The sequence below is a fragment of the Gracilinanus agilis genome, chromosome 4 (assembly GCF_016433145.1).
Source record: "Gracilinanus agilis isolate LMUSP501 chromosome 4, AgileGrace, whole genome shotgun sequence".
In the NCBI taxonomy this organism is placed as follows: domain Eukaryota; kingdom Metazoa; phylum Chordata; class Mammalia; order Didelphimorphia; family Didelphidae; genus Gracilinanus; species Gracilinanus agilis.
Window position 1 is genome coordinate 233,346,157 of NC_058133.1, and position 118,014 is coordinate 233,464,170.

The 118,014-nt window shown below is 38.0% G+C and overlaps 1 protein-coding gene across 1 annotated transcript; it reads left to right on the forward strand.

Annotated features, from left to right (window-relative positions):
- Nucleotides 1-16,916: 16,916 nt before the first annotated feature.
- Nucleotides 16,917-106,433, forward strand: TIMP2 (TIMP metallopeptidase inhibitor 2). The gene is made up of 5 exons (XM_044671909.1): nt 16,917-17,046; nt 71,390-71,490; nt 82,512-82,620; nt 100,467-100,591; nt 103,445-106,433. Exons 1-5 carry the CDS (start codon nt 16,917-16,919, stop codon nt 103,640-103,642), a joined length of 663 nt encoding a protein of 220 aa, XP_044527844.1. The 3' UTR covers nt 103,643-106,433.
- The last annotated feature ends 11,581 nt before the right edge of the window (nt 106,434-118,014 follow it).

Genomic DNA, 118,014 nt, shown 5'->3' on the forward strand with positions numbered 1-118,014 from the left:
TGACATTTCCTTTTCCAGTGTAAAGAAGAGTTTTTATAATGTTGGCAAAATCTCCCAATTATGGAGTTATATCCCCTAAAAATGTCCTGCAATAAAGTCCCAAGGTCTTCATCAGATTTCAGGTTATCTTTCTTAAGATGTTTAGGTCTGAGGGATTGAAAGGTCTACATGCCTATGAATAACTACATTTTCCCTGGTGCCATAACTAAGCTTTTCTTGAAGAGGGAAAATATCAGTTGACTATTCCTCAGTTTCAGAAGAAACTAAATCTCCACAATGTGCAGGAGGAGAATAATATGGAGGTTTAGAAGATAAGAAGGGAGAAAGAGGAAGAGGAAAAAAGAGAAGTTACTGCTGGAAGAGAAGGAAAAGTGATAGCAAAAGAAGAAGTAGCTGAAAGAGGCTGCAAAGGAGTGAGAGAGGGTATAGGCAAGGCAGAGTGGAGAGAAGGTATCTGCAGATTAGTTAGGCATATGTCCTTAATCAGGGTTTCCCAGCAGAAACAGAACTCCATCTAATCTGGATAATTCCTCATAGCTAGCCATAAAACTTTGAGTTTCAATTTTAAAATACCAGATTGAGGCCAGAACAAATTATCAGCCAAATCTCTAAGAAATTTAGATCAGATTTTACATAACTTCTTATACACTCTATCATTCCTAGTTATATTAGGAAATCTTTCAGCATGTTATTATCTAGCTTACTATTATTGTAACCCATTATTCTAAATAATTTCTTAGCTCAGATCACAGAAAAGGCAAACAAAATTTATAAGGCACACCACAAACAGACAGAAACAGATAAACAGGCACAAGGCAGACATACTTCTGTTGGGCAAGCCCTACGAGTCCTAGCCAAAGCAACAAATGCAAGGAGCATTTATTGATGATAACTTATCTATTTTGGGTCAAATTTATTCTTTTTTTTTTTTTAAAAACCCTTAACTTCTGTATATTGGATTCTAGGTGGAAGAGTGGTAAGGGTGGACAATGGGGGTCAAATGACTTGCCCAGGGTCACACAGCTGGGAAGTGTCTGAGCTCATATTTGAATCTAGGACCTCCCATCTCTAGGCCTGACCCTCAATCCATTGAGCTACCCAGCTGCCCTAAATTTACTCTTTTTTAAAAGCAAGATACTTGGTCAATTTGGTAAAGTTATTTTTCTCCTATAAAATTTACTACCAGAGATCTTCACCAATGTACTTTTTTTTTAAGAGTCTCTAAAAATTTTTTTATTTACTATTTTATTTTTTTAGAAACATTTTCCATGATTCTTGTTTTTACTTTTCCCTTCACCCCCTTTGCCCCTCCCCCCCATATCCAACTTGCATTTCCACTGGTTTTAACATGTGTGATCAATCAAGACTTATTTACGTATTATTGATAGTTACATTGGTGTAGTCGTTTACAGTCTGCATCCCCAACCATGCCCGCATCAACCCATGTGTTCAAGCAATTGTTTTTCTTCTGTGTTTCCACTCCTGCAGTTCTTCCTCTGAATGTGGGTAGTGTTCCTTTCCATAAATCCCTCAGAATTGTCCTGGGTCATTGCATTGCTTCCAGTACAGAAGTCCATTACATTCGATTTTACCACAGTGTATCAGTCTCTGTATACAATGTTCTTCTGGCTCTGCTCCTTTCACTCCACATCAATTCCTGGAAGTCTTTCCAGTTCACATGGAATTCCTCCAGTTTATTATTCCTTTGAGCACAATAGTATTCCATCACCAACATATACCACAATTTGTTTAGCCACTCCCCAATTGAAGGGCATCCCTTCGTTTTCCAGTTTTTTGCCACCACAAAAAGCACAGCTATAAATATTTTTGTACAAGTCCATTTATCTACTCCTGTAGCTAATTTTATAGATACAGCTTCTGGAATTACCAAGCTAGGATTTTACTCATTCCCCAGGAATCCCTGCCAAGGGATAATGTGGTTCAACTGGGGAGCCTAGTAACAGAGTTGGTCCTAAAATAAGTTCTAGGATCTATAGATCTAGAAAAAGATCAGGGAATTCTAACAAGAAACCTCTTCTGACAATTTACAGTGTTCTGATAGGCAGTCCTTGCTTTCAAGACAACTATCATGATGCCATGCTCAAGACAGCCTTAGAACAGTTACTGCCAATTGTAGTGCCAGAATGAAGTTTATGTCTAAGGAAGGGCCCACAGGCACGAGAAAGACCCTTCTTCGAAGACTTGCAGCTGTCAATAGGTTGTCTTTGTCTGGGTATTTAAACCCAAGACAGGATGGTATAAGGGCAGAACCTGGTGACCATCAAGTTCTTTAAAATAATCAAATATAGTGAAATGAAGATTCCCCCCCCCCATAAGACAAAACCACAAAACACAAGTTGACAAAGCTCCTTAAAATTTTTTTAGTGTGAACAAATGAAATTCTCTTTTGAGACTTTCATTTGTTCACACTAAAAAATTTGGACTGAAAAGGACAAATTTGGCACTTTCTTGTATGTCGGGCCAATTTTGTTCTATTTTTAGTTACTCTCTCATCAAATGGGAATGTATCCTTGTTTCTAGGCTTTCCCAATCCCTTCTTGAATAGGAAGTGACATTCTTTCTTCTTGCAAGAGATCCAGGACTTAACCTCTCCTTCTGCCAATGGCAGTGAGTAGCCTAGAACTTATTTTATGACTTCCTGAAGGGTCATCAATAATGACCTCTACTCCCTTTTCCCACCTGGAAAAAATCCCCATTTACAGGCTTCCCTATCCCCTTCTTAAAGGGGAATCAATTATGTTCTGGTAGTGGTGGGGAGGGGTACTCCAGATTGTATAATTGTAAATTATTGCCAAATAGCTGCACTAGACACAAACATAACACCAAGACAAAACAAAGTTGTAAATTCCCCAACTGTTTCAGGCTCAAAAGGATTGAGATGGGGGAGTGAGTTAGGTCACTGGTGCTATCCTCTTCAGAAAAATCCCTCAGACTAAAAATTTCCCTATAGAGCACTCAAGGGTTTCCCCTAAGACAACATCCTCCCTCAGTCCCTTCCTGGTAGTCAAGCAATTACAATTGAAAATAAGGTAGACTGAGGCACTAAGATCTGAATACAAGCAATTTATTTGTAAGATAAGCAACTACCAATAAAAGTGATCTCTCAGTTCCTCAGCAAGCTAAAAGACCTTAAATGAGGACTGACAGATCATTTTACAGACAAAAAAACAAAGCCTTCAAAAATTAGATAGCAACATTATAGATCAGTGGTTCCCAAACTTTTTTGGGCTACTGCCCCCTTGGCAGAAAAAATATTACTTAGCCCCCTGGAAATTAATTTTTTTAAATTTTAATAGCAATTAATAGGAAAGATAAATGCGCCTGTGGCCATCACCGCTCTCCTGGATCGCTACAGCACCCACCAGGGGGTGGTGGTGCCCACTTTGGGAATCATTGTTATAGTTGAAGAAAACAATATGATTGGTTACAGAATCAGAAACATTATAAGGTAGGGAAAAAAAAGATTAGTTGAACATTTGGGGATAGCAAGAACCCCTTCTTCCATTCTGCTGTCAGAAAAAGTTGATTGATAAAGTTCATCATGCTTGTTGGTTAAACAGAGATAATGAACTTCTTTGACATGGAGTGATTCACAGGAAAGCTAACTTGTGAAACAAAGAGATAATACATTTCCACTAATTATCTAAAGACAGACAGCTGTTATAGATAACAGGTTTTCTTCAATTGAAAGTGATATAGAGAAACTTAACTGTTAAACTTAAGATAGCAGTCTTCTTTTAATTTAAGTGTTTTAATGGGGAAACTCAACTTTTAACTTAGAGTGAAAGACTGAACTTTTGACACTGAATTTCTGAACTGAATTAAAAAACAAAAGTGACTTTAGGTGGTTATACAAAATGTTGGTGGTGATACTGAATAGAACTTATTACAAACTGCAATCAGAATCAATTTGATTTCTTCAAGTGTTTCAATTTGTTCTAATATTTCAGCTGTCTTACAGAGTCACAGATTTCCCTTTGTTCTATTCTAGTTTTCAGGGAGCCTATTCCATGAGTAAAACTGAACACTTTCTGTTTATACACACAACATGACTGCATGCACACATGTATATATTGTTCATTACTGTAAGAGAATACTCATATAAAACCAAAACCTCAAAACAAAAATACAAATAAAGTTTATTTTATACATACACATATACATGTATACACATACATATATTAATATACACATATATATTTATATATGGTGGGACTTCATTTTATGTGACTGATACTTTTCAGGACCCTCTGTGTAAATTTAAAATTGTGCATAATGGAAAACCTCATTATTTAATAAGTATTTCTTATATGAATATACCTAGACACTTTACAATTTTTCTCAGGCTTACTAGAGCTACCAACATCACTACTCTTGTACTTTGGGGCCATTATTAATAACTAAATGACATTAATGAAACAAAGAGAAGCCCTGTTCTGACACAAACACAATTTGTTGCAAGAGCTTCTCATAGAGAGAATAAGCGTGACTGGGCAAACTGCTATGAACTTAATGCTGGTTGGGAAAAATAGCATGGATTTAATGCATAATTAAAAATCTTTTATTCTATATATTCTTCTGCCTTAATACATGCAAATTCAGGTATATGTGATAGAAAAATCAAAAAAATTAAGTTTGAGTAAAACAAGGTCCTACTGTATATATAAAATATATATTCACCATACATATGCATTTTTATATTTCAACCTACATGTATATGGAATTAAGTAGAAAATATTTATTAAAATGGACAGTTATAATATTTAAGCTTTAAGTTGAAGAAAGTTTTAAAAATTGATATAAAAGATTACATCCAAGTAAAGGCTTCTTTTGTAGATAGTGGGACCACTTTTGAAGATGTTTTCAGAGAACCAAATTCATCTATGAAAGTGATGATAGTGATAGTGATAATATATAATAGACTGGCAAAGCTGACAAAAAAGGAAATGACAATTGTTTTTTAAATTAAGTTTATTTTTTTATTTAATTAATTAAGAATATTTTTCCATGGTTACATGATTTATGTTCTTTCCCTTTCCTCCTCCCACCCCTTTCCAGTATCAAACATGTGTCATTGATCAAGACCTATTTCCATATTATTAATATTTGCACTAGAGTGATTGGTTAGAGTCTACATTCCCAATCATATCCCCATTGAATCATGTGATCAAGCAGTTGTTTTTCTTCTGTGTTTCTGCTCCCACAGTTCTTTCTCTGGATGTGGATTACGTTCTTTCTCATAAGTCCTTCAAAAATGTCTTGGATCATTGCATTGCTGCTAGTAGAGAAGTCCATTACATTCGATTGTGCCATAGTGTATCTGTCTCTGTGTATAAGGTTCTTCTGGTTCTGCTCCTTTCACTCTGCATCAATTCCTTGGAGGTCATTCCAGTTCACTTGGAATTCCTCCAGTTCATTATTCCTTTTAGCACAATAGTACTCCATCACCAACAGATACCACAATTTGTTCAGCCATTCCCCAATCAAAGGGCATCCCCTCATTTTCCAATTTTTCGCCACCACAAAGAGTGCAGCTATAAATATTTTTGAACAAGTCCGATCTCTTTCGGACCCAGCAGTGGTATTGCTGGATCAAAAGGTATGCAATCTTTTAAAGCCCTTTGGGCATAGTTCCAAATTGCCTTCCAGAATGGTTGGATCAATTCACAACTCCACCATCAATGTATTACTGTTCCAATTTTGTCACATCCACTCCAACATTTATTACTTCCCTTTGTTGTCATATTAGTCAATCTGTTAAGTGTGAGGTGGTACCTCAGAGTTGTTTTGATTTACATTTCTCTGATTATAAGAGATTTAGAACACTTTTTTGTGTGTTTATTGATAGTTTTGATTTCTTTATCTGAAAATTGCCTATTCATGTCCCTTGCCCATTTATCAATTGGGCATGGCTTGATTTTTTTCGTACAATTGATTTAGTTCCTGTTAAGATTAAAAATAATAAAGACTGATATAAATATAGAAATTAGTATTTTAATTAAAGCCATGCTGATAGAGATAAAATCATTAGACCACGTGCTTGTAAGAATTCAAAACTGCTGCCCCCGCCATTATTGTTACCTCTCCTCTCTTCCCCTGCCTGCTAGCTAAAGAGGAAGTTCAAAGTCACTTCCCCCTATTTAAAACTGTCCCTCACCTTGAATACGTAATCCAAAACAGGAAACCTGTTGGACCACGGGAAATGTAGTTTTTAAGGTCCCCACATGTCCATAGAAAATATATATACACTTTTAAATGGCATTTCCCAAATTTCAATTAACATTCCTTATAAATTTGAGTAATTAGACCTTTGTCAGAGGTTTTTGTTGTAAAGATTTTTTTCCCCAATTTGTTGCTTCTCTTCTAATTTTGGCTGCATTGGTTTTGTTTGTACAAAACATTTTTAGTTTAAGGCAATCAAAATGATTCATTTTGCATTTTGGAATATTCTCTATCTCTTGCTTGGTCTTAAAATCTTTCCTTTCCCATAGATCTGACAGGTATTCTATTTTTTGTCCTTTTGAGACACTTTGTTGTGATCAGTAGCAGGAAGAGTTGTGAAATTCCTTTTCCACTGTAGTCATTTTAGACTGTAAGTCAGAAATGACAATTGTTGAAGAGGCTATGGGAAAACAGATCCATTAGGGCAATCCTTACCTTCTTGGAATCCTTACCTATCTTGGAATCAATACTATTCAAAGTATTGATTCTAGGGCAGAAGAGCCATAAGGGGTAGACAGTTAGAATTAAGTGACTTTCTTCAAGTCGCATAGCTAGTTTGTCTGAGACCAAATTTGAACCCAGGTTCTTCTGACTGCAGGCCTGGTGCTCTATCCACTGTTTAGCTGCTCCTGGCCCAGCCATTTTGGAAAACAATTAGAACTATATCCCCATAGTCATTAATCTGTGTATAGCTTTTGACCAAGGTTTGGAATAATAAGTCAAAGATGAAAGAAAGAAGATTGGTAGGCACAAAAATATTTATAGTAGTTCTTTTATGAAGAACTCAAAAGAAAGGGGGTGCTCATCAATTGAGAAATAGCTGAATAAATTATGGTATATGAATATAGTAGAATACTATCGGGATGTAAGAAAATATGAAGGGGATGGTTTCAGAGAAGTATGGCAAGACTAGTATGAACCAATGCAAAATGAAGTGAGCAGAACCAAAAAATAATGACATATAATAAAAACATTATGAATACAAGAAACTTTGAAATATTTGGGAACGATGAACTACACAGTAAAATGCAGTATTTATAGTAATCACAATTACACAGTAATACAATTCCAGAGAATCCATGATAAAAACATACTATCCACTTTTGACAGATAGGTGATGGATTCAGGATGCAGATTGAGACACATATTTATTCGACATGGATAATATGGGAATTTGTTTTGCTTAACTATGTAATTTTGTCACAGAGGTAGGTTTTCTTTTCCATTTTTTTCCTTTTTTTCCCCTTGCATGTGACAGGAGGTGAAGGAAGGTAGAAGGGAGAGAGAAAAGATTTTTGTTAAGTGAAAAAGATGTATTTTTTTAGAAAGAGGAATAGATGCATCTTACATTTGAAGACTTGATTTCTTTCTACCAAATACATTACACAAAAGACTCTCAAAAATAGTGAATAGTGAATAAATCCATCTATCTGAACAGATAGCAAACAGAAATTGGAGATTAAAATATGCCATACAATATATAGGGTGAATGAGCCCTCCCAATGGGAGTGAGAGAATTCAACTCAAATGAGACAGTTCCTCATTTCCAAGGGAAATTTTTCATAATTCTTCAGGGAAGGCAAAGTGAAAATCAGGGACCCATTGAGATGCTATCCTCTCTCTATGTCTCTAGATTCCCAAAGTCTTTTCTCTCTCGATCCAGATTTCATCCCAAACAAACAGGGTCTGGAACGACATGTTTTCTGTCTTGAAACAGGAAACAAAAAGTTCTCTACACTCCACAAAATCTAATGCCAACTCCACCCTTCATGCAGAATCAAGTTATCATTTTTTCCACCAATGAGGAGAGTCTCATGTAAACTGCAGTTTGCAAAATTCTTCAGAGTTTTGAAACTTGGGTTACATAAGCATAAGCAGGAAAACACTGTACAGTGATGGAAATGGAAAGAACAACAACAAAAAAGGAGGCTACTAAAAAATTATAATGACTGAGAACAATTGTGAGAAGGCCCCTCCCTTCAGTCTTTGCAGAGATGGGAGACTATGAGTATGGACTATTGCAAGCAGTACCAGACTTTTGTTATGTTGGTCAATTTTCTGAGCCGTTTTTATTTTCCTCCTCTTTTTTCATTTGCTAAGAAGACAGGTTGAATTTTGAAATGTATATGTTGCTATAACAAAAGTTATCAATGAAATTTATTAAAAAAACATACCATATATGCCAAAATATTTACTATAGCACTGGTAGCAAAGAAGTAGAAGCAAAGTTGGTACCATCAATTGAAGAACAGCTAAACAAACAGTGGCACATAAATGTAATGGAATATTGCTAAACCAAAAGAGAAAAGATGCAAAGCATATTAAGAATACCTTGGTAAAGTTAAAAGTAGTATTGGTAAAAGGAAATGAGTTCAAATTCTGCCTCTAATGTCCACATGTATGACCTTAGGCAAGTCACTTAATCTTTCTAGATCTCAGTGTCCTCTTCTGTAAAATTAGGAGTTGGGCTAGATGACTCTTTTTATCCTTAGAATTGATACTAAGCATTGAGTCATAAAGGCTAGGTAATTGGGATTAAGTAACACCTCCAGGGTCACAAAATTAGGAAGTATATGAGGTCAGATTTGAAACCAGGTCTTCCTGGCACTTTATCAACTGTGCTACCTAGTTGACTCAGGCATTTTCTAAGATCCCTTATAGCTCTAAATTTACAATCCTTTGGAGAATTCTGAGAATTATGGTGCTGAAGCCAGGCTAGTGCTTCAGTTTCAGAACTGAAATGAAATGAAACATTTGTAGAACATCTAACAGTTAAAAAAAGATTGTTTAATTAGACACAGCAGGAAAAGGATATTCAATAAGAATATAAAATCAACTCAGTTTTGATACAGCTTCCCTCCCTCTGTGCTGGTCAAAAGCAAGAAGGAGCAGCTACCTTCTCCAGGGCTGTTTTTGCACTTTGGATACCAAGAAACTATCTCAATGGCTTGAGCCAATTAAATTTTGTAAGGGTTAAAAAATAGTTTGACTAAATTTATGAGTTAAAAAAAATTGTTGTGGTCACCATTTATACAAATTAAAAATTAAACTATGAGTATGTTAGTAGTTTTAGTAGCTTTATTACAACAGGGTAGAGATAGTAAAGAGGGAAATATAGGAAGGAGGTAGAAAATATTGCCTAGCTAAATACCCTATAATGGTCTATAGACATTCAGCTCAGCTCCGACAAAGGCTCCCCCAGGTCCAGATCTCCAACCAGGAGTCATAGTAGTCTCTTCAGCAAGAGTCTTATCAGCACAGAATCAATCTCCAATGTAGAAGTCCAAGGCAGAAGAATCCCTCTAATGCAGAAGACCCTCCAACACAGAGACACCAACGCAGAAGTACTCCCTCAGCAAGAGCCACCAAGGCAGTAGAAGTGAATCAGAATGCCCTCAGCTGGCTTTTATAGGCAGTTTTTCTCCATGTCACTTCCTGTCTCTCTGAGTTCTCCTTCCTTTCACTATGGGCTGGTCTGTCACATCTCAGGAACCAATCAAAATCTCTCAATTTGTCTAGCACTGCTGGGGTGGGGCAGTACTTGTGGTATTTTAGGACTAAGTGTTAATGACTAAGTAAGTGTGAACTCTCCTTGTTAGTGACTTACTAAGTGTTAAGTAGGGGTACTTCAAGTTCCTGACCATTAACTTAAAAATAGACAAAGGGAATAAAAAATTCCCTTTTATAATTTCAAGGATGATTTTAATACCTTTTCTTTTTTTAAACATTTACCTTCTGCCTTAGAATTGTGAGGATGGGATTAACTCTCCCCTGCCCATTTTTAGATTTAATCACCAGAAGTGTATTTGTCCCACTTATCTTTAAGTATGGGGAAGTCTGTGACCCACCTTGTGATAGTGAGTGATGAATCAGAATTGACTACCAATTGCAGCTATAGCTTTGCTTAGGAGTGCCCATGGGGCAGTTAGTTGATTCTGATTCAGGAGAGAGTTAATGCCAGCTTCACAATCCCCCTTGTGATCATTTGGGAGACTAGTCTCCCCAATTGATCATTTGATATAATCATCTTGTACCCCTAAAAATCTTGTAACTATAGGTGCATATAATATTGCACCTTCTAAGAGGAAACTACAATAGTTAGGGATAAGAGGGAAATAGAAGAGAGAGAAAGCAAAACCAATGTTTGCCAGGCACTTTGACAAATAGCCAATTAGGGGGCAATTCCCTTTGGCATAAAAGTTTACATTCGTAATAAATGTGTTCAATCCCCTTCAGTTCAATCAATTGTACCCAAAGTTCATTCTGGATCTTCTTGATGCAGTGTAAGTTTCTACAGGCATCTTTCTCCAAACATTTCATTTTTTGGATTCAAGGAGTTAGCAAGCTTCTTTCCCTGGAATTTTTCTCGAAAAATTTTAAATCTTGGATTTTTATGAAAATATATACAGAATCAAGACTAAGTATCAGTTCTAATACAGAATTGCAGTAAGACTAGGTAATTGGGGTTAAGCGACTTGCCCAGGGTCGCACAGCTAGAAAGCTTGTCAAAGGCCAGATTTCAATACAGGACTTTCCATCTCCAGCGCTGGGCACTCCATGCACTGAGCCACTCTAAAGTTCTCAGAGAAACTTTGGTATTGATTATAAGGCAAGGGAGACACTGACACAGGACTGTCTAGCAAAGAAAGCACTGTGCTCTATGAGGAAAACAGAATCACAATAGCTCAAAAGAAACATGAGATATGTAAATTTAGAGACATTTCCAGCCCAATTGTTCATACAGGCTATTTGTGCCTTCCAAACTAATATTTGTCTGATTAGCCACAGTTGGACACATTGTACATTGACCCCAACATAGAGATACCATTTTGGCCCTTCAGATATGAAGGACAACAACCAACCAGCTTGTCTGCTCTTTTCCTAGCTCTCTTTGTTAGATCTTCATGTCACATGGATGTCCACCAAGACTCTGCCCTGGATTCTTCTTTCTTTTTTTTTCATTGTTCAAAACCCATTTCCATATTAATAATATTTGCAATCAAATGAGCATTTAAAGTCAACATCCCCAATCATATACTCATTGAAACATATGATTATATGTTTTTCTTCTGCATTTATGCTTCCACAGTTCTTTCTCTAGATGTAGATAGTGTTCTTTCTCTTAAGTCCCTCCGGATTGTCCTGGGTCATTGCATTGCTACTAGTAGAGAAGTCCATTACATTCAATCGTACCACAATGTATCAGATTCTGTGTACAATTGTAATAATTACAATTAAATCGTGAGGCTAGTAGTAGTGTTAACAATTTAGTTTAATTGAAATAGAGAGATAGTAAAATTAGGGAAACATGGGAAGGAAGTAGAGAATTGCCTAGCCTATCCTAAGTGCTAACTTGAAGAAATCCAGCTCACCCCTCTATTCCCTCTACTGACAAAAATTTTCAATCTCCAGTCTGAAGATCCAAGTCCAAGAGTCCCTTCAGCAAGGGCCACCAGCACAAGAGAGCAAGTGAACACACTGAGCAGTGGCTGGGTTACCCCTTATATGCAATTTTCTCCACCCATTGGCTTTCCCACATCAAACTCAGGAATCAATCATAGTTCCTTAATTTGTCTGGCACTGCCCATGGCTGGGTAGTGCCTGTGGGATCAATTTTCTGTCTCTGAGGGTGTGAACTTTCTATCAATGATAAAGAAGCTTCAAGTTTCTGATTAAGTTAAAAGGGAGGGGAATTCTAAGTTCCTGATTGATTAAGTTAAAAAAGACAAAGAGAGTGTTAATTCCTTTTTCACACAGTATTCTCCTGGTTCTGCTCCTTTTGCTCTGCATCAATTCCTGGAGGTCTTTCCAGTTCACATAAAAATCCTCCAGTTTATTATTCCTTTCAACACCATCAGATACCACAATTTGTTCAGCCATTCCCCAATCAATGGATACCCCCTCATTTTCCAGTTTTTTGCCACTACAAAGAGTGCAACTATGAATATTTTTGTACACATATTTTTCCCTATTATCTCTTTGGGGTAAAAACCCAGCAGTGGTATTGCTGGATCAAAGGGTAGGCAGTCTGATTATTTTCTTTCTGTACTTATCTCAGCACCAGATATATCTCTATATAACTAGCCCATGTCTCTCTCCTAAACTCCATCACCAATTGCTTATTCAGCAATGAAAATTGGATGTCCTTCAAATTTATCAAACTAAATACACCCCAAATAAACTTATTATCTCTCTCCAAGAAACCATTGTGTATTTATTTTCCTATCACTATCCTCCCAATCATCATCTTTGATCCCTTACTTTCACTCCATATAGTCAAATCAAATTAGTCGCTAAATATTGTCTTTTCTCTTCACATAGACGTGACCCTAGTTTAGGTCTTCTCCAGGACTATAGCAATAGCCTACTAATTTAATTTCCTCCCACTAGTGTCTCCCTATTCCAATCTGTACTCTATACAGCTACCAAAATTATTTTCTAAGTGCGTAGGTCTGACCATGTCATCTCTTAACTCAATAAATTTTCGTGTTACCTATTATCTCTAGGATCAAATAAACTCTTTTATTTTATATTTAAAGCTCTTCTCAAGAAAAAAAGGTTAAGAATATCAAGGGAATTCATGAAAAAAGGTGAAGGCAGGTGGCCTAGCTATACAGGTTCCCAAACTATATTATAAAGTGGTAATCACCTAAACAATCTGGTCGTGGCTAAAAAAATAGAGTAGTAGATGAGTAGAATAGGTTAAATACATAATACAAAATAATAAATAACCACATTAGTTTAGTGTTTGATAAACCCAAAGATCCAACCTTTTGATACTGTTTGATACAAACAAATAGGAAAACTAGAAAACAGTTTGGCAGAAACTAGGTATAAACCAACATTTCACATAATATAACAAATACAATTAAAATGGGATACATGATTTAGGCATAAAGGGTGATGCCATAAACAAATTAGGGGAACATGGAATGTAGTTTATCTATCAGATCTATAGATAAGAGAAGGATTTATGACCAAACAAGAGACAGAGTATCATGAAATATAAAATGGATAATTCTGATTATACTAAATTGAACAGGTTTTGCTCAAATAAGGCCAACATGGCCAAGATGAGAAGGAAAGCAGAAAAACTAGGAATTTTTTTTTAATACAACAAATGTTTCTGATAAAGATTTCATTTCTCAAATATGTAGAGAACTGAGTCAAATTTATAAGAATATCAGTCATTCCTCAATTTATAAATGGCTAGAGGATGTGAACGGGCAGTTTTCAGATAAAATCAAAGCTACCTATAGTCACATGAAAAAATGCTTTAAGTCACTACTGCTCAGAAAAAGAAAATTAAAACCTCATGTCTATCAGATTAGCTAATATGAAAGAAAAGGAAAATGATAAATGTTAAGCATATGAGTCATTCTCCAATTGATAAGTGGTCAATGAATATAAACAGCCAGTTTTTGGCTAAAGAAATCAAAACTATATATAATTATATGAAAAAATGCTCTCAATCATTATTAATTAGAGAAATGCAAATCAAAACAATTCTGAGTTATCATTCCATATCTATAGATTGGCTAAACGGGATAAATGACAAATGTTGGAGGGGTTATAGAAAAATCAAGATATTAATACACTATAGGTGGAACTGTGAACTGATCCATTCTGAGAAGCCTTGTGATGACCTCTGCCCCACAAAGTAATACAGGACCCATGTTCATCCCTGATCCTGTGCCCCTATTCAGCAGGAAGTAGTTCCAAAAGACTGCCTTCACCCCTTATCCCAGTTCTGGGCCATGTGTTATTTGGAGTAGTCCAACTATTTGAGAGAGTAACCTGGAATTATGCCCAAAGAGTTATAAAGTTGTGTACACACTTTGACCCAGTAATACCACTGTTGGGTCTGTAGTACAAGGTAATCAGGGAAAATCAAAAAGAATCTATGTGTTCTAAAATATTTATAGCAATCTCTTTGTGGTGTCAAAGAAATTGATACTGAAGGGATGTTGGGAATGGCTAAACAAGTTGTAGCATATAATTATGATAGAATACTACTTTGAGGTAACTAAGAAATGATGAGCATATTAATTAACAAAAAAAACAAACAAACACGCTAAGACCTGGATGTAATTATAAAGAGCAATAGGAGTAGAACCAAGAGAATGTTATATATAGCAATAGAATCATTGTTTGAAGAATAACTCAATGTCTGCCTCCAGAGAAAGAACTGATAAATAGACCACAAGAGATATAACTGAAAGAAATGCTAAATTTCAGTTATAAGTTAGCAAAAATAAAGATGTCATTTGTCATCCAAGTTTACAGAACTCATGAAATCTATTCCAGGTTAAGGATGTCTGCCTTCTATAGAGTTCTCTGCTAAGCATATTGTTTAGTACCATCTACCTCTAGAGTCCACTGCTGGCACTTCTCTATGTTGGGAGGGATCAGGGATCCCTGAAACTGTCTCACTCTCTAGCATCTAAATGTCTCTCTACTGCTTTAGTCTCTCAGATAATTGCCAAAGGTATAGGAGTAGGGAAGCTGGGGTGAGGGGTGGGGTAAAAGGAGGGAAAGGATAACTGTCTACTTGGTTTACTTTTTCCTTCTTGCTACTATTCAAACCAGGATCTTCCGGATGAACTGACTAAAAGATAGTTGTTTTTATACATAGACCCAAGAGATATAACTGATTCCTTTCGTTAATCACATTGTCCCTTTTTGACTCAGTTGGGGAAAGATTCATAGCAGCTAAAGGGATTACAGTACAGACAGGGCAAAGGATGACCATGTCACTCTCCTATTCACTAAACTTCAATGGTTCTCTATTGTCTTCAGGATCAAATATAAAATCTTGTTAAGTGTTTAAAGCAACTCATAACCTGGTCCCTTCCTCTCTTTGCTATCTTCTCCACTCAGACTCTATTTTACATAAGTCACTGTCTCCTGAGCATTTTCTGTTTCCCAGACCTTCTGTTTGCCTTTGCTCCCTCAATCAGCTGGAATCCTACCTTTTGCAAGAAATCTTACTTAATCTTAAAGGTTAATGCTTCCTATTTGAGACTATCTCTAATTTATACTGTAGTTTGTACATAGTCCTTTGCATGTTTTCTCCCCTATTCGTGAGCTCCTTGAGAGCAGGGGCTGTTTTTATTTTTATTTTATCTCCAGCCACCTAGTATATAGTAAGTGCTTAATGCTTGTTGATTTCTTCTGTTGAAGCAGGGCAAGGTCCAGTACCCCATTATATTTCTATCTCCAATGCATGGCAAATACTTCATGCTTGTTGAATGAGTGATCTTTTATTCTAGTAGAGAAGTCTACCGGCAATGGTGAGTGCCATCTCAAAAGAAAAGGGTTTATCTCTAGATGTGCCTAATAACCTCACAAGCCATCTGTTTAATTTTCTGCTGAGTCAGTCTATTAGGCACCACAAGCTGCCCAAAGCAGTTTCCCAAATCACATCTAGGGAGAGTTATCACCAGCTGCACTGGGGGTGGGGTGGGGTCGGGTCAGGGAGGCCTTTTGGAGTAGTCTGTGCAGCAGTGAGTAATGTGTGAAACAGCCATTCTCCAAGGACTCAGGAGCTGTGGTCAGTAGCTCCGGAGAGGCAGTCAGCACCCGCCAGGCTAACCACAAAAGAGAACAACAAAAAACCTGGTTATGGGAAGGCCTTAGTCTGGCCGGAGTAAATGGGAGCAGGAGTCGGGGCTAGAGGTAAAGGAAGGAGAGAGAAGAGAGAGGGGCTGATGGGAGCAGCCCAGCAGCCTGCACTGGCCCCAAGCCACCAAGAGGAGGAGCAGAGAATCCTTTGAGCACATTAAAAAAGCCAGGCTTAGCGCAAGCCAGAAGAAAACACATCCATAGAAGGAGCTTGAGAGAAGACAGCCCTGCAGTTTTTTTCCTGGTCTTTTCTTCTTTCTCCACTTCCTGGTGAATTGCTTCAAATACTTTTCCTCCCCTCTCCCTCCTCTCCATCTCTCCAAGCAACAAAGAAGACAGAAACTTTCTTTTGGTAGAGGTTTGCCAGGTGAGAAGGAGGGTGTGCACCAGGGTTTCGTTCGGTTTCCTTTCTTCGCCCTCCCCCTAAATTCTCCCAACCCCAGCCCCCAATCCTTGGGAGCTCCGTGGGGACAGAGCAGCGGGGCTCAAACCGAGCACCCCCCCTCCCCATTTCCTCTTTGCTGGAAAGAAAGGGAGTGAGATCGAGAGGAGGAGGCAGCCCAGGCAGCGGCGGCGGCAGCGGCAGCAGCGCCCCGGGAGGAGGCTGAAGCGCTCCCGGGCAGCTCCCTCTAACTACGCCGCCGCCCCCCTCAACCCCGCCCCCCTCCCCCCAGGACTCCCAGACATGCACGCCACTGCGAGAAGTCTCCTGCTCTCCCTCTCCATCCTGCTCCTCTGGAAGCTGGATCGGTTCAGCGAAGCCTGTAGCTGCTCTCCGGTGCATCCGCAACAGGCGTTTTGCAATGCAGATGTAGGTAAGAAAAGGCGGTTCCTCTCGTAATCTGTAGTATTCTCTGCCGGCTCCGCGGCCACCTCCCTTCCACCCCCTATTCCCTGCCCCCCAAGTCTTTAACGCCTATTGAATTTAGCACTTGGAAATCACCCTCACCCCCTACTCAGATAAAATCTCGGTTGCCTGGGGGAGGGGGGAAACCTCACGTGGTAGCCAAATAAAAACCACTNCCCCCCTCCCCCCAGGACTCCCAGACATGAACGCCACTGCGAGAAGTCTCCTGCTCTCCCTCTCCATCCTGCTCCTCTGGAAGCTGGATCGGTTCAGCGAAGCCTGTAGCTGCTCTCCGGTGCATCCGCAACAGGCGTTTTGCAATGCAGATGTAGGTAAGAAAAGGCGGTTCCTCTCGTAATCTGTAGTATTCTCTGCCGGCTCCGCGGCCACCTCCCTTCCACCCCCTATTCCCTGCCCCCCAAGTCTTTAACGCCTATTGAATTTAGCACTTGGAAATCACCCTCACCCCCTACTCAGATAAAATCTCGGTTGCCTGGGGGAGGGGGGAAACCTCACGTGGTAGCCAAATAAAAACCACTCGTTTTAACTAGCATCAACCTTTAACTCCCCCCCTCTCGTCCCCCCTTCCCCCAACCCCTCTATCCTGATCATAGAAGCATCAGTTTCATTTGACTCTGTCGTAAGTTTGGCTTACAATTTGGCCCCTTTATCTGCGTTCTTCTCTTTCTTTCTCACCTTCCCTCCCCCTTCCATTTCTTTGATGCTTCTCAACCTCAGAATTCCGCCGAAATTCCTCTGCAGCTCCAACCCCAGAAAAGGAGCCAGGGAATGGATTTGATTTTGGCAGGCGGCGGGCTCGAGGATGCTAGTAGGAGTGGGGGAGGGAATGGAAGACAGCAGAGAAGAGGCAAAGCAGGGCTTTCTTCCTCTCCACCTCTTCCTTTCATTCCCCTCTCAAATCGGGCGAGGAGGTGAAGATGAGGGCCTCTCTCAGGAAGAAACTTTTGCAGGTGGGAAGGTTCCATACCTAGGGTTGAATGAGTTGTTCTCTCCTTTCCCCTTCATTACCCGCACCCTTCCTTTTTTTTCTTTTTCTTTTTCTTTCCTTTATTTTTCCTTAAAGAAAAAAAAACTCCCTCCTCTTGAAGGATGTGAGGCACCCTTCATAGACCAAATTTCGGGAGCCTGGAGTTGTCTTAGTGAAAGCTATCATATGAAAGATGGGCCCAAGTCTTTGCCACTCTTGCCCAGCAAGCTCCCACAAAGCAGATGTGGGGTTCTGCTTGTGTGAAGTTAAACGTTTTTCATTTTGTCTTAAGATTTCTGTGTTGTGTGCATTGAGACTTTTACAAATGTTCTTGAAGTTTCTGCTGACTGGAGGTGGAGTGATGAGGCAGATCCTGCCCTTGAACCTGGCTGTGTTGGGATTCTAAAGCAATTTTTTGCTATCAGACCCTCACTGGAGTCCTTGGAGAAGATGGCAGGAGTCAGGAAACAAGAAGGGTGGTGGGGTGAAGCTGAGATAGCTGGACTGATCCATGGTGGGTCCAGCAGACAGGGGGCAGCCAGAAAAGAAAGGAAAAAGCTGAGCAGGGTAGATTTCCAATCTACTTACCATGTATAAATAGCTTTTTAGGCCTTTAAGCTGTTGGTCGTGATTAGCCATGGTTTTTTTAGTTTAACCAAAACAGAAGATACCTAGGTCATCTTCTCTAGCCCACGATGCTTTTATGTCAGGTTAATTTTTCCCCCTAAGGGCTCTGCAACCCAAGCTTCTATTTCTAACCTCCTTCCTACAGCCTTTTTTCCTTGTCATAAGGAAACACACAAGATGAGGCATCTGTCACCTGCCCTGTCCTGAAATTGGGATTTCCTTTCCTCCCTACCCCCCACTTTAGTTGATGCTTTTCTGAAATCTGTTTTCCTCGGTCTCTGCCCATCCCCTCTTCCCAACAAAAACACCTGACTTGGTTTCTTTGGATTATAGCCGGCCCTCATAGGCTTTTTTTAGGTTGCTACTTACCTGTGGAAAAGACTTAAGCATAGGTTTGGGTTTTGCTTTGTTTCGTGGTTTCTTATTTTAATAATAATATTCGAACACATTTAGGTTTGTAAAGCCTCTCATCTTCAAGGGAAAAGTCAATCATTCCAAAGATTGTCAGAATTTCGTTTGAAAAGATGTATTCAGATTTATATAAATACAATTATAGTAGATAAATGACTCAATTTAGGAATCCTTGGCCTTAAAGCTGGAGAGAAGGGCAGGTGATCCTTCCCAAATAGGATTTTGGGGAGGATGAGAGAATCTTGAAGTACTTAGTTTGGGGGAGGGATTGATCCCAACCATCTCAGATGTGGAAGTAGCCTAAGTCTAGGTAACTGCCTTCCCTAATCTCCATTTCCCATTGAGTTTTACTAGAACAAGAATCACAAATTAAGAGCTAGAAGAGACCTTAGATGTTATCCAGCCCAACTCTCTCATTTTACAGATGAGGCAGCTAAGGTTCAAGGAATAATCTACCCAAAGTCACACAGGTTACTAAATGATAGAGGTAGTATTCAAAACCATATCTTTTTCTTTTTTAAACCCTTACCTTCCATCTTAGAATCAATACTGAGTATTGGTTCTAACGCAGAAGAGTGATAAGGACTAGGCAACTTGCCCAGGTCACACAGCTGGGAAGTATCTGAGGCCAGATTTGAACCTAGGAACTTCTGTTTCTGGGCCTGGCTCTCAATTACTGAGCCACTCAGTTGCTCCCCTCCCCCCCCCCCAACCCATGTCTTTTAATTAAAAAGTCAGAACCTTTTCTAGTATATCAACATCACCAAGAGAGCAGTAACAAGATTTACTGAGCCAGTGAATCATATCTCATGGGACTGAATCAGAAACGCGTGGATCTCAAGCCACACAGGTTCCTGTTTACTGGGCTTAGAGAAAGCACCCCCACATATTTCAGCTGCTTTGAGAATGAACCAAAATGAGCCAGAGAATCCAATTACTTTTTTTCATCTCTGTCTCCTCCCTAATCATCAAGCCCTCTTCCTTTTTAGTTGCTAACTTGCCAGGTCAGTGCTACAATTAGGTGCTAGGATTATTTCAATTATAGGTATGGTAGGGGAAGAATGTGCCTTATTTGCTAAGAGGAGGAGGCACTGTTCTAAACTGGACTCTTCTGTAGTTCATATAGTTCAGCCCTCTCTATCTTCTTTCTTTCCCACTGTCAGAATGTGGATTGGCCAAGACTCTCAACAGTCTTCTCTTTAGCTATTTTTTGGGAATGAGGCTGGTTATAGATTGAATTAAACTAGGAGGCCCAAAGGAATGATACATTAATGATACCCCTTCCTTTGGTCAATAAATCTCCTACAATAATAACTCACATTTTGCCTTTTTAATTTTATCCTAGCACTTAGCACAATGTCTGGTGCATAGAAGGTATTTGTTTGGACATCATTTTAAGGTTTGCAAAGCATTTTCTTCAAAATAAATTGAACAGTAAGTAATACAAATATTGTTATTTCCATTTGACAGATGAAGAAATTGTTTTGAGAGGTCTCAGACAGATTTGCTCACAGTCACAAAGCTAGGGAGTATCAGAGGCAAGATTTGAACCTGAGCCTCTTGATTATGTTATCAGTATTCTATTCATTATGGCGTGAGTTGCCTTCCATGAGCTCTGTGAGGGCAAGGACTTTGTCTTTTTTTTTTTTTTAAGTGGAATCATCTTTTAAATTTCAGTGCAGCATGCATTTATGTACATTTTTAAGTGTCCAAACTTTAGAACCAAGTAATTATTAAATTCTATTCAACATTGATCCAAATTCTCTTGTGATTTTTTTTCTTTCAAATTTAATTTTTTTTAATCCTTACATTGATACTGAGTGTCACTTGTGAGGCAGAAGATTAGGTAAGGGCCAGGTAATGGTGGTTAAGTGACTTGCCCAGGGTCACACAGCCAGGAAGTGTCATGTCCCATTTTAACCCAGGACCTCCTGTCTCTTGGCCTGACTCTCAATCCATTGAGCCACCTAACTTCCCCTTCTTAAGATATTTGTTAATGGGCATATATGTGTATCTATCTATCTATCTATCTATCTATCTATCTATCTATCTATCTATCTATCTATCTACCTATCTATCTATCTACCTATATATATTTTGCATAGTTGTAAATAGAAGCAACATGGTATATTGGAATTTGGAGTTAGAAGACCTGAAGTTCTAATTCTGGTTCTACCTCTTCCAAGTTATGTGTAAGTTGCTTTGTCTTCTGGTAACAGCCATTTTCCTTTCGTGATGAAGATACAATATACTTTTGCTTTTTTTGCTAACTAAGATGTGTTTATCAAAATTCTTAACCTTGAGGGCAGTGAGGTGGTTCAGTGGATTGAGAGAGTCAGACCTAGAGATGGGAGGTCCTAAGTTCAGATCTGGCCTTAGATACTTCCCAGCTGTGTGACCCTGGGCAAATCACTTAACCTCCATTGCCTAGCCTTTACCACTCTTCTGCCTTGGAACCAATACACAGTATTGATTCTAAGACAGAAGATAAGGGTTTAAAAAAATTCTTAACCTTTTTTTGCATCATGGACTCCTTGGCAGTCTGTTGAAGCCTAGGGAACTTTTCTCAGAATAAAGTTTTCAAATGCATAACATGAAATTCATGAACTACAAAGGAAACCAATTACATTGAAATATAGTTAGCAAAATGTTAAAGTGCCACAGACCCCAGGTTGAGAACTCCTGTTTTGGAAGATGTTTGTATGTATACCCGTATGTCCTTCTTCCCTTTCCATTTTGATTTTCAGCTGTTGTCAGGAAGAGCAACATGGCAACCAAAATCATTTAGATACATTTATGTTGTGTGTTTTGGAGGCTGAATTTCAATCCAAAAGTTTTCCTGGGAAGAACTGTCTATTTAGACTTAGTGTAGCACCATGTATGCTTTGATATAAATTTTTAGGAGAGTATAAATAGATTCCACATTTATTAAGAACCGACTGTGAATGCAAGTCAGCATGCTATGTGCTAAATCAAATGGGTTAAGGACAAATGCACAAGTCAATATGATGCAAAGTACATCATGTGAGTACATCTGAGGTGCAAACATAATGTTATGAGGATTCAGGAGAGTTTTTGGTAGGAAAAGAAGGCATTAGAAGAGAAAGAGGGCAATGGTATTACAGAGTCAAGAAGTCCTCCAGAGAACTGGCATAAGAAACTTGGAGATCAGTACAGTTTTCTGACAATCTGATTATGCTACCCTAAACAGTCTATACCTTAAGAAGAAGGATTTTTTTAAAAGTGTCTTTCTTCCATATATCTAAGTGGCTTCAGTTACATGACTCCATGGATCTTCATCTCTTGAAGTGTCTAGCAGGGAAAAGACTTCATGTAATAAAGAAAACACTTCTGCTCTACTGTAATTAGGGAATATAGTTGAAGAAATTTTAAAGTAGCGATAATGTGTGGAGACCAGTCTGTTTTCAGCCTCTTTCAGTTCCATTTTCTGAGGAAGAGCATACATTTTTCAAACAGCTGTGTGGAATTAAAGGGGTTTTTCTTGGATTCCAATTGTATGTTTCTGGAAAATTCCAACCAGGAAGTTTAGGTGAAGGTTTTGCTCTAAGAAAGAAGCAGTTTTTGGTTACCTTTCATTTTTTTTTTTATTTGATCATTTGACTGGGTCTAGAAGCAAGGCTGAGCAATTTTACTCCCTTTTCAGATGTTCCAATTTATCATCCTTAGGCTACAACCATTTCTTCCAGGTACTTTGTATGGCTCAAAGATAGCACTAACAAAAGATCCATTACAGCTACCTGGTGCTGAATTAAGTGGCAAGAATCATACTGCACAGGTGACTTGCTTTGCCTTTATATCTGGACTTGGTAACAGGCTTCTGAACGTATGAAAAGCACTTTTCACACTATCATTTAAAATGCTAGGTAAAGTGAATTTTGGCAAATGAAAATTGGACTTTCATCTAAAAATATGACAAAGAATGGGTGATCATACTCTGTTTAAAAATGAGGGCAGAGGAGGCAGCTGGGTAGCTTAGTGGATTGAGAACCAGGCCTAGGAATGGGAGGTCCTAGATTCAAATCTGACCTCAGACCCCCGCCTAGCTGTGTGACCCTGGGCAAGTCACTTAACCCCCATTACCTAGTCCTTTCTACTCTTCTGCCTTAGAATCAATACTTAGACTGAAGGTAAGAATTAAAAAAAAAAAATGAGGGCAGAGTGTGGAGATTTGGGGAGGAACAGAATGTAACTTGTGGCTAAGATACCACTTTTCAATTGTAGGATTCCTGAAGTTATTTTTTTAACTTGGGGACAATTGTTGAGCATTGGGTTTGGAGTCAAGGTTATACAGGTGATTAATGAAATTATTTGAGTCAAATTCCTCTGACTTCAAATCTAGAGTATATTTGGTCCTTTTATGACAAAAGTGCTTATAAAATTTAAAGATTGCTGTACATTGGCAAAGTGTTTTTATAGAGGGGAAGAGAGATAAAGAAGAAGATAGGAAGTAAAAAGCTGGCTGTATGTGTCCCCCCAAATACAGCTATTCTCCACCACCCCAGTTTACAGGTACTACTTGCTTGCTTTAAATAGACATACTCTGGGAAAGCAGTTATTTGCTAGACTGGTCTGGCCCATTCTTCAAGCTCTTGGCTTTGTTCCAATGCTTGATATTTTCAGTGCCTTGAAGCCAAGGGAAAGAACTTTGGAGACAGGCTTGTTCAGAGAATCTGGAAGAAAGGTTTTTACAAAGTTTCTATAGACCAGGTCTCCACTTCCCAGCTGTAATTTTCTCTTATGAGGACAACAGTAAGGCAAGTAATTTTTGACTTCTGGTTCAACAAGCATTGAGAGTAGTGCTCATTCTGTTCTAGGTACCATGCTTCCTTGGGGAAATGAAGATAAGTACAAAATAGTCCTTACCCTTAAGGTATTTACATTCTGATAGCATTCTTGTAGTGGGGCAGAAGTGTATAGAAGGAGAATGTTACATCTTTATCATATGTGTTTGGTTTTCTTATTAATGGATTGTCTATCTTATACTTAGCAGAAACTATCAATGTGACTAGGGGAAAGGTGAAAATGGGAGGAAGGAAAAGCATCATCCCAAACTTTACTTTGAAAAGAAGAATTTTGATAACTTGTACCTCTGCAACCTTCTGACTTCAAGCCTTCAAGAGATTATATAGGTCTAGGGCCCATAGGCTGGTGAATATCTAAATCTTCAGAAATGATGGACATGGATGTGATATGGTTGATTAGGATTAGAATTAGCAGAAATAATTGCTCCCTCTTTCTGGCTCCCACCCTTTTATGGGTCTGGTTACTCTTTCTCATTTCCTTTCTTTCAGGATTAACTCTCTAGTCATTACACTGGGTTTGGGCACATCTCTAAGCCTCAGATACCTCATCTAAAAATGCATGACCTTTCTAAGAGAGATAATATTTCTAAAGCTCTTTACACAGTGCCTGACACATGATGTGTGCTTAATAAATGTTGTTCCCCAAATTTTATAAGACTGTTGTGAGGATTAAATGAAATAAAAAAGTGCTATAAAATGTCAGCTATTATTATTTACACTCTATATGATAAACTTCATTGTCATTTTCTTTCCCGCCACTGTTGCTATTACTGTTCCACCCTCCAGGCTTGGCCACCAGAAACCAGAAAGCTAAGCCATTTTCCCCTATGTTATCTGGCCCATGTGCCTTCATCTTCACCTACCTATTTTCTTCCTTGCACTGTAAGGGACATCTTTCATAACCTCCTCTACCTTCCACATCTTGCTATGAAAACTGTTGATTCTATCAAAACTACCATTGTTTCTGGAAAGGATATGAGTGAACTGTTTCTGTTCCAAACTCTGTGACTTTCTAGACCAGGGGTCTGCAACCTTTTTGGCCGTGAGAGCCATAAACGCCACATTTTTTAAAATGTAATTTTGTGAGAGCCGTACAATATGTTTAACACTGAATACAAGTAAATATGTGCATTTTATGTAAGAACAACACTTTTAAAGTACAATAAGTCTCTGAACTATTTTTAACAATGTTATTATGTGCTATCAATGTAATGATGAATAAAGTACATTAATGTGACTTCTAGTGCTACATGGTTTTGCTGCTTATTAATCAAAATTATTTTGATTATTAAAAAAACAAGACTTAATGGGGCACTATAGTACTGATATAACTGCACACATACATATAAAACTCCTTTCCACTAAGAAAATTGCTGGAATAAAGAGAGAAAAATTCAGGGAAGAATACTTTTACCTCTCCCTGTCTCAAGTCAGGCAACAGGAGAAGAAAAAGCTGCCGGCCTGCTGGTTAAGCCATTTGGCCACATAAATTAAGTAGGAGATCAGGAGATTACAGAAAATAACATGACTTGTATGCAGGCATTAGTAAGTAGTGGGGGAGGAGGGTACCTTTTCATGGAAAACTGGCCAGGACACATCACACACATTTCCTGGTACAGGTGTTTATCAGTGCTGCCTACTCAATTATTCTGTATCAAATGAAACAACTACTGGGGAGAAATGCTTCTCGCTAATGAAGCATATATAAAGATGTAATCCGACTATAGTTCCCCTTTAAGAGCAGGTAGAAAAGTTAAAAACAATAACAATCCCACAAGTAGGGAGTGCAGACCCCATGAATGTACTGAGATAAAGCCATGTAGAGAATGTAGACAAAAGTGATCAATCACTATACAGAACCCCAAGATGTCAGTAATAGGTGTGGAGAGACTAAAAGGAGGGCAGAAGGAGGAACACACAGCACACATACCAAGCCAAACTAAAGACCAGGATTCGTCTTCCGCGGCAATATCAATGAGGGAGCCTTCTGTCTTGGAAGATGGTCGCAGTACCGAAAGGATCATGTGATGTATCACGTGACGCACGATGTCATGCGTAAACTGTTAGTTACTTCTGCAGAAAGAGCCATACGTTGCAGACCCCTGTCCTAGACCAAGAATGCCTTCCTTGTCCACCACTCCCATTGTCTTAAGTGTTTCCTTATCTATTATAATATAAGCTCTATTATAATATAAGCTTTTAAGAGCAAAGATTACCTCATTTTATGATTATATCCCTAGTACTTAATACATTTGTATTCATTCATTCATTTGGCTTCCATTCATATACTGACTGTGTGACTAAGAAAGTCACTTAATAGTTCAATGTCCCAGATAACTCTCTAAGATTATAATTAAAAAAAAAATGGTACTCTGCATCAGTCAATATGCAAGCATTTTTTAAGCATCAAGCACTGTGTTGAGGATACAGTTTGTACTCTCAAGGAATTTACATTGTGTTGAGAAAACTATACATACATGCACACACACAATTAATAGAGGGAGTTTTTTCCCATTGGAGCTCTCTACATCAATGAAATAACAGACCAAAATTTTCTGTTGCCTATGTCCATTACTAAATTCACTTAACCCTGTATTGGGCATGCTTCTAAAATGTCTTTCCTCCATTAGTTATATATCCTCAGGAATGCAACATTATGTTAATAGCCTTAGCCAGTGATTCCCAAAGTGGGTGCCACCGCCTCCTGGTGGGTGCTGCAGCCATCCAGGGAAGCAGTGATGGCCACAGATACATTTATCTTTCCTTTTAATTGCTATTAAAATAAAAAAATTAATTTCCAGGGGCGCTAAGTAATATTTTTTCTGAAAAGGGGGCAGTAGGTCAAAAAAGTTTGGGAACCACTGGCCTCAGCCAAACACACTTAAAAAGATATGTGCTGGAGGTGGGGGTGAGTAGGGAGGGGAGTGTTTAAATATATTCTAAAGCCAAATGAAATCTTATTTAGATAATCTGCTCTACAGGATTATCCATGCCACTCCATTCTATTGGCTTGGACTAGGGGCAATTGATAGTATTACATTAAACATTTAGTAGAGGACTCTGCCTTGCTCTTGGCCTTATAACTAAAGGATTATAGAAAATCAGGAAGGACTAGAGACTTTTCATCCAAAAATATGATCAGAATCCGTTGATCACTTTGTATTTAGGGTATAGAAGACAGGATTAGAGATTTTAGATTTTAAATGATTTTAAAAGAAGCATAGTATTTTTAACCACAAAGAAAGATTGTCTTAAAATCTGTAGAATATTATATAATATAGTACTTCTCACTTCCAGAGGAAATGCTTTTTTAACTTATGTGTAAGGAATCTGAATAATAGGTTAGAATAAATAATGTATACAGTTGTGTGCTGTATCTACCAATTCAGTATCTATTGATTCAGTTACCTATGGTTAACCATGAAGAAAAAATTGGAAAATTCCCAGAAAATAAAAAAAATAAACAGTTTCATAAGTTTCAAACCATCTGCTAAGGGAGTTCTAACTTGAACCTAGGTCTTTTTGATTTTGACATCAGTGCTTTATATACCTCACTGTGTTGTCTCTTTTATATTGGGAATTAGGGAAGCATGACGTTTATTTTATAGAAATTTGCCTTGTAGTTATCTTTGTTTAAATGTCTTTAATCAACAAGCAAGGGATCCATGTAGCAAGGTTAGAGGCCTTGGGGAGAATGAGGTATATTTGGCCAGTAATGGTATGGAGTTAATCTATTTTGGGGTCAAACATGAGTTAAGCAGTTGCTTCTACAACTTTGCTTATACCAGAAGGGTTAGAAAAGTCAGTTTTACATTTGTGTGTGGGCTGCTAAAGGAAGTGAAAATAGATTATGATTATAATAAGAAAGCCTTAAAACAGATGCTGGAAAAACAACAACTTTCTGATTGAGGCTTCGAAGCAGTGGCATGGCATACCTTAGGCCAGGGGTTCTTAATCTGGGATCAATAGGAGGAGGATTTGTAATTTTAAAAAATTTTTTTAATTACTGTTTTCCAATATAATTGATTTTACTGTATATTCCTCTATATTTTGTTTTATGCATTTAAAAATCTTATTTTGCAAAGGGGTTTTTAGGATTTACCAGACTACCATGATATACAAAAAAAAAAGTTAAGAATCCCTGCCTTAGATCAAGTGAACCAAGTAGTAACTTCTTTAAGAAACAAAGACCATATATACCTAGGGTTAGCAAAATCAAAACTTCATAAGAAGCTTTAAATATTTGTAAAAAAACAAGTATCTTTTGTGATTAGAATACTAATCTATTTGGTAACCCTACTTATACTGTTTTTGGTAGGGACAAAGAAAGAATAAGACTCTGAAGGGAGAGGTAAAGATAGAGAAAAAAGTCAGCTGACCTTCATAGCTGTCTCTTTTGCATAATTGACAGGCCTGTAAAGTTAAGAATACCCTGCTGAGGTCACTTACCCTCCTGTTAGATATTTAGCAACCATGGAGAGAGGGATAGATGTATTCACAATACAGTTTTAAGTTTAATCTTCATTATGAATACTTTCATTAGTCTGGACAACCAACTAAACAATAAATCAAACCCTGATTTGTAGCTTTCTGAGGTATAAATGCTTATATTGAAAACAATTCAGTCAGTTTAAGCTGGTTCCTGCACACCCTTAGTGACAATAATATAATTAATCATATATTGTTAGGAGTCATACGTTATAAAAACCTTTAGCACTGTGGATGTCTCTGTAAGGATCTATATTTTAGATATAATTATTTTTTGTTTATTTTCAAAAATATTTTGATCCATTTTTCCTCTTTGCTCATCCCCATTTTTTAGGAGTAGCTTTTTTCTGGTTGGAGGTACATGAGCATTCTAATTGGACATTTTCCCCTTTGCTAGCGTGTCTATGCCCCTGATTTCACCCTCTGCCTTGCTGTCATAGCATCAGAACACTGTTGTTCCTATGGCAACAGCCTAACATAGCAGGCCAGAGAAGATTCTGGAGCTGCCAATGAAAATGAGAGAGCATTTATTTCCACTACCTTTGGTCATTTGACAAGAAAAACTCCACCCATATCTCTTTGGTGGCCTGTTTCTCATTGGTACAATTCCTTTCCAAGATTTTTTTTTCACATTGTAAGAGCATTGCTATTTGGTCACCATCTGTTTAGGGAGCTTTTGGTATGGTGAAGTGATGAGATATTTTGTTCAAGGAGGCAGGCCATAACAGAGGCCCCTATAAAGTTTTAGGCACTTCATACCTTGGTAGCCTCTTTTTAATGTTGTCTAAGTGTATAAGGTTTATGAGATAAAAGCAAACCCAGGATACAAAAATTATGGCAGGAGAGGAGAAGTGGTAAAAAATTCTACTTATTCATCAGGTGACCATAGCTATAGCTGATTAGGGACTACTACTGTTCTAGAGTTATTTGGGGAAAGATTGGTCAGCAGAAAATAAGTCAGTTTTAGGTTTGGAAGTAAAGGAGATGATACAAATCATCTTCAAAAATGCCTCTATTATTATCATCTATTATTATTATCATATTTAAGATGGGTCATTCACATAAGTCAATTGAATCTATTATCTCAGTGTAGCAAAGATTTATTAAGTATTCTGAAAAGTGCTAGGGTGGTTATTAAAAAAATGATGATTGGTTCTTACCCTGAAAGAGTTTACAACAATGGAGAAACAAGACTCACATATATGAAACAATTTGGAAACTAGATAAAATTTTGAAAGAACATCTCACTTAACTGGAAGTCATTTCCCCAGTAATCTTAAATATATAGAATATATCCAAGAACTATAAAGCAAATAAGGCTCCTGAGCAATCAAAACATGTTATAAAGTCTGTATATTAAAACTCATTGTATTTTACTTTAAGAAGACTCCAATTAAAGAGGCCATTTGTTCTTGCTTTTAGATATAGTTTTGTGTTTTGTTTGTTTTTTAATAAAACCCTTACCTCCTGTCTTAGAATTGACACTATGTTATCAGTTCCAAGGCAGAAATGTGATAAGGACTAGGAAACTGAAGTTGTTATTGCCCAGGATCAAAGAGCTAGGAAGTGTCTGAGGGCAGATTTGAACCCAGGATCTCCTGTCTCTTGTCCTAGTTCTCTATCCTCTGAAGCACCTAGCTACCCCACTTTAAAGACAGTTTGAACTAGCTAGCTTAAATGGTTTTACAATCTATAGTGGATTCAAAACCATAAAATAGAAGGGATGGGGAATATCATTAGATTATACTAAAGTATAATTTTTGTAATTTTCATGATGATGAGTCTGAGTCATCAGGAAAAAAGGTTAAATTATGCTCAGTATCTGCCCTTTAAAAAGGCAGGAAGTATGTAAACCATTTTAGAAAAATTTCCAATAAAAGTGGTACTTTAAAATTTGGTAGTCTCTCTCTAAGTGGGGGCAGCTAGGCAGCTCAGTGGATTGAGAGCCAGACCTAGAGACAGGAGGTCCTAGGTTCAAATCTGACCTCAGACATTTCCCAGCTGTGTGACCCTGGGCAAGTCACTTGACCCCCATTGCCCACCCTTACCACTCTTCTGCCTTGGAGCCAAAGACAGAAGGTAAGGGTTTAAAAAAAATTTTTTTGGTAGTCTCAAGAAAGGAGACAGTGTAAGGAAAAGAACATTTCATTGGCTATGAAGCCAAAAGATATTAATACTTGCTTTGCTACTTACTATCTTTGGAGTAGACTCAATTCAGTGGTGAGACCCTCCACTCTAAATCTTATGACTCCAAGAATTTGTTCCCTAAATTCTGGAAGAAAGTGGAGCCATTGACCAAAGTGAGAAAGTTAGGAAAGATAGTTAGCTTAGGTAGGGAGGATGAATCTTATTTTAAATGTGGTAAGTTTGAGATCAGGCAAAGGGTAAAGGCTTTTGGAGTTCTCTTTGGTAGGGAGAAGTGTTTAAACTCATTAATAGTGAATAATATAAATGCTTACTCTCATACATACATGTAATACCACATGGTAATATGCAAAGATAAAAGGAGATTTAAAAAAAGATAAACGAGACAGTCTTTTACCCCTAACTGATTTCCTTGAGAAGTCAAGAAGCTCCACTTTTCCCTGAATGTGAAATGAATGATGACTGATAGTCTTTTGCATCTTTTACTGTGGTTGTCCAGATCCTTAAAAAATGAAGTTTTAGTTAGGGAAGAATTATTTGTTATATCGTCTACTGAATGAAAGTTATGTCTTGAAACAAGTAGTCAAGAAGTAGGAGGTATGACCCTTGGTAAATGCCTTGATGAAAATTTTCTAAAAGCCTTTCTTCTTCCCCCTCCTTCCTTCCCACCCTCTCTCCTTTTTTCTTTCCTGCTGCAGCCATTTCTCTTATTCTCACTTTGTCTCTATCTCTCATAGTATAGGTCTCCAGACTACATCCATTTCAAGTAAGGTGAATCAAATGACCTATTGATCTGAACAAAAGTAATCATTTCTCTTCATATCTTTGAAATTCTGTCTCAAATTTCTCCTTTATCAGGTAGTATACACTATCTGTTGTATGTACTGGCCACACTATCTTAGATTGTAATATATATATATATATAAAGTCTTTCTGAGAACTTAGTTACTAGATAAGGACAATAATATTAATACAAATCTCCTCCTAGCCAAATGAAGAGAGCTATAGCTTGAGAGAGAAGCTTTGGTTACTAGACTGATCTTGGGAAAAAGTCAGGCTAGGGGCAGCTAAGTGGCTCAGTGGGTTGAGAGCCAGGCCTAGAGCCTGGAGGTCCTGTGTTTAAATTTGACCTCAGACACTGCCTTGTCCTTATCAATCTTCTGCATACTTCTTCTTTGTGTACTTAGAATTCTAAGATTCTAGGTTCTAATTCTAAGAATCTAGATTCTAAGATGGAAGATAAAGCTTTAAAAAAAAAAAAAGGTCAGACTATTATCTCCAAACTCTAAACATTTTGCATTGTTTTGATTAACTGAATATCCTGGTTATGTGAGTTACCACATTGAGTGTCTGAATGCTATAAAATACACTTGACTACAATATTATGAATATGACTTTATCTGTTAAGATTCAGAAGGTACAACCACTTTCTTCTCATATTTAGACTCATTGTGAACATGGGAAGCCAGGAAACCTGGGCTCTCTAAGCCTTGTTTCATTAACTACCTGTATGATCCTGGCTCTCACTTATAATGATAAAGTCATGGGATTTTCTGCCTAGGATCTAGCTGAGAGACTATCCAATTCAGCAAACAATTATTAAGAGCCTTCCAGTTGCAAGGTAGTGTGCTAGCACTTTCCAAATTACCTGGGCCAGAGGATACCTTAGAAATAGTCACTTCTTATTTTATTTTCTGCTTCCTCTGGTTAGCATTGGAAGCTTTTCATAATTTGGCTGTCCCTAGCTTTTCAAACTGATTTCACATTATTTGCCTTCATATACCATTCCAACCCATGTTTCCTATTTGCTATTTTTTTAACCCATTGTTCCAGGGCAGCTAGATCATGCAGTGACAAATCTGTCACTTAATCCTGTTTGCCTTGCTTATCTGTAAAATGAGCTAGAGAAGGAAATGGCAAATCTCTTCAACATCTTGCCAAGAAAACCCCAAATGGCATCATGAAGAGTTGGATATGACTGAAATGACTAAAAACCAATACCCATCATTCTATCTCTTACCTTACAAAGTCATTTATCGCATCCCCCATGCCTAAAATAGTCCAATTCATAATATACATCCCTCACTCTTCAAGATTCAGTTCAAGGGCCTCCTCTTTCACCAAGTCTTTAATGATTCCATTTGTTCTCTTTCCCCAAATCATTTTTCATTTAATTTGTATTTTTTTTTTTTTGTATTATATGGGTACCTGTTTATCACAGGATATAAACTCTTCAAGAGTAGGGATCATTTCGTTGTTTGGCTTCATAGCCCTAATGCCTAAAGTTTAAATATATTGATAACATTTTTTAAAATGCTGGCCTGGGGCTATGGGATAACTCCAGAATAAAGTTGAAAGATTGTGAAACACAGCAGAGGAAATTTGTCTATTTTTACATCAAAATGTTGCCATTCAACAAGCATTTATTGACTATTCAATGTACTAGGCACGATTCTTGACTCTAGGGAAAAACCCCTCCTCTGCCCCAGACAAAAGTGACAATAACCTCTTCCTTTAAGGAGTCTATAGTTTATTTTGAGGCAACATTTGTGTTCATGTAGCAGAGTTCCTCTGTCAAGAGTGCCTTATCATGATTCCCCCAGAAAGTGGTATTCCAAAATACCTCTACATGGGGACTTTCAAAAGGCTCCATGAAGAAGTTGACAGTTGAGTGTCTAGAGACAGGATTGGGGGGGGTAAGGAGGGAGTACAGCCAGTGCAAAAATGGGATGCTGTATTTGAAGAACAGCTAGGAATTTAATTTGGTTGATCAATGGTTCATTTTCAAGGCATTATTGGTGGGAGTCATGTGATCCACAGAGATAGCACTCACCATTCCCATCTTGAATTCCTGCTTAGGTTTCTCTTTGACTTGATGCCTTCTTTAAGGCATAACTTTAAAGTTTAAAGTACCATATTAATATATTGTGAATGCCATTGGAAAAACAGGCATAACCCATTTCAGTTCCCATTAGGGCTTTATTGCCTCAAAACCTCATTGGCATCCAGTTTAGGGTTGCAACAAGAAAATGTTTGTGAACCACTGCTTTAGTTGCTCTACTCAATAACGTGGCATCTAAGGGAATTTTCCCAGCCTGCTTTGTAGTTACTTTATCTTGACATGGAAGGGAAGGGGAGTTGTTCCTTTGGGTGCATGGGGAATTTCTGTTGAAAAACCTCTGTGTGACTTTGTTGCCTACTGGTTGGTCTCTATCACCTGGAGCAAAGGGCATGGAAAACTTTGGGTGATGAATGGTCTCACTGTCTAAACTGCACCACAAGTCTCTAGGTGTCATCTAGAGGCCAAACTAGGCTATGGTCTGGCTTTCCTGTATTGCTGTTTTGAGTGTAGCTACTGTATGGAAGGGAGGTCTGTGGTTTCCCTGCATGGTTATAAAGGCAGTAGGCAAAATTTTTCAGCTTAAAGGCCTGGCCTGAAAAGGGAGGAAAGGAAAGAGGGAATCTCCTGGAAAGCTATGAAAATATTGTTTTTAGGCCAGATGCTGTTGTCTTGAAAGCCAAAGGAAGAAACCGAGGAGGACATCGGTATACTGGGGCTACCAACCTTGAATGCCAATTGAAAAGGAGACCTGAGATCCCCCTAGGAAAGAACAATGTAAATAAGACACCCAAGTCAGAAACTGTGTTCTCTCTTTTCTTCCTGACCTCAGAGCATTATAGATGGCATACCTTACTGTTTCATAGAAATCTCTTCTTTTTTCCTCCCCTCCTCCCAAACCTGGGAAAGGTAGGCTATTAGTGGCTAGAGTATAATTTAGTCTCAGTTAAAGTTTTCAGAATGTGAAAAATCTACCAGACCAAATTCCTTTATTCATTTCTGGCTTCTTAATATCAATGGTCATAGGGCACAGTAGAGGCATAGATGACAAAAACCCACAAATTATCCCAATAACTGAGATTCAGCCAGGAAACTCAACTTCTTTTGCCAGCGCTACTAATAAATATCCTAATAGATGAATGTAAATTCATCCTTTTACAGTTCTTGCCTACCTTAGCAAGTAGTAGAGAGGAGTGCTATACCATGCCTATCCCAGATAGAAAAGTATGAGTAAAAACAAAGGCGATTTCATACTTAAACCTGAAAATGTTACAGACCTTTATTTGAGCCCTGCATTATTCTGAGACAGTCATAGAAGGTTGTATTGAAAGAGCACTAGTTTGGAGTTGGAAGGGACTGGGTTTGAATATAACCTCTAATACTTGTTAGATGTGTATCCATGGGCAAATTGCTTAACTTCTTTGAACCTTAATTTCCTCCTTTGTAAAATGAGCATAATAATGCTTAAAAATGCTTTGTAAATGTGGTGCTCTTATCTAATAGGGAATGTATATACCATCTTGGAACCAACTTTATGATCAGGCTTGAAAATGGATGGATCAACCACATGTACAGTTTAGATCACAGAAAAGCATAGCCAACTCTTAAAAACCCAGGTAACTCCTTCCTTCCCTCACCTGCCCCATTAAAGAAGGCTTATTTGAGGAAAAAAAAAAATATATATATATATATGTGTGTATATATATATACACACACATACATATATATGTCTTGCTTATTTCTATTTATCAGTTCTTTTTCTGGAAGTGGATATACACAGGTCATTCTTCAAACAATATTTCTGTTGTTGTTTATAATGTTCTCTTGGTTCTGATCATTTCACTCATCAAAATTTCATGTAGGTCTTTCCATGTTTTGTTTTTAAACCCTTAACTTCTGTGTATTGGCTCCTAGGTGGAAGAGTGGTAAGGGTGGGTGGGCAATGGGGGTCAAGTGACTTGCCCAGGGTTACACAGCTGGGAAGTGTCTGAGGCTGGATTTGAACCTAGGACCTCCCATCTCTAGGCCTGGCTCTCTGAGCTACCCAGCTGCCCCTTTCCATGTTTTTTTGTTTTTTTTTTTAATTAAACTGCTCATCATTTCTTACAGCACTTTCCATTGCAGTCATATGCTACAACTTGTTCATCCATTCCCCAGTTGATGGGCATCCTTTCAATTTCCAGTTCTTGGCCACTACAAAGAGAGCCTTTATAATTATTTTAGAATCTATAGGTTCTTTTCCTTTATTCCCTGATCACCTTAGGAAAACTTCAAAAGGTATACAAACAATTCATACTAATTCAAGTGATGATCATCTGACAGATCTCTCTCCCTCAAATATTTTCCTATTCTTTTCTATTCCTATTCTTTGACCCTTACAAACAGAAAGACCAACTGATTTCATGGTAGGAAAGGATTGAAAACAAAGTAGATGCCAATGAATTGGGTTAAATAAATTGTGGGGCATTAATTTAATGAAACAGTTGCTGTGGTAGTAAAAAACAATGAAGATGATAAACACAGATTAGTTTGGGAAGATATGAACTGATACTAAGTAAAGTAAAAGCAGAATCAGTAATACAATATACACAATGTCTATAACAGTGTAACTGGAAAGAATAACAGAACAATTGGAACCAAATTCTGTGAAATTATAAAGATTAAGCTTAAGTCCAAAAATGAGATGAGAGAAGATACCTCCCCCATCTCCCCTGCTTCTTCCCTCCCCAGCTTTGTGGAGATGGGAGGACATGTAGATGCATATAGTATCAGATTTTGACATGTTGATTACTTTTCTGAACTATTTCCCCTCTGTTGTATTCTTAAAAAGATGACCTCCTGGGATAAAGGGGAGGAATATCCTGGGAAATGTAGATGTAATAACAAAAGATATTAAAATTTTTAAATGACTGGTATGTAAAGGTTGCCAGGTAGAAGAAAAGGGGCATCATACTGAAAGGAAGAAAAGGGAGGAAGACTAACAGGATATGCAATGGAAATGTAGACTCCATTTTAAATAGTTGCAGTCTCAACTAAGGACAGGTAGGTGGTTGAATGGTAGGAGTGATAGATTTGGAGTCAGGGAGTCCCAAATTTAAATACTTGTCCAAATCACTTAATTGCTGTTTGCCTCAGTTTCTTCATTTCTAAAATGAGAATGTAACAATAGCACCTACCTACCAGAGTTGTTGTGAAGATAAAATTATGTAATATTTGTAAAGCACTTTACAATCCTTAAAACATGATGTAAATGCTTAGCATTGTTATTGTTGTTGTTATAGGGTTTCATAAGGAATAGATCTTTAAATAGATCCAACTTTATGCAGTGTGATTTTAATGGAGACCTATCTTATAGGTCACTATATACATTTGTTTAGTAATTCATCTATAAAATGAAAGAACTGCATTTGCTGATCTTTAAGGCCTCCTATAGCTCTAAGATTCTATGTTTTCCCTATTATCACTCTCCTAAAAAAAACACAGACATATTTTGAAGGTCCTTCCTCTTCTTCTCCATCCACTTCTTCCCATCACCAATTTAGTCAGGTTACCATTTGTAAAAATTATTAGTAGCTCTTGGATTCTTGGATATATCTGTGATTTCATAAGTTTAAGCATTCCCTTCAGGCATGTGGATCACCCCTTATCCCATCCTGTTCAATTCTTATCCACAAATTCTGGTAGCTGTTGTCTCCCAACCCTCAGGATACTTCCCTTCTTTCCTCAAAGAGTTCAGGGCTTTGTTTCTAGTCTTTCCTCTCTGCCTCCTGTTATCACATTAGAGGAAAATACTGACATGAGATATATATAATATTTATATATTTTATATATATATATATATATATATACACAGAGAGAGAGAGAGAGAGAGAGAGTCTTATCCAGTGCTCTAACCTTCTACTTCTTCCACTTAGTTATTTCTCATGACTTCTCCTCTATCTCACCTCAGCTACCCAAGAGATGTTAATACCTTTGAATTTACCATTCCCTATAGATGAATCAGTTAATTGTTCATGAACTCTGAAATGTCCTTATCTGATCACAATCTGGCTTCCTATAGAGAAAGAAAGGAATTTTATAGAATTCTCAACATCCTTGAAATGATAGCTCTGATACCACTTCCTACAACAGAATAATAGCTAGAAAGAGGTCTTGAGAAGCCATTAAGTCCTCTTCTTTTTTTTTTTACATATAAGAAAATGGAGGCAAAGGGGCATAGTAAATTTCAGAGGTGGGATTTGGACTCAGATCTTCCTGACTCTGTCTAGTCCTATCTATATATGCAGGACCATTGAAGTTTTTTTGATACTATAACTATATATGACTTTGACTCCGATAGTCAAATATTATTTAAATTCAGTTTTTGAAATAGTGCTGGTACTGCTTACTTTTCACATAGCTATCAATTCAACAAAAACTCTGTGTTGGGAATACAAAAGTTTAAAAAAAAGGCAGGGTATTTACTCTCAAGAAGCTTTTAATAATAATTCTTTTATATGTTTCTTTAAGGTTTATCTAGCACTTTTGTCACAATAAGCCTCTTAGGTAGGTAGTATGGAAGATTAGTTAAGAAAAGGACATAAATAACTATTAATGAGAATTTTGTTAATGCATGAGAAATAGGGATGAAGCACTATGAGTCATATTCAAATACAAGATATTTTCTGTCTTTAGCACTAATACTGTCATTGGTGATCAGGAAATGTTAAAAAATTCAACACATAGTAATTAAGTGTCTTCTTTGTGTCAGGCACTGTGCTAGGTGCTAAAAATATAAAGACAGAAATGAAATAGTCCTTGCTGTAAAGAAGAGGTGGAGGGGCAGCTGGGTAGCTCAGTGGATTGAGAGCCAGGCCTAGAGATGGGAGGTCCTAGGTTCAAATCTGGCCTCAGACACTTCTCAGCTGTGTGACCCTGGGCAAGTCACTTTACCCCCATTGCCTACCCTTACCAATCTTCCACCAAGGAACTAATACACAGAAGTTAAGGGTTTAAAATAAAATAAAATAAAATAAAAAAGAAGAGGTGGAGGATGGAAAGAAGAAACATCACCAACACCTAAGTAAACAGAAAATAATTTGAGAGGGAAGTGGATTTTTAAAACTGAGAAAGTGAGAAGGAGGTGATCTTAGAGCTGAGCCTTAAAGAAAGATAAGGATTCCAAGAGGTTTGTATGGTATTTTCAAAACACTCTCTTTATAGGCACTTTGTCCCACAAAGCATATAAGTCATACCACATCTGGAAAGTTTCTTCTTCAGGGAGAGCTAGCTAGCACTTTGACTCTTCTAAATTTGAACTAAATTTTGGTACAAGAAATGGTTGAATTAGTATAATGGTAAGCACAGCATACTCGAAGAGGCTGGAGAATGAATCTCTCCATTTAAAAGGTGTTTAATTTTGCTTCTTGCCCTTCTTCAATGTGCTCAGTATTCTAGCTCTGCCCTAATATTATATTACAGCTACCCACCTGTGTGCAGGCCTCAAACTCATGAAGACTTCCCTTGGCAGAATGGGGCGAATAAGAACAATTTGTTCCAAAAGCCATGAAGGCAGCTAAAAGTAGGTTCTGTGGAGAGCTTAGAGCTTGGTCAGACATTGAAGACATGGTCATCTACCACATCCTGGGGCATCACCAGTCATTCTGAATTTTGTCTTGCCATTGGACTTGGATGATTTTGGAAGACAGATGACTTTGTACAGCTCTGTCTCACTTAGATCCAAATTCACCCATAAGTCATTGATCTTCAAAAAACAATTAGAGGGGATAAAAAGGTAGCATTTCAAAGCCAAAGAGAAATGATTTTTTTATCATCTGGTTTTGTGGGTAGTTAGTGCTGTACCTTGAACATAGTACTTAACAGTACTGCTAAGTATATGACTTTGGGTGGGCCACTTGCCTTCATTTCTTTGATCTGTGAGGTAAAGAAATTTGATCTAAGTTTTCTGTTAGTTCTAAATTCCTATAGTTTTCTACCTTCAATTAGAATTCATTTATTCTAATGAAAGGTTATTCTGACCATTCCTGGGTTTATCTAATCTTATTGCAAGGCATTGACTCATAACTCTAACCAGGGGTGGGGCAGAAACATCACATTTGTGACTTGGTCCTGCTTCTGCTTAACTTAGTTTCTTGAAAACCAAAGTCTAATTGGTAAAAAGGCCACCACTTCTTTTGAGTGGGTTATTTTCATTTCTATTTTCCAAGGTAGTTGTGGTCTATATGTCATAGGTTGGGAATTTCTCTTTTATAGCCACATACTTTGACTAAATGTGGGTTTGTGGAACTGGGGGAGACACCACTCACACCCCCTCCCCCCACCTCACATACTAGTATTATTACATCTCTAGAATACAAATTGCTACTATCCTTCTATATCTTCTACCCCAGAGAAACAAAGCAGAGGCTGATATGTGACCCTGTCTGAACTCCAGCCGCTGTTCATTGGGTATATCTGATAAAATAGATTGGTCCCAGAGTAAGGTTTTATCTCCTCCACTTCCCCTGAACTCCTGCTGCCAGCTATCCTAAGCAACTTTCTGGTGTGAAGACTCAAAAAAAATTTTTTTTTGAAAAGGGGACTGAATTTCTTTTCCCAATTCCATTGTTATGAGGGATCATTTTACTTTTCTCAGGCAGTTCCATCCCCTGATGCAACTACTATATTTCCATTTNCTGACTCTGTCTAGTCCTATCTATATATGCAGGACCATTGAAGTTTTTTTGATACTATAACTATATATGACTTTGACTCCGATAGTCAAATATTATTTAAATTCAGTTTTTGAAATAGTGCTGGTACTGCTTACTTTTCACATAGCTATCAATTCAACAAAAACTCTGTGTTGGGAATACAAAAGTTTAAAAAAAAGGCAGGGTATTTACTCTCAAGAAGCTTTTAATAATAATTCTTTTATATGTTTCTTTAAGGTTTATCTAGCACTTTTGTCACAATAAGCCTCTTAGGTAGGTAGTATGGAAGATTAGTTAAGAAAAGGACATAAATAACTATTAATGAGAATTTTGTTAATGCATGAGAAATAGGGATGAAGCACTATGAGTCATATTCAAATACAAGATATTTTCTGTCTTTAGCACTAATACTGTCATTGGTGATCAGGAAATGTTAAAAAATTCAACACATAGTAATTAAGTGTCTTCTTTGTGTCAGGCACTGTGCTAGGTGCTAAAAATATAAAGACAGAAATGAAATAGTCCTTGCTGTAAAGAAGAGGTGGAGGGGCAGCTGGGTAGCTCAGTGGATTGAGAGCCAGGCCTAGAGATGGGAGGTCCTAGGTTCAAATCTGGCCTCAGACACTTCTCAGCTGTGTGACCCTGGGCAAGTCACTTTACCCCCATTGCCTACCCTTACCAATCTTCCACCAAGGAACTAATACACAGAAGTTAAGGGTTTAAAATAAAATAAAATAAAATAAAAAAGAAGAGGTGGAGGATGGAAAGAAGAAACATCACCAACACCTAAGTAAACAGAAAATAATTTGAGAGGGAAGTGGATTTTTAAAACTGAGAAAGTGAGAAGGAGGTGATCTTAGAGCTGAGCCTTAAAGAAAGATAAGGATTCCAAGAGGTTTGTATGGTATTTTCAAAACACTCTCTTTATAGGCACTTTGTCCCACAAAGCATATAAGTCATACCACATCTGGAAAGTTTCTTCTTCAGGGAGAGCTAGCTAGCACTTTGACTCTTCTAAATTTGAACTAAATTTTGGTACAAGAAATGGTTGAATTAGTATAATGGTAAGCACAGCATACTCGAAGAGGCTGGAGAATGAATCTCTCCATTTAAAAGGTGTTTAATTTTGCTTCTTGCCCTTCTTCAATGTGCTCAGTATTCTAGCTCTGCCCTAATATTATATTACAGCTACCCACCTGTGTGCAGGCCTCAAACTCATGAAGACTTCCCTTGGCAGAATGGGGCGAATAAGAACAATTTGTTCCAAAAGCCATGAAGGCAGCTAAAAGTAGGTTCTGTGGAGAGCTTAGAGCTTGGTCAGACATTGAAGACATGGTCATCTACCACATCCTGGGGCATCACCAGTCATTCTGAATTTTGTCTTGCCATTGGACTTGGATGATTTTGGAAGACAGATGACTTTGTACAGCTCTGTCTCACTTAGATCCAAATTCACCCATAAGTCATTGATCTTCAAAAAACAATTAGAGGGGATAAAAAGGTAGCATTTCAAAGCCAAAGAGAAATGATTTTTTTATCATCTGGTTTTGTGGGTAGTTAGTGCTGTACCTTGAACATAGTACTTAACAGTACTGCTAAGTATATGACTTTGGGTGGGCCACTTGCCTTCATTTCTTTGATCTGTGAGGTAAAGAAATTTGATCTAAGTTTTCTGTTAGTTCTAAATTCCTATAGTTTTCTACCTTCAATTAGAATTCATTTATTCTAATGAAAGGTTATTCTGACCATTCCTGGGTTTATCTAATCTTATTGCAAGGCATTGACTCATAACTCTAACCAGGGGTGGGGCAGAAACATCACATTTGTGACTTGGTCCTGCTTCTGCTTAACTTAGTTTCTTGAAAACCAAAGTCTAATTGGTAAAAAGGCCACCACTTCTTTTGAGTGGGTTATTTTCATTTCTATTTTCCAAGGTAGTTGTGGTCTATATGTCATAGGTTGGGAATTTCTCTTTTATAGCCACATACTTTGACTAAATGTGGGTTTGTGGAACTGGGGGAGACACCACTCACACCCCCTCCCCCCACCTCACATACTAGTATTATTACATCTCTAGAATACAAATTGCTACTATCCTTCTATATCTTCTACCCCAGAGAAACAAAGCAGAGGCTGATATGTGACCCTGTCTGAACTCCAGCCGCTGTTCATTGGGTATATCTGATAAAATAGATTGGTCCCAGAGTAAGGTTTTATCTCCTCCACTTCCCCTGAACTCCTGCTGCCAGCTATCCTAAGCAACTTTCTGGTGTGAAGACTCAAAAAAAATTTTTTTTTGAAAAGGGGACTGAATTTCTTTTCCCAATTCCATTGTTATGAGGGATCATTTTACTTTTCTCAGGCAGTTCCATCCCCTGATGCAACTACTATATTTCCATTTCTAATATTCAGTCAATAAACATTTATTAAGTACCTACTATGTGCCAGGCATTGTGCTAAACACTGGGGATACAGCCCTTCTGGCTTGCCAGAAGTTTATATATAGACCTCATTGTTCACCTTGACATGGGTTTAAAGCATTAGACATTTGTTAGTTCCTCCTAGCTTTGATTTTGGGGTTGTTTTTTGTTTCTTCTTAATTATAGGCCCTTCTTCCTATCTGGACTTTTCTTGAACATTCTTTCATTGTTCATTCATGTCCAACTTTTTCTGACTCTGTTTGAGGTTTTCTTGGCCAGAATACTGGAATAGCTGGCCATTTCCTTCTCCAGCTCATTTTATAAAGGAAGAAACTGAGGTAAGCAGGGTTTAGTGACTTGCCCAGGGAAACAGAGCTACTAAGTGTCAGAGACCAGATTGAACTCAGAAAAATGAGTTCCTGATTCCAAGTCTGATACTCTGACCACTATATAACTTTTTTAACTCTGTAAATCCCTGGAAAAAGTAATCTTTCTTTTTCTTTATTGGTTTGGGCTCAAGTTTTCTCCTATGATTCCAGGTTGAAACTGTTGTGTTTTTTGTTGTTGTTGTTGTTGTTTATTTTTTGTTTTCAGAACTACCTGAGGCAGTTTTGTCTAAAGAAATTCTCTGAACAGACTTCACTCAGTATCTTAAGTTTCTATGAGGTTGGTCTCCCACATTGGTAGGCATATTATCATGGGTTCTTCCTCTTCTGAATCTAGAGTGTATCTTACTGACCCTTGAGATTTTTCATAATTCCTTCCTCTCCTTTTCCACCAGAGATCACCATATATATTTTTAGAGAATTGCATTCATAAAACCTCATCTCTGAACATTTGTCCATCTTCAGCTCATTTACTCAATGGCTATGGCTCCATCCAATGTGGAGAGAACTCTAAATCCACAGTTATTTTCTTTTTTGGTGGGGAAGGGGTTTCCATTATGGTGTCCTGTAGGATTTGCCTACTGCTGTGGCAAGGCATTTACCACAAAAGGTGGATCTAAAGGAAGCTCTGGGTGGAACCTGTTAAGTTAGGTGTTGGTCCAGGAACCAATGTGGGCTTGTGGGGGAGGAGTTCAGATTACTACCTAAGTCAAAAATAGTTCACTTACTAGACTCTACTATGGTAGTAGAAATCAGGAAGTGTGGTGAAATTGTTATGTGGTCACATAGTTACATCAGCACTTTCTGGTTCCCACATTTCATAAGTAGTAGTCATTTTGGACACAACCCTATCTCACTCAGTAAGCAAAAATTCTCTGCTCTTGTGCAAATAAATTAACATAGTGGGCAGAGCAACAAAATCTAAGGACTTAAACTTGACATGACAAGAAAAGGTCTACCAGCAAAGGAGAGCTTTCAAAACAAAAGTATGTGAGGAGAGAGAGAGAGCAATATATTCAACTTTAGCATGAGGGAAAAAAAGTGAGATGATTTCAAGTCTTCTTTCCAAAAGTGATTGCAACCTGTCATTCCTGGTTAGTCTTTGCCTAGAGTTGTCAGATTCACTAGAGCAGCCCTGTCCACATTCCTAGAGCATTAGGCCTTCCTCTGTCAGACTAGCAATAAAAGGCAGTCGCTCTATATTCAGTTCTGTAGAGGAGGAAGTTAGCTAAATTATAGTAAATCAAGACTTTTTAATCTGCATAGATGAGTTAATATTAGCATCACTGCAAATAAAAGGTGTTATGTAAAAAGGGAAAAGTTGACTTGGGTTTTCCAATGCCAGGTTTCTTCCTGGAGACACTGAGGTCCCCAGCTATTGACCTAGTAGGCATGTATTTATTGTGAATAGCTACACTTGTAAGAATGCAGAATTTGGAATCAGAGGACTTTGATTCAAATCTTGGCTCTGCCTTTTACTATTTATGTGACTTTGGGGACAAGTCATTTGACCTCTCTGAGTTTGTTTCCTTATCTTATTGCAGCTACTTCCTCATCACATTTACAGGTTGGGTCCTATAAGACACTACTACTACAGTTTCAAAGTAATAGAGTACTTTATAGTCTACACTTCTAAAATTATCTGAGCTTCTATCAATATTGTATTTAACCTTTAATAGTTAGCTAGTTGACATTATTATAAACAAAGGCATTTACCAAAATGGCATAACATCAACAGTAATAACAAGACTTTGATTACTCCCATAAATCTGGGATACACTCCCATAAATACACATAATGTCAATGTGCAGAGTGGGTGCTTACACAGAAAGGTCATTTATGGAAAACACAGCATAGATAACTCATACTTCTATACTACAAAGCTCTAATTTCTTTCCTTTTTTGGGGGGCATCCTTATGCTACCCTTGGTGCCTTGTTTCTATTAAGTTCCATGGAGCTGCCCCTCCTCACAGTTTTACTCAGTAAGCCTTATGTTGCCTACTAGGAGACAACTGGGCAAAATGTTCCAGTTCAAGACACCCTTGTCAGTAGGGCTATAGAGGTAAGAGAATTCCCTTGCCTCTTTACCTCCTCTCCAGCTTTGGTAGCGTAAAGGAAAAGATAAAAAGGCATTTCTTCATAGGAGCTAAATTCTTTCTTCATAGCCAACTCTCAGCTTCTAGAGACAACTCAAATGTACTGATTAGAGTTCTCCTTGTACTGAAAGACTCCAGAGCTTTAGTCTTGCCTTTTAAAGGTCACCAAGACAATATTTCTCCCCCTGTAATTCCTTTAGGACTGAGGAACTTCCATACACTTCTTAAAGGAATGAGGGGAGGGGAACTAAAATATTTTATATTTCCATTAAAAACTATGAATGGATCATTCTCAGTTGTATACTTTTTATAATGAATGAATGGATCAGTCAAGATATGAGCCACTGAAGGTTTCCTGCTCTTTACAAGATATGAATGTAAATAACCACTTATTTATTGCTTTGGTTAACTTAGGTACCAATTGATTCCCTAATCAATCCTCTACCACTCCTATATACATTAAAATAAGGGAGCTGGACTAGATAACCCTTATAGTCTATTCTGGATCCCTCTCTGTAATCATGTGATCTCCCAATCATTTTTCATTGCTGTTTCTTATTCCAGCAAGCCCTTGTGGATCCCTTCTTGTCTCTGTTAGGTTGGCTGGGATTGGATGTATTTGGCTTAGTGGGAAAACTATTTACTTCCATTTCTTTGGCTAGATAGTACAATGAAATAGGGTACTAGAACTGAAGTTGGGAAGACCCGAGTTCAAATATAGCCTCAGATACTACTAACTATGTGACCCTGGGCAAGTTACTTAACCATTGTCTTCCTCAGTTTCCTCAACTATAAAATGGGAGTAATAATAGAGCCTACCTTTTTTGGGTGTGTTTTTGTGAGAATAGAATAAGCTCTATTCCTTTACACAGTGCTTGACATATAGTACTACTTAATAAATGCTCATTCTTTTCCTTCCTCCCACCCTTTTGTGGCTTCCCACTCTTTCTGAATTGCTCACTTAACCAAGGTATTCTTTAGTCACTGACTTAGTCTATGCCTTGTGGGAGCTTCCTTTAATTCGCTCTGGGAAATGGGACCACAAGGAAGACCACTAAGGCCTTCTAGAGAATGACTCCACCTCCCTCTTTTCCCCTGACAGGAATATTGACTCATTCTTTGCCCATGGGGAATTCATAAACAGTCTGGATTAATTTTTAAGCTGTTTGTATAATATCCTTTGAATAATATCCTTTCAGTAAAACTCATTATTCTACCCAACCCCCAGACAGATATTCTGGCAAATTGGAAAGAAAATCTTGCTGATTTTAGCAGTCTTTGAACAAATGAAATGCATGAGGAGTAATAATGCTTTGGGTTAACATCAATTTTTGAAAGGCAAAGACTAAATGAACACTAGTAAAAAATAAAAACTTTAAAGAATCAGATAAACTTTGAAACAAATGAACATTCCTCCTGGGAGAGAGAGAGGTAGGGGAAGAAGCAGGACAAGCATTTATATATAGTGCTTACTATATGCTAGGCACTGTGCTAAACACTTTACAAATAGCTCATTTGATTCTCACAAAAACTCTTGAGAGGTAGATGCTGATATCTCCATTTTATAGTGGAAAAAAACTGAGGAAAGCAAGTAAGTCATATAGCTAGTGAGTATCTGAGGCTAGATTTGAACTCAAGTCTTTATGACTCCAGGCCCAGCACTCTAGTCTTAGTGCAATCTCCTGTCTTTAGCCTGTTGTCTCTCTGTAGCTGAAGAGGGTTGAGGTGCATATAGGGAAGGCAAGTAGTCTTATCTTGCTTATGCCCTTGTCCTAGAAACAGTCTCTGTTTGCAGCTAGCAGTTATATATTCCAAGGGCTCCCTACCCTACCTCCAGCACACTAACCTCCCCTCTTTCTCTTCTGTCCTTTCCTTCATGTTATTTTTTTGCATGAAAGGCCCCATACTCTTTGCTTCTTACTTAAGGAGAAGTTGAGTTTCTAGGCTCAGCCCAAGGTTCTCTAAGCAGATAAACTTTGGTGAGCTTCTGCTTATAGCTCTATTAGCATTCCTAGGTGTCTCTTTCACCTGTATTTTTCCCTTGGGCTGTTTCCCTGCTGTTTTTTGTTTTTGTTTTTTACTACTTGTCTGCCACCTAATTTCCTGGGCTCTCTGTGGCAAACCACTATGCTATTTTCAGACCCAGTGCTTACAGTATGACTTGTTCTTTGCAGTCTGAATGTCACTGTTAAAAAGAGTTCACAGAGTTCATAACCATTTAAAGCAGGAAGTGAATTAGATATCAAATAATCCAATCGCTTCATTTAACTGTTATAGAAACTAAGGATAGAGAGGTTAAAATGACTTGCCAAAAGTCATTCAAGATTTGAGCCTTGGTTCTCTGAATCCAAATCCAGGGCTTTTTTCCAAAACGTCACCTCACCTCTCAAGAAGGAACTTCAGATTATAAATTCATATGGCCCTACTCCAAGTGACAGTTTGGTATTATAGGAAAGGACTGAGTCAAAAGTTCATGTTCTGACTTCACAGTTTACTTACTTTGTGATCTCGAGTAAGTCACTTAAAATTTTTCATCCTTCATTTCATCATCTCTAAAATGAAGATAAATAATACATTTCCTGCCAATCTTGAAGTTCATGAATCTGTGGCATACTGACAATTACAGTATCCTGTAAGACATTAAGCAAGGCACTTAAGATAATGGAACTGGAAGGAACCTCAGAGGTTATCTAGTCCAATTTATTCATTTTACAGATGAAGAAATGAAAGCCTATGAAACCTTTGTGGCTTGCCCAATATCATACTGCTAGTAAGTGCAAGAGCTGGGACTTGTTACTCTAAATCTAGTACTCTTTAGATTGGTTGTACCATGTTGCCTCCCTTCTCCCTTATTCTGTCTGTTCACCTATAAAATTAGGGGACTGGACTAGATGATCTCTTAAGATCTTATAATAACTGTAAAAAACAAAGTGCTATATAAATGTCAGCTACAGCCCCTGAATCTTGCTCTTTCAACAATAGTTTTTCTGCATACAGAGTACATATGTAGTCTGTCTTTTAGAGATGGAGTATACACATAAGCTCTTATTCTCCCACTCCTAACTCAGATTAGTAGTTCTGGGGCCAATCCTGAGATATTGGGAGTGTCTCTCTCTAGTGTTATCACTCACAAGCCCCTTCCTGTGATGTCCTGCCATTATCAACTAATATATCAGTAACCAACTGACTACTTGATATATCTCCTGCATCAATCAGTAGGGATATTTGCTGATAAAAAGCTATTATATGTAATTATATTATATTTGATTCTATAAGCTAGGTTAATAAAAATCTTTACTGATAAAGTAAGAACAAAAGTACAAAACACTCCAAAACCAAGAGTCTACTCCTCTTCAGTTTGTGGGGAGAATGGACTCAGACTTAAAGTGATTACTATCAACAACCCCTTCTTCCCTCTAGCCAATCAAATTCATGTCGAGGATTGACAAAGCTAATGGATGAATTTTTCCTTTGCTTACAGGATCTCAAGATTTTTGATTATTTCATCACTGGACTGAGTTAAGCAGGTTGCTTTTCACCAGGCACAGCTTGCAAACTCTGTTATATAGACTCAAGTTGTTGGTAGGCTTTGAGAATTTTTGAAGCTCATGATGTTGTATCCTAATCTATGCATCTCCAATACTTATTCATGCAGAATTAGGAAAGAATAAACACAAAAGGGAAAGAAGAAACATAGGCTTCATGTGTTCTTGGCCACATGGTAGCCTGATTAGGCAGTTGTAGCAGTGACTCCCGACCAGAGGCCTGCAGCATTTTTTTCTCCTCATTTGAAGGAGAGAGAGAGAGAGAGAGAGAGAGAGAGAGAGAGAGAGAGAGAGAGAGATGGAGGGTCAGAGTGAGGACAGATCGTAGCTTTTGTTTACAAAATCAGTTCTAGCTCAGTATCCAATTATAAGACTTTTTGTCACCAAGCTGTAAGGCAACAAGAAATAATATGCCTGTGTATAACCTGAATTAGAAAGAAGGCTTTCTAATATACATGCCCAGAAGCAGGCTCACTAAACTTTCACATATGTTGATGATACCAGGTAGAGCATATTCTGTATGCTGTATGGATCCGTCCTTCATTTAACCAATCATCCTGTTATATAGTTAGTGAGATGAAACAATTTTCTCTAAACAAGCCAGTTAAATAGTAAATCTCAAGAGATCTGGTCCAATAGGTATTAAAGCCATCACTACTTTTTCTCTATTTTTAGGATAAATTTTTTTAAAATTTCTGTTTCTCCTACAGTCTGAGAAGCACAAGTACTATTATTCTCTGGTTAATCCTATAATAAAGAGTAATATTAATAATAACAAATCACAATATACCTCTGTATACTTACTCTCTCTCTCTCTCTCTCTCTTTTTCTCTCTCTCTCTCTCTCTCTCTCTATATATATATATATATATATATATATATAATATAGTAATGCAAAGTATTAGTCCTGAGGCAGAAGAGCAGTAAGGGCTAGGCAATTAGGGTTAAGTGACTTGCCCAGGGTCACACAGCTAGGAAGTGCCTGAGGTCACATCTGAACCCAGGGCCTCTTAAATCAAGACCTGGCTTTCTATCCACTGAGCCACCTAACTGCCCTAATGAAGCATTTTTCTGTAACTATCTCCACAACAAACCTGAAAGGTGAGGTATCTACCACAGGCATTAATGATTCAGAAGAAAGAAATGAGGGCCAAGACCAAAAGGTGATACAAAATCCTTATACCTCTATATCATGAACCCTTTTTTAAAAAAAAAAAAGAAAAAGAAAGAATAGGTCTGCACTGGATATTATGAATACTAAATAACATCACCATGAATAATATTGACTACATTTTAACTGAGAGAATATATATTCATTGGCATAGGGAGTTATCCCTGATTCAACTATCTGTGTAATCATCATAGGTTTGTCAGAACTAAAATGAGAATTAATTTTTAAAATATTTTATTCTTTTCCTCAATTACATAAAAATTTTTAACCTTTTTTAAAAGTTTGAGCAAGAGGCAGCTGGGTAGCTCAGTGGATTGAGAGTCAGGCCTAGAGACAGGGAGGTCCTGGTTCAAATCCGGCCTCAGACACTTCCCAGCTATGTGACCCTGGGCAAGTCACTTGACCCCCATTGCCCACCCTTACCACTCTTCTACCAAGGAGCCAATACACACAAATTAAGGGTTTTAAAAAAATTTTTTTAATTAAAAAAAAAAATTTGAGCAAAATTCCTCCTCTCCGCCTACCCCCAGACAGCAAGGAATCTACTATAGATTTTACATATGTAATTGTGTAAAATATTAGATAACAATTTACAACAAAAATGAAAGAATAATAATGAGGAAAAGGTATGGCATAGAATTAAGAGGATTTAACATGAAGTCATTTAAATAAGTTTTGAAAATAAGAAATGGGGATTGGCCTTAGATACTTCCTAGCTGTGTGACCCTGGGCAAGCCACTTAGCCCCAGTTGCCCAGCCCTTACCACTTTTTTGCCTTGAAACCAATACTTAGTAAAGATTCTAAGAAGGTTAGGGTTTTAAAGGTTAAAAAAAAAGAAAAGAAATGTGAAATGGACAGTAGAAATGACATTGGCATTAATTATAATAATTTTGTTCAGAAATTTATCCAAAATAAATGAATTGGCAAAACAAGGAGACTTAAAGAGCCCAGAAACCACTTTAGCAAACATTTGACTTATTTGCCATACGGAGAGAGATGGCTATCAAGGACAAAGCCACATTAGAATATTAACATGTCTATAAAATTTTACAAAGGATGATAGGCAATTATGGAGCAGTATTGTCTTTTAAGCAGAAAGAAGCAGTAGAGCGTAAAATCAGTTTTAAGAAATCTTAGCAAGATATCTAAATAAGCCAGATCATTCTAAGGGCACCCAAGGATGAAAATGAAAAGATTACAAACAAAGAAAATGGAGATTTGCAAAAAACTATTTCAGCTGAATTTTTCCACCTTGTGGTACCATCATACTTGAAACTTAATGCTGCATCCTTGAGGTATAGGAATAGCACTACAGAGAAGAAGAAGGGGANTTGAGAATTTTTGAAGCTCATGATGTTGTATCCTAATCTATGCATCTCCAATACTTATTCATGCAGAATTAGGAAAGAATAAACACAAAAGGGAAAGAAGAAACATAGGCTTCATGTGTTCTTGGCCACATGGTAGCCTGATTAGGCAGTTGTAGCAGTGACTCCCGACCAGAGGCCTGCAGCATTTTTTTCTCCTCATTTGAAGGAGAGAGAGAGAGAGAGAGAGAGAGAGAGAGAGAGAGAGAGAGAGATAGATGGAGGGTCAGAGTGAGGACAGATCGTAGCTTTTGTTTACAAAATCAGTTCTAGCTCAGTATCCAATTATAAGACTTTTTGTCACCAAGCTGTAAGGCAACAAGAAATAATATGCCTGTGTATAACCTGAATTAGAAAGAAGGCTTTCTAATATACATGCCCAGAAGCAGGCTCACTAAACTTTCACATATGTTGATGATACCAGGTAGAGCATATTCTGTATGCTGTATGGATCCGTCCTTCATTTAACCAATCATCCTGTTATATAGTTAGTGAGATGAAACAATTTTCTCTAAACAAGCCAGTTAAATAGTAAATCTCAAGAGATCTGGTCCAATAGGTATTAAAGCCATCACTACTTTTTCTCTATTTTTAGGATAAATTTTTTTAAAATTTCTGTTTCTCCTACAGTCTGAGAAGCACAAGTACTATTATTCTCTGGTTAATCCTATAATAAAGAGTAATATTAATAATAACAAATCACAATATACCTCTGTATACTTACTCTCTCTCTCTCTCTCTCTCTTTTTCTCTCTCTCTCTCTCTCTCTCTCTATATATATATATATATATATATATATATAATATAGTAATGCAAAGTATTAGTCCTGAGGCAGAAGAGCAGTAAGGGCTAGGCAATTAGGGTTAAGTGACTTGCCCAGGGTCACACAGCTAGGAAGTGCCTGAGGTCACATCTGAACCCAGGGCCTCTTAAATCAAGACCTGGCTTTCTATCCACTGAGCCACCTAACTGCCCTAATGAAGCATTTTTCTGTAACTATCTCCACAACAAACCTGAAAGGTGAGGTATCTACCACAGGCATTAATGATTCAGAAGAAAGAAATGAGGGCCAAGACCAAAAGGTGATACAAAATCCTTATACCTCTATATCATGAACCCTTTTTTAAAAAAAAAAAAGAAAAAGAAAGAATAGGTCTGCACTGGATATTATGAATACTAAATAACATCACCATGAATAATATTGACTACATTTTAACTGAGAGAATATATATTCATTGGCATAGGGAGTTATCCCTGATTCAACTATCTGTGTAATCATCATAGGTTTGTCAGAACTAAAATGAGAATTAATTTTTAAAATATTTTATTCTTTTCCTCAATTACATAAAAATTTTTAACCTTTTTTAAAAGTTTGAGCAAGAGGCAGCTGGGTAGCTCAGTGGATTGAGAGTCAGGCCTAGAGACAGGGAGGTCCTGGTTCAAATCCGGCCTCAGACACTTCCCAGCTATGTGACCCTGGGCAAGTCACTTGACCCCCATTGCCCACCCTTACCACTCTTCTACCAAGGAGCCAATACACACAAATTAAGGGTTTTAAAAAAATTTTTTTAATTAAAAAAAAAAATTTGAGCAAAATTCCTCCTCTCCGCCTACCCCCAGACAGCAAGGAATCTACTATAGATTTTACATATGTAATTGTGTAAAATATTAGATAACAATTTACAACAAAAATGAAAGAATAATAATGAGGAAAAGGTATGGCATAGAATTAAGAGGATTTAACATGAAGTCATTTAAATAAGTTTTGAAAATAAGAAATGGGGATTGGCCTTAGATACTTCCTAGCTGTGTGACCCTGGGCAAGCCACTTAGCCCCAGTTGCCCAGCCCTTACCACTTTTTTGCCTTGAAACCAATACTTAGTAAAGATTCTAAGAAGGTTAGGGTTTTAAAGGTTAAAAAAAAAGAAAAGAAATGTGAAATGGACAGTAGAAATGACATTGGCATTAATTATAATAATTTTGTTCAGAAATTTATCCAAAATAAATGAATTGGCAAAACAAGGAGACTTAAAGAGCCCAGAAACCACTTTAGCAAACATTTGACTTATTTGCCATACGGAGAGAGATGGCTATCAAGGACAAAGCCACATTAGAATATTAACATGTCTATAAAATTTTACAAAGGATGATAGGCAATTATGGAGCAGTATTGTCTTTTAAGCAGAAAGAAGCAGTAGAGCGTAAAATCAGTTTTAAGAAATCTTAGCAAGATATCTAAATAAGCCAGATCATTCTAAGGGCACCCAAGGATGAAAATGAAAAGATTACAAACAAAGAAAATGGAGATTTGCAAAAAACTATTTCAGCTGAATTTTTCCACCTTGTGGTACCATCATACTTGAAACTTAATGCTGCATCCTTGAGGTATAGGAATAGCACTACAGAGAAGAAGAAGGGGAAACATTTGAAGACTGAATCAAGGATATATAAAGGAGATCTATGCTAGGGAAGAAACAATTGTGATGTCATTGAGGGGCCAGGCCATCAGAGAGAGAGAGAGAGAGAGGCATGGAAAAAAATTTGAACCTTATTAATATACACTCCTCTCAAAAAAGTGAATTAAAGAACATCAGTAACTATTGACTTTTACGCCTATTCTCCCATCTTTACAAAATCTTTGAGGGCCATCTACAAATGAATTGAGACCATCCTCCATGAAAACATTATTAAGGAATAAGCAGGTTTTCACAAAAGATTTTCAAAAATGGCCCATCTAGTGATTGACTGAAAGATGTAGTGAATAGAAGGTTCTATTTATTGTGCTTATTTTTGAACAAAATTCTTTCTGATAGACTCTTTTACAACAATATGTTTCCATTTGATATATCAAGATAATTTAAGATTTCTTGGAAGGTGTAACAAAAGAAATAATCCTGTTCAATAATCTCCTGATTATAACCATCAGGCAAAGGAAGAAGCAGGGAAATGTGATACTCACCAAAAGTATTTGCCACCGTGCTGGTGGAGATCCAGGGCAGAGTCCAGACTGAGGTGGATGTGAATGGTGATGCCCTTCAGATGTAGGTTGTTTGCATCAACATTTGCAACTTTGGGTTGTTTGCATCAAGCCCCAAGACATTTTAGTGCCTTTAAGGAGAGATCTGAAATCAGCTAAAGGAATATGGCTTGTCTGTCCACAAAAGAAAGACTAAATGAATGAATGATATCTGTTGCCTAGATTTCAAAATATATCTGAATGGGCACTCATTGGTGCTTGTCCAATAGCAGGTTTTTCTGGAATAGACAACGATCTGGGCCCAGAGTTAAAAAGGAGGACAATGAGCTATATATTACATTTAAGGAATTTACAAAGTACTTTTACTTACTCCAAGCTTCCATAAAAGTAACAACCCCATTTTAAACTTAAAAAACATTTTTAATTACATGCATAAACAATTTTTGACAATTATTTTCTGACATTTCGAGATTCAGATTCTCTTCCTCCTTCCCTCCCCATGATGGTAGTCTGCCCATCTTTTTAATAAAAACATTTTACTGGTGTTGCTCTATGATAGTAAGACCTGGAACAACCATTGATTGACTCTAAAGAATTAAAAAATTAATATCACACAAGGCAAAGGAAGGGTACATAATAAGTGTGGACAGACTGCAATATAAAATAAATGAGCTCAGAAACACGCAGTAAAGACCATCAAGGAGTTTTATGAGAGCAAGAGAAGGTGGTCTGGTCACTACACAAGGATTATTAGCGGTGGATAGTCAGTTCTAGTTCCTCTAGATGTCAAAAGAGAGTAAGGAAGGCCTCCAGCATGTTGGGTGGATCCCCCATGGTAAATTTTCAGGAGGAGATGGATGAGAGTCACACAAGACTCTCAGTCTAGACTTGGCGGGGTTGCTATCCTTCTTGGTGGGAACTTCCAAAACAATAAGATCATAGATCCACTTGAACATTTACAGATGACAAAACTGAGGCTAAATAAGAGAATTTATCTCATTTGCCCCATTGTCATGTCGACATGGAATCTAGAGTCCCCAAACTTGTAGCTTAGTGAGGTATGATGAACCCCAAGTTTAGAAATAGTTTGTAGTTTGGAGACCCCCAAAGCTTGTGCTTGTTCCCTGTTCCCATGAGAATCCACCCTGAAGGGAATCTCCGGCTAGCAGTTGCAGACTGAATAATGGACCCTAGGGTAAATGCTAAATACCCTTTTGTCCTAGGTAGTCTTCCCCATTGTATCAAAGACCCTTCCCAGGAAGACTACCTGGGCAGGGACCATTCCTTTAGTATCTTTTGTGTAAGCAGTCCCTTTCCCCTACATCCTAGCCTCTAGCTATGATCCCTTTCTCTAGCTTGATTGTATCCTGTCAGTATAATGTCAATCATCTCTCCCAGCCCCTGGATCTTCCCAAATGGTATAAAAGTTCCCCAATTTCCTTTGTTCCTAGGAGTGGTCATCTAGCGAGGTGGCACTCCCAGGGGGATCAGGGAGCAGAGCAAAGCAGTGTTCATTTAGACTCTGCACAAGGCGCATCTCTGCATAAGAGGCCAAGTAACCCTCATCCCCCTTTCCCTTGATTAAAGAGTGGTTTTATGACTATTTAATAGTTCTGCATTTTTTCTAAGTTAACAGTCACATAACTATTATCAATACAGGGATTTGAAACCAGATTTTTCTTACTCCATTCTCCTTCAGTGTGGCTCTCTTATACAGAGCTCCTTAACCCTTCTCTCAAGATATATCAGCCTGCTTTGCTAAAAATGGACTCTCCACATCTTGAATTGTCTTTTCAATGCCAACATTCCCCTTAGTGAACACTCATTTTAATTGTCTCAGTTCAGTCGTCTTCCTCTCTCTTGTTTACTTATTCCCCCTTCCTTCCTCATTCTTCTATTCCATTGGATCTCCATCCTCTTTCTCCCCACCCCCACCCCTGGGGGGGAGGGGTTCTGGGTTTTGCAGAGTCAAACTTGGCTACACCACTGGGGTTTTGGCGGAGAAAGTGCAGAGCTGCACTTCCCTCCACAAAGCTGCAATGTTCAGAACAAATCCTCCCAGGACTAGGATGCATTTTTAAAAAATGAGTCAGTAGCACGTGAGTGGAAAAGGCTAGAGCCCACTGCTTCTAGAACCATGACCAAGGTCTCTGGCAGTGTAATTGCTGCCTGTCCCACAGGGAGCATTTTGGCCTAGCTGAGGGGAGTCCCTCTGAAAGCAGAACTAGAGAGGAAGGGTATTGGAATGACCAACATCCCCGGGTAGAGAGGGACTCCAGGTAGCCAAAAAGCCTCTTGCCTCTTCATTATTGTTTGAAGATCAGGGAAACATTACTCTCAATGGGGGGAAAAAAGAGAAGTGGCAACTGTTCTCCTTGGTTATTGAAGAACGAACCTAGTGGGCAAATAGCCTCCATGTATGGGTAAAAATCCAAGATAGTATAACTTCTTGAAAAATGAAAATCCCAATTTTAGGCCACTGGGAAATTTGGCCACAGCCCTTCTCTCTTTTAACTTTTTCTCAGAAAAGTTCCCATTATCCTTGGGAGATATCCTTGATATCTATCTGTGGAGGTAGAGAATTATGAAGCTAAAAGAATCTTGGGGGAAGAACTTGTCTAATTCATTTTACAAAGGAAGAGAAACTTAAAGAGGAAGCAACTTCCCCCAAAAGCACCCAATTATTCTGTGGCAGAGTAGGGCCTAGAGCCCAGACAAATCTCCTGATTCTCATGCACCCTCTAAGTACCCTTCCTGCTTTGAGCATTTATAAATACTGGCATTTATGCAGGCAGAGTGATTCTTACTTAGCTTGTTATGCTCACAACTCACTGACCTCACCACCTTCAGTTTCATTCTTTTCTCAAGCCTTTGTTCTCTTCCAAAAGTACCCCTTCCTAGTAGCCTCTTGCGTGTGGAGTAGAGCCGGGAATCTAGTGGCTTGGTTTCTCTTTTACAGATGCTAATAAAGAGAAAAGAGCATCTCCCTAACATACCACAGTGCTGTTTTTAATTGCTAAATTATAGCCCTGCCCCCCAAAACCCTTTTTCTTTCCCAAAAAGGGGAATGAATTTGGAGAGTCCATAGGTCTGCTCCACCCACTGGCAAAAACCAGATCAGGCTATGGTGAACAATAAAAGGCTGAACTAAGAGCTCAGAAAAAATACTCATATCTTCCCCTCCCCCCAGATTCCACAAGTGCTAAATTGAGGGAAGAGCAAGGCAGAAAGTTAGAAAGAACTTTAGAGAGAGGCAACAGTGAGAGAGCCCACAGACTTCAGGATCTAAAGACAGCACTGATGTAGTAAAGAGTTTCCTGTCATCTTTCCTTTCTCTGTCCATAGTCTCTCACCATTTCCTTGTACCCTTAGATCAGGGGTCGGCAACCTTTTTGCCCCTGAGAGCCATAAATGCCACATTTTTTGAAATGTAATTTCGTGAGAGCCGTACAGTGCTCACAGTGTACTCCTGTAACAGTGCCTGAAAAAAATTTGACTTTATGGCTCCTGCAGAAAGAGCCATACGTTGCCGACCCCTGCCTTAGATGAAGAGTCTGGAAATTAGCTCTGATAAATCACTGGAGGGCTTCAGGAACCCAGTTCTCTTTTTTGGTTACTATAGTCACCACTATTATATATGTTAGGGAGTGTTTAGCAGTCTCTTAGAAGCAGCAGGAGCTGCCACATCACCTCCGTGTAGGTATGAGGTCAATGTGTACTATTTGAAGGAATTAATACACTGCCTAAATCTAGATTTAAGCTGTTTTTTAAATTATGCCCTAAAAGGCCTAAATTAAATGAATTATTTAAATTCAAGCAAGTAGTTGGGAGTCTAGCAGTAATCCCTGAGTTGCATTTATTTTAATTTAATTTTATTTTTTTAAACCCTTAACCTCCACCTTAGAATCAATACTGTGTATTGGTTCCAAGCCAGAAAAGCAGTAAGGGCTGGGCAACCTAGGCAATAGGGGTTGAGTGACTTGCCCAGAGTCGCACAGCTAGGAAGTATCTGAGGCCAGATTTGAACCTAGGACCTTCTGTCTCTGGGCCTGGCTCTCAATCCACTGAGCTACCCAGCTGCCCCCCTGAATTGCATTTAACATGAGTTTTTGAGCTGCTGAAAAGAACTGGATCCTTATAGCTTTTTTTAAACCTTTACCTTCTATCCTAGAATCAATACTGTGTATTAGTTCCAAGGTAGAAGAATAGTGAAGACTGGATGGGAGTTAAGTGGCTTGCCTCCAATCACACAGCTAGGAAATATCTGAGACCAAATTTGAAACCAGGACCGCTAGTCTCTAGGCCTAGCTCTCAATCCATTGAGCCACCTAGCTGCCTTTGATCCTTATAGTTTTTATAGAGTTAGACTACAAACTGACTTTCTGGACATCTGACTCATTTCCAAGGTTCTAAATGACATGGAAATTGGGAGACTGGGTGTATAGGGGTGGAAAAGAGAGGTGGGCATAGCTTTTCTGACTGCAGTTAAATCCCTGAGATGTTGTTGACATTGTTGCTTTATAATTCTGTGCTTCTTGTGCCAGCTAAACAAGGCCTAAAGTTCATTTAACTGCCTAAACAATTTTATCCTAATGAACTCTCTGCCCTCAAAGGACAGGATAAGAGGGAATATGATTGCATTTCAAAATTAGGGTTGGACATGAGAAGAACTTTTGATGTAAGTGCTTTAAGAACCTAAGAAAATTGTGATGTGTCCTGGAAGTTTTGAAGAAAAAACAGTATAGTTGGATCACATATTGGAAAATCAGAACACACTGGATTGCAGAGGTAAAAGGGCCTTCAGAGGTCATCTAATAAATCCTCTGCCTTCAGGCAAGTAAAGATTTGGTTTCATATAGGACAAATGATCATTCTCTACTTGAAGTTCTTTGAAACGTTGGCTTTAAAAAATATCATGACTTTTATTTTTACACCAGACTCATACAATCATTTTCATTCTTCCTTTATAGCAAAGAAAAACTGCCAAGCAAAACCAATACAATGTCACATGGACATCTGATAGTGTATGCAATATTACACACCATTAGTCTGCTTTCTCTCAATTAATTACATAGCATTTGACTTTTGTTCTATTGCTATTTTCATTTGCATTACTACAGTTATTCAATATGTTGTTTTCTCTGTTCACTCTGCATACATCAATTTTATACAAGTTTTCCTGGGCTTCTCTGAAATCTTCATATTCTCATTTCTTATGCTACTTATGAAGTATCCACTCAGTAACAGGAAGTATAATACATTCTTGCTTTTTTTTGTCTAATCATTTTCCTTATCCTGATTTTGATTCAAATATGTAAAAGATGGTAAGGGTTAGCTATAAATATACAAAATTTAAATTAGATCAGAATGTCCAAACTCTGTGAATGGAGGGGAGAGGCTTGAACTATTGTTAACTATTAATTGCTATTAATAGTAAATGCTATTTAAAACTTTATCTGATATAAATTCCATAAAATAGAAGAGAAGGGACCAGTGGACCTGCCCCTGGGATAAAAAATAATTATTCCAGCTGTAGGGTAGCTAATTAAGTCTCCAAGTGGAGAAGTGAGGAAAAGATTGATTACCTAAGAGAAGATCACATCTTAAACCAGCGATGAGAGGTAAGTAGGTCTGAAAAGGATTAATCTCCAACCCCTTTCAGAATGAAGAAAGGATTGAATAAGCTTTACCTGCCTAAACGTTGTTTGCTTTAATGGAACACCAAATCCTAAATTCATTCTAATGGGAATAATGCAATCATTCCTTGGTTCATTTTGGCTAGCAAAGTCCTTAGCTAATGCTGAGGAATTACGGTCTCAATGTGATGGCCCAGGGAAGAAGTGTTTCCATAGCCTTTCACTGAGGGTAAGGATCTGGCTCATATTTTCTCTGGTACTATGAAGATGTCCACTGCAAATTAGCAACAATGAATGCAAATGCAGATCTTGGTCACTATCACTTTTCCTTCCAGAACAGAGACTGGAAATTGTAAGATGAAGTATAATTAAAGTCAATGAGTTAAGTGCAATTGGAACTGAATCCCTTGAGTTAATCTCAAGGATAGCATTTGGACAGTTACCAAATCTGATTTGGATCTTTTATCTAGTTCTTTAATTTCCAGAGGAGATGCCATAAAAGGAGTAGGGTAGTATTTTCCTCATCCTGAAATGGATTTAGATTTGAAAGGTCATCTAGTCTATATCTTTGCCTGTTTTTGCCAAACAGTAAGACTTGAAGTGATTCTGGTCCATCAGTGTTCTCTCTCCCTATGATTTTTTGGGGGGGACAGGAAGGAGGTTTGGCTCCATAATGCCTGGTATAGAAATTTCTTCTATTAATATAGATGGCAATTTGTCTGTAACATCTAGTCTTAGACTTTACTGAAACGTGGAGTGGCTAAGGGACTTGCCTTTGTGTCATAAGCAGGACTTGAACTGAGTTTTGGTTCCAAGGCAGAAGATCTATAAGGGCTGAGCAATTGGGGTTTAGTGACTTGCCCAGGATCACACAACTAGGAGTCAGAGCAGTCTTAAGTATCTGTTAACTTTGGCCTTTTTGGTCTCTCTCCCATAATGCTTACATTCTTGCCTAAGTTAGCAGATTATCCTCCTGAGAATAATGACATTGCCTTTCACATTTACCTTGGAAATAACAGAATCTTAGAATTGGCAGAGCCCTCAGAGGCAATCAAGTCTAGTAAAGAAAGCATGCCAAAAACTAGTTTTAGTAAATATAGTTTGAATTTAGGGGCATTTATTTCTGCAAAAGTCTTGTGGATTGATTTGGAAGGACTATCTAGTCAGAGTAAATTATGTTTCTATCCTCGTCCTTAGAGGTCCTTGGAGAGCAATTGAACATTTGTGGCCTGGAGAAGAGGGCGGACTGTCCGGGTCCAGCCGGACACAACCGAGGGGTCCGGGGAAACGGCAACCTAAATACCCATAGGGGAATAAGAGGGGAGACCTTGCATGCAAGACAGAGTCGTTTTGATGGGTACAAGGCTCGTTTATTGCAGATCTATGACAAGGATATATAGGCAGAGGGCAGAAGGGGGTGGGCAGATACTAAGGGGGAAAGGAACGCGGAAAGGGAGCATAGAAAATCTCTGGTGGCGTCTTACTGTCTCCAAGCATGGCTGGGCCTATGATCAATATCTTATCTTAGAAGAGTGAATGATATCTATTCTTAGAAGAGTGACTATCTTTTCTTAAAGTCTTGGTCCCTAACAGCGGACATTTGTAGAGGGAGTGGTACACAAGTCTTTTTTCTCAGGTAGGGTTAATGTGGCTTGAAAGAGGGCCAGTAACTTCTGGGATCCTCCTTCCCCTTGGCTTGGCGTCATTGGAATCTGGCTGCCTAACTACAGCCTATTGCAGTGGAAAGAGCATCAGAAACTTCCTGTCTGTCATTTATAGTTCCTCATGGTCTGGCTCCAACCTGTCTTCCCAGGCTGATCACTCTTCACTCCTCATTTTGGCTAACTGGCCCCTTTAGTGTCCCCCATATCCTACCTCGTGTATATAGGTTGTCCACCATGGCTAGAATATTTTCTTTACCCTCTTTGCTTGGGTTTCCTCATCTGTAAAATGAGCTAGAAAAGGAAATGGTAAACACTCCATGTCTTTGCCAAGAAAATGTTAAATGAGTTCACAGAATTGTACACAACTAAAATAACTAAACAAATATCCTGCATTTACTCATCTGTGAGCATATTTTATTCTATTAAAATGTTAGTTTCTTGAGGGCAGGGACTCACTTTTGTTTGTATCCCATGTGGTCTAGCCTAAAATTTAGTAGGCATTTAATGCTTTTTAGTGATCAATAAATTGCACTTGAGGAAGACAGGTAGGGTAGTAAAAGGGTTTGGCCAGTCATATATGGTGTTGAAGAAACTAGAGATCTTTAACCTGGGAAAGTGAACTAAAGGGGACATCATAGCTCTGTTAAAGAATTTGAAGGGTTTCTATATGTAGAATTTTACAGGAGGAATTAAACTTGCCCCAGAGGTCAAAACCATGAGCAATGGATGGAAGTTGCCAATAGGCAAATACAGGCATATTTCTTAGAATCAGTAAAAGGTTTCTAACTATTAGAGCTATTCCAGAGAGGAATGGTCTGCCTCTGCAGGGCAGTGACTGGGCTACACTTCATTAGAGTTCTGCTAGCAGAGTCTGAATAGATCATTTATCCAGTATGCTAATGTAGTAGGAATTCCTTTTTGGAATGGGTTGCCTTAGTATAATGCCTGGCACTTAGAAAATTAACAAGTCCTTGTTGTTGAATTGGCATAGCTGTCCACTGAGGGGTCTCTTCCCACTCTAAGATTCTAGGGTTCTATGGATCATATCTTTCCTGGATTTTTGAGTTTCTACCTCCTAGTTCTTTTCACATTTCAAGTCCTGTTAGTTTTGTAGAAATTGTTTTTACAGGCTTCTTGAGGAGGGAAGTGACATCATGTGGTCTCTTTTCAGATGTGCCAACCCAGAGCAGTGGAAGGGAATGGGTTTCAGTAACTCGTGCTTTTAATTCAGTTGACATTTGGCATTCCAATAGCAAACATCTGGCAGTGAGTTTGCCAGCGAATGTATCACTCTTGATCTCAAACCCAGATATTGTGTTAATGGCAAAAATAAAATCTGAACCAACTAAGGGAGAGGTCAAGTTTTTTTGGCTTGTTGCAGCTGTAACAATAGAAGGGGCACAAATACTTCTCTTTTTGACTCTGGTTTCTGAAAACATATAGAGGAAGGGCTCTTAAACTTTTTTTGTGTCGTGGACCCTTTTGGAAGTCTGGTGAAGTCATGGACCCTTTGTCAAAATGTTCTTAAACATATAAAATACACAAGAAATCTAATTATTGAAATACAATCATCAAAATCTTTTTAAAAAAACAGATCTGAAGTTAAGAACCCTGGATGTAAAAGAGACTTTCCTTGCTTTACCTGCTTTAACTGAGCAATTCCCAAGACAAACAGCCATCCTCAGGAAGGCAATCTGGCAATTTATGTATACAGTTTAGAAGTTTCCTTTTATGAAAGAGGTTCTTGTGAATTGACTTCTTCCTAGGTGATGGTGGCTATTTCATAAAACTCCAGTCCCATTCTGCCAGACATATTGAGGGAGGTTTGCATTGTGTCATCACAGTTTTCTCTCTGTTCTTGTCAGCCTATTATTCTGGGTTTATAATTGTTTGTTGATTGATGGGGCTTCACCTTGGGAATGCTTCTACCTTTTGCAAGGGTTTCCTGCCTACATCTGTTTCTCCTTTCTTCTGTTCTTTATATCTCTGGGAATTATAGAAATACAAAATTTTAGAACTGAAAGGTACTTCAGAGATGACCCAGTCCAATTCCTTCAGTAAGACACTGAGGTATATAGAAAGGGGTATATAGTTAATATAAAGCTATGAAATTTTCCTTTCTACTTTCTGAAAGCAGCCTCAAAAATCAGTCTATAAATTCAACTCCATATTAATAATGTTTCATATTCAGTTTTTCAAGAGAGTATCCCTATCATACAAACTGCTATACTCTTATGTTCTTTCCTTTGTTCCTATTTCCTCATTACCTCCAATGTCTACAAGTCCCTATATTTCTCATTTCATATGAAATTAATTCTTGGGACTCCACAGGTGAGAGGCACCATGTTGGGCAAGGCACATTGAGTTAGGGAAACCTTTCCTCAGGGCTATCAAGGCAACAAGATGGGTCAAGAAAACTTAAATTCAAATCTGGCTTCAGATACTTTCTAGCCGCATTACCTGAGGTAAGTCATTAACCTCTGTTTGCCTTAAATCACTGAAGAAAGAAATGGCAAACTATAGGGAGCCATGCCTCTATATGATTTTTTGGGGTCCTGAGCGGCGTGGTGGCATAGGATGGTTAAGGCAGGAGAAAGAAAATGAGAACAACTAGACTAGTGGTTGGCCCATGCTGTCCCGAATTCTGCGGACATGGAAGTTTATTATATACTGATTTCAAGCAAAAAGGAGTCACAGTTGGTAAGGGGCAATAAATCACGCATAATCCATTGAAGTCTAAAGAATACAGATGCAAAGACAAATGGTCAAATTCCAAACCCCAATTCAGCAGGGGATAATTCCAGGAGAGGAAATATCCTATGGAGATGCTCATCAATTGAAATCTGCATTCAGACTAAAGACTCAGGTTTTAATCTGAATATGGGATCAGCATTTGTTTAGGATTTAGGCTTCTTCAATTATCAAGGAAGGAAATCATCAACTCATTAGAAGCTGGTCTGCCACTTCAAAGCTCTCCAATAAGAATTGTAAAAAAGGTGGGGATCAAAGACTGAGTCAAAAGAGGAGCCTCAGATTTTTATCTTAGATGGCCCATTCAGTCTGCATCCTGCATGCAGTGCAGAAAATCATACACACAGTTTTACTTGCCGATGATTTTGTAATGGGATCCAGATAAAATATCTGTTACAGACTCTGTTTCTCTAAATGACTCCTAATAGCTTCTTGGAGGGATCAAGTTGATTTTGGATTAACCTACCTGCTGGTACCAGAGCCTTTTTGGGGCTCAGGTGATCAGGACCAAACACAAAGACTGCCTCAGTCTAGATTGGTCACGTAGGGAATCCAGATAACAGGCCCTAAATTTGATCCTATTTCTCCAATGGCTTTAATACATTGAACCAGCAAACCACTCAGTATGTATGCCAAGAAAACCCCAAACAGAATCAAGAAGACTCAGACATGACTGAACAATGAACAACAACCCCTAAGGGCTAATCTGCTGACCCATGCTTACATAGAAAGTACTTGGACTACCTATTCAAATACTGTGCAGCTGAATTCATTGTAATTTGATTCAAGAAGCATTTTTCTAAGCATCTACTATATATAAACATCTTACAAAGTGATGAGGATTCAGACAAAAAGAAAGTCGTATATTCCTCTGAGAAACATTCATTCTGCTGAGGGATACAACATTACACAGATAAATTATCATTTTAAGGGGAGAGAATGCTGATAATCATAATAATCAGGAAAAGCCTAATGTAGGAGCTGATACTTATGCAGTATTGGGTCATACGTGGGTACTGGGTAAGGTTGCTAACTAGGCCAGGAGAGTCCTTTCCCTTCTTTTATTTCTTCTCTTCATTTTTGACTCATGAACCGAAAGCCCTATTTTAGCTGACATTTCATGTCTCCAAAGGTACCAATATGATAAAATAAATAATAACAGGTAATTAATTAGGAGGCACCATGGGTAGGTATATCTTCAGAATTTAAAATGCTATCAGAGCTTACACTAGCCATATTCCTCTTACCCCAGTGCTCAGTTCAACCAGCTTGGGCCCAACACTAGTTCTTCTTCTTCTTTTTTTTAACCCTTACTTTCCATCTTAGAATTTATACTATGTATTGGTTCCAAGGCAAAAGAGTGGTAGGGGTAGGCAGTGAGGTTGAGTAATTTGTCCAGGACCACACAGGTAGGAAATGTCTGAGACCAGATTTGAATCCAGGAACTCCTATCTATAGGCCAGGCTCTCAGATCACTGAGCCACTTAGCTGCTCCCCACCAGTCCTTTTTGAACCCTGGCCAGTTGATACCAATAGTATCTGAGCTCTACTTGTGTAAAAATTCAGATAAGTGAATCTTTCCTGTTCATAACTTTTCCTCCTTTGACCCTCTTTTGCAGATTGAAGCAAGAAATTCCCATCCCTAAAAGACAAAACTAGACTATTACCACAAGTATCAAGACATTTAAACTGTAGGTCTACCAGCAAAGCCCAGGCAATACCCACACTAACTATCCAAGACCAATTTGAGATTCCTGTTAGACCAGAGCTGGCCAACCACTGGAGGAGGGACCCAGATACCCTTATCCCTCACTTTATTTCAGACCATATTAATCACAGGATCTGTTAGTGGATTGGTTAATGTCAGTTTGTTTCTCTTTGACTCAAATCCTTATCAGGAAGAATGTATAAAACTATCACCTGGGAACAATGCAAGGAAGCAAGGAAGGTATATTCATTCAAGATACTCTATCAGTAAGCTATCATGGTAACCTGAAAAATGTAATACAGCCCAAAGTTAAAAGGGAATAATTCTCTTTCCCTGTCATTACTCTGATTCATTGTTCCTCATTAGAGATAATTTTATGCAAAAAAATTAAGCTATATAGAACCCTCAGGGAATAAATGAGTTCTTCCAGTATCTAGAGGTTTGTTCCTTTAAGCACCAAAACTTTAAAATAATTTTAACCAATATGGAAGAAAATCTCCCGAAATGTATCATGCACGTCCAGCCTAACTTGCTATATGATGCCTTTCCTTTCCTTCTTAAACAGAATATATTGAACCAAATTTAAACTTTTTTTGGTGACTCAAGAATCTTATTGTGAACAAACATCTTTTTGTACTTAACCTGGCATATACATATAGCTCTATAGCCTACTAAAGTATAAATGGTCATTTGTGCCTACCCTGAATGGCCCTCACCCATTGTGTTTTTTGAGTTCTTGAGTTTGTTTACAGTTTTTCCTGTCTTTAACCTTGCTGTGAACTGTCACTTCTTACTATTATCAGCCCAGCTGCCATGGCAGCCCTTTTTCCTTCCCACTCCCTTTAATTTACTACTTCTAATATGCTTTAGGCTTAGACACCTCAGAACTAAGCTTATTTGAATTGTGTGTAAAGGTCTTTAAGAGTAAGCAAGCTCTGAGTGAAGGCCTGTCAGACTCTCCTTTGAGCAAAGTAAGTGAACCTTCTTAGAACAAAGATATTGTGTCTTCTCTTTTGGCTGCCCAAAGTCTTTTTGGCTTCCTTCCTGATTTATGCAGAATCAGCTGGAATTGTCAGGAGCTGAATTCCTGATAGGTGAGGTATTATTCTATAACCAGCATTATAGTTATACTATATTTATTATTTGATCAGCAAAGAATGGTGTATGATCATGCTACCTGAAGAGCACATCATGAAGACTGCCTAGACAGTTTAGGATTGAAATGAAATAAAATTTCAAGAGTCTGATCCATTACTTAATTACCATGGAGCACATACATTTATTAGGCATTTAGTTAGGCATAGATGATAAAGTCAATAAAAGGGCCCACAGATAAATGTTATTTTAATAGATCCTCTTGGCTTTTGGTGACTGGAACATTAATATGAATTGCCCTGCAGACAGGCCTGCTAAAATGTTCCCACTTCAACTTTTAAAGTAGTAGGGGCACAACCAGGTAAGGGCTGGAACTGAAGAGACACAAATTATTATTGTTATACATTATTATTATTAAGGGACTCTTAAGATTAGTCCTTTTCCCCAAAGGAGAAAATTGAGGTCCAGAGAGAGGAAAGGATTTGCCTAAAGTTGTACAGCTTTAAGTGGTTGTAACTCAAACTCAGATCTGGTGAATGCTAGTCTCACCAGAATTTAGCTAGACCAACATGAAGAAAGAGTTCTTAGAGCAGGTGATTTTGGGGATCCCCAGAAACTTGAGGAGTTACAGAAATTAAACTTAAATGACTATTTCTTCCTTTTTTATTAGTAACTGCTAATTTTCAACCTCCTGAATTAATGATGATAAAACTTGTCCGGGTCCAGCCGGACACAACCGAGGGGTCCGGGGAAACGGCAACCTAATTACCCATAGGGAAAGAAGAGGGGAGACCTTGCGCGCAAGACAGACAGAGTTATGTTGGTGGAAGCAAGGCTCGTTTATTGTAGATCTATGACAAGAATATATACGCTGAGGGCAGAAGGGGGTCGGCAGATACTAAGGGGGAAAGGAACGCGGAAAGGGAGCATAGAAAATCTCTGGTGGCGTCTTACTGTCTCCAAGCATGGCTGGGCCTATGATCAATATCTTATCTTAGAAGAGTGAATGATATCTATTCTTAGAAGAGTGACTATCTTTTCTTAAAGTCTTGGTCCCTAACAAAAACTGTCTCTTGATTTTCTTAGACTTGGTATTTTGATCCTTAAATTCCTGCTCTTGTACAAAGACTGCCAGACTTGAAATCTGGAAAAGATCCGAGTTTCATCGTCAGCTACCAGGTATCAGGTGACAGAATATGTGACTTCAGATTTAATGAGGATGATTTTTGCCACTTACTCAGAATGTTCAAGTTTGAAAGTACCTTAGTGCAATCATTCTTATCACTTTATAATTAATTTTTGTACTCTGGGCTTTTAAAAATTACATTATCGGGGCAGCTGGGTAGCTCAGTGGAATGAGAGTCAGGCCTAGAGATGGGAGGTCCTAGGTTCAAATCTGTCCTCAGACACTTCCCAGCTGTGTGACCCTGGGCAAGTCACTTGACCCCTATTGCCCACCCTTACCACTCTTCCACCAAGGAGCCAATACACAGAATTAAGGGTTAAAAAAAAAATTACATTATCCATGTAGGTTGGTTTTGTTGAAATGTTTGTCCCCTCCCATTTCTATTCTTTGTTATAAAGGATGGCTCTCAGATAATGAGAAAGAATAATATCTTGAAATAAAGGTGATGTAGAAACAAAAGATATCAATAAAATTTTATTTTAAACGTTGTCAACAAAAAATAGACTATTTTGGGAAGATTGTGCCACTTTTTATTCTGGAAGTTTACACAAGGAAGCTGGGAACATAGGAGTTCTTCTTTCTGCTTATTCTCACCTTTTCTGGTAAGATTTCACTTTGCAGAAATAATTTTTCCTTTGGTTTCTTCTGTATTTCTCTGGTATGAGAACTTAGCATACAGGAACTTAGCAACTAAATACAAGTTCATTGAGGAAATGGACTGTTTTCCTCACAGTACTCCTAAGTACCACCCAAACCAGATTAAAATATAATTGGGAAATATTTGTCAAAGTAAAAATACAATAGAACATAGAGACTGTTAACATGTGATTTTCTAAGTCATACTGACTTAGATGGCCTACAGGGATCCTTATATATAGAGCTGGGTAGCCCTTGTTTCTATTCTGTTTATTGGAGAGGTTTTAACTTACTCATGTTTATGCAGTACTAATATAATAAAAATGACTAAATTTATTTAAATACTAAATTTATTTAGTGACCTACAAATATTAATTTATTCAAATTATTCATATCATAGGCATATTAATTTATTCAGTGATATACCAATTAAATTACCACATAGTTGCTTTAAAGATCTAGAAAAAGATAATAATGACATTTTTTTTCTGGAAAAACAAGAGGTCTACCTTTCCTGGGGGAGAAATTGTGAAGGAAGGAGGTCTAGCCTTCCTTCTCAAATTATTACAAAGAGGTAATTATTTGGTACTGGTTAAAAACAATATACATAAGTTCTGCAAACCCAAAGACTAACTACTGAGCACTATTCAACAAAGAATCCTGGGGGAACAGAAAACAGTCGCCGAAAATGGGTGTATAGATCAGCATCTCACATCATATAACACAGTAAGCTCAAAAAAGATGTAGGACCTAGATATAAAATGTCAAATGACAACCAAATTAGAGAAGATAGATATCTTTTGCAAATATAAAAGAAGTTCTCGTGATCAGATGAAGGGTAGAGAGAAACAGATGGATAATTTTGATTTCTTAAAATGAGTATGCTTCAAAACAATCATTGCAATTAGACTTAGAAGGGAAACAGTTACCTATGAGAAGAAAATATTTTAAGCAAGCTTATCTCACAAAGGTTTGCTACCCAGGATACGTAAGGAACTGATTCAAATATATAAAAAACAAAAAAAAATTTTCATGTTTTTGCTGTGTTGTAAATACTATTTGAAGTGCTTTATGAGTTTTTCATTTCATCCTTATAACAACCTTATAAGTAGATCCTATTATTATCTCTATTTTACAGTTTAGGAAACTGAGGCAGGCAGAAGTTAAGTAACTTGCCTGTGGTTCCAGCCAATAAGTATCTTTGGAGAGATTTGAACTGAGGTCTTCCTGACCCCAGGCCTGATGCTCTATCCACAGTGCCTTTAGGCACTGGGAAAATAAATGGTCAAAGGATATGAACTATCTAAAAGGAAGATACCAATAACCACATAAAAAATCGTTCTAGATCACCAATTAAGATAAATGCAACTAAAAACAACTCTAAGGGTATACTTCAGACCCCTTAGATTAGCATAGATGACAAAAAAAGGAAAAGGCAATTTTTGGAGGGGTTATAGAAGGACAAGCACTTTAATGCACTTTCTTTTTTTTAAATTAAAAAGTTTTTTTCAATTACATATAAAAACAATTTTTGACAATTGTTTTCTGACATTTTGCAATTCAGATTCTCACCCTCTCTCCCATCCCCAGGGAGTTAATGGTCTGATATAGGCTATAGTAGTACTTTCATGCAACACATATTCCCTTATTCCCCATATCATGACAGAAGATATATATTATTTACACAATAAACTCATGAAGGAAATATCATTTAAGTTGGTATGTTTTGAGCTACAATCAAATCAGTTCCTTCTTTGACTGGATAGTGTTTTGTGGTTTTTTTTTAACTTGAATGGCAGCTATTGGTTTTTTTTTTTTTTTTTTACATATTTGAGAATCGGTGTTTTTCTTCTGCCACCAAACATACCATATAGTATTTGACTGGCTGAATGAATCAAAGTCCTTAAGTAGTAAGGAACTTCAGGTTTTGCTGAGATTTTGTATAAAACATTATCATTATCTTCTCCCAGACTCATCTGTCCTTTAAACTTATTTCTTTTGAGAGCACCACCATCTTTTTGGATAGCCATAGCCAACATCAGGGTCATCCTTTTTCCTTGACCCCTTTAGCCAATCAGTTGTCAAATCTTGGTAATTGATGATTCTATTTCTTCATCTCATACATGCCTTCTTTCCACTCATATAGTCACCAACCTGGTTTAGACTCTTGTATGTTTCCTGTGCCTTGGCAACAATTTCCTGATTGGATTCCTGGCTTCTAGTCTTATCTCTCTTTAGTCTATCCTCTATACTAGTGCTGTCAAACTCTGGTAGAAATGGGGCCACTAAACCACACATAAGGATCCCTGCTGGCAATATATTAACTTATATTCTGTTGTATTTTTATTTTGTCAAATATTTCTCAGTTGCATTTTAACCTGGTTCTAATTGCAATAAGAATGTTGCAGGTGTATTGCAGGTCTCATTGGGTCCTGGTTGACACCTCTACTCTACACAACTTCCACAGCATTTTTCCAAAGCATAAATCTGATCTTGTTGCACTCTCTTTCTCAAGAAATGTCAGTATTTCCTCTTATTTCTAGGATAAAATATAAACTTCTACCACATAAACATAAATGTTGTTTAATATCATGGGACATAAAGGGTTTTTTTTTGTCTTGGGTGGTGGGCAGGGTTGTTATTCAGTCATTTTTCAGTCACATCCAACTCTGTATTTGGGGTTTTCTTAACAAAGATATTGGAGTAGTTTGCCATTTCCTACTTCACCTCACTTTAAAGATGAGGAAGCTGAGGCAAACAGGTTTAAGTGACTTGCTCAGAGTCACATAGTTAATAAGTATTTGAGGCCAGATTGAAACTCAAGAAGAAGATGAATCTTACTGCCTCCAAGCCCAGCTTTTGTCCACTGGGTCACCTAGTTAAAGGTAAACTAAATCCACTGCTTCTCTTCAGCCTTCCATCAGCTATGTGAGCACTGTAACAAGACCTATGTTGCTTTTTCTGGCCATCCACCCTGCTAATATTTTCAGATTTCCTTACTGTTTTTGTCTGTTTCTTACAGTGATCAGAGCTAAAGCTGTCAGTGGGAAAGAAGTGGACTCTGGAAATGATATTTATGGAAATCCCATAAAAAGGATTCAATATGAGATTAAACAGATAAAGGTAACCAATGTTTTGATGTTGTATCATACTGAATACACTGTACTTCTAAGTCTTATTTCTAGGGTAATTGCTAAAACAAAAGTACTCTTGGGTCTTATAAAATGGGAAATTAGAAGGCCATCAGGAAACAATGTGTTTATATTTAGCATTTTATAACCCCAGAACATTTTCCATGTGATGAAACTATAGCAGATAATCAATTATTAAAGAGGATTGTAGAGAATATATACTATTTTGATATTTTGAAGGATTTGTGATTTCTTCAATAGTAGGTAGAGCCCTGGGCTTGACGTCGGGAGATTTTGAAAACATTAAAATGCTATGGAGGGGGCAGCTGGGTAGCTCAGTGGAGTGAGAGTCAGGCCTAGAGACAGGAGGTCCTGGGTTCAAACCCGGCCTCAGCCACTTCCCAGCTGTGTGACCCTGGGCAAGTCACTTGACCCCCATTGCCCACCCTTACCACTCTTCCACCTATGAGACAATGCACCGAAGTACAAGGGTTAAAAAAAAAAAAGATTTATAAAATGCTATGGAAATGTTGTTTTTGTACTTACCTAGCTGCTACCAGAACAGATCACATTCTTGCCTCTTTTCACAATTAGCATGGTCACTTGGTTCCTAACCTTACAGATGATTGCAGGTCTTCATTTTTATAATGTATATAAAGTGCTTTGCAAACAGTAAAATGCTATATAAATATCAGCTGTTATTGTCATCATCATCATCATCATCAGTCATCATTGTGGTGAATCTTTCTGCCCTGATCTATGTTTGGTCTTTATCAAAAAATAATGAGACCCACAAAACTTGGATTTTTCCTGGTATGGGTGGTTCAGTGGAAAGAGTTCTGGACTTGGAGCCAGGAGGATTAATTTTTCTGAGTTCAAATGTATCCTCAAATATTTACTAGCTGTGTGATTCTGGGCAAGTCACTTAACCCTGCTTGCCTCCATTTCCTCATCTGTAAAATGATCTGGAGAAGGAAATGGCAAACCACTCCAGTATCTTTGCCAAGAAAATCCCAAATGTGATCATGAAGAATCAGATATGACTGAAAAATAACTGAACAACAACAGCTGGTAAGAACCCAGAATTGAACCCTTTAAGAATCTTTAAGAATCAGAGAAAGATTTTGGTGGAGAAAATGTTATATAAAACATAAAAGTACCTAACCACATATATATGAATTTTCCAAAAAGTATATCAACTTGAGTTTTAGTAAAGCAAATGTTAATCTCCCATGATTTACATGCACATTTTCATGCATATCTTTTCACGTCATTTCTGAATGATTGTTGATTGGTTGGGAACAGTTATCTAGTACTTACAATGTGCTAAGTACCAGACCTATTGCTCTGGGGAATCTTATTATAATAATAATGAGAGCTGTCATTCACATAGTGCTTTAAGATTTGCAAAATGTTTTACATGCACCATCTCATTCAAGCCTCCCAACAATCCCAAGAGGATGAGTACTATTGATATTTTCATTTTCAAGGTAAGGAGACCTAGGGAAGTGAAATGACTTGCACATAGTCACACAACTGATAAAGATTCACACTCAGGTCTTCCTGGCTCCAAGTCTAGCACTCTTATAAGATACTGGATTGTGGAATAATGGAGATTGTTCCTTCTACCTTAGGGGTGCTTACCATCTCTTTAAATAAGGTTATTTATATCAATGCTGCTTGAAGTTGGTGGTGTGGCTATTAAGAGCTTTAAGGGTTTCAAGAAAGGAAAGATGGAGAGGATTAACTATGCTGGGCTTTACGGAATGAATGGTGAAGAAATGGAGAAGGCAAGAATACACCTACTTGTTGGGGGAGATTGATTATGATAAGTAGGAGAAAATACAATAGTAAGTCACATGGTTTGAATTATGGTGTTTATTATTTAAGATTGGGAAGACAGGCATATTTAAATGCAGGAGGGGAAAAAAGATCAAAGGAAGTTGGAGAGGGAAGGGGTAAGTGTGAGAGAGCACACTTTCTCAGGGAAAAGCTGAGAAAGGATGAGATCCAGAGCAGAGATGTCAGAAACATTCAAATCCTGCCTCATTAACTAGTTATGAAACCCTGGGGAAGACACTTAACTATCTGCCTCAGTTTCCTCATCTGTAAAATGAGAATGAAAACCTCACAGAATTATTTTGAGGATCAAATGAGAAAATATACTTAAAGCACTTGGCAAACATACAAGTGCTAAATAAATGGCAGCTATCATTTTTATCTTTATTATACATGAAAGCAAATCAGTCATTTTAAGTGCTGATTATGTGCTAGGGAGGCAGCAATGAATAGAGTGCTGGACTTAGAGTTAGGAAGACCCAAGTTCAAATCTGGTGTCTCTTCAAATTTGGAAAAACACAGAACCACTAAAGTAGCCAGAAATACCAAATCTTTAATCAGGATAAGAGATAATATTCTTAATATTCAACCTCCACAAAGAGTCAAGTGCCAAAGCTCCAGGACTCTAGGACCAGTGTCTTTGGGATAATGTACTGCCAAAGATGATTCTCCAAAGATTAATAGAACTTGTGGGTCTGATACACCTTTTGAGGGAACAAAAGGCTAGAAAATATGATTAGTTAGCTCTACAATGGATACAAGGAAATAAGGAGCCCAGGATTTGAATGACAGGAAGAGCTAATGCTTTACACTAGCTACAAAAAGATGTTTGAAGCCCTGGGCTGGACTACCCCGAGGGTCTCTGATTAATTGCTATAAACCTTTAAAACAAAAAGGGTAAAGAATTGATAGCATACTAATCTTATCTAAACTGTGTTCATAGTCTATTATTCAGTCCTGAGGTCAGTCAGGGACTTCCCCCTAGGCAAGTTCCTAAAGGATGGGGGGGGAGGGGAAATTTGGGGTTTCAAAAGACACAGTTGACATGCCTTTGACACTTGATAGCTCAGTGACCCTGAGCAAGTCACTTAACCTCTGTTTGCTTTAATCCACTGGAGAAAGAAATTACAAACCACTCCAGTATCTTTGTCAAGAAAACCCCATAGATAACAATGGTGTGCTATGGTCTATGGAGTCATGAAGAATTGGACCCAACTGAACAACAATAATGTGCCAAGGATTGTGCTAGGTACTGAGGACATGAAAACAAAAGCAAATTAGTCTCTGTTTTCAAAGAAACTTATATATAAGATAAAATACAAACATCCAACACAGAAACATAGATGACATTTGACTTTAAGAAGTGCTAAAGTGGGGTAGCATATAGGCCTGGAAATGGGAGGTCCTGTTTTCAAGTGTGACCTCATATACTTCTTATATGTGTGACCCTGGTCAAGTCATATAACCTCCATTCTCTAGTCCTTACTTAGTATTGATCCTAAGATAGAAGTTAAGAGTTGTTCTGTTTTTGTTTTTTAAAGATACTAAAGCTCTTTTTCATCTCCAGTGGGCCAGCTATTTTTATCATCATCTCTTGGGACAGATAACTTGTACTTATATAATGAGATAATATATTTATAAAATGAGATGTTTGTGAAGCACTTTGAAAGTTTTAGCTATTTTTATTAAGATGTAGTCAAGTACAAAAATATATACGAGCTAACATTGGAAGAAGACATTAATGGTAGAAGGTGCCACTTAGAATGAACTTTGGAAGAAAATATATATTCTAAGAGGTCAAAGATGAGGAGGGATTTCATCAAAGACACAAAGGACAGCCAGTGAAAAGGCATGGATATGGGACAATAAAGAGATCAATTGAGGTAGGCTATAGTACCCATGAAGGGAAATCATGGGTAAGAAGGCTGGAAAGGTGAGTTTGGGCTAGCTTGTCAACAGAGGAATTGATATTTTATTCTAGAGATGATTGGGAGCCATTGAGGTATGAGTAGCTCATGGGAGCATGAGGTATGAGCTGAACTTTTATGAAAATCACTCTGGCAGCTGTGTAAAGGAGTGGGAAAAGAGCTGAGGCAAGGAGAGCAATTGGAGTGCTACTTGTTATCTTTGCAAAAAAAAAAAAAAGAGGTTAAAAAAAAAAAAGAGGTAAGAGGCTATGGTTGTGGAAAGAAAGGCAATGACAAAAAAGAAGTGTTTAGGTAGAGGTGAAAAGATTTGACCACTGATTAACTATGGGATAAGAGTAAGGAATCAAGGATGATACTGAGGTTCTAACCTGGGCAACTAGAAGGTTTCAATAGAAAAAAGCAAAATGACAGAAAACAATTGTCAAAAATTGTTTTTACATGTGATAAAAAAAAAATAAAAAAGACAGAAATGGGGAAGCACTCAGAGTATATATATTCAAGGAATTTTGTACTATGAATTTAAGGAAGACTCTTCTCAATCAAATCCACTTTTCACAATTTGGTTTTTCTTAAAATGAAGCATATCTTCATTTTTACACTGAAGCCCTTTTTCTTTCTCCCTATGATCTCTAGTAATTCTCTAAGCAATAAATATAGCCAGTTATGTGCTAGGCTTTGGGAGTTTCAAGAAGGAGATAGAAGAAATGAAAGAAATAGTTCCTGATAATGAGCTTGCAAGCTAATTGAGAAATAGTGATTAGTACACATGAAGCTACATTGAGCATGGCAGTGATAAATTGTGTTGATGTAGACTATGACAATGAGAGAGTTAGGAATATGAGGCCATGTCATATTAGGTTCCATCATGCAGGAACGTTAAAATGGGAAGAATGCTAGGCCTGAATCTGATAGAAGAAAATTGTAAGAGTTAAAATTATTTTTTGTCAAATATAAGAGTTATAAAAAGTTGTTGTGGTCACTATTTATAAAAATTAAATATTAAGTCAAAAGGCTGTTAATAGCTTTAGTAGAGATAGTAGAGAGAGGGAAATATAGGAAAGAGGTAGAAAATATTGCCTAGCTAAATACCCTAAGTCTGAATCCTAGTGTCTCCAGACCCCAAGTGCGAATCTGAATGCAAATCTCACCAGCCCATGAGAGTGTCTCCAGCAAAGTGTTTCACCAACCAGTAGCCCAACGCAGAAGAGGCTGAGCTGCAAAAGGCCATCTTTAACGTCAAGGAGGCAAAAGTCTCACCAGAGTAAACATCTCTCTTTAGCCCAAGTCACCAACGCAGAAGTCCAAATCCGAATGTCTACTAGAATTCAAAGTCCAAATCAGGAAGCCGAAATCAGAAGCTGAATCCAAAATGAGAATACCTGACTTCCTGTTGGGTCTCACCTTATAAGCATTTTTTTTTTCCATCCAACAGTTCTCCCACGTGACATCTCAGGAACCAATTATAGTTCCTTAATTTGTCTAGTACTGCCCATGGTGGGTAGTGCTTGTGGGATCCACTTCTGGTCTTTGAGACTTCCTTTTTCTAGTAAAAGGTTCTTCAAGTGCTTGACTAAGTAAGTGTGAAAGGAGGGGCACTCCAAGTACTTGATTGATTAAGTTAAGATAAACAAATTCCCTTTCACAGTATGTGATGGGTATTAATCAGGAACTAGTATCAAGGAAATCCAGAATGAAAAAAAGATTAATGTAGAAGGAATCTTCAGATTAGTTTGAGGAACTTACCCGAGGGAAATTCAAAAGCACTGATCACAAAGTCACAGGTGGGTTCTGTACATGGGCTCTGTCAAATTTGCATGTCAACACCACTTGAGTAGAAAATATTCCTGAAGTATAGATCTGACTATTTCAAACCCCTGGATAAGTACCCTAAGTAGTTCCTTATTTCCCCTATAATAAAATCCATGCTCCTTTTTGGCCATTCCTTCACAGTTTAGACTCCAGTCTCTCTAGAATTATTTCACATAATTCCTTCTTATTCTATGTACACTTGCCATTTGCATGGCATTCCATTTCCCATTTCTCTGCTTGGTACAAGGTGAACCCCATACCTGGAATATTTCTCCCTCTCAATTCCAACCTCTTAGAATTCTTAGTGCCCTCCAAAATTCAGCTCAGGTAGTGCACTTGCTACATAAAGCTTCCCTGATTTCCTATCTGTTAGTGTATTCTCATGTACCTATACCTGCAGATTAAGTTCCTGAGCAATCCACTGAATCTGATGCTAACAAATATTTTAAATTCCATCACTTACCCCGTGATCCAGATAAATGGCCCCTACTAGATGTTTCCCTTCCATTATAGGCATGTAACTCTGATCCGTAGAGTGCCCTCCCTCCTTCATCTCTGCCTCTTGGAATTCTGAGGTCCATTTAAGATGTTAGTGTTTTCCTACCCCTGAAATTACTTTGTATCTATTTTGTATTTGCTTACTGAGTACACTCTATCTCCCCACCACTACTTCTACTCCCTAGCAGAGTAAAGCAAGGGTTGTTTTTGTTTTTGCCAATGCCTGGTACCAAGTACTAAAACTTTAATGATCTGATTTTGACATTAAGAGCTGGAGTATTAAGTTGAGGAAAACTTTATGGAAGAACTGTGGCCTAAACTGAAACTCACAGGAGTAGGCAGGAAGGAGGAGGTTCCATATGGGGATAATGGCATGAGATAGGCAAGGAGCTGAGTTCAAGCAGCAACTTAGAATATAAAAATATGTTTAGGGAAACAGATGGGAATAAAGTTGGATAAGAAAAGTTAGGTCTTGAAAGCTAGTCAGAGGAGTTGGAACTTGATCCAATAGGAAATAGGGAGTTTTTGATAGTTTTTGAGCAAGGGAGTGACATGGTGAAACCATATTGAAGGGAGATTAATTAGCCTAGTAGAGCTAGGCAGAATGATTTAATGCAGGAATAGCCCAGAATCAAATCAGAGAAGTCAACTAGAAGGCTGTTGAAATAATTTGGGTATAATGTGATGAAACTGGACTAGGGTGATGATGATGTAATATTTAAAATTATGAGGTTGGTCATAGCTAAATAACTTTATTAAATCAAAAGTAGTAGTAGTAGTAGTAGTAGTAGTAGTAGTAGTAGTAGTAGTAGTAGTAGTAGTAGTAGTAGTAGTAGTAGTAAAGAGGAAAAAGTAGAAGAGAGATAGAGAGATATTTAACCCTTCTAATCTATTGTCACCATTATGAACCTTTAGCTATATTCTACCACCCTGCTCTTCCACATGCACACCAAAGACCCAGACTTGCTCCTGGTCTGAATTTATAAGCTTTTTTTTTCCCACCCACTAACTCTCAAATGTCACATCTCAGGAACCAATCATAGTTTCTTCATTTGCCTTGGCCTACTGGGCAGTGCCTGTGGAATCACTGTTTCCTGTCTCACTGGTTCTTTAACTTCCTTTTTTTTTTTTTAAACCCTTAACTTCTGTGTATTAGCTCATAGGTGGAAGAGTGGTAAGGGTGGGCAACGGGGGTCAAGTGACTTGCCCAGGGTCACACAACTGGGAAGTGTCTGAGGCCGGATTTTAACCTAGGACCTCCTGTCTCTAGGCCTGACTCTCAATCCACTGAGCTACTCAGCTACTCCTCTTTAACTTCCTTTTTCTGAGGCTTGTCTATACCTGAATTTACTCAGTGGTATTTGACCTTCAGGTCACTGAGAGATAACATAAAAAAAAAGTGACATTGGAGAGAGAGAGAGAGAGAGAAATTCACTTCCCACAATGACAATAATAGCTAGCATTTGTATAGTACTTACTGTGTGAGACACAGTGCTAAGCAGTGTACAATTTCTTGACTTGATTCTCAACTCTATAAGGCAGGTGCTATTATTTCCACTTGGGAAATTGGGACAGGTTAAGTGACAGTGAGTGTCTAAGGCAGGATTTGAACTTAGGTCTTTCTGACTCCAGGCCCAGTGTTTTATCTAATGTGCCACTAACTGTTTGAGCTGATAATGAAGATGAAGAGATGAATATGAGAAACATTTTGAAGTAAAAATTAATAGATGGGACTTGGGAAGTGACAAGATATGGAAGATAAATAAGTATGAGGATTCTATGGTGTGGGGAGGGGAAAGGCTGAGATACCTGGAAATAAATTATATTAATAATTTTTTTAATTAAGAAAAAGTAAAATTAAAAAAATTTTAAACCACCTTCTCCCCATACAAAAAAAGAAGTGTAAGGAGTCAAAGATGACTATGAGATTTTCAGAGTGGAAACATAAAGATTAATAAGGACAGGAAAATTGGGAAAGTTATTTTGGGGAGGTGGAGAAGAAAGGTGACCTCCATTTTGGAAATGTTCATTTTGAAGTGGTAGCAAGATGGGAATCCCTAGCTGGTAATGACCTTAGAGATAAAGCCTGATGCTGTGGTGAGGAGACCAGGCTTGCTGAAATGGTTGTGAGATCACATTTGTTTCAAAAAATAATAATAAAAGGGAGAGGGAGATATAATATTAAAAGCCTACTGAGAATGGAAGAGAAATTGATAGTGCTAAATTAGATGTATAATATCAACATATACTTATGTAACCTTAAAATAATTCAGAACAGGAAAGGAGAATCTTTTTTTCTTCCCAATCTCACTGAAGTACTGTGTGAGTGAAGATAATATTTGTAAAGCATTGTTGGCTCTTGAGAGAGACATTATATAAATATATTGTTGTCATCAACATGATATTAGCATTATATGTTAAGTATTTGCTATATTAGACTTTCCTCTGCTTGATTCCAGAGCATTGGTGGAAGCTGCAAATAAGCAGATTTAGGCTTGATGTCAGGAAAAACTTCCTAACAGAGAGATCCCAAAAAGAAAATAGCTAGTATTTATATAGCACTTGAAAATTTGCACAGCTCTTTACATATATGATTTCATTTGATCCTCACAAAAATCCTATACTATATTCTATGATGATTTTCCTTTTAAAGATAAGGAAACTGAGGCTAGAAGAGGTTTAAGTCAACTAATTTACCTGGGGCTACACAGCTAGTAAATGAGGCACATACTGACTACAAATCCAACATTCTTTCCTCTGCAGCATTAAGCTGCCAAAAGTGCAATGTCCTTCCTTAGGAAGTGGTAGATTCCCCCATCACTGGAAGCCTTCAAGCAAAGGCTGGGTACTTTTCAGGTATGTTGTTGAGGAGATTTTTGTTCAGGTGTGGGTTAAACTAGGCAGCCTCCAAGATAGTGTGATTCTGATTTTTTAATGTGATATGTTATCAATTTATAATTAGTGCTGATATGGTTAGAACTTGGAGAGTGATGGGCCTGGAATCGGGAAGACTTGTTGGTCTTGAGTTCAAATTTGGTCTCAGATGCTTACTAGCTGTGTGACCTTGGGCAAGTCATTTAAACCCTGTTTGCCTCAGTTTCTTCATCTTTAAAATGAGTTGGAGAAGGAAATGACAAACTACTTCAATATCTTTATGAAGAAAACTCTAAGTAGGGTCACAAAGAGTTAGATATGACTGAATAACAACAATGTAATAATAAAATAATAACTAACATTTATATTGTGTTTACTCTTTGCCAGTCACTATGCTAGATACCATATAATTATTATCTCATTCAATCCTCACAACAACCCTGGGATGTAGGTACTATTATCCTCATTTTATAGATGAGGAAATTGAGGCAAACAGGCGGAGTAACTTGCTCAGGGTCACAGAGCTAGGAAGTATCTGAGGCCACATTTGAACTCAGGTCTTCTGATTCCAGACCCAGCTTTCTACCCATTGTACATCTTAGCAGCCTGCCTATTAGTATGAGAAAGAAATCATAGCAGTTTAGCTCATAAAAGTATCCATGACATGGACCCTAATGATGGTTCATGCACCTATACAGTATGAGTAATATATACAATAATTGTATTATAAGTATAGTATATAAGTAACTATACAGTAAGAGTCTATAGTGGCAGTAAGGCTTATGCACCCTTTTGTACTACATGTCACATGAAGGTTTTAGATGCTTCACATAGAGTTCATATCTAGGACAACTCCAGGATCATCTCTGCTTCTTTCCACCTCAATCTACCCCTACATTCCAACATCCTCGTGCCATGGGACTGCTCAAATAGAATTTGTATCTCTTCTTTTTGTTATGTCTTGGTGCTGGGCAACATGGATGTCTTTGTAGCAGGATCTGTAACTTTCTACCAATAGTCACTTTGTAGAGATGTGCCTTGCTTAGATCCCTGAAATAGCATAAATCAGAGCTGTAACTAGGGCAAGATGACCATGGATGATCTTTCTCAGGGCCACCTAAATTCATATGGGGCTGAGAACACTGTCCCTGACTGTGCATCCTTCCCATCAGCAACCATATCCCCAGCTTGTCTTACCACTTCCCTCTCCCAGCCCCTTTCAGCTCAGCATTGATCCTGTCCTGAAGTAGTATAAAAAACTTGTGATATATACTTCTTCACCCTTATGGAAAGGTATATCCCTCAGGCAAGGTTCCTTGCCCAGTCCCAGCATTCCTAGTTATTCATCTGCTTAAAGTTTTATACATCAGATTGTATTTGAAGCACTATATGGAGTTGAAGCCAGAATCACTTGAGACTGAATCCTGCTTTGGACAGGATTGCTTACCAGCTTTGTGATCCTGAGCAGGGTCAATCTTAGTTCCCTCATCTTTGACTTATTCAATCTCAGTTTCCATATCTTTAAAATGGGGATAGTAATTCAACTTAACTCAAAGAGTTATTATAAGGATCAAATGAGATACATATGTAAGGTTCTTTGCAAACCTTAAAGCATCATATAAATGCCAGCTATTATTCTTTCCCATTGATTAAATTATCATTTCAGAGATGCCTTATTTTTGTTTATAACTTTATTCAGTCATCTATATATTCCTTTTTTTGCTTAATCTTCCTTACCCCTAATTAAGTTCCCCATTACTAGTTAATAGTCCTCAAGTGTATACTTGAAACCTACTAGAAAATCTTAAAACCTGTGAATAAATCCATTGTATCTCTCAATAATATTCACCCCTTAATTTTATAACAATTTTGCAAATTGTATATCTTTTTATCTAATTTTCTTAAAGTAAAACATCAGCTGTGATAAAAGGGCAAATTGGATAGAGTATTTGAGCTACCCCATAATGGATGGATATGGACATCTCTGATGGGTTTCTTTAAAAAGAGGACAGGACAATTCCTCTCAAAGCTTCATTTTTTCTCATTCTTTTTCTTTCCCCTTCAGATGTTTAAAGGACCTGATAAGGATATAGAGTTTGTTTATACTGCTCCATCCTCAGCAGTATGTGGAGTCTCATTGGACACTGGAGGAAAAAAGGAATATCTAATTGCAGGTATGTGGGGGGCCATTAGGTATAGATTGATACAAACCATGGAATAGACTTTGGGATGACCAGCTTACTACTTCATAGGATCATGTAGGTTTACTGACTTGCCCGAGGTCACATAGGAATAAGCAACAGGGGTGGGATTTAAACCTAGGTTCCCTTATCCTAGAGCTAGTGTTCTTTCTACATACTTGAAATGAATAGAGAAAAATACATAGCAGCAAGATGTCCAGTATCAAAACAACAAGGTCTTGTATTTCTTGGTATTTTAAAAGGTTTAGTTTGTTTAAATATTTGGAACCAAAAAAAATATATACATATATATATTTGGAACCACCTAGCTGTTTTTAGCTAGAGAACTCAGTGGATAGAATCTGGGCCTGGAATCAGGGAGACCTGAGTTAAAATCCTATCTCAGATATTTAACAGCTGTGTGACTTTGGAGAAGTCATTCTCTGCTTCATTTTCTTTAACTATGAAATAGGAATAATAATAGCACTGTCCTCACAGGGTTTTTGTGAAGGATCAAATTAAATAATATTTGTAAAGTGTATAACATAGTATCTAGGTGCTTGTTTTCTTCCTGCCTTCCAAAATTCTACCGTATCAAGAAATTGTGATAGGATTGAGGGATTGAAGATACATTGAGAACTCAAAGACAAAAATAATACCTGTCATACAGTTTAGTGAGGACGTTCAGCTTTGACACTGCTAAGTATGTATTGAGGAGTGATTGAAAACTGCCAAAAATTTGAAAAGGAATAAAGCACTGATAATTGGGGTCAGGAAAGTAGGGAGAGGAGAAAATCAGGAAAGACTTCTCAAGAGGCAGCATCTGACTTGAACCTTCAAAAAAGATAAAAGATTCTGAAAGGCAGAGATGAGTGAGAAGATTCTAAGCATAGGGGACAGTTTAAGTGAAAATATAGAGGAAGAAGATGGAAGAAGATGGAATGGGGAATTTATAAAGCAGTTTCCTTACAGCATTCTTTGAGGCAGCTAAAAGAAGTAAATATTCCCATTTTATAGGTAAAGGGTAAGCATGGCATAGTAGATTCCACTGACCTTGGAAGATGGTTTCAAATCCAGCCTCATAAAACTACTACTTCTGCAGTCCTGGCTAAGTCACTTAATTTCTCTGTGCCCTAGTTTCCTCACCTGTAAAATGAGAGGTTTGGATTCAGTGGTCTCTATATTCTCTTACAGTGCTAAAAATATGATCCTCTAAACTTAACCAAGGTTCCCCAACTTCTAGATTTAGAATTGAGATTTGAACCCAGATCCTCTTAGTTGAAGTCCATGGTTCTTTAAACTAAGTTATGATGCTTCTTGAAATATGTATATATACATGCATAAATGCATACATGCACATGTAAATACATAAGTATACAGATAATAAATGTAGAAAGTCAAACAAGTAAGAGACCATTGTGATTAGAACAATCAGAAGACTTAATGGAGGAAATAGCTTTAACTGACCCCATGAGAAGGTCTAGCATTTGGACAAGTGGAGACAAGTCAAATCAACAAGATTTATTAGGTACCCATTATGCATCAAGAACTAGTACTAAGCTCTGGGGGTACAAAGAAAAACAAAAAACTTTCCCTGCTCTTGAGGAAGAGGAAAGTACTTACAGATGAAGGAAATTGCATGTATCAAAATGTAGAAACAGACTAAGTATGACAAAAATACTTCTAATTTCTCTATCTGTCTTTCCCTATGGTTCCCTATCGAAGGAATTTACCTTCAATTCAATACAGTAGTCTCATTGTTTCTATTAAGTTGGTTCTTTCACTAATTTTCTTACTGTTACCCCATTCTAGGAAAAACCAGAGAGATCTCTGGCAATGGCCAATATCAGAATCAGTTACAGTCTTTTTCAGGGCTGCAAAGGACTGAACTTTGTGCTTTTAAAATGAAAACTACAGAACTGTTGCCACCATTTTTACATCTTGTTGTACTGCCCTCTAGCGGTTTCTAGAAGGTACTGTTTTGCAGGAAAAACTGGTCAGAATGATGTGAGAGACAGAAAATGTATCTTGTTATTAGCAATAATAAAAGTAGTTTAGTTTACATTACATAATAGTTATATGTTTATCAGAATTTTACAGTTTAAGAACTTCCACTTTGATTTTCTCATTTCATTCTCCCAACAATCCAATGTGCTATTTCTATTCAATATGTGATGAAATTGACACTCGGAGAGATAAATTTCATTTCAGGGCAACAAACAGTAGGCATCTACTAAGACAATATGAGAGGTGGTGGGGATGCCAGGACAAATGGGAAAAGCATCTTCCTTCAAGTAACTTATAGCTGGTAAATGACAAGGCCGTGTATTTCTGGTTCCTATTGACTCTCAAGTTGGAATCCTGGAGCTTAAAGGGATTTTTTTCTTTTTTAAAAACCCTTACCTTCCACCCTAGTATCATCTCTAAAACATAATAGTGGCAAGGGCTAGGAAATCGAGACTCAGTGTACTTGCCCATGATCACAAGCTAGGAAGTGTCTAAGGCCAGGTCCTCCCAACTTCAGGCTTGGTGCTTTATCCACTGTCCTATCTAGCTCCCTGCTGAAAGGGATTTTGATGGGAAAGTTTGGTCAAATACCCTATTTGTAGACATTCAGAGAAAATAGAAAGTTCATCCCATTTTTAATGGGAGACTTCATCAGTCATAATTCACTTCAAAAACATAGACTCCTGGGGGCAAGTGGGTAAGCTCAGTGGATTGAGAGCCAGGTCTAGAGATGGGAGATCCTTAGGTTCAAATCTGACCTCAGCCACTTCCTAGCTATATGACCCTGGGCAAGTCACTTGACCCCCATTGCCTAGCCCTTACCAAAGCTCTTCTGCCTTGGAGCCAATATATAGTATTGACTCCAAGATGGAAGGTGAGGGCCTCAAAAAACAAACAAACAAATAAACAAATAAATAAATAACCCCTCCCCCCAAAAAACAGACTCCTAAGAATGATTTCTTAAAAGGCTGTCAGATCTATAAACTTCATGCCTAGTACTTTATACCTTTCTTACTTGTTTATTATGGTTTTCTTTTACATAATGGCTGCTTATATGCAGGCCTTACCTCCCCCACTACTTTGTAAATTCCTTATGGGCAGGAAGGACTTGTCCAGAGTAATAGGGCAGAACAGAAAGAGCCTGGAGCCCTGGTATAGGTCTCAGCTCTGCCAATTACCAGGCATATAACCATGGCACTTCATCTCTCTTAGAGTTCTTGGAAAGAAAGTACTTTGTGAACTATAAATGTAAATTGAACTTTTATTCATCTTTGTGTCTCTCCTGGCATTTAGTGGAAGCTCAATAAATATTTATTCATTTGTTGAATTGAATTGGAATAGCCTTCCCCACCCAAAGCCTCTGCCACAGTACTCAGCTATCAGTATGACCTGAGCCTTATCCTTCAATAAGTTTATAGATTTTAATACCCAGGAACAATAGGACTGTCAGTAACACACCCTTTCCAAAATTGGCTTTATCACAGGTTGGGAAATGGTGGCAACAAAGCTGAAAAATGTCCATTGTGAAATAACCCGATTGGTTTGGGCAGGCTAGATTTAATGAGTTCTCACCAATCTGTACTACCCAACCTTGAGGTAAAAGTTCTCAAGTTCTTCTGGCCTTTAGTTTCTGGTATTTGAGTAGGGAGACTCAGTAATAGCAGCAGATTAGATGGCCAAGGATGACTGCTATAAAAAGAATTAATATTCAGGTATGGGATGGAATAGATGGCCACTTGAATATTATTCCTACTCACATTATATGATTGTGGTCTGACACACATCCTAAAGTCTGCCTACCTTTCAAGGCTTCCGAAGATCTCTGCCAGTATTTGCTTCCCTGGAGGAAGGGAAAAAAGCAATAACTTCTTCAGCTGGTTCAGGAAGTATGTTGAGTTTCTTAAGTTAGATGCAGCTTTAAAAATAAAGAATCAAGAAAACTGGGTTCCCTTCACTAACTTTGTACCAAGTTACTAAAGATCTGTTCTGGTATTTTCCTTTTTTTTTTTTTTTAATTTTCTTTTTATTATTATGAACTTGTCTGTTACCAATAAACATTCCATATTCAAAGTATAGGAAAAACAAGAACTGCATAGTGTTAAAGAAATATTGTGTAGTAATGGAGATCTATGTATAATGATGGTGATGGTGTGTATCTGTCTATGATCTCCTTAGCCGCAGTTGGTGGGGAGGAACACCTACTCCTCTCACCCTTACTGCTGCTGCAAATTATCCCTTCACCCTGACAGGTTTGGTTGATAACCTGTCAGTAATTCCTTTAACAGCTACCCAAGTAAAGACCCTTGAGAGGTTAGGTGGATGGTTAAACTCTCTAGGCCCAACCTAGGGTTGGATAGATTGGCAATGGGCTATTGATCAGCTTTGGATAATGATCAGGATCTGACTACATATTTGAACTCCCCTCCCAAGGGTTGTGATAGAAAGACCACTCAGGAAGGTACTTGTTATTGAATACTGTTTTATCTTTAGGTAGGGAAAGGATAACAAGGGAAACCCTATTGTTCTATTATCTATTAAACTAATTAATAATCAGGACTGGAGACTACTGAGCTGATGGAGGCTTGAGATCTTCACCCTCTTTCTATCTCTGACAGACCTGGCCACAGCCAAGCCAGAGAATAGGGAAGGCTATTGCTGCAGATAAATATTGATGGTCTTTATTCTTTCAGCTCTCTCACCAGTAGTTTGATGGTTCACTAGCTTTCATAGTCTCGCAAGGAAATAGATTCAGGCTTTTCCTACCCTCTTCTTCTTCCACCTCCCAGCCACCCTTCAACCACCCTTCAGCCACCCACTGCCCAGATTGAACCACAGAGGCTTGCACCAGTCTCAGTTCAGAGATCTGTGATCTCCAGTTCTGAGCCTCAGAGTCCAGAGACCTCCCTCAATGTAGCTGTCAGCGGGTATATATAGGGTGGGGCTAACTGATGTTTGCCCCTGGCTCACGGCACCTGGGAACATTCCAAACTCTCAACTGCCATCCCTGTCATTCAAGGGGGCATCCATCTCATCCCAGATTATTGAATATAACAATAGTAAAACTGAATTTCCACTCTGTGCCACTTGTGTTTTGTTTTTTTCCCCTTACTTGTTTGTCCCTTTTTGAGAGTTCTACTGTTCTCTTTACTTTTTAAATGTTTCATTGATACCATTTTCTTTATTTGAATTTTTATTATTGCTATCACTATTCTCAACTATTAATTTTTTCAGTGAATACAAAAAAGACCATTGACAAAGTATAACCAGTTATACTAAAAATTCTACAAAGAATAGGCACAGAAAATGAGTTTTTAACTTAACATAAACTTAAAAAAATAAATTTGATAACTATATTTCACTGTAATTGGTTTCTCTGTAACTTTTGGATTCATATGTTTTTTGTTTTTGCATTTACAAACATTATTCTGAGAAAGTATGTTTCATCAAATTGCCAAAGGAACCCATGATTTGGTGGACAGGAGGTGGGGGAGAAGTTAATGGCTGGATAGAGAGAATTAATTTTATTGTGTGACAAAAAGTATCTATCTAAAATCAAAAGTAAGCATAGGAACTTTCCTAATAAATACAAGAATAAAGCAAGGCCAACCCCTTTCCTTCCTATTAATAAAGTTCTAGAATTGTTAGCAATAATAAGAGAAAATTTTAAAGCATTACGGTGGGGGAAAAACGGAGAAAAAATTATCCCTATTTGTTGATGACATGACAAATTACTTAGAAAATCTGAAGGAATTAGCAAAAAATAATAGTTGAGATAATTCACAGCCTTAGTAAAATTTGTAAACTACAAAATAAACCCACAAAAGCCAATAGGATTTTTATATAATAAATCAAAATTTAGGAAGTAGTAATAGAATGGGAAGTTTTAATTAATTTAAGTAGAAATGCAATAAATGCTTTAGGGTTAGATTTCCAAAGCACGCTCAGCAAAGTTACAAAACATTACTTAAAGAATAAGAGTAATTTAGTGTACATTGCTGACCATGACCAAAATAATAAGAAATTAAAAAAAAAATATCTAGATAGATCCATATATCTCTTTATCTACATTTAAAGGTGACCAAAAGTCATTCTTGAAGACACATAAGTAATTAAAAGATATAAACAAATTTGATATATCCAAAAGCATTTAAAATATAAATATTTTATACATATTTGATATATCCAAAAGCATTTAAAATATAAATATTTTATACATATGGATCCCTTCCCTCCTTTAATCTCTAGAATTTATAATGCTGGGTCAAAGACTTTGCACAGATGAGTAACATTGGGGGAATAGTTTCAGATTGCTTTCTTGAATGTTTGCTTCTGTACAGCTCCATCAATAGAGTGTTGTTAGTGTGCCTATACTCATTAACATCTACCCCTTTCCCCAACTCCTTCAACAGTTGTCATTTTTTCCCCATCTTTGCCAATCCGATAGCTGTGAGATAGAATCCCAGTGCTATTTTAATCTATACTTATTATTGCTATGGAGAATTTTTCATAAGGTTATTGAAAGCTTGCTTTCCTTTTTTTGAGAACTGCCTAATCATAATCCAAATGTTCTTCCAAATGAATTTCTTTAGTACTTTTCCCAGTACTTTTTAGTACTTTAGTACTTTTCTATAAAGTAACCTTTCAGTAGTTTGATTAGTATGGAACTGAATTCATGAATTAATTTCCATTATATTGACATGATCCAACCATAAGCAATTATTTAGGTCTCTATTTTTATAAAGTATTTTGTATTTATATTCATATAATTACTATGTATATTTTTGTAGTTGTACTCCAAGATATTTTATATTATAGTTCTTTTGTAAGGAAATGCATTTTTATGTCTCTTCCTGCTGGTTTATGTTATAATATATGGAAAGATTAATGATTTTATGAGCTTATTTTATCCTACTACTTTCCTGAAGTTATTAACTGTTTTGTTTCATTTTAGTTGGCTTTTTTTAATTCCAGAAGTATTTACTGAACATTTAACAGGAGTATTGAATACATCAAAAATTGAAATATGTCTTTCCTCCAGTTTCAATTTTCTAAAATTTCTAAAAATTCAAATTTAAACACCAAAAATTATAATCTCATACACACAAAAGAATAGTTTTTTATACTGTTCAGTATTTTCTTTGATTCATTCAGTTCAATAGCTTCTGCAACTCAGCAGTGCCAACATCAGTCTCTGCCTCATCTGCACTTTTGGATGGGATGGTCAGTCCTGTTTGGTTTCACCTGCATTCCTGGGTCCCTACTTTTTGGCATTTAGCCCTCCTCACTCTGTGAGTTTCACAGTGCTAGATTTGTATTGTCTCAGGACAGTGTTGAGCCTTGATCTGACTGTTCTGGTTTTGGTGCTGTGGCACCAAGTGGTTCAGCCTGTGTTGCTGCTACTCCCTGCTGCTTCCAAGCCACCTACCTTGGCACTTTCTCATGGGAGCCTTGTGCTCTTAATAGATTTCAGATTGCATACATATCTCATCAGTGGTTGTGGTAGGACTAGCATTGCTAAAGCCCCCTTTCCTTTTACCCATGGGCTTCTGGATGACTGGTATAGTTCTATGGAGGGAAAAGTAATTTACTATAGTTTCTCGTATTTCTTGGTCATTATACAGTCTGGTGGGAACTTTAGGGTTTTGCTGGGGCAGTGTATTAGTGTATTTGGGGGGCTTTCTTATTTGTATTGTAAAGGGGTTGGCATGTTGTCTCGTTGTTGTCATTTTCTCTGATGAAATCACTTATTTCTATGATTTGATATTTGACCCACTATTATTTTTAGAATTAAACTGTTTTATCTCTGAAGATACCCAAATCTTAAGGGCCCAACACAGTTTCTGAACCCTATCTGTGTCTAAATAGGTTTAAGAATTAATTTCCAGGACTCCACCTGTCTTTCACCTCTGTACTTATTGTTCTGTACTTAACAAAAGCCTATGTTGAGTCTATGTCTGAAAGCACAACCACATTAAAAAAAAGTAAGTAAACATAAAACAGTAGAAACATTAAATATGGGCAAGCTTTTAAGTTTCTAAAGTCTATGAAGATGATTTTTTAAAATCTTAAGCAGAAACTGCTGCTGTTGACAGCTCAGAAAATGAACTAATTAAAGAAAAATGCATGTAGCACAAGCTGTAGTCATTGATTTGAAAGGAGGAATATTTTTTTCCTTCAGATCCTTTTTTGAAAATAATTAGAACTCTGTCTTATAGAGTGCCCTATACAGTTTTTTAAATATTTCACATACATTATTCTCATTTAACCTCTTCTATTCTCTTCACTGTCTGTTCTTTCTTCCTGAGTAATTTCATTACATATCTGCCTGGAGTAGTACACAAAGAGCACCAGCTGTGGAATCAGAGACACCCCCCCCCCCATTTTCCTCATCTGTAAAGTGAGAGGATTGTACTAGATGCCTCTGAAGTACCTTCCAGCACAATCTATGATCTCCTACCATGATTCCCAAATAGAAATAGAAACCTCTCAAACCTCTATCCTTTTGGATAATAATATAAAATAGTGATAATGTTCTTTCAAAAACTCTTTCCCTATAACGTTTGGGAAATACTTTTCCTTTACCAACTGGTTCTTGTGTTTGAATTTGTGGGTCAGAACCTCGATACTAGTACAAATGACATATCCTTATGTAGTTAAGAAGGCTGTGAATGATGGCAAGAAATCCCAGGCTTGGTCTAAGCTGGTCAGATTGCTAGGAGCAGCAGTTGCTAGTGAGAAAACTGGCCTCAGATTAAGCTCATTAAACTCTAAAGCAGTGATGGGCCAGATGTGGGGCCCCCTGAAATGTTCTATCCAGCCGCAGGACATTATTCCTAATCTGATGAATACAATGAGTAGGATACAATACAATAAAATACAATAAAACTTCTAAAGAGTTGCCTTAGAAACAGACTGACAGATGAGCATTTCCTTTCCTTTGGCCCGCCTCTTTAAAAAGTTTGCCCATCTCTGCTCTAAAGTATAGTGTCCTAAGGTCATACTCTTTCTTAGAACTATTTCTGGGGATCTTTACCCTCAGCCTACTAGCTTTCTCCTTTATTTTTTTTTCTAAACTTTCCTAATGCCCCAACTCTCAAGGTACTGAATTTTCCACATAACCTTGGTCCTTGAACTTGATGATTTAGAGATGGGATCTCCTGTTGACCTCTTGACCCTTTTACTCCTGCCTATGTAGAAGCAAACTGTTCCTAGTTTTATAGCATTTATCTCTTCCTGTGGCCACACAATCCAGACAACATGTATCTGTGTGTATTTTCTATGGTTTATTCACAGAGGAAATGAGCACTATTTTGAAACATAGAGAACTACGCTATAGATAATTCAAAGTTCATATAAATGATTCTAACCCAGTATAATCTAGACCAGCATTGGCAAAGGTTTTTGAGTTTGCGTGCCCAGGGAGCAACTTCAAGCTGTCTGTGAGGACTCTTGTCGTTCCCCCACCACCATGACCACCTTCTTCCCTCCAGCATTACCAGAGAGAGCTTAGGGAGGAAGTGCTTGCTCTGGGCTGCTGGACAAAGGGATAGGACATGCAAAATATGTGTCCTCCGGCGCTGGAAAGAGGGGGAATAGAGCAGCTCTCCTGTTCTGGGGCCAGCATACATGCCAATAGTGAAATTACTAAGTATGGTAATGTGGGATAATGGAAAGAGCCTACACTTTGGGCCTGGAAAGATCTGGGTTCTTAGGTCACCCTTGATACTTATTAGCTTATGCAACTCTAAGCAAGGTATTTAACCTTTTTGAGCATCCATATACCTTGCCCACTCCTTCCTTTCCTTTGCCTTAGAGTCCTCAAGAAACATCTTTTGCATGAAACCTTGTATTTAACAACCATCCACATTTTATTCAACATATCACACAGTTGGGGAGAACCTCAGTGTAAACAAATGATCATAGACAAGCAAGGCATTTAAGGTTTAAGGCAAAAACTGGTAGGTTATTATAGGGGTTAGGTAGTAATAAGAAGGAAGGAGCCCCCAAAGCAACTGAATTAAACCAAATAGGAGTGTCTCTGCAAATGTATCGATGATATTTGGTACACTGAAAACTGATCTCCTGGCTATAGCCATACAAAGTACAAGGTGTTTCTGCATAAAGATCAAACATTTTAGTAATAGCAGAGGAACAGACATTAAGGAAACTGGATTCTATTCCAGCACCATCTCATTTACCATTTATGTCATAAGTTTGGTTATGATAGCATAACATGTAACAAATTGATCAGCAATGAGATCACCTAAGAACAGTGAGTAACATGGTGCTAAGATCTCAATTTTGTCCCAAAGACTCTAGCTATTTTGTTTATGCTTATAATCTCCTGTTTTGAATATATGACCTGATACAGAAATATTCTTAGTGCATTTTAGAAATGTAACTGATGGGGGCAGCTGGGTAGCTCAGTGGATTAAGAGTCAGGCCTAGAGACGGGAGATCCTAGGTTCAAATCTGGCCTCAGACACTTCCCAGCTGTGTGACCCTGGGCAAGTCACTTGACCCCCATTGCCTACCCTTACCACTCTTCCACCTAGGAGCCAATACACAGAAGTTAAGGGTTTAAAAAAAATAAAAACAAATGTAACTGATGAATGCCAATAGCTACTTCCAAAGTAACTCCTTGGTCCCCTAGTTACAAAATGGTATCCTTTTACACTTCAGAACACCCTCATGTTGAATCAGGATTCAGCTTCTGGGAGCCTTGGACTGAAATCATGCTTCTTTCCCCCCAAAACAGGATGCTTCTTAATTTCTGACAGGTTTTTGTCATTTCTTCCACATTTCCTACTTAATCACTGCCTAAGTTAATTTCTACTAGCTTAATATTCTCATATTTAAGTAGAAGAGAGGAAAACAACTTAAAAGATATTGCTGTAAGTTTTGTTCTGTCACTCACTTAAAAGATTAATTCGGGGGGCAGCTGGGTAGCTCAGTGGATTGAGAGCCAGGCCTAGAGACAGGAGGTCCTAGGTTCAAATCCGGCCTCAGACACTTCCCAGCTGTGTGACCCTGGGTAAGTCACTTGACCCCCATTGCCTACCCTTACCAATCTTCCACCTATAAGTCAATACACAGAAGTTAAGGGTTTAAAATTAAAAAAAAAAATTAATTCAACCTGATCATAACCAAAGTTCAGAAAGCACCCCATTTTCCTCACAGGCCAAGTGTGACTCTGAGATCCCCATAGCTCTAAAGAACTTGAACTTGGTGTCAAAAATTTTGGATTTGAGGCTTATTGGTACTATTTACTTCCTATGTGATTCTAGTCAACTTGGTTTTTTACCTCTTTGAGTCTTGTTTTCTTCAGCCTCATCATCTGCTGATATTGCAAGTCACCCATTTGGACTTCCACTCTCTTCCTTTCTCCAAACCATCTTCAGCTGGTAACACAATCTCCGTAAAACACACTTCTGACCAAGTCACTCTCCTACTTGAGAGTCTTAATGCCATTGGAATAAAATAACTCTTCAGCTTGACATTTAAAGCCCCTTCATAATCTGGCTACTCTCAAACTTTCCAAGCTTATTGCACAAAGTACTTTCATTTAATCAAATATTTATTAAGAACCTACTTTGGATGCAAATACAATGAATAAAATGAATAAGTAATAAATAAAATCTTTCCTGCAACTTATAGTCTTAGAGGGTTGCTTAGAAATTTGTGCAAGACTTGTGCATGGTCACATAGCTAATATGTAAACCTAGAATTTCCTTACTGCAAGGCCCATTGTCTTTCTTCTATACCACACAAATAGAAAGAAGTCATGTATAAGTAATCTGAGAGGAGGGGGACTAGGAGTTATGAAGTTCAGGAAAGACTTCATGTAGAAGATTGTGCTTGAATTGGTCTTGAAGGAAGGAAGCCTTTGTCTAGAAGCCCTTTTTGCTCCTAATCAAGGGAGACTACTTGAATAGGCCACCCTGTATGCCTGGAATGCCCTGCACTCCCACCTCAGCTCTGTCACTTGGAAGCCCTGGCTTTCTGCAATATTTAGGTCACATAACATCCTAAGGGAAGCCTTTCCTGATTCCCTGGCTTATAAGTGTTCTCTTTTATCCTCAAATTATATGTATATACTTCTATGCTTATATGTTGCTAACCATAATAGAATGTGATCTCCTTGAGGTCAGGTCCCATCTTTTTTTCTATCATTGTATTCCCACGTTGTATTGTCTCACAGTGCCTTTCACCCAGTAAGCCCTCAATAAATCCTTATGGCCTGGATTTCTTTCTTTCTTTTTTTTTAATTTCTAAAAATTTTTTTAAATTTTATTTAATTGGTTAATTAAGAACCTTTTTCCATGCTTACATGATTCATGTTCTTCCTCTCCCCTCCTCTTACCCTCCTCCCGTAGCCAATGAGCAATTCCACTGGGTTTTACATGTGTCATTGATCAAGACCTATTTCTGTATTTGCACTAGGGTGATTGTTTAGAGTCTACATCCCCAATCATAACTCCATCGAGCCATGTGATCAAGTAGTTGTTTTTCTTCTGTGTTTCTACTCCTACAGTTATTTCTTTGGATGTGGATAGTGTTCTTTCTCACAAGTCCCTCAGAAATGTCTTGGATCACTGTATTGCTGCTAGTAGATAAGTCCATTACAATTGCTTGTAATTACAATTGCAGTGTATCTGTCTCTGTGTATAAGATTCTCCTGTTTCTGCTCCTTTCACTCTGCCTCAATTCCTGGAGTCATTCCAGTTCACATGGAATTCCTTCAGTTCATTATTCCTTTGAGCACAATAGTATTCCATCACCAACAGATACCATAATTTATTTAGCCATTCCTCAATCAAAGGGCATCCCCTCATTTTCCAATTTTTTGCCACCACAAAGAGCAGCTATAAATATTTTTGTGCAAGTCATTTTCCTTATTATCTCTGGGGTATAAACCCAGCAAAGGTATGGCTGGATCAAAGGGCAGGCAGTCTTTTAAAGCCCTTTAGGCATAGTTCCAAATTATGACCTGGATTTCTAAAAGAATTGGACTTGATCATTTGGGAGAAGCTGTACATCTTCCTCCAGGGTCTTACCTGCCAGGAATTTTTAAACTAGGATCCACAAAGAAGTCTGTGAATAGATTTCAGGGGAGCTGTGAACTTGGATGAGGGAAAAGATTGCATCTTTATTTCAGCATAATTGGTTTCCTCATTAATTCTATGCATTTTATTTTATTTATTTAAAAGCATTATTCTGGGAAGGGGTCCATAGTCTTCACCAGACTGCCAAAAAAAAAAGAGAGAGATAAACAATTTCTGATATAGATTATATGACAGTTTTGCTCTATTGCTGCCTGCCAATTGGCCAGAGAATGTGAGATATCATCAATACTTCTATCAATCAGATTTTTTTATCACTTGTAGCAGAATTTATAAACATCATAGAGAAGACAAGATTAGCTTATTCTGTTGCAAATTCTGCTCTCCTCACACAATGACTGATCCTTTCCCTAGTTCATTAGATGATTCCAAATATAATCTTTTGTTTGCTTCCTAAGTAAGTCTTTGGGATACAGTCTCCATGCTTGTGGTGTTGGGACATCCCTTAGACAAGGATTAACCAGAAATCATAGGAAACAACAAAACCACTTAGTCTAAACTAGCTGTACCTCTGTGAATGACTGTATTGAGGATACCTCCTCTTGGTTTGAGTGACTCAGATTCACATGTTTTGGTGCTGCAGGAGACACTCAGATACAGTGTTTATAGTATTATGTCTTATGTTCTGCTCCTGATTATTTCCATTAATTTATTAATATTAACATTATGAATTGAAAATTAAGCAAAAACAAATTTTCTGATGTTGGTCAAAGCATTTATTAAATAGCTTCTCTATATTACATATTAAGGATTCAAATATAGTAAATGAAACAAACCTTATTCATACTTTCTAACTGAGGAGTCAAGTACATATATAACTATTTACAGAATAAATGCAAATAATACAAAGTAGTTTGGGAGAGAAGGCAATAGTAATTGTGGAGGTCAGAAAAGATCACATAGAAGCAAATCCTAAAGGAAGAGAGATTCTCCAAGGTGAAGGTAAGAAGGCATTTCAGGCATAAGGGACAGCTGTTATAAATTGGGAGTCAGGGTTTTGTATGTAAGGAAAAGAGAGAAGGCCAGCTTCACTGGATTGGAGGGAATATACAGTAAGACTGAAAAGATAGGGCTAGGTCATGTAGGCTTTAAAAGCTAAACAAACGCATTTATATTTAAACTTAGAGGTCATAGGGAACCACTGGAGTTGAGTGAATAGAAAAGTGACAGGTCTACCCTTAAGGAAAATCATTTTCATAGCAGTAAGACAGGCTAGGAGTAGAGAGAGACTTGAGAATAGGAGGCCATTGCATTGACTCCTTACTCTGTATAAAGAGAGAGAGATAATTCAGCTTTATACACTTATAAATTATATACATATTATTGTGCTACTATTGGCTTAGCTGTCCACCTCCGTATAAAATCCCCTAAACTTGTGATTTCATATGGAGGTAGAGGAAAGGAAAGGAACTGATTTTGATAAGAACTCTCCAAATTCAGCCAGTGAATAGAGAATGTACATTATAGAACTCACCCCAAAATGTTTTTTGAAAGGTCAAAAGAAAGATGAAGTAATATTTGATCAAAGGGTCAATAGGAAGTCACTGGAATTTGAATGTGAATGTGAATTGATGTGATTAGACCTGGGCTTTAGGAAAACTGCTTGGGTAGCTGTGTGGAGAATGAATTGTGGAGGAGAAAGACAATGCAGGAAAGAAAGCCCATTAGGAGGCTCTTTTACAGGGGCCTGAACCGGGGTAGTAGCTTTGTGGGTAGAGAGTAGCAGACAGATATGACAAGATTTGTCAACTGATTGGATATGTGGAGTGAGCAAGTCAAAGATGACACCAACTTTATGAGCCTATCTAACTATAAGGATGATAGTAGCAAATTCTTCTCTGGGAATTTTAGAAGGATGGGGGAATGGTTTGGAGGGGAAAATAATAAGTTCTGGGATTTGGGTTGTAACTCATCCTGACATGCTTATTGTTGACCTACTGTTGTCCCTCTGAAAATGAAAAGGGAGTGGCAAGGTCCTTACTCACCAGCCACCACCACAGAGTCTATCTAAGGGATGCCTTCTAAAGTCATGAGGTAATCTGTGGGAATGAATGAGATAGGCTGGAGAGGTGAAGGAGGTTGTATTTGCCCACTCCCACCTGCATAGCTGCTCTACCCTGAAGTCCAAACTTCAGCTTAGAAGAGGGAAGTTTGGGAACTTAAGTGGAGGGAAGAAGAATAATGGTGGAGTGTAGAGGATGAGAATATGTGTAGTTTCATTAAGCTTCGGGCTTTTGTATATCAATGGTTGATTAAACACACACCCTTTTGAGTTAAGCCACAACTTCTATTTGGAGACCACTATGGTACCCTATCCTCCTTGTTTAGATCATCAGTTTGCGCACAGGCTATTTTCCAACAAGCTTTATACTCTGTGAGGATAGGAATGGCATCCTTTTCACCTCCCTATCTCCAAAACACCTTGTACTTATTAGTAGACTTAATATTTTCTTTTGAATGAGTAAATGATAAATAAAATGTCTGGATAATCTATTTATTATCACCACCAAGAGTTGTCCATTGGACACTCTTCTATGTAAGGATTCTGTGCTAGGTGATGGGGCAATTACTCAGTCTTTGATGTCTGAGAAATTGTGTTCCAGACAGTGAGAAGTTTGCTTTTAATATATAAAGAGATTTTAAAACTACGCCAATATAAAATGAGTACTACCCAAAAGTGGTATAGGAATTCAGAAGAAGAAGCATTGATTAGAAAGTCAGCCCCCATATAATCTAGAATTGTCTATATTTAGACAATATCTTTTTCAGCTGAGAGTCAGTTTCCTGGATAACATGTTAAACTTGGAGTCCAGAAGTTTGGAGTACAAATCTTACATTTACTAACCTGATAACTATGGGGATGTCATTTATTATCTCTATCAAGGAACTTTCTAAGATTCTAAACCACAGAAAGGTTTCAGAGTTCTCAAACCAATGAAAGCATAAATTCTTGACTACTGACCTCTAAGATTGGTAGAAACAAGAGTTGAGATTTGAAGGTCTATATAAAGAGAGGCATTATAAAAACAAAGATAAACAGTTGAATGCGTCATTCATCACTTCTTTTTCATAACAACTCTGCCAGGAGCTATCACAAACCCCATTTTATAAAAAAAAAAAATTGAGGCTGAGAGGTTAAGTGATTTGCCCAGGGTCAAACAGCTAGTAAGGAGTATCTGAGGTGGAATTTGAACTCAGGTCTAGAGTTTTTCCCCTCTCTAGCAAATATTTAGACATGCAAGAAAAAGCACAGTGATAACTCCTTCACTTAGGGCCCCATACTACTGCAGAGACCCAGATGAAATAAAAATGTCCTTGGAAAGACAACCAATTAAAATAAAGACCAAAATTATAAGAAGTCTAAATGCCAGGAGAACACTGCTTGAAAGTGATTTTTCACAGGAATGGCTAGGTGGTTCAGTGGATAGAGAATCAGGCCTGGGGATGAGAAATCCTTGGTTCAAATGTGACCTCAGACATTTCCTAGCTGTGTGACCCTGGGCAAGTCACTATTAATCCCAATTGCCTAGCCCTTACCCCTCTTTGACCTTGGAACTGATACTTGGTATCAATTCTAAGTGGGAGGTGAGGGTCTAAAAATTTTTTTTACTCATAAAAGGAATTTTTAATTTTATTTAATTCAGGCACCCAAGATTTCTCTCCCATAGTAATTGATCACAGTTCATTTATTTGTGGTGTCAGCATACTCTCCAACTATATTAACTGCTTTGCTAGACTGAATTCCAATTCATGACTTCTCCACGTGAAATTTGCCCCTAAGATAATAGAAGTTTGGGCTGTTAAAATCCTGTCAAGCAAGCTGTAGATCTAGTATGAAAATGCTACCTTGAAAGCTATTATCCTTCCATTTCTAGAGAAGCTTCTATATTCAGACTGCCGGTCAGAGACTCTGCCTGCTTAGCATTTGAACATTTTGACAAGGTATCATTTTAACAAAGGTGAATACAGTAGTTTTTAATATGACCACCCTACCTTCAGTCAGACTCTGTCATTCACTGAATACAGTTGTTTTCTGTCTCTTGCTTGCTCAAGACACTGGATGTCACAGGTTTGATGTCTTTAGCGGAGAAAGAGAGAAAGGAGCTGTTAGGAAGCCATTGCAAAGTGTGAGAAACTATTAGCACTCATCCATATCCACTCTGATAGGGAAACCACAGCAGATTTTTCTACCTAATAACCTACTATTAACTTAAATGTCTTTGTGATTTCTCCCTCCTCTAAACTACTACTGCATTCTCTCTTCCCCAGAAGAAGGTCAATTTCTTGAAGATGTGGACCCTGGTTTTGTGTCATCAGTACCTAACATCTTGTCTTGTGTGATAATGTATGCTTAATAAGAGACTGTCGCTTTTCTTTTTAACTTTGATATATGGCTCTTTGTGTAAATTATTTGTCTTTCCTCCCATATCTATTATAAGTTCCATGAGGACAGGCATCATTTTTATTTACCTTTATATTTCAGTTCAGGTATACCAGTATTGATTGGTGTTTACTTAGAGGCTTGAACAGAGTAGAAGTGCATTAAGTGTTTGTTGAATTCAGTTAGTTTGTAATCAAGTGTGTGTTGTTCACTCTTGGAAAACTAACTAGTGAAACTAAACACTCACTCTTCAGTGAGCCAAAAGGCCAAATGAATGATGAAGATGGAGAAGGAGAAGACAAGTTCACTGTTTTCTTGGGTTTCTTCAGGAAAGTCAGAAGGAAACGGCAAAATGCATGTTACTCTCTGTGACTTCATCGAGCCCTGGGATTCCCTGAGTACCACGCAGAAAAAGAGTCTAAATCAACGATACCAGATGGGTTGTGAATGCAAGGTAAGCAGATAATTTCTGCCATCACTCTGGGGTTACTGACCAAACAATTGTTAGTATTAGAGCAGAATTCCATAGTAGCCTCCAATTCACCATGGTACTCAGACTTACTGGACTGCAAAGGTATGGCAGGTATGCATTTGTACACCCTAATGTGCCAAGGCCCTGTCACTTTGGTGAAGTTGTCTAGGACTAAGAGCCCTCTGGGGAAGTGGCTGATTTTCCCAATCTCTGGCAACCCTAGGTTCCTACTGCTGATACTCCTGTTTCTTTCCTCTAGTCTTCACTTGCTTTCCCTCTACAGTTTCCATTAGGCTAGGGTACAGAGAGGCATTTGCAAATAGTGATTTTTCTGCCCTGGAATCCAGGGCCCTTCTATGCCCAGATATTCATTGTCTTATTTGCTCTTTTTCTTGGTGGAAACTAGTTCCATTATGAGTCAAGTGAGGGTTCTGCTTTCCTCCTTATTTTCTCTGGCTTAACCCATTATATATGACCCTACAGATCTGACTGGTATGAGCAAGAAAGGCATAAAAGTTAGAGTTTAAGTTTTAAGGGTGGTACTTTTGGTCACTAGTCCTTAAATTCCACCACTTCCCTTGATGGCAAAGTGTTGGGCTAGTTGGATCCAATTGGAAAGATGCATTTTTTAGCCAGAAGGATAAAGTGGATATGGTTATTCCATATTTTAGGATGAGGGAAAGTGTTTGATTAAAAGGAACCATATTCTTTGTATGACAGTACATGCCTTTAGTCCCTGCTACCAGAGAGATTGAGGCTGGTGAATCACTTGCTTTGGAGTTCTGACCTACAGTGGGCTTAAGCCAGTTAGGAATCTCTGCACTAAAATATGGTGAGGCCCCTATGAGCAGGTAAAAAGGGAGAAACTTACTGGACTGCAAAGTATTGCAATCCAGGGGAATAAAGGGCTAATTCAGCCCAGGTCAGGAAAATAAAGCATGTTAAAGTTTCTGTGCCAATCATAGGTGGGATCAGGTCCATGAGTACCTACTATATTTCTCACCTGGATGAGATAGGGAGACCTAGTCTACAAAGAAATTTTTTGTTTAAAAAATCATTTGCAACATTTTTATATTTTAAGTAAAGTTTTTTGTTCATTTTTTAAATTAAGTCGAAGCTTTTGTTTAGTTTTGATGAATAAAAATAATCTACCTTGTGATTCCTCAGAAAATGTTCACCTTTTAAAAAAAAAAGTTCCCTGAGTGATTATGCCCTCTTTGAGCTTCACTCATTTAAATCCAGCAAATCTCTCCAAAGACCAGGACTTTATGGAGAATGTGGACTTCATGAAGTAGGGTAATGGCAAATGATAGCCATAAGGAATACAACATAGGATTCCAAGGCACAGCTTTGCCTAATCATCTTTTAAGGGAATGGGGAGACTTTGGGTAGGCAATTGTGGTCAAATCTGGCCATATGGTCTTCAGCTGATAAGGAAGAGATCTAGAATGTAATTCAGTAGGAAAAATGGGGATTGTGTAGATGTTTTTGCCCTTTGGCTAAAAAGATAAGCACATGTACTTTTTCTAATAGGGACACTTGTAGAGACCTTTCCCAACATACAAGCATCATCTACTTGTGGGCATGCCTAGATCTAAATGAGGATGTCTCTGCCAGTGTAAAATATTGTCATGAGGAACAGACTTCCTCAAAATCAGCCAAGAGATATGTTTTCAACTTCATAGTTAATTATTTGGTTTAGTCCTGAATTAAAAAAAAAAAAAAAAAAAAGCTGACATTCAAACTCAGTCTTTGGTCTCTGAATCCAATGTTTTTTACCCTTAAGAAGACCAGACTAAACTTTTGCCATATTCTCCTATAAATTTATTAGTTGCCCAGCTATTTAACAAGATTCCTAAAATGAATCCTTTGAATCCTAGAGCCATGCATAGCCTTGGACCTGTAGTTTCCTTTCTCATACTGGCACTATGTCACTTGGGGACAAAAATGAGTCACTAAAAGTAATGGTAACTACTGTAGTCACACACTAAGTCTAATAGTGGGGGCTATGCCTAAATTTATGAGCTATAGCTTCCCAAACCATTTTTTTTCTTCCTTAGAAGATCATAAGGTCTTTTTCTATCTCTTACCTTAGCTTTCTAAAATTCCCAAAACCCTTTAACTCTGAACAATAGTTCAAAATGTTGTGTGTCACCTGACATACAATTAAAACTCAGTTTTTCATGATTTATTGGATTTTTGACATGGTGAAAGTATTCACTACCTGACATAGCTTCAAACTACTCTAAAAATAGGACGATTGCCATCTAATTTCAAGCACTTAAGCTCAAAACTAGATCATAATGACAATCTTTTTTATTTTCATAATGCTAGTCTCCACAACACTCAGTATTTTTTTCCCTTTTTAATTCTTCCAATATGACCAATCATTTAGATCATTTAGAAAGGGAAGAAAGGCCATATTCATATATTTCAAGCACATCAGCAGGGGAATGAAATATAGAAAGTCAAGGAATTTGTCATACTGCAAATCAGTATCATAGCCGACATTTAGCTCCAGGCTTTCTCCACTAAGCCAGACAGTCTTCTTTTGGATTGCAAGTGAATTCAAAAGAGGTAGCCCATCTAAAAACAGTGTGATAAGAAGAGCAAGGGAATCTAGTCCTAGTAGTTGTTCAAAATCCCAATTCTGGGATCTACTCCCTGTGTGATCTTGGCATCACTTAATTTCTTGAACCACTCTTTCCTTATCTGTAGAATGAAAGATCTTGGCTAGATAGAGTTTTTCAGCTTTAAATCCTAGGATCTTATTCACTTATTTTGGTCTTTGCCCCTAAGTCTGTCTTGTGACCCTGTTTTTTATTTTCTCCCTAGATTTCTCGATGCCCCATGATCCCATGTTATGTATCTTCACCAGATGAGTGCCTGTGGATGGACTGGGTCACAGAGAAGATCATTTATGGACATCAGGCAAAGTATTTTGCCTGTATCAAGAGGAGTGATGGCTCCTGTGCATGGTACCGTGGGGCAGCACCACCCAAGCAGGAGTTTCTTGATATTGAGGACCCATAACTGGACTGGCAGAACCCTAACAGCCAACAGAAAAGCCTCCAAAAGTTTAGACAGGTCCAACTCTGACATTACTTCCAAGAAACAGCATGAGAATATAATCATCCAATCGTGTCAAAATTAGGTGTGATTTTTATTTTCCTTTTTGATTTTTGTTTTTCATGATACTACATTTCTAGGGAAAGGGAGAAGGAGGGCACAGAGTTCCCATCCTATCTAGACTCAGGCTAAGTGCTGTATTCTTCAATTCTTATTTCTCAGAATAATAACCACCAGGAAATTCCCTGGAAATCTCTATCCCACCACTACCCCTATTTTGGAATGTTGCATTTAGCAGAAACCAATGAGGTTCATTGCAAGATTCTGTGTAGCAGGCCTACCAGGTATCTCTCATCTTGAGTGGCATGTCCCTCATTTCATAAAGTTTCCTTTTCCCCTCTTTTTGTATTGTCAATTCCTACCTTTCCCCAAATTCTATTTCCCTATGTCTGTGCCTTTCACAGGTTCTCAGCATCTCATGTCTTAGTGAGTGTCCATAAAATATCCTTTGTACACCCAGCACCCAGACTTCTTGGTTTTGAAGGCACCTAAAACTTATAACTCAACAGAACACCAGATGGAGCCCCAAGGACCTTGGAAATATGTAGAGGCAACAAAATTTCCAGCTGAACCCAGTTTTTGGCTTTCTCCCACAGTGGGAATCTGCTGAATTATACTCTGAACATCAAAGACTTAGGAGAGAAGCATAATGAAGGATGTTCAATTGGATCTTCCTCACTTTTACTTCAAATTCAGTGGTCATTCTTGCATGTTGCCTCTCATTTTGTATTCAGGTTTCCATATTTAGAAAACATAGTATCATAACCTGGTGTGTCCATGTGTATGGGGCCCTTGATCAAACACACAGCTTCTGGTCTATAAACTCAGCTTTTGTATCCTGAGAGTTCCATGGCATACCTTTGAAAAAGATATCTAGCATTAGTGTTACAGTTCCTTGGCTTCTCCTAGACTCCTAAAGAGATTGACAGTTGCCATTTTGCTCTCAAGTTTCTGCAAATGCTATTTGGCTAGCAACATAGTACTATGGATCCTATAAAGGGAGGAAAGGGATTTTGGAGGTAGGAAGGTTAAATAAAGCTCTTATTTCTGCCTGGGCTCCTCTAGGACATTTTGGCCTGCTTTAGAAGCATCTTGTCTCAAGATTTAATTCATCAATCCAAATGCCAGGTGACACCATCTGCTTATCTTTTCCATGTCAGAATCACACAAGGAAAATCAGATGGCCCAAAGGTAGAATACTACTATTTCCTAACTGTTTCCTAAAGATGGTTCTTAGTCCCTAATAATTAGAACTAAGATAGGCAAATATCTTAACTAATGGCAAAAGGAAGTTAGTTTTCTCCTTTTTGCCTCTGTTATAAAAGTAACCTACTTCTAGAAGACAGACAAATAGAGATTAAAAACACACAAGCACATGTACACACATACCCACAAAGATACATTGTAACTAAACTAAAAATCTGACACCCTATGTGTGGTCTTTCTTCTTTCACCTTCATCAAACTGTCATCATTTGAGCCTGTTCTGCAGAGACTCCAACACAAATAGTGACTTCTGAGAGGCATGGAACCTCTTGCCTAGAACCTAGTCAGCATAGGCCTTGATAATTTACCTTTTGAAGGCAAATTATTAAGAGAACATCCAGAAATAATCCCTTGCAGACCTGCTTTGGGGATATTTTCATGCTGTGTGTCGGTAGAAGGTTTTTAAAGATATATTGGGCCAATGTAAATTATTTCACTCTGGTAAAGCCATTATAACATTCCCTATTTGCTTACTTTGTGATTAAATCATATGCAACATGTGACATTTACTTCTGTCTCTGATTTCCCTTTTCCTTTTTTCTTTTAATGTTTCTGGTTGTTTTGACCATCATTTATATCATTGCTGTGCTATGTTTCCACCTCCTAATAACCTCCAACCCCGTTGTTAGGTGTTAGAATTGCACTTTCTTTTAAAAGGTTTCTATAATGGAAGCATTTGACACAGAGTGGAAAGAGTGTCAAGTTAGCCTATGAAGATAGATTCCTCTGGACCTTTTCTTTAGCTGTTTAATTGCCTTTGCTTCTTTCCTTTCCCCTCTTTTTATACCTTATTCAAATGCCTGCAAAGTCAACAGGTCTTTGAGAAAGTTGTCTTGGGGGGACAGGTTATATATAAATATATATATAAATATATATATATTTTTATTCCTTGCTAGTTAGTCTTCTTTCCTTTCTTAACAGGAAAGAAAAAACTCCAATTGCAGGTGAGATAAGGAGCCCTTCCAGTAGCTTTACAATAAACAATTACCACATATATACATACATTCCTATATATGTGTGAATATATTGTTTATGAAGGATCTTCATTTGGCATTGCTTTAATTTATATGTTACACAATCTAAGCACTGCTCTTTCTACCCTTCCTTCATGCTCTTTTTTGTGCAAGCAACTCAAAATATTTTTAAAGAAAGTTTACATTATAGTTATTTTCAAATCTTTGCTTATAAGTATTAAGAAATATCTAAATGGCTGCCATAATTTAAAGCTTCGAGGATTTTTGTTTTGTTTTGTTTGGATCTTTTTGGGGCAATATGTTTTTGCTGGAATATGAAGTCTGAAACCTTCTTGTGCTGGGAACACATGAAAGTTGTTGAAAAATGACAAGCAGTCTGTGCATGTCTCTGACGCTTTGTATCATTCTTAAGTGAACATTCAGTCATTGGACAATAAACAGTATTATCAAATAAAATTTTGTCTCCACTGTATTCAAGATACCTGCCATACAGCCAGTTGATCTCCAACACAAAATCACAAAGTCTTACTTAGAATAGACCTTGGCTATCTCATCCAACCCATATTCCAAAAAGAACACTCTAAAATATAACTGACAAATGGGCATCCAATCTTTGTGCAAAGACTTCAAGTGTAACATAACACATTTTCCCAAGGCAACCTATTCCCTTTTGGGATACTGATAAATGTTAGAAAAATTTTCAACAAGAATACATCCACAATAACTCAAAGCCTTCAGTGTCTCAAAGGAGCCATTCCACTAAGGAACACTTGCATTAAGTTTACTTGATGTTGTACTGGGAACTGGGAATATATATAGTAGAGTTAAAAAGGTTTTACTGAACAAAAAATAAGATAGTAACAATCCCAGTGAGCTCTACCAGAAATATGGTAGACTAACCACAGTAATACCTCATTTATCTGGAGTTCTTTTATTTGGCAAACTTTCATAAATGAAAAGAACTGCCTGAATAGCTAAATCAGATGCCACAAAGACCATGCATTAAGGCATGTGCATTTTAGGCTTGTAAAACCAAATGATCTTTCATTCAGGTCCTTACTTAGCACCTATTTACTTTTCACTTTAGATCACTCAAAGGGTATGCTGTGGCATGCTGTAAGTTTTACTGATATGCTCTGGAACTCCTCACCTTCAGAGACTTCCTAGTCTTCACCCTCATTTATAGTTGGCTGCCTACTTTTTCCAATGTGGTACTGGAGAAGTGACATAAACAACTGTTATTGCCTCTGGGTACTACGGAAGTAAGGAAAGAAAAGGAAGAAGAGTGGGAAAGGTAAAGGAATCAGAAGACCAATCTACCTGGGAACTTTTCTTTCTTACCAACATAAACATTTGGGATGCACTGATTCCCTTTTTGCCATCAGTAAAAAAAAAAGAAAGAAAGAAAGAAAAAGCTTGAGAACCAGTGTAGACAATTCCAAACAAGGTTTGATTATCTGGTTTCCCAATCCACAGCAGATTAGAAGCAGCAAATTATGAAGGATGTTAGAAGAGAGACACGAAGATAAGAATACAATAAAGAAAAGGAAAGGTTAAACATTATCTTACCTCACTTAAAAATAATTACATTTGTTACCTATCAGAAATAAATGTGGAAAGGGTCAGGATACCTCCTTGAATCAATCAAAGCTATTGCCTGAGAAACTTCATCATACCCTGAGGAACTTATATAAGAAGGAGGAGCTATCTGCAAACCATTAATAGAGATTGATAGGGTTTGGAAGTGGAGTGGAAGGGGTGGGATCAAAAAAAGTTAAGTGGAAAAGAACCCGCAGCCTAGGAACAACCAGCAAAAGAAGAAAGAAGGTAAGACTGGACTGTGGCAGAGATCTTGAGGAGAGTCATCAACTCTACAAATCATCTCAGAGCTGAAGACTTGGTCTGTTTCCACCAGAAGGTCTATCTACTCACAGGTTGAAAAAAGTTGCCAGAAAAGGTCTACTTTCCCCCCACCATTTTCCCATCTTGTGTCTATCTATCCACAGACACTATAATGTAGTCAGCTATTTTGTTACCCAGATGTTTCAGTAACCTGAATTTTTGCCTCAACCACAAAGAGGTTAACTAGAGAGAGATATAAATGTAAATTTAATGCCAAAAGCTTAATGTTAGGAACTTTCTAAACTGGAGCTTCTGAGGCATTGTGATTAACTTACAACTTTTAATCTAAAATAAATTCCTCAAAGCCACAGAGGAGGAAACAACTGTGAACCTTAGGAGGCCATTATATTGCCCTGTGGTTTAAAACTAGCTAATTATTATAAGCAGCAAAAAGTGTCAGGTAATACTGTAAAACAAGGGATAAAACTATACATAGCACACATGAGAATTCAGAAAGCATAGCAGCTCCTCATGCCTCAGGAGATCCTTAGGCTATTACTATATTACAGCAATTACATTTACAGTGAAAGGTAATAGATTTAGGGTACAGAATGAAATATTTTTGTATACAGCTATTGGAGGAATCTGTTTTGTTTGATTATGCATATTTGTTATGAGAAATTTTTTTTCTTCAGAGAAGTGGGGGATAGAGGAAAGACATTTCTTTTAATTAAAAAATAGAGGTGGGAAATACTATATATATGAAATGTTACATAAACTTTCAAGTTAATTGTCACCTCAATTTTACTTTTTGTTACTTTGTTACAAGAGACTGGTTAATCTGTATATGTTTGTAATATAAAAACAAAACATCAATAAAACTGAAAAAAGTCATTAAGAAAAAGTTAAAGGGGGGCAGCTGGGTAGCCCAGTGGAGTAAGAGTCAGACCTAGAGATGGGAGGTCCTAGGTTCAAACCTGGCCTCAGCCACTTCCCAGCTGTGTGACCCTGGGCAAGTCACTTGACCCCCATTGCCCACCCTTACCACTCTTCCACCTATGAGACAATACACCGAAGTACAAGGGTTAAAAAAAAAAAAAAAGAAAAAGAAAAAGTTAAAGAGCATTCAGTCTATTTTTAAAAAAAAAAGATGGGACTATTTTCTATATTTTAAAAAGGGTTGAAATAAAATTTTGCAATGACTAAAGGAGTTAGAGTCAGTTAAGTTAAAAATTCAATTATGGGGACAATTGGGTGGCTCAGTGGATAAAGAGTAGGAAGACAGAAGGTCCTGGGTTCAAATATGACCTCAGACACTGCCTGGCTATGTGATTAGGCCAGTCACAACCCTCATTTCCTAGCTCTTCCCTTTCTTCTGCTTTGGAACTGATATTTAGTAATGATTCTCAAACAGAAGGGAAGGGGTTTTAAAAAATTCAATTATGTGGAATATGTAATGTAGGGTTTTTGCATTGCAATATTAGCCTAGGCTAAGCTGTCAGTTACCCTGAATGGAATCTTACTGATGGGGCAGGTGCCAACTGGCAGTTGGGCTGAGACCCTGCAAACCCAACTCTGGGTTCTGTTTTCCCCTAACCTTCCCCCTGGGACCCCGGGTGATAAAGGGTGGTAAAAGGGTGGTGGAATCATGGGGAGGAAAATAGGATAGCCTAGATCTTAGGGCCTTCTTCAAGAACAACCCAACAATATCAATTTCCTCTACAACTGATTAACTAGTGGATCAAATTAATTACTAACCAGAGATGGTTTAGCTCTGCCAAGACATTCTTAGGACCTTAGCCAGCACTAGTCAGGTGACCATAGCAACAGCTTAGTAACACCCAAGCCCTCTTACCTTGGCCATTCCTTCCCCAGTTTCAATAAATCCCTTAGCCTTTAATCAGAGAATCTTGTGATTATTCCTATACCACCAAGGCTAAGGACTTTAGGGAAGAGGAGAGAATACTGAGCAGTTTGAAGGTTCAGGTTAAGGTTGAACTTAACCACCATTGCTGGGACAGGAAATTCAGTCAGCCACTTCCTGCTAGTCTGCCATCATCCAATAAGAGGCGGTTACCCCAGCAGGGTGGAGCCACTCACCAGACATCTAAAGGAGCCTAACAGCTAGCAGTGTAGATTCACTGGGCCCTTAGCTTCCAGGGTTTGAATTTATACCTATACCAAGTTCATTCCAGATGAGGTTGCTCAACCTTGATAACATCCAACCCAATCTCCTGCTGGTCTAATTACAGGCTCCAAGGCCCCTAGTAGTGACTTTACCACAGGCATAACAAATATCATTCCAGATTAATGAGATATCACTTCCCTCCCCCAACCCCCTTTCTCTGCTCATTGTCTTGTTAGATAAATACTAAGAAAGCTAGGTCCTCTAGTATGTGGTAAGGGTAGGGAGATGTCTGGCCAAGGAAAAAAGTACTAGCATCTCTGGCTCCCTCAACCTGGTGGGCAGAGCCACTCTTTCTCAGCTCCTTCTGGACATCTCTAAAAGCCAGACTTTTCCTTTGGTCCCTCCTCCTCACCGTACCCTAGGAGGGGGGAAATATGGGTTCCTTTAACCTGTTGTAGGAGAAGATAATAGAAACGTATCTGAAGTCACTGCCCAAGAGAAGTCTTTACTCTCTTCTATTTACCAAATCTTGTCTCACCAAAACAATGGTAGGCTTATTTTGTGTTGAGGTGTAAGTCCAGATTCATTTGATCTATGCTTTGAGGAAGCTAAAATATTAATTATCAATACTATCACTTTTTTTTGGCTTGAACATCCATTTTAGAAAGAATCTCAGTATCAATACCTCCTTCTTAGTGTTCTTAAGTGATCAGTTTCTCTTAGCTACTTTCTAATCCACCCTCAGGGAAACACACACACACACACACACACACACACACACACACACACACACTCTGAACAATATTTTAGAGAAACCTTTTTTTTCTTTTAGAAGACATGAAAAATACAGAAAGAAGAGATTTTTCAAGAATTGAAGAATGGGTTATAGGTTTAGCATGAATGCCAGGGCAAGGTAAGGGAGTTTCACTATTGCTATTTTTAGCAAACAGAGCTATAGTTCTGAGTATTTTCTCAGGGGCTTTCTTGTTCTTTTGTAGCTTTCCTCTCTCACCCCTCCACTTCTGGAGGACCTCACTTTCTCTACCTACTCTGGTATTTAATTCAAGGAATGAAAAATGTCTTTTAGATCAATCATTAGTCTTCACCTTAACCAATTTAGTACCACACATAAATTGAATTGGATGGTTTGAGAAACTGTTCTTTTTAAAAAGTTGTTATTGCTCTTCCCACTTTTTCCCCTAAAAGAAACTACAAAATCTCTTTGCTAACCAATTCCAGCATTCTCCAATAGCCATTGTAAAGAAACAAAAACAAAACCTTCCTGTTAATCTAAAAGAGAATCCTTCATTTTACAATTTAGGTAATTCTTTCATCATGTCAGTACATCATCAATACCATATCATAAAATGAATCATGAAATCTGGGCTTTTATCACACAATTTAGGCCACAATGTAAGCCTAATGAGTAACTAGTCTCTTCCTTACGACACTTCGTCTCTGAATATATCATCTACATAACTGTCCTTGTCTCATTAAATACATTCTAAGAGCATTCTTTGAGGTAAAGTGGTGTTCTTCAGACCCACCTTTGGAGATAAAAAGCAGCAGAGTAATAGAAAGACAAGCAGGAGGCTTTGAAGTCAGAAGAGTCATGTGAACTTGAGACAATGACTTCATCTTTCTTGGTCTCAGTCTGTAAAGGACAGTTCTGTAAAGAGAGTTCTCTTCCAACTCAAAAGGATCCTTTGAAAACAGTTATGAGTGATTTAGAGTGAGTTTTCGTTTCATTCTTAGAGAAACAGTAAAGTGTAGCAGAAAGCTCCGAAGAGGGTATGCCTAGTATGGCCTCCTGTACTAATTGTTTGGTCTCTGTAAAGTTACTTAATAAAAAACTGATATTTATATGGAACTTAAAAGTATTTTATATTATATATGATATATATTTAAAGTATTTTATTTAAAACATATTTAAAGATATGCCTTATTTAAAGTACTTATTTCATTCAAAACTTAAAAAGAATTCTATGAGGTGGATACTACAGACATTATTGTGACCATTTTACAAATAATGAAAATGAGACACAGTTTAACTGACATGCCCTGAGTCACATAGCTAAGGAGTGTGAGAGGCTGAATTTGAATCTTCATGATTCCAAGTCCGGCTTTCCTCATCTGTAAAAAAATGAAGTGTGCATGTATATTGGGAGAGTGTAGCATTGTTCTCTAAAACTTCTTCCAGGTCTGACTGATTAATAATATATGAAATAGTGATGATGCAAGAGGCTGTATTTCTAAGTGCACTTGAAAAACATTTTTTATCTTAATCAAAACTTAATTGATCATCACTATACTGGAAGAGGCAATGTTGTCGTCCTGTCTTCTTTGAGCACTACTGTTAAGACTACCCAGAATCCAAATCATTAGAAATTGGAATTGAAATATGCACTGTCATTCCTTCTACCTAAAATATCTGTGAATTCCTCCCTAAACTGCTGTTGTAGTTTTCCTTACAAGTTCCAGTCACACCATTTGAAACACTGACCTTGCATCAAGGGATGCTAGGTGAACATTAATCTACCTAAAGCATCCTTATAGCCTCTCAGCCTGATGCCAATTGACTCTAGAAGCAGCACAGTTTTCTATGGCTGAAATGCTTTATTTGGAATGGACCATGTGACATAGTCAGCAGCCTAGCATCTATGAAATTAAATCACAGTGGAAGAAGGTCAAGTCAATGATTTTTCTGCCAATTTCCTTCCTGGTTAAGGCTGAGATATTGCTACAGCAAGCATTTTAGCAGGACTCTGACACTGATAAGCAGGCTGTGCTGATGGCTGCACCTAAATAATAAAAAATGTAAAAAATGATATATGCGGTTTGCTTTGCTGCATAACAATAATAATCATTAGTAATCATTAGTTTCTGAGACTATGGTTAAAGGAAATTCCTCATGAGGAACTTTTAATATCAATGAAATCACAAGCTGTTATAAAAAAAAAATCACATTTGATTATCACTCTTAAGTTTAAAAGGTACTCTTTACCTACATTATCTGATTTATCTCACAACAATACTTTGAGGTATGGGCTAATTAATACTGGCATTATTATTGCCATTTATGGATGAAGAAACTGAGACTCAGATAGGTTTAAATAACTTGCCCAAGGTCACAGACCTAATATGGACTAAGCTCAGATGTGTGTTATGCATTTTTGGCATACTAAAGACCTGATCTCAAAAGTAAATTATATACCGCTGGGGTCACCAATTTTTTCCCTCATTTGTCTTAAGTTACATGATCCCTATACGTGGATGGCTTTGAGACCTGATATTTGATAAGGGGAAGTGGGACATGGTAGCTCTGACATAGTCAAAATTCATAATTAAAAGAGACCCTAAAAACTATCTGGTCTAACTCATACTAGAACCAAACTGTCCTCTTTATTCACCCATAACTTGAAGACCATTAGGAAAGAAAAATCTATTAGCTACCATGGCAGTCAATTCCACTTTTGGATAGTTGTAGTTGTTGCCATTAAACCATAAGTTTTCCTGACATCAAAGCAAAATCTGCCTCTCTGTAACCTACCTGCTGCAGATTGACTATCATGATTAAATCATGATTGACTGATTAGACATTGACTGGCTGCATTAGGTAAGATACTAAACAATTAGAATCTAAGGCCCTTAATTTCAAAGAATTCATAATCTAGTTGTGGAGCCTGAACATAGATCCACAAAGTCAATCAGTTAATATTAAGGATTTGTGCTAAATGCTGGGGATACAAAAAAGAAAAAGACAGTTCTTGCTCTTAAAGAGCTCACAGTCTAAGTCAGGAGACAACATGTAAACTACTATATATGTAGGATACAGTAGAGATAATCAACAAAGGAGTGGTGCTCACATTGAACAGAATTAGGGAAGGCTTTTTGTAGAAGGGAGGATTCTAGCTAAGGTTTGATGGGAGCCAGAGAAGAAGCCAGAGGTAGAGACAAGGAAGGAGAATATTTTAGGCATGGTAAAAATGTCCAGAGTTGGAGGAGAGTCTTATTTGAAGAGGAGGTCAGTGTCATTGTATGTCAGAGTATGTCAAAGTATATGGAGAGTGAGGTAAAAGAAGACTAGAAAGGTAGAAAGGGCCTGGGTTATAAAAAGCTTTTAAAGCCAACAAAGGATTTAGTGTTTGATCTTGGAGACAATAAAGAGATAATGAAGTTCATTGAATAGGTCAGCAAATAGTTAGACCTTTGCTTTAGGAAAATCAGCTTGGCAGTATGGACTGTAATGGGGAGAGAATTGTGGTGAGGAGAACAAACAGAAGACTACTGCAATAATAAGGGCCTGAACTGCAGAGGTGGCAGTCAGGAGAAAGAGGGAAAGGGGATTATATTAGAGATGATAAAAGTAGAATTGGGAAAGAAGGGAAAGAAAAATCAAAAGAACTTGGCAATAGATTGGTTATGGGTGAAGAGGAAAAAGTCAAAGATAACAGGTTTTGAGCCTAGGTGACCAGAAATAATGCATTTATTTTGCACTTACTATATATCAGATGTGCCAAATGCTAGGATACATAAAACAACTTTTTTAAATCTTTAGGGGAGGATTTGTAAGGAAAAATGAGTTCTTTTGGAGGCATGTTGAGTTTCACATGCCTTCAGAACATCCAGGTCAAGATATCTAACCAGCAGTTAGTGATTAAAGACTGAATTTCAGGAGAGACTAGGCCTAAATCTGAATCTGGGAATCATCTGCAGAGAAATAATTGAACCCATTAAAGATAATGAAAACTTTAGTGAGATAGTGACAGAAAGGAGAAAAGGGCACTAGAAAGAATCTTACATGACACACACCTAATTGGCAACATATGGACAAAGAACCAATAAAGGAGACTGAAGTACATTCAAAAAGGTAGAAAGAGAACCAATAAAGAGCAGTGTCATGAAAACCTAGAAAGGAGAAAGTAACCCTGGGGAAAAGTGCTATCAAATTTTGCAATCAAGTCAAGAAAGATGAAGACTGAGACAAGGTCACTAGATCTGGCAATTAATATTAATAGGTCTGGACAGGGTATTTTCAACTAGATGTTAAAGTTGGAAGTCATATTACATTTAGAATGTTGGAAATTATATTACAATTATATTTCTAGGAGAGGAAATGGAAATGGAACCATCAATTATAGACAACTTTCTCAAGGAGTTTAGCCATGAAGGAGAAGAAACATAGAGGATAATAGAAAATAAAAACAGTAGACAAAGAAGCTCCTTGGAGTCTCAAGAATCCTTTATCAATGTCCTAAAGTGTGAATAATTAATCATAAAATTTAACTCCTTTGTTCATGTTCAGTTATGCTCTACTCTTCAGGACCCCATTTTAGGGTTTTCTTGGCAAAGAAACTAGAGTAGTTTGCCATTTCCTTCTCCAGCTCATTTTTACAGATGAGGAACTGAGACAAACTGGGTTAAATGACTTGTCGCATCATTAAGTGTTTGAGGTCAAATTTTAATTCATGAAGATGAATCTTTCTAATTCCAAGCCCAATGACGCCCAGCTGCCTCTGTTAATTTATTTTCCTCATCTTTTATATATGCTTATATATGCTCATGTTACTTCCTTCATTAGAATATAAACTCCTTGAGCGTATGGATGTTTCGTCTTTTGTATTTGTATCCCAAGGTCTATCAAAGTGCCTAGCATATAGTAGGTGCTTAATGTTTATTGATTAATAAATGTCTCTTAATTGATTAAAGTAAATTACTTGGACTCCTGCTTGCTGACTGTCACTTCCCTGTTGTATCTGGCCTTATAAGTGCTTTCTGATTTCAAGTCCCGTTCCACCCCCCCCCCCCCCACATTGTCTGGATTCAGAACTCTGTAGAATGCTAGATATTCTGGACCACTGTCAGCATGCTTCAAGTTTGTAAGCCCCTGGGACATTCTAGTCTCAGCAGTACCTGTTCTTGGAGAGATATCTGCAGTCAGAAAGCTAATAGGTTTTGACCATCCTGGATTTTCCTCAGCACTCTGATCTCTGCTTTGCTTTATGAAGAATTGTAGACTTCCTTTTGGTGCCCCTATAGCATCTCTGCTCAATAGTGGTGCTCCTTTAGCTTCTTTATCTGAACTCACACTGTTTTTTTTCTAGAGGCATGTAGTGGGAGAAGTCCCATTTCTTTTTTTTTTAATTTTTTAAATTAAAAAAAAAAAAAAACCCTTACCTTCCATCTTGGAGCCAATACTGTATACTGGCTCCAAGGCAGAAGAGTGGTGAGGGCTAGGCAATGGGGGGTCAAGTGACTTGCCCAGGGTCACACAGCTAGGAAGTGTCTTCTGAGGCCAGATTTGAACTTAGGACCTCCCTCTAGGACTGGTTCTTAATCCACTGAGCCACCCAGCTTCGGAAGTCCCATTTCTAATGCCAGTCTCTGGGCTGGCTATCTTTCTGTGTAGCTGTGGGCTGAAGACACTGTAATTTCTCTTTGGATTTCTTAATCCTTATTTGATCATTAGATTGTAAATTCCTTGAAGACAGGAACTGTGTTTTCATTCTTTTTGTACCTCCAGCACTTACAGTGCATGCCACCACTTAATAATGTTTATTGAATTAAATCTGGAGTTCTTTTTTGAGCCTTACTAGAGAACACATATAAAAGGGAATTGTCTTTTATTTCTTTTTGTATCTTCAGCACTTAGCACAATACTAGGCACATTATTGACATACACATAAGTGCTTAAGCATTTTTTTTTTAAAGCTCTATATAATCAGACCCCAATCCTCCTCCCCTACCCTGGGATCCATTTCACTCAAACTGGCCATTTCCTTGCTCCTGACACACATGACACTCCATCTCCATGACCCCTAACCTTTGCCCTGCCCTTGCATCTTCTTTATTTAATGTGGAGATCATGAAATCTTTCCTGATTGCCACAACTCCCACTTCACTTCTTTGTATATATTTGTATTTAATAACTTTATATTTGCGGACTTGAGTAAGTATATAGTGTCCCAAAAGTGTGAGGGCTGCTTCAGTAACTTCAAACGCCTGTCACAGCTGCGAACGAAGGAGACTAGCAGGAAATGCGTCACGTGCTATGCGGTAGTACCTCGGGAGGGAAGAAGTCCAGGAGGACACTGGCGTAGAAATCACGTGCTCTGCGGCAAGGAGCAGGAAGGGGAGGGGTGGAGGAAGGGAGGAAGAGGAGGAGGTGGAGGAAGAGAGAGACTCTGGTGACAAACAGGGAGAACGGAAGCGGGTGCAGACTCGAGTCACTGACCGGAACCTGGGAGACTCCGCCTCTTAAAGAAAACCGGATGCCTTGACGTCGGAAGAGAAGCATTCGCATGCCGCGGCGCCTTTAAGACTCGCCGCTGACACGTGTTTGAAGCGCTGTGGAACCCCGGATGGTGCGTGTGAGGCCCCGCGAGCTGTTGGAGCGCGCCGCACCGGTTCTGACGGACTGACAGACCCCCTCTGGGTAGGTTAGGGGCGCGGGGAGTTGCGGGTGGAACGAGGACGACGGTTAGCTGCGGCTACAAAAGACGGTTGGGGGCCCGCTGCGGCGGGAGTGGTAGCTGCTACGGTGTGGAGCCACGGCCGTGGGCTCTTTCCTCCAGAGTCCGGCGCCGGGGGTCGAGTCAGCGTAACTTCCGTCGTTAATAAGCGGGTGGGTGGCGGCGGTGGAGAGAGAGAGTTACCTCCATTCCGGGGCTGGGCCCTCGTTCCTTTACCAGGCTGAGGAAGCCGGCGCAGCTGGTGCCGGGTTTGAAGTTGAGGTGGGCGCCGAAGATGCTGCGCGCTGTCCCCATATGGGTTGACCGGAGATGGAGGGGGAGGGTGAACCAGGCCTCCTTCGCAGGTTCTTGGAGTTCGTGGCGCACACTCATCCCGGGTGGTTCCAGGAATCGGCGTGTACGGGTCTTTGGTAGAATATGTTCTAGGGGACATTGACAGTGGGCTGCGCCCAATGTCTTCTTTTCCCCTCCATCCCCCCCCCATCCCCCTCCGCCTCGTCCGCCTAGTGCCTGAGGGTAGGATGCTTGAGACGGACCTAATGGCCCTGTGCTCCCATGATGGGGGAGGGGAGTGTTTTTTCGGTCACGACTTGAG

Bases quoted from the DNA above. Each gene is read 5' to 3' on its own strand.
- TIMP2 (XM_044671909.1), top strand. From the start codon at position 16,917: ATGAACGCCACTGCGAGAAGTCTCCTGCTCTCCCTCTCCATCCTGCTC. The intron at 71,491-82,511 runs GTAACCAATGTT...TTTCCCCTTCAG, and splicing joins ATGAGATTAAACAGATAAAG to ATGTTTAAAGGACCTGATAA. The intron at 100,592-103,444 runs GTAAGCAGATAA...TTTTCTCCCTAG, and splicing joins AGATGGGTTGTGAATGCAAG to ATTTCTCGATGCCCCATGAT.